The sequence below is a fragment of the Hippoglossus hippoglossus genome, chromosome 12 (genome assembly GCF_009819705.1).
Source record: "Hippoglossus hippoglossus isolate fHipHip1 chromosome 12, fHipHip1.pri, whole genome shotgun sequence".
Taxonomy (NCBI): Eukaryota; Metazoa; Chordata; class Actinopteri; order Pleuronectiformes; family Pleuronectidae; genus Hippoglossus; species Hippoglossus hippoglossus.
Window position 1 is genome coordinate 4,514,754 of NC_047162.1, and position 118,822 is coordinate 4,633,575.

Below are 118,822 nucleotides of genomic sequence, written 5' to 3' on the forward strand. Positions count from 1 at the left end.
CAAGCTGAAGTGTTGTACCCTAACTCTCTGAAACATTTACAAATGTGTGTGTATATACACAAACACTACAGATATGTGCTCAACACAGAAATAACCATTTTAAGGAACAGTACAGTTAAACAGTAATGGAGATAAATGAATATTGATTAGAAACAACAAAAAAAGTACATGCATACAATTTGTCAAAAATATTAACATAAATATAAGAGAAAAGAAAAAAGGGGGGGGGGGGACACTTTATTATAGCTCATTGTAAAGTTGATTGTACATTTGGATAGTTTTGTTACTTTTTCATTGTCTATTAGTTGGAGAGGCTTCATCTACCTACTTATTCCACAAAACGTCTGTGTATGTGCAACGCATATCTCACGAACTGTTGATCTTATTGACCTCACACTTGGCATGTGTTATGTAAATTACCCGAGAAATTGCAGTGCCGTGTTTGGTGCGAGTTGGACACGTGAAAAGTTCAATATTAATATTTTTTAAAAATGAATTAAAAATGGCTACCAGGGCTCGGTAGAAGGGAGTGTGCCTTCAGCCTGAGAACTGAATCTTCACTGCAAATAAACCAGGTGGGATGAAAGCAAAGTTTTTCTAACTTCACTCTGCACCATAGACTGTCTATAAAAAGCTCTGCACACAAACAATATAAAAGTGACAGTATATCGTAGAACTGTTTGATGAGGACTCACTAATGACAAGAAATAATTATAAAGTAGCTCCAGAGCATTAACACAGAACAGCCAATTCCAAACAGGCAGGTTTACAATGGACACTGCACGAGTATTCTTTCAGATAGAAATCCTGTGAAATTGGGGACATTATCAGCCATTCCAGATTTATGGATGTGAAATTATACTAAATATTACAATGAAATGAATGTTATAATTCTCATCTGTGAAGCTGTTCTTCATTTCCCCCTCAGACACCCTCCTCCTCCTGGTGTCGTCACGCAGGAGGAGGGATGGCACTTTAAATATGGAGAGGGACACGCTGAGCTCTCAGAGTCTCCGCGCACGCTTCCACCGAGACACGGAACCCTGACGTTTCCACCCCGGGATGTGACCGTGGCACAACCTGAGCGAGTCCAGCCCGACATGAGGAGCGCGCCTCACGCGTGACACTCGATCCGTGGAGTCCCAAGAAGTCAAGTCCTGCGAGAGGAAGATACAAAACTCCTGCCGCGACTCCTCTTTGGCAACTTTGGCTCAGTCGCTAAGCGCCACGGCTCGAGAATAGGTGACGATCTCTCCGAGCACCCGACTACAAGAGGTGACCTGAAGGGAGCAGGAGGACCGCAGGAGTCCAGGCTGGTCGTCCGTGCGTCACCATGAGTTCCGAGAAGAACAAGTAAGTTCACGACCTCTCCAACTTTCCTTGTTTAACGCAACAGGCAGCTCCGCGAGGAAACTTTACCTTGCGGGTTGCAGTCCCCGCCGTATGGCCGCTTCCTGGCCAGGTGGAAGGGTGACGGCTCCAGGTGAGTTCCATTCACCAATTAATCTGGAGCTGGACACGTTCGAAGTTTCCATTGGAGGGCTTTCTGTGCGTAAATCGGTGGCACATCTTGGTTTAGTGGTTCACTCGCACGTTATCTCAAACATCTACAGCCTATTTGTTTGTTTTGCTCCTTATCACGTTGGGATTTGTTTGATTCATGTGAGCTCCACTCTTGGCTGGACGAGCCGCTGCTGGCTCCTCGGCTCGGTAATCTTTTTTTTTTTCCACGAACCTGTCAGTATCGATTAGAGAGACGCAGGGCGCAGAGGCCAAGTGCTGGAGACCGAGTCTCTCAAGTGTCTGGCGCGAATAAAGTGTGTGTGTGTGTGTGTGTGTGCGCGCCTCACAGACCATGTGGTCAATGAGCGGACACCCCCAGAAATCCATATCCAACGTGGGGCAGCGTGTGCGTCCACGCTGCGCAATGCCTGCACGGGTACAACACGGAAATGTACGTGTCTGGAACCATTTCCATTTCCTCTGATAAGCAGCAGAAACGCGTCAGTTTTCTTTGTGAGCCTCGCATGCAGCCAGTGTGTGAATGAGTCAGATTACAGTCTGTATCAAATCAAGAACATGCACTGGGTGGGGTGGGGTTGGGGGGGTGCAGTCACACTTTCACCCCCATCCAACTCAGTAATGAGGTGTAACCCACAGTTTTCTCTTCTCAATGTCAACAGAAACTGTGAAGACCCAGGTTTATTCCTCATTGGTCTCCAGTGTTGTTGTGCAATGAGAGTTGCAATGGGGAAATGCCTCTTTTTCGGTGCAGGATACTTTTGCTTGGATGACTCTTCCTCTGTGTGCTGACTGGAAATCTTCAGTGCACTATGCAATCACACAGCCATCAATTTCACCCCCGTCCCTTTTCCGAGGAAATTCCAGAAGTTAAGGTGTACCTGACCTGTTCAGTAATTGCATAAACGATAAACAATGCCAGGCATACGGCATGTGTCAGTCGTTACCTCTGTCTGACCTGCTTCTTAAAACCCATTACACAACCTGATATGTAAACCTATAAACTATGTAGTGCCATTACTTTCAAGTAAAAGCAAGTTACACCCAACGTGTGTTGGCTGTGGCCTTTTCAGGGTCACTTTTCATTCTCCGAATCTGTATCACCGTTTTCTGATGTGTTTTATAGAACAAATGATGAAAGATTTGATGATTCAAATTAGTTTTTATAATCTGTGTTTTGATAATTTTTTTTACTTTTAACAGAAGCTGTAGAACATGTGTATGTAAAGGTAACCAGTGCCTAATACAAACCAATGACCACTAACACTTACAGAACTTAGAGTTAAGGTCAGCTAAGAGGAAGAGGAAGCATTAATTCAAATAATAAAACAAACAGACATGCACACAACAAACAGGAAAAAACGATAAACGTGGTACAGCAGCCAAAAACAAATCAAATGACCGTTTAGAGTGTGATTAGATTGATTTGTTTTGGACACGTTTCAAATCCAAAGCCGTGCCACAGACCCAACAATATATACGCATTAGCCAAACCTTTCTAAAATGATCTTCTTTACCCTTCAGCATACATGTTGTCTTTTATTAAAATTGTGTTTGGTTGTAGCTCTAAAATAACAAATTACTTGTTCAAAATAGATGTGTATAGTTTTTTTTTTTTTTATCCTTTCAGTATCACTCACCTCCTGTGGACTTGAAAGGTGTGTGTGTGTGTGTGTGAAAATATTGCACTGTCGTCACTCAAATGAGAACCATACAATAAGCATAGTTAGAGGTTTCAATGGCGTTTTCAATACTTTGGATTTTTAACATTTCATTAAACATTTCCACCTTTTTATTTTCCTTTTCTAATATTATTTTCCTGTGCTTGGTTTGTTTTATTTTTATTCTCATCTCCTAGTTCTGTAAAGCGGCCTTGGGTACCTTGACATGTGCTATAAAACAAAGATACTATTATTCACATTTTGGTCTATTGTAAGTATCTGACTTCAATCTGACCCAAGCCTCTGGTCCCTCTCCATCACGGGTGACTAAGAATGTTCTCACTGCTACTTTTGCAGCCTTCAGGTGTTTTAATATCTGATACCTTGATGTGGGGGATGCACTTTAATGTTCATAAAACACCACAGTTCTGCTTGTTTCTCTGCCTGCGCTGAGGGAACCTACCCACACTGTGAACCTGGCCTGGTGGGATTGGGTGCGTCACTCTGTAAAGAGATGGCGATGATCCCTGATCCCCGGGCAGCTGATCCCGCAGGCTCCTCACGCACCGACAGGTTTATCCACTCTTCATGAGGTCACCAAGAAGCAGTGAAGTTGTTCGCCCAGCGCAAGATGGCTGCAGCTGGTTGCTGTGACCCTCACCCAGCTTTTGATTTTTTTTTTTTTTTTTTTTTTTAATTAATCACACAGTTGGAAGTCATAGCAGGAAATGAAAAAAGATCAAGAAGATTTCCGGCATTTACAATGACGTGAACGCGGAGTCACAGGATCTTATCTGCTGTCTGCTTTCATACACAAGACATAGATTTATCCTCTGTTTTGCCTGCAGCTACCTGATTTTTAAATGAAGCGTAAGTCACTTGGACTTTGCAGGCGAATGCTGAAGATGGTAGTAATAGTAATGTTACTTGTCCTCTTTTCACCAAACTGCTTCTGTTGATCCGAACCAGTCAGCCGTTCTTCTTGAACTCCACTACCAGTTTAATGCTTGGATTGATTAACATGGTGCTGTAGCAGCACTAAACCTGCAACATGAGCTTCCTTTGCTCTTCAGTGTGGCTGGCAGTTTTCTGAAGACCTCTCTATGTTACATGACTGGCCCACACACACACACACACACCCCACACTTCACCTGTTGCAGAGGTAAATGCTACTAGACCGGGCTGCCTCCCTGGAAAACTTCCCACATATCTAAGATTCTCCCAAAATACTAAATACACAATGTTTGTGTAAGAAAGGATTAAAATAACTCCTATTTGTTTTCATACTTTTGGCTGTTCCTCTTCTTCGTTCCCTGAACCGCCGTCCCTGTGATACATGGGCTCCAAGCAGAAAACTGCGTAACAAAGGCAGCTCCCTGAAATTGGTGGTTATTTTTCTGTACACTCTGTCCTGGAGGAAAAGAAACATAGCGTACAACCACAACACGCAAGAAATCTGGAGTCGAGCGATGGCGCCGTGTGGGAACTTGACCTCTCTTTTTTCGTAAGCAACAATGGGCCACAAAAGGAGGCTACAGAGGCTAATCACAGTATTACTATTGCATGTAAATGTTGGCGCGAGGCCCAGCCACCCGTCATCACTCACTTGATCTCGGGCCGGTGGCATCCACATTAGGTCTGCTATCAGCTAGATAGGCTACCTCCTATCTCTCTCAAGGCCAGATACCGTATCCACTGGGGAAATTCAGATGAGCTCTTAGTGCAAGCAGAGGAACAAGTTGTATCCTTCCTGACTTTGTTTATTTAGTGGTTTGTGTACACTGCTCCCATCCCCAAATTTGTTGGGACTGTGTGGACCTCACTTGGGGATTGTTCAGTAGCAAATTGAAACTGTTCAGATGTTTATTAACAATTTAACATTCTTGATTCGCATCCGAAATCAAACATTTATGTTTTTGTAGTTTTACAAGAAATATTCCCATGAAGTGGTTGGTCAAATTAGCTGTGACGGATGAGTTTCGAATTAGTTACTGAAACACTTTTTCTCAGAACAGTCTGAAAGAATGAATTGTCTTAGAGGTGCAGAATATCTTAACGGTTCCGACTATGATTCATTGATGGAAAAACCCGTCAATGATCTGAATATCTTTAATTTATTATCTAGGGCAGCAGGGCTCCATTTGATTGGCCAAATATATTGACATGCAGAGTGTGACTTCATGGCACGTGGAACACCATTTATCGCAGTCTTTTGCGATTCTTGTATAACACGCCTGTTATTGCGATGACGATACATTTGATATATTGTGCAGCCAAAGTATACATATACAAAATGCATTTCCATATGTACGTGCATATGCAAATTGTGTGTACTACATATATACACATGACTTAGCTTTTAAGAATTCAACTGAATTCATTGAGAACTAAAAGTTTTTTCCTGGAACCGTAGTTTGCTTGCCTCAGTTTCTCTAGAACTAGGCGTGTTGTTTCCTTTTATACCTGCATTACGTGTTTGTGTGGATTGGAGTTTCCCGTATGTTGAGGCTTAAAAAAAACAAATTTAATTCCCTGGGTTACTCCACACTTTGCTGGACTGGAGGAGCCACTTTACCCCCCAGCCTTCCAGGAAGATTTGGGCTCGATGATCAGAGGAAACTCCGCATCATGTGGCCTTGGGACCTCAAAGTAAACAATGAAGTCTTGTGTTTTGTGAACTAGAAGAACCAGTGTGACTGTCATTTAACTATGATTTGATATTGAAGGTTCATCTTACAGTTATTGAAGGAGCTGTGTAATTTATACATGTGCTCACTGAAGGAATAAGCTTTCTTTTGATGTGCAGTCATGTGTTCAGCAGTGTAGGTGGAGGAGCAGGTGACACTTTGGTCGTGTGTGGGTGAGGGCCCCACCACCAGAAATGCTAATGCACTTAACAGCGTGTTAGGAAAACTGATTTCAAAGCATTGCTATGCAATAAAACATGTTTTTAAACCATTCTGCGTCCAATATATTTGTACAAAATATTGGATTCAGACATTAAAATAGAGTGTGATATTTGAAGTCCAGAAATGACTTGTATTGATATTGTTCTTACTGTAACATGTGTTTTGTCCTTTTTTAGTTTTTAAGCCCCAAGTAAATGTCGACTGGTCCAGAATAAGAGAAATTGCTTTTCAGAATAACACGTTTCTGAATAGGGCTCATTATCTGGAGTGTGTTTTAATGGAGAGCAATTTGAAGTAGGATTTAAATGAAGACCATTTTGAACACATGATAAACTAAGAAAATATGACAGTTGATAATTAATATTATTGAATATCATCTCTTAAACGGACTCATAAAGATTAATTTATCCTTAAGAAATTTGTCATTTCTTCTGTTTGGTTTAAAGTTTATTCATGACAATATGTACAAATGGAGGACAAGCATTTTCATTTTAACAACCCATAACTGCTTCCCACTATCTGATCCTATTTCACAGTCTGCTCATCTAGAGAGAAGCCAAAAACAATACTAATAAATAATAATAATATGATTAGTGAAAGTAAATAGTTTTGTTTGACTCGTATATTTGTAAACTTGCTTCTCTTATTTAAATGTTTTTTTTTCTCCCTTTTTTTTTCTTGTAGAATGGAGGATGAAGCAGTGTTGGACAGAGGGGCTTCCTTTGTCAAACATGTCTGCGATGAAGGGGAAGTGGAAGGTAACATTATCCTTAATATATTTGATCCCTTTGTCTGCCCAAGTGTTCTCGCTTTTTATCAAAGATTCACAATGTCCAGTTTAGTTCGACATTTCTGTGCCGGAAGATGTGTCTTCAAGTGTTCTAATCCTGTCCAGTGCGAAAGCCACAAAACAATTCATCTGGAGACGCCCCCGTGCATTTAGTGAGACGGTCACATATTTCACAAACGAACACTTAAGGTTGCACACAAAGAGAATCACGTCAGAGGGTTTTTGGCCTTGTGTCAAGCTGTTTGTGTGTTGCAGTCGCAAGGAGCTGTGCTCGGCTGCATGGGAATGTGCCTCGTCATTTGCACGCCTGCTGAATCTTAGTTTAGTTGAGGAAGCGAGACTGACCACAGGGACGCGCGACAGATGTCATGAAAACCCACAAAGCAGTGTTGCAATACACGCAACAACAAAATGTGCGAGTTAAATAGATGCAATTGGAATTTATTTATTGTGACAAGGCTCATTAATCAACAGAGTAAACACTGTAATGGGCCGGAGTTAGCTGTACAGGCTCATTTTCACTGTTGTCCCTATAGCCAGTTTTAAAAAGCAAGCTGAAATAAAATGACTTGTATAATTACAAACATCTTTGGATAGCTCATGTGCAATAACATCCAACTAACTGTACAATAAACCCAAGATTAAAACACTACATCCAATTTAAAAACAAGCAAACAGCCCATGATCTAAAATACATTATAACACAACATGCAAATAAACTAAAACACATAAGATAAAGTGGAAGGATTACACGTTAGGTTCTGCTTAAAGCCATATCTCAAATTTGTATTTAAAGGAACATGGTTCCAGTCTTAAAATCCATATATTACATAAAGGGATTACTTTTTAAAGTCTTCAGAATTCACCTTTGTTGTCACTACCCCCCCCTGACTGAGTGGGGACTCAGGTCTCAGAGACAGATTAGTGATCTGTCTCTGAGACCTGAGTCGGTGCCTTGAAGGGGTTTAACTATTGCAAAGGAAATAAAATCTTATGGAATACCCCCCCCCCCCCCCCCCCCCCCCAAAATAACATGAGTGGAATAGATTTTAGAACTAAAGCCCCCCAACACTGCCCAGAAGACCTGTGTGTGGAATGCGTGGTTAAATGGAAAAATCCAATGTTGCTTCAACACCAATGTGGTCTGTCAATCCCAGCAGGGAGAGGTTTCTGTGTCTGTAATTACTTCCTGGAGAATTTAACTCATCATTTCCTGTATGAGCTGCGATTGTCGGAAGCCGTTGGCATTCGTGCAATTTTGCAATGTGACTGACAACAAGCTATCTATGCCTGATTGGGAGATGAGCAACAAAGTGTCCTATTGTCAATAAATGGTTTCATCACCAAAAAGAAGATGAGTCTTATGAAAAGCAAACATTTCACACTGAATCACAGCGGATCAACCAGTCCCTCATTGTTTTTGTTCTGCCAGTGGCGATGCAGTTTAGGATTAATGAGATTTCCCTTTTCACTATGAGTGTAATCTGACCTGTGATTCCCCCGTGTTGTGTCAGGTCACCACACTGTGTACATCGGCGTTCATGTTCCCAAGAGCTACCAGCGGAGGAGGCGACACAGACGCAAGTCGAGCCACAAGGAGAAGCGGGAACGAGCGGAGGGATACAAGTCGGATGGAGAGACCGCAGACGAATCCACCGTCAACATCCTCAAACCGCTCAGTGAGTTAAATAAACGGTGAAATTCTGCAGAAGTTTCCACTATGCAGAGTACAATTTATGGGAGCCACATTATGAATAGATAAACCTCTTGAGATGCCGGTTTAGATCAAGCAGCGCTCTACAAATCACAGCCCAGTGCTTGGGAGGTGGTGATTCAGAGCAGGGAGGGGCAACGGCCAAGAAAGCTCAGGAAAATAAATTGTCTGGCAGAAACCTACACTCAACAGAATTAATGGAGCGAGGGAATGGGAACATGTTGAGCACTAATCTGAAAATGACACTGGATTGGGTTTGTAGTGTGTAAAGTAAATACAAGAGGGGTATTATCCGGCACCTCGATGATTAGCACTTCTTTGTGGGATTTGTGGGAAAGGCGCTAAAAACCAGGTAGATGGGAAGGGGGAGCAAAACAGACATTCAAGATGTCGCACACAAATAGATGAGGATGTTGCCGCACTGCAAGTAGGCCTAAGAAAAACAACCTCAATGCTGGGGAAGAGTAATTCATTTTGTGGAATAACTGGAGTGCCAACGCAGGATTCAATGAATGTCAGATGCAAAATGCACATTTAAGATTGTTATCAGTCCCTGAGGTCTTCATCCTGCTGTAAGAGAAAACACACCAGATGTCTCTCTTAGAAGCTTAGAAAAGAGGCATGGAAGAAACCTTTAATCCCACGGTCATTTTCTAGAGGAGGAGAAATTATAATTCCCAGAGAGTCTTCAGATATAGGTCAGTTTAGCCCATATGTCTCCTGGATGGACAAGAAAAGATGTTTCTAATGTGTAAACAGGTGGGAAAGTGTTAGGAAACCCATTTGTCTATTTAATTGTGTGGGGCTCTCCGTGCTGTAACCTTGATGATGATCTATAGCACCACACAATCTTCTTGGGTGTTTTTTTTTTTTTTTTTAAGAGCTCCAAACATTTCAGTCCGGTTAAAAGCTGTTTACAAGACATACAATTATCAGTATTGTGGAATTCACACAATGGGGGGGGGTATTTACACCTGAGCTCATCCTTGGTGGAAGTAACCATTATGGTATCAAAATGGAGCTGGAAGATGGGAATGAGCGGAAGGGAAGAGGGGGGGGGGGATTTACCTCCATCAGGGCGTGTGTGGACAATGACAGCCGCAGCGCGTACTTTACCAGAAGGCTGCTGTGGGATCACGCTAAACTCAGGGTGTCAATGAACTTGTATTTCCAGTGTTATTTTGAAATGGATCATCAAGTCCTAATAAAGCTCTGGTCAAATATGTAGAGCCGCCGACATATTTGCGTCTTAGCTTTTCCAGCATCATGACACATGTGAGGTGATGCATCAGAAGTAAAGATTTGAGCAACATCCTCATTTAAAAAAAACTAAAAGATGATGATTCGGAGTGCCCCCTATAGCAGGGGCAGATCCAGGGGCGGGGCCAGGGGGGCACTAGCCCCTAAAGTACCCACTGTCAGTCATCCTTTATAAGTAAAATAAAAAACAAGTCACTTTCTAACAATGAATGACATTTGTTCTCATTTTCAGAACTTTTTTAAAGTACAAAATGTGCTTGAACAATTTTCAAAATGGAGCTAACAGTAAACAAAGAATTACTTAAATGTGAACCTTACTGAATCAGGAATTGTGCATGAATGTTGGCCCCTCTGTGAAAGTTGTGGCCTCTGATTTGGAAAAAGATCTTCCACTTCCCTAAAGGCTGTGACAGGGACTCCGAGCTCCCCAGTAATTCGAACCATGTGGCTCAACCTTATCAGTTGAAGTAATGGCTCTATAACCTCTAGCTGAGGAATTTATGAATCGGGTATTTAAATGAAACGGAAATTTAAATATGAAAGCAATGTAAGAAGTGAAGCTCGATCAGGTTAGATGGTAAGAAATTGTCGCCAGGTTCAACCGCATCACCTTGTTTATTTACCCGGCTTTGACTGTCTTTATCACATCAGTGTCACGTCAAGCTGTCAGTTCACAGACGAGCACTTGACTAATCCCCTGACGCTGTAATCCTCCTTGTTGCGTCGCATGCTCAGGTGTAAACCAGCCTGCGTGCTTAGTCATACAAAGGTACCATGATCTGATCAGAGTCTCGCTCACATTAATCTCTATCTAGATGTCATGGGGCCGAAATGATCAACGATGAGTCAAGTTTCGTTACAGTTTATTTATTTATTTTTAATTGAATATTGTTTATCCAGTAGTTTCATATCCCTAATTGAGTAACCGTTAATGTCTTCACAACTATTCACTCCATCAGCTGAGCATTAGTTGTGCTATAACAACTCACAAGCACAGTGGTCTGTTGCTTCATGAATCGGAACCTAAAAGGCTTTAGGCTGTAAATTCATGGCCTTACTTTACCCTGTAGCATTTAATGTGTATGGTCCAAACATGGTGACATTTGTGTGACTGTAAACAGCGATGATGGTGGTTCATCCATAGAATTCCTATCAGACTGTACATCAACAGGCAGTGGGACAGACGTGGAACTAAACAGAGGAGCAGGTTTTAAACTGACCTCTGGTTCACACACACACGGTCTCTTCCTGCTGTATCTCCATAGAAGATCTGAACTGTAAACAGTGGTGTGAGGTTGAGAGAGCGGACAGGCCCTGCTGTATGTTGAGGCTCGACCCGCAACTGGGACAAACATTTTCCTCCCGTTGAGCAGTAAAGATTTTCACATTAACGTTTCACCCTTTTATTTAATAAGAGGACACGTCGCATCTTGTGAACTCGTCTACTGTCCTCGGTGGAAGCCCTTGCTTCCACGAGGAATAATTGAAGTGCACCATGGGATCTGGATCGGCATCTGTCCTTAGCTCGGAAGTTATGTTTAGTTCCCTACATGTGTGGGCACGTTCAGAGGAGGTGGGGGTGTGCGGTGTAGCATTGCATACTGTAAAGATGCAGCACAAGGCGACGGCCAGAGAATCTGAGGTGTGGGTTAGACATGTACCAGACGTCAGAAACCCCGACTCAAAACACACAGTGGCAGACGGAGTGCATGGAACCCTCCACTCTGCTGTTGTGCCCTCCATCTAAATCTTCATAATCCTGTTGATTGTGGCAAACCCCGTGGAGCTGCCCACTTTAAAGTGTATGTGTAACTACAACAAAGGCCTGGTTTTCATTGATGACACTAGTCATGGGGCTTAAGTGGCGAGCTTTGTTGTGTACACCTGGCGTCAACGAACGTTGCTTGAAAAGTCAGGTTCTGCAAGTCGAACGACCAAATGTCTCATTCTTATGTTTTTGTGTTTTTTTTTTTTTTTTTTTTTTTTAAAAGCCACATCTCCTTCCTTATCCTAAAGCTGTTTCCAGTGTGTTAAAGACATTGATCTTGACCTTTTGTGTAGCTTAGTTGTTTGATTTCCCCGCTACGTAGTTCCAACGGTACTATTTTAACAACGAGCATTCTAAGTTAAGCTTGGTCAGGATTAAAAGGTTACAGACACTGTTACGCCATTGAGTATTGGCCTGTGGAATCCTCACTGGTAAAGTATATCAAGAGAACGCTGCATAAATAGCCTCTTGTGTCTTAGCGCTCCACTTCGTCATCACCGCACTGTTGCACAACTTTCCTACACCTGTAAGTATTTCAGCTCACAATGGGGAAAACCCTTTGCATAGAAAACAGAACATCGGGGCTCTCCCTATTGTTCTATAACTGGGACTCATTGTGAATACTGGCACACCTCAATGTGCCTATAGCTTCTGAAAAGGAGTAGGAGGAAGATGAGTATTTACAGGTGATAAATTCTCCCATGTCAGTTCGCTGCCACAGATCGTTGCAAATCCTCATAAGGAAGTGAAAGGGAATATTCTGAGAAAAGCTTTTTCCTAGTGTTGTAAAATTCCTCCCCTCTTGGTTAAATACCAGCTGTCCTTTCATGGGTTCAAACTAAGTCTGTCAAACTGAGTATGGAGGCTGTTTTTACCTCCCTTTGTAGATCAGTATGGCCAAAACAAACGTGTAAAGATGCCTGCATTGCCTTTGTACATTTACATAACTGTTTTTCCAAAACACCTTTTTTAATTTGCAGACGAATGTCACAGTTTATACAACATGTCCGCAGTTTGAAAGGCTGACGTGGACCTCTGTTTTGCTAAATAGTTAAATTATTGTGGCTGTCCATCATCTCTTGAGGGTGGAAAAACCAGCCGTCACGAATGTGTGGACGAAATGTTCCTTGTCTGACTTCCAGGTAATGTCTCGCAGGGGAGGTGTCTGCTGTATACAACATGACGCTTTAACCCGGGAATCTTTTGACAGTGTTGCGGTGTAAAGTCAGCTTATTTTATTATGCACTCAGTTTGGGTAAAACGCTTCATGTTCACCTTGTTTATTTGACTTGATCTGACAGATATGTGTCAGATATCAGGAAGTTTTTACATGATCACTTGACTCCATGAACAATTATTTAACCTGGGGGCCTCTATAAATCAAATCAAATGTAAGCCAAGAAACGCGTCATTCCAATGTTCAATCTATTAAGTATAATTGTGATAACAGAAACGTGCATTAATAATAGTAAAGTTGAAGTGCAAACCTCCACCACTATCCCAGGCTTATTCACACTATTGGATGTATTAGTCTTCAACCAAACCTAATGTTGCATAGCTTGTGGCATTGGGCCTCATGGGGGGGGGCTTCCCACTATGGTGTCACTGCAGTCTCCTGTGCGTCGCCAATTGTATAATTGAGCGGGTTCTCACAATTGTTATTGCTTTGGACCAATGTAATCAGCTGTTCTGAGGGGCCCCTTCAGCTTGGAGCCCCAGGTAAATGGCTTGGCTTGGCCCACCCTGTTGAAACGCCCCTGGCAACAAGAGCTGCGCTTATATAAAGTTCGACAGGATTGATTTGTTGTATCTTAACATGTCTCTTCCTCCTTGCAGTTTCTCCAGCTGAGCGGATCAGGTTCATCCTGGGGGAGGAGGACGATGGCCCCCCACCACCTCAGCTCTTCACTGAGCTGGACGAGCTGCTGTCCGTGGACGGGCAGGAGATGGAGTGGAAGGAGACGGCCAGGTGAGTCCAGCGTCTTTCAAAACAGACATGTAAACCTCTAACACCCCCCCCCCCTTTATTTTTTCTTTTTTTCTTAAGAGCCTTGAGCTGTGTAGTCGAAAAAATGTCCTTGCTCACAATCCCTGTGCAGTCAGCGGAACACAATCCCTTTATGAATAATCACGTTTTGTATGTGTAGGCAAATAGCCTCTACTCCAGTGAACTCCCAGTCTATTCTTATCTGACTGAGATCTGTAGTACCTACTGTGTGGGACCAGGAAACTGCAGAAACTCCCACATAGCCAGAACAAGCCTTAATGTTACACTTAGCTCTAGAGCACATTACACTTGGGCAGCAAATTGTGGTTATACTTACACCTTTATATTAATGTTCTGATAGGCTTTTGGAGACTTCTGTCTGCATGTGACGTACATTACAGAAGCTGTAATCAAATGGAGATATATTTACTATTGCAGCTGAGGAAGTTGAGCATTGTGATCACATTGGTTTCTATTCCCTGTTAAATAAGTGCACCAATGTTTCTTTTAACTTCTTTTAATCTTATCTTAAAGGGGGACAACCAGTTTTTTACGCATCAGAGTCAGTTTACAGTTTTTTGGCCGCACTTCTTTGTTCTGTATCTTGAGGGAAAAAAATGTACAAAGCTCCAGACAGAGCTGAGTGAATTCTGAGGAATTGCCTCAAGTCATAGCACATGAGTCAGCCTGGTTAATGTCTGCAGACTGCATGTCTGAAAATGACAAACCTGAGGGGGTGGAGTTAGTCTGTAGGCCTCTGCTCTGCTTGAGACTAGTGGACACCTTGAGGCTACGTTAGATTCTCCCAGCATTAAACACCCGAATCTTCGACTGAACTGTGGGTGGTTGAGGTGCATTGTGGGTAATGTAGGTGTCAGGTTTTGAAGAGGAAATCAAAATCTCTGGTTCAGGTTAATAAATTACATCCGATTCTCTTTTAGTTGGCATTCAATGAGTCTGACAATGTTATGCGTGTACTTTTAAATCAGTGGAGTCCTGTTGCTTATGAAAGTCCAACGCAAGTTCATAGTGATGCAGTTGAATAAGTAAGATCTCTATATTTTCACACAGATGAAAGTAAAAGTCATTTTTTTAATAAGTTTTTGGATGGTGAAAGGTTGAGTTACATAAAAAAAGGAAAGTAAATGAACTCCTTGAGGTTCGACAGTGCCTCCATGACCAGGCTCCTCTCCCACTAAGATCGCTGATCACAGGCATGTCGACCATCGCCAGAGGGATATTCTATCCTCAGAGGAAACCCCATCCCCAGGCCTCAGGAGAATGGCTCTTTTGTACTGGTGGCATGCGAGGCATCATTATTAAAAACGACTCCTTGTCCTGAATCTTAACTTCGATACAAAGCTTTCCGTGGCCGTGACAAAGTCTTGTTTCTCCGATTGAACCGTGCGTGATCCGCTCCATGTAATACTGTTTACGTTCCAGCATGATATGCATTTCCTCAAGTCTAGAGATTTATTTTTGATTTCTACGCTGTCCTGCGTCCCCTATTCTTGCCCCGTGAACTGAGTCCAATTCAAAACACAGTGGGGTTGTTTTGGTAAAGGAAAGAGAACCCATCTCGTCTCCTTTTGTTCACAGCCCGTATTTGTTCATAAACTTATAAAGCCACTATTATGTACACTTATTTATATTATGCAGTGGCCTTTCAGGAACTTGACCGAGAGAGGAGAGGGAAAAAAAAAAAAAAAGATTATACACGCTCTTGTATAGGGGCTTTTTGCTAAAATGCCACATTAATTGGCAAGGTCCAACACAGTTGTAAACAAATTTCCATCTCTCTAAATATCTTTCCTCCTCTGTCCAGATGGATCAAGTTTGAGGAGAAGGTGGAAAAGGGAGGCGAGCGCTGGAGTAAGCCTCACGTGGCCACGCTGTCCTTGCACAGCTTGATGGAACTCAAAACGTGCATCGAGAAGGGCACGATCCTGCTGGACCTGGAGGCCTCCACGCTGCCACAGGTTGTCGGTAAGTGGGGTTGCCGTGCCGAAGAACACCCGAAACACCAGCGCGCTCGAATTATTTAACAGGTTCCAATCTGTCCCTCTAACAGAGACGATCACCGACAGCCAGATTGAGAAAGGTCAGCTGAAGGCGGAGCTGAAGGAGAAGGTCATGTACACGCTGCTTCGGAAGCACCGTCACCAGACCAAGAAGTCCAACTTGCGCTCTCTCGCAGACATTGGGAAGAGTGTTTCCAGTGCAAGTAGACTGTTTTCCAACCAGGAGAATGGTAATCAAAAAAACTTGAAATCAATCCTTTTCCCTTTTACTGTCTTTGTCTTCTCATTTGTTTGTAAAAACTCTTATACTAACTTCTGTTGTTCTAACACAACCTCTTTTCCTTGTCTTTTTTTCCACCCTCTCAACCTGGTGTTCCTTCTCCTTTTCTCTCCTTTCCTTCCTTCTGCCTGGGTCTGCACGCTACCACTGACTTCCTGCATCTGGGGCATAATAGCACGCAACCCCCCTGAGCACCCTGTGCCTTGTTTAAACCCACAAGACCCAGAGGAACCATGTGAGGTCATGAGGAGCGCCAGCATGGGATACCTCTGTAAGTGAGGTGACGCTGTCTGAAAAGCAGTGTTTTTGGAACCCCCTCCAGGGCTGTACGCTAACTTCTTTTTTGCATATCGCACTGGTGCTACAGAGGTTCATAGTTTTGTTGCCACAAAGATGTCGCATAAGTTAACATCTGAGCATCTCTGAGAACAATCACAGGTGTAGTGCACTTAAACTGGTATGTCACAAGCTAATGACTTTTTTACTATCAAGGCACATGAATATCAAACCTTAACGCGTTGTTTCAGATAAACTGTCTCTATTGCTATAACATAAAATGTCGATATATATATATATTCAAATTAGCGGCTCCACTCTCTATAAATTTATATCATCAAAGATAGACATGTGTGTGTATATATATTTATAATGAATTGGATTTCTGAACTGAAAATACCACTTAAAGTTAATTCATCAAGTTGTCACGTCTCTTGCTGGATTGGTTGATGCACCGAGGGGGGGGGGGGGAAGGGATTGTTGGGAAGGAATTGTGGGATTTAGTGTTTGATGTATGGGCACTACAGACGGAGACATGGTTTTTACTAGCACGACGGACGATAGTTACCAAGTAGAATAGCAATACGTCACCACTTCCCCTCGCACACAAAGCAGGTACACAAATCCTGATTGCAATATCCACATACACAACCAGCTGCATTTCAAACCGACACACATTATCCCACAGGTACTACAGCGGTAAATTCATTGACATTATTGTACTGTACAGCCCTGTGCTGCCATGCACTGTAAGAGCTGCATGCATGGAAATGAACAAATATGGCTACATCCAAAACATGGAATTAAGTTAAACACTCATCCAGGCCATCATATTAACAAGCTTGTGTTTTTATTTATTTATTTATAAAATGTGGAAGACTATGTTCTCTTGCATTGCCAGTAAGTACGTTTACATTCTCACACATTTGCCAATAGTTGCCTAAGCATGTTTCTGCTGACTCGTACCTAAGAAGACCATGTAGCCCGGCTCTCCTCTCCCTGGAGTGCTTCAATGAATGACCATCTGGCATTAGTCCTAAAGCTTAAGCCCTGCCACATTTAGCTCGGTCCTGATGTTTCTGGCTCTCTCTGTGTACTTTCCCGGCGCCTTTCTTTTCTTGGCCTCATCTTCTCCCTTGGCCGCCATGCGTCTCAGTTGAAGCTCTGCAGTCGCGCCCGCAGCCTCTTTTGATCCCAACAGTGTCTTTATCTCTCTGCAGGTAGCCCGACGACCGCCCATCGCAACCTCACCTCCAACAGCCTGAGCGACTTCTCTGACAAACCAGAGAAGGATCAGGTAATGCGTTTGTGTCTCTCTAGAGATGATGTGCGAACTAGTGGGTGATGGGTTCCATTCACAAAGGTGTGTGTGTGTGTGTGTGTGTGTGTGTGTGTGTGTGTGTGTGTGTGTGTGTGTGTGTGTGTGTGTGTGTGTGTGTGTGTGTGTGTGTGTGTGTGTGTGTGTGTGTGTGTGTGTGTGTGTGTGTGTGTGTGTGTGTGTGTGTGTGTGTGTGTGTGTCTCACACACATACTGGCAGATAAGACCCCTGGCTCTCTCCCTGCGCTGTGCAACAAAAGCTCACTGTCTCTGGTCTTTGTCATGCGAGTTTCTATCATCAGCACATGCAGTTTCTCTCTGACTCATGGCCGGGTTAACTGGCTGTGTGGTCGACGGATACGCCGCTGAAGCAGTTAAACTGTAACAAGTGGCATTAACGCTCATTTGTCCGAAGGTCAATTTGTTAGTCATCTTGCAAGTGAGGGATTTTTCTGTCATCCAGAGCTTATGTGTCTTTTTATTGAATCTAAAATGAGCACAGTGTGGGATTATACACGTGACTGTAGATGCAGTTTCATGCCCTTGTGGTAAAATGTGTTTATTCGGTGGCATAAAGTCAAGCTGTTGTTCGGGATATAATTGTAGGAAAGGGAGTGGACTCCCTGTTCTTATTTGACACCACGTCAGTCCCTGCCTGGGTACAGCAACATTTTAACTACCGCACTCATTTGATATGTCCTCTATCATTAATTACTGTATTTAGAGAAGTTTCAGTCTGTATATCCTGCTCCTTTTTTAATCTGTATCTCATAAGACATCACTGGCACCATCCACCCCCCCCCCCCCCTGTCCTGCTCTCCCTGTCCCAACAGCTGAAGAACAAGTTCATGAAAAAGCTGCCCCGGGATGCAGAAGCATCAAACGTGCTGGTCGGAGAGGTGGATTTCCTGGAAACCCCCTTCGTGGCATTTGTTCGTCTGCATCAGGCCGTCATGCTGGGGGCTCTTACCGAGGTCCCGGTGCCCACAAGGTATGAATGTGAAAGTGCTACCATCGCTCGGGTTGAAGTTACACATTGTTCAGTTACTGTGAAACAGTCGCATTCTGACTTTGATGTAATGTTCCTGAACATCTTATTTTCTTCCTGTTAGATTTCTCTTTGTGCTGCTGGGCCCCAAAGGTAAAGCAAAGTCTTATCATGAGATTGGAAGAGCCATCGCCACCCTGATGTCAGATGAGGTACGTCATGTTTATTATAATTTGTCACTTTACCTTCTCTTTCTTTTTAAAATTAACCCTTGAGCAGAGGGATTGACCTGGTTTTAATGGTATCTGTATTTGCATCAAGAAATTGCTAACCTCCAATAACAAGTGTGATGTGGATATATAGAGGACCAACAGAACACTTCACTGAATCTCACTGTTGATGCATCTTTAGGCTCTGATTGGACTAATTAAGCCTGGATTATTGGGATAATGGGCATCTCGACATGGCTAATCTTTCAGACTTTAAAACACTTCACTAAGATTTCGAAGGTGCAAGTCTAGAAAGGACACTGATATTTTTCTTCCTACGCAGTGTAAATAAATCGCAAATAAACTCTTCTAGCGTATACTTTTAGTTGAAATAAATACTATACTAAATGTGCTAATTAAAAAAATAGAACGAAATGGAAATGTACAAAGGGTCAATATGGCTTAATGCCTAAATTGAAGCTCTGAGGTATAATGGAGCGTGGCAAAAATGTGGTTACATGCAGTGTGGCAGTATTTAGACATAAATTTAAGTATTTTATCAAATTTCACAACAATAATTTCCTTAATTAGCTATTTGTTGAAATCTCAAAAGGTAACCTCATCAGTGGTACAGGCTCTGGAGCAAAGGTCGGGAAGAGTCCGTTAGATTCATCCTCTGGGGACCACAAATCACTGGGAATCCATCTAATAGTTGTTGAAATATGTTGGTATGGATCAAAGTGTTGTTGACTGACGGCCATTATCAGCTGATAATCAATATATATTTTTTGCCATCGCCTCCATCTCATCAGAGCTGCATTGGGCTGACTGCCCACACCTCCTACTTGTCCTCTTGCCAAATCTCAGCTCTGTGGCTATTGCAGTATTAATCATCACAGCAGTTTACCCGGCCCATAGCTTTACTGTTGAGCTGCGTGTTAAACTTCAGGTTGACAAATTTGTTTTGGTGTTGGCAGCATAAATGCATTGAACCTAACAATGTTTGTGGTTAATATCTTTCTATTATAGGCCTGTGATAGCCGTCAGTGTTTTCTTCAACAGGCAGCTCATAATGTTCTTAATCCTGGTAGCACCTGGCCTTGCCAATTCCCACAGGCCTCAGCTCTTTCCGAGTATATCTCATATGTCAACAGAGCAGGATAGGAAGTGGTTTCCAGGATTTCCTCAAGTTAAACTTTACCCCCTTGGCTCTCCGTGACTGTTGCGTCATGAGTTTATCAAATGTTTGTGTTTTGAGTAGTCTGCTCCTGTGGTCCCAGGACACGCATCGAGGATGACACATCATTTAGGTACATTGTGAAGAGTGTAGAAAATTGTGCTGCACTCTGGGCCGGTGTCCCAGCCCTTGTTGGCAGTATTCTCAAATGTAATTGTGCATTTTTTTCCTTCTCCAAAGCCCTGGATGAATAATTAAGCACATGTTACATTATTGATTAGGCGATTGCTAATAGGCCGGTTATGTTTGTTTGTCGGCAGGTATTCCATGACATCGCCTACAAAGCGAAGGACAGGGAGGACTTGCTGGCTGGTATCGAGGAGTTCCTGGATGAGGTCATTGTCCTGCCCCCCGGCGAGTGGGACCCTGACATCAGGATAGAGCCGCCCAAGTCGCTGCCTTCCTCAGATAAGAGGTCTGCTCTAATCCACACAGCCTAATCCAAATGAATGAAGTCACTGCATATAAATCTATTATAAATCTATTCAATGTGTTGCATGGAACATGCAGCATGGAACATGCAGCATGGAACATGCAGCATGGAACATGCAGCATGGAACATGCAGCATGAAAATCACATTGCATTGAAAGTCTCTCCACACCAGGGATAGTTTCTTCTGTTGATCAGCAGCTACACATCACACTTGGATGTAAATGCAAAAACAGTTTTCCTTCTAGTTAAGCCCGTAGTTAAGTTTTTCAAAAGCAACAGAAGTGGAAACGAGTCACAAAGTCAACAAACTGACTCTCTAACAAACATTATAAATAAAATATTTACCTAAAATTTGTCATCATAAGCAAACATGAGCCGCAATGGCTGGTAAAACCAGACCAAAGTCCTTGAGTGTGCAGAAATGAGTGAGTTCTTTCATGTTTATAAATTAAAATGTTCATTCATAGGCTGTGTTTTCTAAACACATTACATCAAGTTATAGTACATGTAAGACTTTCTCTAGATTAAAGAGATCATATCAGGCGGCCATAGAGATCAGATTAAACATTGTATACGGTGTATCGGTCACTAAGGACAATACTCGCATCACACTAAACTGGATCAGTTATGTCAAAGCATAATTCATAACTTTTCAGTTATAACATTAAAACCATAGATGTAATGCCCTATGTGACATATGGCTCTGTAAAGTCATGTTTATCAGTCGTATAAAATGTTTATATTCCATTTTTTACGAGCGACATTTTCAAAACTGATTTGACGGCACATTTATTCAATGTGCTTGATGGACAAAACAACACTGAATCTATGACTGACAGATTTCATCCTAGTTTCTCTCTGTGCACTCGACTATATTGACAGTTTGTCCTTTTCTGTTTTAAGAAAGCACATGTACGCCGGATTAGAGTCACCTCAGATGAACGGAGACGCCCCCCATGACGCTGGGCATGGAGGGGGAGGAGGTCACCAGGTCGGAGAGGAGCTTCAGCGAACGAGAAAGTAATTCACTTTAAGATTGAAATCATCATCTGGATTATGATCCTCAAAGGATATGATTATTGTCAATGTCAAGTGTAAAGTAAAAATCATAATTTGGAAAAAATACTTTAGTCTTTCAGTAAGTTTCCAATGAGGAAATGTTCTACACACGAACAAAGAAAGCGATTCACTATTGTTTCTTGGAACAAGTCCTTCTTTCTTTGCAAACGCTGCAGACTCTAATGTTCCTGTCTTTCAGGTTCTGTGGAGGTCTTGTCCTGGATATCAAGCGGAAGATACCATTTTTCGCCAGTGACTTCTACGATGCAATACACATCCAGTCTCTGTCTGCCATCCTGTTCATCTATCTGGGCACTGTTACCAACGCGATCACATTTGGAGGCTTACTTGGAGATGCTACAGACAACATGCAGGTAACCCATCCTCCCACTCCTTATGGTGGCGTTTTATTTCAGCTACAGCGAGTGAGGCTTTTTTTCTGTGGCGATATCGTGGTGCAAGTTTCCTGTTTGCAATGGACGTGGGCTGTTTTCAGCCTGGATAAAAGCAAAACATGTATTTAAACTGAGGTGTGTTGAGCTCCCTGCTATGATATGTGTTGCAACTATGGCAGCTGAGGCCATTCTTGGCATTCTTGTTGAAAATTGTTGGTAAACTGCTCACAGAGCACATATATTAATAATGGAGCTAATTATATAATCAACAACGACCCATGTTATGACTCCTGACATAATAAAACTTGGTCCCTAAAAGATGACATCTCTCCTAAATTTGGACATGAATCCAGATGAATTTAATTTGTGCTCAGGTGACACTGACTCTTGCTCAATAGTTGTGCCTGGATAAATCTGCTGGTACTACTACATCTACTGGTTCTCTAGTATCCAAATGGAATCTCTAATGCAAATACAGTTAGCTTTGAATAGCTTTCACTAAACAGTGGTGCAGTACTCTGTTTTATTTAAGAAAATTACAAATAAATATACACAAATCTACTCACGTAAAAGTGCCACATTCCCTTTTCTACTTGAGTAAATGTAGGCACTTGTTTTTAGATATTCTTAAAGTATTAAAAGTACTTGTTGAGTGCAGCCTGTTCCCTAATGCAATGGTCTACGACATCATTAGTCTCGGCAGCGGTGTCTCTGCTGCTGCAGGCCCGATTTTCTCTCGTTAAAGGAGGCGGGGTCTAATGTTACGAACTCACTCTGATTGGATCAGTGGACCGATTTTGCTCTTATTGATTTCTTTAAAAAAAGTATAAAAATATTAAACATGAATGCATTGAAGAAAAGTAGTGGAGTAGAAAGCACAGATATATGCAGTGATATGTCGTGGAGTAAAAGTGCCGATACGTGAAAAATGTACATTGACAATGAAGTAACTGTACTTTGTAACATCCCATCACTGTAAAACATGAAGCAGTGGTTTCTTGCTTTCCTTGCTATGTCCTATATACACTTATCACTTTCAGATGTGCGATTTATTTTCACCTCCTTCATAGCTCCGTGTTTTGAAGTCACTTCAGCTGATAAGCTGCTAACTTGCAGCTCACAGGCTCATACTGCATCCATCTGCTTTACCTGCTGTTGACAGCACAGCGTACTGTTGTGGTATGACGATGGCGTGCACAACTTGCCTGTGCCCCTGATAGCTGAGTGTAAACACTTGTCCAGTGACTAAGGTGTACTCGCTTCTGCCTCTCTGCTCCTGCCAAAGAGCTGCGTCCTGTCAGACCTGTGGAGCACCAGCCCTCGAGGGGATTTGCCCGGGCTGTAAATAACCACAGATCCAGATTACTTAGCCACTGCAGCCTCGTCATGGCTCTGTTTCCAGTGACTCCCCCCCCCTTCCCCCCTCCCCCTCCCCAACATAGGGTGGAAGAGGGGAGTGATGCAGGAGCACGGAGAACAACCGAGGGAATCCCTGCCCTCACTTAACCCAACACAACTCAACACGCGTCCTAGAAGCAGAGCCTGTAGTACTTATCAATTACTCATCTGTGTACTGTGTCTATACAGCTTGTAAAATACACACACACACACACACACACACACACACACACACACACACACGCGCGTATGCAAAACGGATAATGACTGGAAATCAAACAGACCTTTCCTGATGAGCCAGAATAGCAGCTGCGTGATGTGTACAGACAAAGCTTCCGGCTGAGCAAGCAAGAATCATCATGTCAATGTTTAAAAGGCTCAAGAAGGTGTGTGATGAGGAAAAAGGTGAAAAATGCTCAAAACTGATGAACCAATAACGAATATTCAGCTTTTGCTTTTGATGTGGAGACCTCAGGTACACTACAGCAGATAATAGGAAACAAACAAAACATTCAACGATGCCAAGAAAACACAAATGGCAAAAGCACGGTACATGAATTTTAATTTAAAGCAAATGAATAAACTAAAACAACTGTAGGTAAAATTCGGTGAGATCAAAAACCTAAATTGCCTTAAGGGTAAACACGAGTTGAGCTTTAGAGCCGTCTTAAACCCAATGAATGTGCTCCATCATAGTCTAAGCATGTGTGTTAACTCTACATTTGTTTTTTGTGTGTGTGTTACAGGGAGTGCTGGAAAGTTTCCTGGGCACGGCGCTGACGGGAGCGGTGTTCTGTCTGCTGGCCGGTCAGCCCCTGACCATCCTGAGCAGCACGGGCCCGGTGCTCGTCTTCGAGAGGCTCCTCTTCAACTTCAGCAAGTGAGTAGTTACTGATCGAACCCTGATCAAAGATGGTTGTTTTTCCTCACCAGAGGACAGAAATCCTATCCTCCTGAATGTGATGCAGAAACACAATGTGACTACAAATGGATAATTCACGGTTACAACTGGCAGCTTGAGCTTTAAGGATTGTTTATTTAAAGAATATCCCTCCATAACATTTTTAGCTTAGCATAAATCTCAGGCAGGAGCAGATTGTCAAGGGTGAAGTTGCTCATTGTGAATTTCCCATTTTGTCCATCAGTCTCTGTCCACTAACATCCTATTTTGCGACTAGTATTAAGAATATTAACCAAAAGCATTACGCCCTGTAATAGAAGCATCTAGGAAAAACTGTTTCACTGCATATAATGACACATATTTTTGCCTTAGTTGTGCAGGTTAAACACATACATATTTTAAAGTATATGATTGGCATTAAAGGCTTTTAAGCCTCCACTTCCTCTCCCAGAGATGGTTTTATGTTCCATCATTAATAATTCACTCATTTCATTTCACACCGTGAGTGAAGAATGTCATGGTGTCCATGTCTCTGCAAATGTTTCCATGCTTCACGCCGGCGGCAGCTGAGTCAGTCTACAGCTGGTGGACATGTATACTCCACAGGTGGATGTGCTCCGCCATTGACTGCGAGTAGTGCACCCTCACTCACCGAGCAAAGGCTTCGCCTCACTCCCTCCTGTTCTCATTGAGCAGGCGATAAACTTTCTTTCATTATCCAGCCTCACGTTACTGTTTCAGTAGCTCCTGTGTAATTCACACACGTGCACATAAAACTTGTCTGTCTCCATTCTCCGCGTCCTGTCCTCACATCAAAGTGGCATTTGGCAAAACCGGTATACAGGTTAATGTCGTTCACCTTTGCCGTTACGTGAACTACATTCAACAACTCTGGCTGCAAGTCATAGCCTCAAAGGAAATACTGTTGTATTTCAAAGGCCTCAGGAGCCGCATGTAAGATTCACAAACCTTTTTAACACCGCCACTCTGTTTTTAATCTTTTCCCCAGAGATAACAGCTTCGATTACCTTGAGTTCCGGCTGTGGATTGGCCTGTGGTCGGCCGTGTTCTGTCTGGTGCTGGTCGCCACGGACGCCAGCTTCCTGGTGCAGTACTTCACGCGTTTCACCGAGGAGGGCTTCTCCGCGCTCATCAGCTTCATCTTCATCTACGACGCGTTCAAAAAGATGATCAAGCTGGCCCACCACCACCCCATCAACTCCGAGTTCGACTCCAACCTCGCCACGCTCTACGACTGCCGATGTGTGCCTGGTAGGTCGCCTTCCTCCACTCTGCCCCCTACAGTCATGTTGACATTATCAAGGCACCGTCATAAGTTCACTATTACCATTGACACCAGACAGTGGAAGCTGAACACTCGTATTTGGTTTTGTCCTGTTTGGGAGCGATATTACCAGTGTATGTCAAACAAAGCTTTTCAATTATGCTTCTCTGTGTTGACAGTCGAGATAACAAATGATACTCAAGTGTATCAGCCAGTAGATACCACTGTTTACTTTCTCAACAGCCCTATCAGTGTCTGTCGCAAATGACTTGGCAGAGCTGTTTGTGAAATCAAATGTGATATTGGAAGTCACGGAGGTTGTTCATTTTGCTGATTGGATATTGTATCTCTTTAACCAGGCAACTCGTCAGAAATCCTTGACGTCACTGCCTGGAAGAACGGCTCTGATGTGGTATGTAGTGTCCTTGTTTTTGTGACATTTCGAGAATTCCAACAAAAACCGTGGCTTAATTCCCTGGCTTTCTCCAGATATTGTTTCTTGTTGGTGAAAGGAACCTCTTGTGTTTGCAGGCAGCGAACGCCACCTGGGCGTCCCTGACCACGGAGCAGTGTCTGGAATACAAGGGGGAGTTGGTCGGAGAGGCCTGTGGCTACGTGCCTGACATCACCCTCATGTCTTTCATCTTGTTCTTCGGGACCTACACCTGCTCCATGTGCCTGAAGAAGTTCAAGACGAGCCGCTTCTTCCCCACCACAGTGAGCGACGCCTCTTATTAATCACTGGATTTCTTTTTTTCTAACTCTGGCCGCACAGTGAACCACAGTGGTGGTGACACAGTTGGCTTCAGTGACCATTACAGATGTTTGTGGTGTTCACCGCACACATTTAACAAGCGGTTCTCAGTGTAGTCGCCAAGCTCAGGTGTCAATGTGGGAAGGTCAGATTTCACACTATTCAGTGTTTAAGGCAGGAGGCTCCAACCGAGGCCCATAAATTAGTTCAACTTAAATCCGTAATAGCACCAAATAATAATACTAATAATGTTTACAGTGTTTATCGTCTTAGTTGAGGTATTTACCCACTGACCACAAAGTACAGCTGAGGCTGATGGGAATGCTTTAAACCAACCTAACGAAGAAAGTAAAACGGGATTTAATTTTGTGTGGGTTCATTTTGTAGATTAGATTATTTTTCTTAGTTTTATGTCATCACAAAAACTATTTTTCTTGTAGTTTAATCCAAAAAGTGTCTTTCAAAATCAAGGCTCGGATCCTTGATTTCGATGGGTATGGTTAACAGCTCATGAAAATCCGGTATTTCAAAATATTAGAATCTTTCCTAAGGATATGATTACAATACAGAAATGTCCAACTTCTGTAATTTTAATTTATGCACTCGATACTTGAAGAATCCAGCCTCGTCCGTTCTCACAAGTTATTGAATCGACTTTGCTTGACAAGATTGTCAAGCAAAGTCATCTTAATTTACCCAAAATTTCCCCCAGCTATTGGCTGTAATGCACCTTACATGCATGTTACAAGTGATGTTTAACATTAGTGGAACAATATGAAACAAGATCACGTGTCCCACATTGAGGATTCCGACATTAAACGTGAATCAGATTAAATTGTTCCTGCACTCTTACTTTACCCACAGCCCTAAACGAAGTCATACTTAAGACTAGGAGGGAAAACACTGCCTTACAGAAGTATAGGTCAAATAATAAAATGGACCTGATGATGAAGAATTGAAGGCATCACCAAAGTTACTACAATTGCTGCACTTGTTTTTTGGCTCTTTAATTATGCATTTCTACTTATGTCATTTTTGTATCCCTCACATTTATCGGCCTTCTGTCTTGTTTAAAACCTGTTACAATTGTTAGTCACCACCTGCTGAACAACTGTGTCTACTTTACCAGCTATATTTGCACTGACTGCGCGTGCAGTGATGTGCACAGTCAGCGAGGTGAGTATCGGCCAGTGTTTACATAAAAACATTGCAGTTTAGCTGTGTGTAGGACTTTTGTCAAACACATGAAGAGATAGATTGGAGCTCAGTCAGGTGCATACCTCCGACAAGGCAACAAATGTCACATACTCATAGATATCAGTTGCATAATATGAATTATTCACTGAGAAATCACTCAAACGCTGCTGTGATTTAAAAAATAAATCCCGGACCCCCAAAAATATTTGATGGGTTCTTTCCCTAACCCAAACTACATTCTTCCACCAGGTTTCGTGGAAATCCATGAAGTAGTTTTTGTTGAATTTTGCTTACAAAACATTTCATTGCAGCCAGTTGTTCTCTTTATCACAGTCTAAAAATAAACCTGCTGTAAATGTTTCTCTCCGTCCAGGTCAGGAAGCTCATCAGTGACTTTGCGATCATCTTGACCATTTTCCTCTTCTGCGGCGTGGACGCGTTTGTCGGTGTGGACACTCCGAAGCTCATAGTGCCAAGTGAATTCAAGGTACGTACCACACATGGCAGAACATCTAATCCATAAAGAAATATACATGTGCACTTGCAATAACATCATTATTCCACTGTGTACTTGAAATCATTGCACTGAATGAGTTGAAATGTGAATGACAGTGGTCAGCAAGGCGCAGCTTCTTCTAACTCTAATTCTGCCCGTTCCTGCGAGAAAGCCCCAGTAATTCTCTGAAACCCCAGTATAAAGCTTTCTCTGTGGTTTGACCAGTAAGGGATACATATTACCTGAAACTAAGACAAAGTCGTTCTCGGAGGTTGCTGAGCTCAAATGTTCCTCCGCTGGCGGTAAACCCCGCCCTGACACGGAGAAAGGGGCTGATGGGGTAGAGGAGCGGGCACCTGCATCAAATGACAACATGATTATAGGTGATGTGAGAACACAGACGGTGTTGTAGTACAAGCACAGAGCCAGCTTTGTTTGACCGTAGAGTCTTAGTTAACAGCTTTCTGTCGTGTAATGATGCACCAGTCGTCCCAGACTCTGTTCACATGTCCAGTTATCCACGCCCAAAAGTTCCGGACTGCGTTTGTTGCAGAAATAATAAAGTGCAGTCTTGTTTTTTATTATTTGTCTTTCAGCCCACAAATCCACAGAGGGGTTGGTTTATTCCTCCTTTTGGAGGAAACCCCTGGTGGGTGTACCTGGCAGCGGCGCTCCCCGCTCTGCTGGTCACCATTCTGATATTCATGGATCAGCAGATCACCGCGGTGATCGTCAACAGGAAGGAGCACAAACTCAAGGTTGGTGCAACCGCCTCAGAGTTTCATTCATTACAAAAATTATTGGATAAACCCGGCAACCCCATCTCCTTCTTTTAAAAAAAAAAAAATAAAAAAAAATAAAATAAAAAAAGGCTGATTTGTAAAAACAAATAATTATGACTTTTCCATGTCTTTACTATTAAGTTAAAATCCACTCTTCTAACCCTCGTGCACATTAATAATGCTTCCAAAACCTGGAATACTTTGGGGAGTAATCTCTGCATTCACTGTGGCGTTTGGACCTAAATCAGTCAAACTTTTCCTCTTTACACTATACTACAGCATATTTGTGTAGATTGCAGGACATTTGTGTAACTGCAGAATGTAAACACCATCATCATTAGGTCATTAGAATGTTAAACTTTCCTGAAATACTGAGGAAATGAGGAACCGTCAGCGATTTATGATATCTGTGGTTTAATTCTGACAAAGCACATTCTTCTTCACTGCCGTCTTAACCTTGTGTCTCCTCTCAGAAAGGGGCAGGCTATCACTTGGACCTGTTCTTGGTGGCCATCCTGATGATCATCTGCTCTTTCATGGGTCTGCCGTGGTACGTGGCGGCCACAGTCATCTCCATCGCCCATATCGACTCTCTGAAAATGGAGACCAAGACGTCGGCCCCTGGGGAGCAGCCTAAATTCCTGGGTGTCAGGTGAGTTCACGCAGCTGCCAGAAAAATGACTGAATATAATGGATCTTTCTCCTCCTTTTCTTTATTTTCCCAGAGTATTGTTGGCTTTAACTGTGCCAGGTAGATTATTGCATTCATATTGGAGTCCCAGGTTTAAATTGATTTTACTGACCCCTTGAGCAAGTGGCTGGGGGGCAGACTGACTGTCTGTAGGAGCCTGGGCCACAATGCTGTGTGCAAAGTCTGCACAAAATGTTGATGTGTATACAGAGGTCAAAAATTGTGTACACTTAAAAATCGTATAGATTTATGATGAGAATGATCATGATATAATAAGAACAATCACGATAAACTTTAGTTTTTTCTTAACAAGGTTGAGAAGTGCTTTACGAAATCCTTTGGAATAAAACAAAAGAAAGTTCACATAGAATGAAATATTAAGAACAAAAATATTCATATTTATAGAACTGCACCTGCACTAGAAAAGACAAGGAGATGAGAAACAGAAAAAATAGATTCGAAAAGAAGTAAGGCAGTAAAGATCTATGTAAAGTCTTGTACAAATGTGTATATTTGTATATCAATTGTTTTTAGAATAGATTAACTTAACTGAAAACATTGAAAAGTAAAACTTGACGTGGACTAATTTCTGATTTGTTAAAGATTGTGTCATGGTCACATGGCCGTGTATAGATGATGAGGACGATTACCTTCATGTTGTCAACTGGGAAATGAATACTTGTCAGTTACAAGTTAATATAAATATAATATTGAAATGTATAAAATATACAAAGACATTTTTAAAGGACGTCACTCATTGCACCAGGTTAAGAGTGTGTACTGTGTTTTAACTGTTTCTTTAGCGTAAACTGCCATTATAGAAACATGCTACATGTTATTTGACTGTTTTTCAGTCTAGATTCAGATCTATTGCCTTTTGAAGTTTTGAGTTATTGATTAATCTTGTTCTTTTCCTCTTTCCTTCCTTCACTCAGGGAGCAAAGGGTCACAGGGATCTTCGTGTTCCTCCTCACAGGACTCTCCGTCTTCATGGCCCCCATCCTCAAGGTAACGCTCCGGCTTCTTAATTCCTCTCTGGAAACGAGGATTACTGTCCTCCTCTCTTAGGACAAACTCCTGTCGCCCCTCTTAAATTTTAAATAATTTCAGATCTTCTATTCATCCGATTAGGGACTCCCACAGTAGAAGTAATGCGATGTGAAATAAGCACGTTCATCAGCGCCCAAACTCTGATTGCAGCTGAGTGTCTTCTTATTGAGTTTTCATTCCCTCACTGAGGCCCGATCAAAAAATGTGAAGTCACACTGGAGATTGGTGCAGCTGGGGCTCCCCCTTGTGGAGATTTACAAGATTGTGATTTCAGTGCTTGTCTATTGCTTATAACATTGTCTTTGACATTTTGAAAAGATTATCAAAATGATTATTGATAATGCATCAGTCTCTTTTTGAATTCAAAACTTCCTCGTATTCGGTTGCGATCATTATTTAGATGCAAATATCTACACTTTCTTCCCACCTGCTGTAACGTTGGACTGTGAAAGATTGTTTCTAATAAAAAAATCAACTAACAATAAAGATCGCATTTGTTAAATGTATATGTCTTTCACTTTATTGTTGAGTCTGTACACATGACATCAATGCCCTTTTTTAAAACCACTCTCTTTCAGTTCATTCCCATGCCTGTGCTCTACGGTGTGTTCCTCTACATGGGCGTGGCGTCACTCAACGGTGTCCAGGTGAGTTATTTGAAAAAAATCTGTCACTTAAAAGTAATAACTGTACTATAAACAAAGCAGAGTTACATTTCATCATTCAGATCAGCAAAAGACGTTTTCAAACAACTCAAAACCTTTTTTGTATTTAACGTGTAAAATTAAAATGAGCAAGGCTACATTTAAAAATTCGACAAACCTCCACCAAGGCTGTCAGTCCCCTTATGAAACCACATTTATATCTGTTAGATGTGAATTTTATTTTGGATCTTCATAAAAATCCCTGAATCCACCTCTTTTCCCAGATCCTTCTAACAAGTTTAATGGAAATTTGTTCTGTGGTTTTTGCTTAATCCTGCTGACAAACAACCAACATCCTTGGTGGAGGTAAATACGCTCCGACGATCAGCAGCTAATGTTAGCTTAGCACAGGCGCTCCTGTCCAAAACATACCAGAATGTAAGGAAGGCTATTGGTGTGGAGCTGGCACCAAAAGCATGAGACAAAACAAAGATGGCAAACAAGCCGACCCACAAAGTGTCAAAGTCGTGGAGCGGCACTTGAATTAGTGACCTTAACTCTCATTCCACTTGCATTTCCCTTTTTGTTATCGAAACAACCATGAACAAAAAAGCAATTAGCATTTTTATGTTCACTACACAAATACTGTTCGGTTTCTGGCTGCACTGTGTCCAAGCTCTGAACCCGTCTGTCTGTTTCAGTTCATGGACCGTCTGCTGCTAGTCCTGATGCCAGCCAAGCACCAGCCGGACCTGATCTACCTGCGACACGTCCCCCAGAGACGCATCCACCTCTTCACCTTCATCCAGGGCCTGTGTCTGGCCCTCCTCTGGATACTCAAGTCTACCGTGGCCGCCATCGTCTTCCCGGTCATGGTGAGAAACTGCTGCAGTCACTGGTGGACGGACTTGACAAAAAAAAGCTTGTGGCGCTCAAAATCCGGACATGGAGGCTAATTGGAATACTCTGTTTTATTTATTTATGTATTTATTTATTTTAGATCTTGGCGCTGGTTGCCGTGCGCAAGGCCATGGACTACCTGTTCTCCCAGCATGACCTGAGCTACCTGGACGACGTCATTCCAGAGAAGGACAAGAAGAAGAAGGAGGATGAGAAGAAGAAGAAACACAAGAAGAAGGGAAGCATCGACAGCGAAGCTGATTTCGTAAGTAAACCTTGATATTTTCAATGTGTAGATTAAAATTCTAACCAGTACATATTACCTTTTCATGTGTCCAGTGTGATTGTCTACATCCTCTGTAGATCCTCACCTTTAAAATAAATCCAAATGTGTTCATGTTCCTCCCTCCTCCCACAGTCTGACTACCCCTACCATGAAAATGTCCCCAGTATAAAAATCTCTATGGATATGATGGAAAAGGAGCCCATGTTGGGGGATAAGTCTTTGGATAGTGAGTACTATCCAGTTTTTGCTTCTCTGTAGCATCAAGCGCTGCTCGACGTCTGCTAACACTCTTTCCTGCATCCACTTAACAACTTTAACATCTTTTTGAGTGAACTCAAAGCTGCTCTTACCGCCCACCTTGAAATGTCAATACGATTTATCAAAATGAACAGCTTATAAGCAGCTTTGTTGGTGCTTGCCTTTTTTCATTTTCTTTAAAATATCACTGTTTTTGATGTAAGTTTTTGAAAATGTCTTATTTTTCTCTCTCTCTCTCTCTCTCTTTCCCCCCTCAGGAGATGAAACCCAGACTTTCCTTAACGCGCATTCGCCATGCTGAGCATTACTTTGAGTCTCCCACAGTGGCTGAGTAAGTGAGTACCAGCTGGCATCCTCATCGCATATTTCCTCAGACAGGGAAATAGAAAACCAGAGTAATTCACGTTGTGATTCCAGGCCTCACGTTTAATGCTCTTCTCTCACTTTCTCCTCCTTCCAGTCTTGAAAGAGGGTCGTACACCAAAGGTTTGCCTCAGATTCGAATAGGCCGCAACTCTGAGGATAACGGCTTCATCTGGAGGAGGGGCTCTGAAACTGATCTGTGAATGAATTTGTCCAAAGAACCCAGCAGAACCAACGTGACGTAACAAACCCAGCCTCCCCTTTAGAACCAAATTCAAACGGAATGGAGGCATTTGTCCTAAAACTGGTACTGAATTTTAATAAGGGGCCATTTGACTGTTCTTCGTATGCGTGATTCCCCGTAGAAAACAAAAGGGCTCATCAAAGTCATGCGGTTTTTATGGGACATTAATAAGATATTCATGTGTATACTAATAATTTATTAAGCATCTGGCTAAACATGTATAAACATCAGAGGTGCAGGATATTGTAGGTTAGATGGCTTCACATCATACTCATGACTTTTTATATAATTCTGTGCATTTCCACAGGCGCTGAACTGCTCTTTTTTTTTTTTTTTCTTATCAATTTATTTCCAAAGAACACAGAACATCACTGGCCTCCCTCCTGATAGTTCTGTTTGTTTCCCTCCAGGAGTTATTTCTAATATTTCTTGAAGGTTTTGACTCGTAACTGCTGGAGTTTTGAGATTCAAACATATCGCAGGTGTTAATTGCATTCACACGCGAGAGCTGCCGACACGCACGTGAAATCCTCCATTTTTATACTTGCAGTGAACAAAAGGGCTACAAGAGGTCATCTATGCACAGTCAGGAGCAGGCATTAATTTTGTAATTATGGGCATATTATATACATGTATTATTTATCCAGCAGCCATCTAAGGCTGCAGATTCGTACGCAACAGCATACAATGTTTGTTTTAACACCATACAGACTGGAACTCCTTCTCGTTTCCAAATCTTTCTTTTCTTTCTTTCCTCGTTTTTTTAATGTATATTTATTTTATTTAAACTCTCTGATGTTTGAATCTTACTTATGGCTTTTACTTTCTACTTCCCCATTTGTGCAAAACAATTTTCTGTGGTCTATTTCCACTCTGCTGTCATTTTCCTGTTGTAGGGAGATAATACTGTAGATGTATTATACCTGTATGTAGCTCTACCTCTTATTTACTGTAGGTGCCAGGCATACTATATTGATATTAACATCTGTTATTAATTATTTGTGATCAAACACAGATTTTTTTTCCAACTGACACGGCATAGGATCTTCGATCTTGTTCTCTGACACTTAAGATATTTTTTGTTCAGTTTTTTTTTTTTTTTTTTTGTCAAAATGACATACTAATTTAAGATTTTAAGTTTTTCAACCAAAAAGGCGCATTTTAAAAACTCTTCTGACTACAGACACAGGGAAACTAAAACAAAATGGCATTATCTGTAAATAAAATGTCATTATTTAATGTTTTCATGTACTGACGGGGCAGAAGTGATGTCCTGTCCCTTTCTCACCCGCCTGAATGATTCAGTTTAAACTGGACCAAGAATTCAACCCTCAAAGTCTACTTAAGTTGAATTTTCCTTTTCAAATGTGATTTATATTTAAAATGTGATAATATTTCAATCTTTGAGTAAATTTGTATTTTATTTTTAATGTTTTTTTTTTTTTTAAATGAAAATCAATCACTGTGAGCTAATGCAATGTTTCGCTCCTGGAAGAACTCCTGCTTCATAGTGTGCAGAGTAAAAAGTGCTTCACTATGAAACCGATTATTTTGCTGCGACAATCGTAACTGCATCATCTAAATTCTCCGTAGTGACGGTTCGATGAGCAGCGAAACGCACAGGTCTTAAATTTTGCAATATCGTGTGAATGTCTTTATCGTGCTCTTCTCGCTGATTTTGAAGTTAAACACTGTAATAGAATCAGTAAAGTTAAGATATTCTTATTGCACATTTGAATGTAATGCATCACCATTTTGAAATGTTTCTGTATTTCTTTGAAGACAATCACGTGCACAATCAGTGCAGTTGTAGTGCAACATAAGGGCTCTTGATTCCTGCTTTTCCAAATCGCATCAGTAGGTGTCGCTGTGAAGTACGAGACCGTTAAAGTTGCTATGAAACCCAAAAATCTAAAAACCACATTGTCTTCCACTTTGTTCTGTGAACTGTATAATCTTGATTTTTAGACCTGCTGATTATATAATATATATATTTTTTGTTCTTAATCTGAAAACCAATTTTATACAAGCATCTAATGACACGATAGGTTACTCAGAAGGAAGCAGAGTCGGGGGGGATTTTTTTTTTTTTTTAACAGTGATGTTTTTGAATGAGCAATAAAACAGTCCAGATGATTCTTAAACACTCAGTTCTCTTGTGTTTTTAACTTTATTTGACGCGTTTGAAAGATGCAGCTTGTAAATGATGGGTTTGAACTGATGTGTGATTTAGTAAAGTTGATATTATCTGCTGAATATACACCTAATGCAATAACACATGAGGCCACAAAGTGTTTTTAGACATTTACCAGTGCCTGTTCTAAGCACAACAGTCCCAGTTAAATGTAATTAAAGTGTATATGAATATATGCACTATAAAGCATCTGGTGTGTGTGAGATCCAGACACGTGGAGTGCATGTGTGGGTCTCTAAGTGGATGTATCGGGTGTAATCTAAGCTGCAGATGCCGTCCTCACATCCTGCTGCAAGTGCTCAGTCTCACAGCAGAGAGGAAAAAAGGAAAAGCTGCATAGTTTCCACGATCAAAGGACTCCGTGTCGGCTGTAATGAAGCTAATTGGCTCATGACAATGAATCACTGTGTCATTGCCAAGATCAAAAAATGTGTAATAATTAACTCCTCCGTATTATTTAGTTTTTTACTGGGCAATCCACTGAGCTTAATGATATTGGATATTACAGGTGTTGTCCGAGTGACTGGATATGAGTAATGTGACCATGAGAGCACACGAAGGGAGGCGTCCCATTATGTTCTGTTGAATGCTGACAATGAAAGGTGTAAACATTGCTTTCCAATTTTAAAAGTAAATCTAGTAGATACAATAGAAGTGAATGTAGTGGCTGATCCTCCTGTTCGGTCCCACACTGCATCATATTTAGGCTCAAGGGGGCAGTAGTGACTCTTTAAAGGAAATGATTCCAAACAAAAACCTATAGGTAAAGACAATTTCTGCATAGAACACGAGATTGGTTGTCATGGCGTCTGACAGCAGAAAAACACCTGTGTGGTGTGATGCAATCCACCGCCCCTTTGAAACCGAGTTAGTGTCAGAGATGTTGATTCAACGTTATTAGGTGTTTTGCAGGCAGTTCTTTGCGGTGCTCTTGTCCTGAGTTGCGTTATACTGATAGTTGTTTTCGATATTTTTGATTGTCCTTGATGTTAGAAACACATTTTCATAGTAAAGACTTTTGCAATATCTCCAACCTTTGGAAGGACAAGGTGGATAAAATACCATGAGCACCATGACGACGGCAAATGACCAATGCTGCTAAAGTCTAGAGACGCGAGGGCAGCATTTATGATTCAATTATCCACGGTGCAGCTACCACTATGCACTCTCAATACCAATTCTAAAACAAATGTTGCCTTCACTGACCTGTTGAGGAAATTATATGTGCAGGAAATCCAAAAGGCAGCTGTAATTGAATAAATTGTATTTGTCTTTTAACATCTGCATGTGGATTTGGAGGTTAACCACACTGAGTCCTCCAATGAGGACTAATAAAGGTTGGTCACACATGAGTCATGTGGTCTGAAGCTGCAAATATACATTTAACTACATTTATTAATGGCTTCCAAATACATATCTGTATCTATAAAATATATGTAAATGTCTTATTTACAAGTAAAGCCACTATAGGTACAACTAACATTGATCAACCACTGTAAATCAGTAGCTGTGGTTTGAATGGTGTGATCGTGTGCCATTGTCTGTTTCTATTAACTGTGGTCGTCCATTTGGGAACCTTGGGAACTAGAAAAGGACGAAAATGAAATTCGTACGCGGTGATACAATGAAGAGCAAAATTATGTTATGCATGTGGATGCATTTAGACACTGTTTGACCTAATTAACTGACACTGTCACCGTTGCTTCACAGCAGGAGGGTCATTAGTTCAAACCAGACTCTCAGCTTGTTCTTTCTGTCGAGCTGTCACCGTGTCAGACTTCATGTTCTCTGTACTGATGTTTGTCTCTATCGACCTTTTCAGACAAATCCATTAACACTTTATTGTCATTTTTGCTCCTTTGTGCGTGAGAGGGAGCTGTTTCACTGCTGCTAAACAGCGATGACAGCAGTTATGAACGTGTTACTTTTTCCTTTTAAAATGTGATTGTTGGCCAAACAATGTTTTTTTTAAAAAACGGATTCAGAATGGCCTGATTTTGTTTGATTAGAGAGTGGAAATATTTATCTGTAACTGTAAGAACAGTGGGCTATGACATACTGTTTTCTAATAATAGGAGCGTGGGCTTTTAGGGTGTTGAATAGAACTGTGTGTTAGTTACAATCACTGTCAAAGCAAAACAACAAAATAATGACCTGACACTGTTTCCCAGCGAAAAAAGAGGCTCAACGTTGGAGGCAAAACACCACACAACTAATAATCAAAATCTGGGTTAACAATATCACTTGCTGCTCTCTGAGCTTAAATAGAACAATAATAACAGGCTTCGGGACTACAGGACATTGATATGAACCTCAGTGACCATGTCATGGGAGGAATGCACAGTGTGTGTCAGGAGCCAGCGGGTTTACTGTCACCTTATTAACTGTTACTGAGCTGAACACAGACTTCCACTACTGGAATAAGTCAATTGTTTCTTTATTTCAGACTTTAATTTCTCACATTTCCAAATGAAGACAATATTAATTATACTTGAAAATGTAAGAATATATCTATATAGCTATATATATGGTATCTATGTATACCATCCGTGACTGCATCTCGTGTGTGAAGCTGTTCAAGATTTTATATCTGTTCTGATACCTTGATACCAATTTGATACCACGCATTATTATTCATATTTATACATAGATCAGCCACAACATAAACAACTGTAAGTAGCTTTTCTCTTGTTGCTCTATGTGCGTGGTTACATTTATGAAATAAAGTTAGATAATTTTGCATAGTTCTGAATTATTGCTTTTCTCTTAGCATATCTGGGTAAAATCAAATGTGCAACTGTATTTAGATATATTTTTGGTCACATTGCATCTAATATTCAAGGTATACTATGACTGACACAACGATCTGTTGATGATAGTAGATGTATTAATGATATTCAGGATTTGCGAACAACACATGTCAGGGGCCTGAAATGTAGCCTGGAGGAAAGAGTGAAGCGCTGTGGAAAAAGAGAGAGAGCGTGCAGCATTCAAACTTCACCTTTTCTCAACTTAGCGGAGGTGTGAGAAGGAAAAGGTGAAGAGTGATTTACACAGGACCTGGTGAGAACAGGGGTGAGCACAGGGGAGGAGGACGGATGCTCAGTAACTGATTGATCCAAGATGAGCAGTGAAATCCCTTAATTACTATTTTTAGGAAAATGTGAGAGAGATGTCTGTCCTGCAGTTGTCAGATGTGTCACTGTTACGATGTTCGTTGATAACGGTGGTTAATATAATAATGTTAGTTAATATTGTTTGTCACTGTGGTAACGTCGGTTGGCTGCTGATGACGTAGCGAGTGGTGTCCCAATTCCTCAGGGAGGATTTTCTAGCCCTCTCCCTTGTGGCTCCGTTTGAAGGGGGACACTCCCAGAGAAGCGTACCTCATATCTAGGGGTTGGGCGAAGGGAGAGGACTCGGGACAGGGCCTATTCAGCGTTACGTGTGTTAATCTGCTTCGGTGTAACTCACCCCGTAGATAACTTCACAGAATAAACTCATAAAATTATTTTGAATTAATGGCTTTTTGCTTTGCTATTTGCTATTTTATATAGAAAACCCCAAAAAGTGGGTGAGAAAGAACATTTCTCATTAGTCTAATCACTGATAATCGCTGAGCCAAATTAATAGCAAGCACAATGAGCTGAAAAATCCAAAGACGAGGCGACACTGAGTGAATGTTGTGATGAAAGCTTCCCGTGATTTTTGTATCCTTGATTCTGTGATGGAAATTTGACCTGGTGAGACTTCTGAAACAAAAATACTTCTGAATCATAGTCTTTTAAGTATACTTGATTCCTCGCAAGGAAGGTCAGACAATCGTACAGCATGCTAAGAGCATTCTGCAGAGGGAACGACAAAGAAACAGGTGGGGGAGACAAGCATTCTGCCGATAAGAGTTTCACACGGAGGAATGGTATGCATAAGCAGAGATAATACAAGTGTGGTATATTGGTAAAATTTTCCATTACAATCCTCATGTCCTCCACATAAAGAAAACACAGCACAGCCACACGCACATAAGCCTCTGCCACCACAACCTGTGAACCGCTTTCCCTGCAATGCATTGAACGTATTATTAAAACTTCATGTGGCTGCAATTACAAGGTTCGGTGCGCACTGGAAAACCCTATTTTTAAAATGATAAACTTCATATAAACTCTGGCTGACACCGAGTTCCCTCCCTCTCGCTTCCCTCTAAGACAACTATTTTGACAGCTTTTATGCTAAAGGCATTTTAATGTGCTAATTGAGCGTTTTGCATTTTACAGCGACCCAGCAAAAACTGAAAGAGATATTTTGTATGACAACCACACACAAAATAGTTGCTTCCTCCTTTTTTCATTTCCCCTCCAGTCAAATGTCAACTATCCACTTACAAGGCATCAATCCTGCTCCTTGACCTGCTGCTGCCTATTGGTCAGGTATCACCCTGTGCCATCAGTCCTCTTCCTCACCCCTCGCTCCTGCATCCACCACATATTGACCCCGGATTAAATCCTCACCCCTCAACCTATCTTCTGTTTTAACAATCTCAGACAATTTCCATTCCCCCCCGAAACGTGTCGATAATCCTGATGCAGCTTGCAACATGGTGGGTAGTGTTCTGAACGTGTCAACCATCGCAACCATGTGAGAAATCCTGTCTCAGAAACCCCCCCATTAAAATGCAGTGCTGTGTTGAAACCATTTAAACTTCACATCGACTCCACTTTGCAGGGATGTGAGAAGAAAAAGGTGAGACGTGATTTTACGCAGGGAGCACAAGGGAGGAGGGTTGATGCTCTGTAACTGATTGGTTGATCCAAGACGAGCGGTGACATCCCCTCAACACCTCAACAAGATGTTCCCCGACTGCCGAAGAAAACAGATGCCTGAGTCTTTTCAGATGCTCAACCTTTGCCACTCATTGACACAGAGTGGTGTGGCAGCAATATATACATCAAATCAATTCATACAACGCCCCAAGACGCGTCTCGCTCCCAGCACCTGCACTGCCCAGCACATCTCCCATGGGTGACTCTGGTCTCCTCTCTGTCATCTCTAGCAGCCCCAGCAGTCTCTGCCTTGCAAAAACCATCTTACCTAGCAGTCTCTGCCTTGCAGGCACTTTGCACAGAGGGGGGATGCGAGCGTGCGGCTATTTCCTCTGAGCGGGAGGATTTTCCATGAAACAGATCAGTGAGAGAGGAAGAAGAGAGGAATCCAACCCAGATACTGATTCCAGTAAGGTAAGATGGTTTTAAATTATTAGGGAGATGTAAGAAAATATACCTCAGGAAGAAATTGTGACTTTCCTTCCCAACACCTGGACTAATTCATTATGCACTGTGTGATTTACTCTTATAGCAGTAAATATCACTGATACACTGTCCAGGCTGACACAGCTAAATGTATCATTTGAATTTGATCCAAAATCCATGATGATTGAAATACAAACTAAATGTGATCTACTCTTAAAATCAGCTTTAGTCTTTGATTTTTGTTATTCGGTCATTGTTTGCTTGCTGTGGTATAATTACCAGCACGTGATGAATGTGATTACATGAGTGTGAAACTAAAACTAGCTGTGTAGCTATAGAGAAATATTATTTCTTCTTGAAGAATCTCACTGTAGCAGTTTAGAAATTTTGTAATAGTATTTCTGGTTGTTGTTATTGATGTGTTATTATTGTTGTTATGCTATCATAGTATTATAACCACTATTAATGTACTTGTTTGTTTAAAACAAAAATTGAATTTGACTGATGATTACATTGCCGCTGATAGAATATTCATCACAGAGCAAACATGGCCTTCTTTGATTTGTTTAAGCCGTGGATATGTGAAATAAAAAACTTAAAACAACTCATTCTGCAGAAAGCATGAGCCAAGCGATCAAGAAATTTCAGAAAAAATTAGTTTCCAAAAATCCATCTAGATGAGAATTGATGTGTTCCAATCACAGAACTGTGGAAAACGAGTTTGAATTCAAACCTTATTCCTTCCCAGAATGCCAGTGTCACATTTTCACCTTAACCAATCAGTAAACCATCAAGCACGCTCGCCCACCACTCTCACAGCAGATATCTCATTTTGGTCAGCGTGGTGTTTTTTATAGGGTGTGAGGAAGCATGCACTTCACTGAATCAACCCACTTACAATAATCAAGAGACACAAGAATTGAACTATTGATTCCTGTAGAGGTTCTATTGTTTGATGTAACTACCAATCGATTCTTCTTCTGGTCTGCAGAATTGCACTCCACTGAGGGGTGCGTGTGTGGGTGTAATGGTGCTCTGGTTAATAATTGGTCGATTTTGTTAAGGGAAGATTTTTATTCGGGAACACATGAGGGCTACTGATGTGCCGAACACGTAACAGGTTATTTAAGTGATATATTAATGCCTCTCTGTCTCTGTCCGTCACCAGATATCACCATGACCCAGAATCTGCTTCTCAACACGACATGGGAGAGAGGGAACCTTTCCAATTCCTCAAGATTGCAGGAAAAAGCTTTGACCCACCAGAACATCACCTACGTGGATTTCTACCTCCACAAGCCCTCGGTGGCTGCCGTCTTCACCATCGCCTACCTGCTGATCTTCGCGGTGTGCATGGTCGGCAACGGGGTGGTGTGTTTCATTGTGCTGCGCAGTAAAAACATGCGCACGGTCACCAACCTGTTCATCCTCAACCTTGCCATCAGTGACCTGCTGGTTGGCATCTTCTGCATGCCGACCACTCTGGTGGACAACATTATAACAGGTCAGTGTCTACGTATCTTTTTTATTTAGGATTCATTTTAATGTTCAAATCATTTCTGCAGGTTGTTTGTCTTAATGTTCTCCAACTCAAACAATTTTAGTTTCTCTCTTTTTTGCAGGATGGCAATTTGGTAGGGTAGTGTGCAAACTGAGTGGCATGGTTCAAGGGATATCTGTGTCAGCATCTGTGTTCACTCTCGTGGCAATAGCTGTTGACAGGTGAGGGCTGTAATTGCATTGTGCTTGTGTGGCTGAGTGTGTCCCCCGAGACTTCTTTTCCTTCATGCATATCCTTCAATCCCCTTTGTGTCAGGTTCCGCTGCATTGTCTACCCTTTCAAGCAGAAGCTGACCATCGCCACCTCCAAGCTAATTATTGTCATCATATGGGTCCTGGCTGTGTCCATCATGTGTCCCTCGGGGGTCATGCTCCAGGTCACAAAGGAGCAGAGGGTGCGGATAGTCCTCGGCCGCAACAATGATACCCGCCCCTTCTACTGGTGCCGGGAAAATTGGCCCAATCAGGAGATGCGAAAAATCTACACCACTGTCCTCTTCGCCAACATCTTCCTCGCCCCTCTCAGCCTTATTGTCATCATGTACGCCCGCATCGGCTTCACCCTCTTTAAGACCGCAATTCCTCCGATGAGGGTCGGCGAAATTGTGCCTAGCGAGGGGAGCGGCAACAACAAACTGAGCATGGAAAGTCGTCACACAATTTCGAGGAAGAAAAAGAGGGTGATCATGATGCTGCTGGTTGTGGCTCTGCTCTTTGTAATTTCCTGGCTGCCCTTGTGGACGCTCATGATGCTAAGCGACTACGCCAGCCTTACAGAGCACCAGTACCGCGTCATCAACATCTACGTGTATCCCTTGGCTCACTGGTTGGCCTTCTTCAACAGCAGCGTCAACCCCATCATCTACGGGTTCTTCAACGAGAACTTCCGCAGGGGCTTTCAGGCGGCTTTCAAATTCCAGCTGTGCTCTACTGAAATACAGCACCAGAGAACGTACTCCCATCGGATACGAGGGAACGCTGTGCAGCCCGTCCAGCCTGCCACACACAGCAGATCAGGCTCGAGAGCGGGATCGGTGTTCATGGGGAATGGGAAGTGCTCATGTCAGGAAGAGGGGCGTTTGTCTGGTAGACATAATGTTAATGAACAGGACCTGATCTTGGAGGATCTGGAAAAGGTGTCCCATATTTAGATGGACAGAGAGTGCACAGCACAGCACTTTAAGAGCTTCTGAAGGTTTTTGGACAATAACATTTAAAGGACAATGGAAAACAGACCTCAGAAATATGTATATTTGTTGAAGTGAATGTACTTTCAACCTCTGCAACATGCATCATCAGGAATCATTTTGTGAATGTGTATCATTGTGTATATAAACAGAAAGAGCTTAAAGTCCTCATAAACTTGATTGGTTTGATTTGTCCATGAACGAACAAATCGCCAACTGTCATCAGAGTCTGATTCAACTGTTGCTCAATCCTGATTGGTGGATGGGAAATATGATCTTTTAAGGTAAATCCCAAACCACTTCAAACCAGAAGTTTGTGCTACATACTATATGTAGCACAAATAACGAATGACTCTCTCATGTGAAAGAACCAAAACAATTCTAACTGAAGCAGAAATCTGGATGCAGCCCACATGTAGCACCACAGATCTCCTGCAGAAACACAAGCTGAGTGAGAAGTGAGTGAAGATATAATCTGAATGTTTACATTCTGTGAACCAAACCAAAGCCCCCTCCCCTCTGGGTAACACCCACCAACATCTGGCATGTGCATTCAGTAGGAAAACACGATTTAATAGCTGTGTCTCAAATCAGGGGCTGCATCCTTCAGAAGCTGCATTTGAAGACCCGTTGTGTCACAGCAGCACGACTAGGCTGTCCTATTTCAAAGGCTCCTTCAAATGCGTCCTTCCATCCCCAAGAAACGAAAGGTCCAACGGGTGGATCCTTCCCGGCCCAAATATATCCCAGGATTCATTTTGCTTCAGCGACGAACCAATTATCAGAACCGAAATGGTGCTGCAAGCAACAAGTGGTCTTGTCGCGCTTCAAATCATTCGAATAACTAACGGTATACTTGTCAAAAAAAACAAGGGGTATTAAAACTTCCTCGGGCATCTCCAACTTCAGCTCTGTTGCTTGGAAACAACAATAGGGTGCGGGGCTGGCTGGTGACGCTAATCACAGATATCCTCTGTAGACCCGACAATCTCATTTCGGTTTATGCGGCCCACTAACACTGCCTCTATTGTGGGCTACATAGACCTTCTGAAGGATGCAGCCCACAAATTGAGACACAGCTGCTGTCTCCCGCTCAGAACAGTGATGGAAACATGACACCCGGGTGGTTTTGCTTCTTTTAAGGGTGTTTAATGAGGCCAACAAACCCGTCTGAGACGTCTGTGGCTCTTTGCAAATTCCAACCACAAATTCAATCTGTCTCCATTCAAGCAGAGCTCAGACATTTTTCAGTCGGAGTTGAGTTTGAAGAGGACGAAGCAAAATAAACAAAATGTCATAGTTAGTGGCCTGCATGACCGGAAAAAAAGACAAGAGGCAAATTGATATTGGGAGAAAAGTGAATTGCCTTTGATGCGGGTTTACCCATGTTTAGAAAAACTTCCACCCCTTAAAATACTTGCTCGTCTTGGTGTTAAAAGGGGACAACTGTGTTGACTATATTACAAATTCACTTTGCAGGTGATGTTAAACCTTTGAGATTCAGCGAATGCCACAGCGGCACAGCTCGATCAGACTTTAATTCAGCGGGGCTCTGAACATTACTCTTACTGCTGCGAATTTTGAAGCTTTCAGGGGGGGGGGGTTGACAGTTGAAGAATAGGATTACTTTCAAGAGTGAAGTGCAAGGCAGTGTGTAGAGAGTTCTGTCAGCTTCCTCTAGTCAAAGTGCATACTGTAGTGCCTCAGGGCGATCGGTGCGGGGCTGATGGCTGCGACGTGCGGTGGCAAATGGAAGAAGATCACAGGCTCATTTGGAAAGCATCTATGTGCCCTCCAGTTATCTGCTTTTGCGCGGCGCTATGAGATTTGAACGATGTCAAAGTGAGGAAAGTTGTGTTATTAGTAGCGGGTTGTGGGAATGAGCCTGAGCTGAAAGCAGAGCAGATAAGAGGCTAGAGAGGCTTACCATGACAAGAGAACACACAAGGTGATGTGCATAATGTGATAATAGCTTATATAGAAAAAGGGTATTACCAGTATTAAACCGTGGGAGAAAAATTGCCATCAGTTGAAGACAAAGCTTATAAATATAAAACTCACAACTAACTACCCAAGGCATGGTCCTTCATTCAGAACCATTTGAACATGATTAGTCCCGAGCTGTGTTTAAGTCACTGTTGGACCTTCTGGTCTCAAAAATACACCTGAACCATAAATGCTGTTTATTGTCTTCTGGAAACTATAGGTTCTATTTCCACATGCACATTGAAACAATTACCTCAATTTGTGATGTGTTATTGAACAGGGATGCTGCTATTCCAGCTGTACAGTGCATATATTTGACAGATATTCATTAGGAATGTAACTATAATTTTGTACAATTGCCATTTTTATCACTATTTGTTAAGTAACAGTAAACAATGTGTTTTTGTCAAAGTCTTGAAGGGACCGACGTGCAGTTTTTGACCACTAGTAGCGCTATGGAGCATAATTTGTATCTAAGATTTGGTCCTGGTTTTATTTTGATCATGTACTAGGACACACATGCACATAAAGAAATTTACACAAAAGCTTTTGTTTTCATGTAATTTTGCTGGTTGACAATTGGTGCAATAGAATGAATGAACGCAACAAGCTGACATACATGGACGTAAACAATTCATGGTATAAAATATTTTTTAAATAATTTTTTGTACATGTGTGTAATAATAATGATGGTCTTAGTCAAGTAATTGGTACTCTCTTTTTTGTGCTCTGCAGTGGTACTTGTGCATGCTTCCTCTGATTATGTCGGTGTGCTAAGCAACTCATTATTTAAACAGAGTTCATATTGTTAAGTTCTGCACATGCAACATGTTTTGAAAGCATTCTTAATGACCTATATGGCGAGCTCGGAAAATATCCAGCCTCAGTCTATACAGAGCAGTGAAAAATATTTTAATTTTGATAATGTTTGCAGTGAATTAACTAATCTGATTGCAATGAACAGATGTGGTTATTATCAGCCCAAGATCTGTGTGTACATACACAACAAATTTCCTGAGGCGATGAAATTATGAATGTGTATGAATGCGATTAAATAGTAGCTTGTATTTGTGTACATAGACAGATAATTGTAATATGTCATAAACTGTATATCACAATTCATATTTTTCGCTTGTTACATACATATTACTTATTTTTGAAAAAAAGGACAAACTGTACAGCCAGTGTGATGTTGTTGCTTGTTTGTGAATTGGGAATACAGATTTTCAGTGTGCTAATAAAAAATTAAAATGAGCAGTTTCAAGAAAGAATTTTGTGACAATCTCTTAGAAATCATTATTCTTACATCGCAGTAATGCTACAGAGAGGTTTGTGTGTGTGTGTGTGTGTGTGTGTGTGTGCGTGTGTGCGTGTTTTCAAGACTTAATAGGGTGGTGCTAGTCAAGTGGTTAAGGAGTTTATCTTATTGGCATACATGCCATAAGCAGTTGGTTGGACCATTTACTGACCATCACTCCCCTTCTCTCTACCCATGGTTCATTTCTCTCTCCACTATCACTGTCAAAAATAAAAGCAAAATGCCAAACATGAAAAAGGCTGAGTAATGTCCTAAAAAAGCTGGGCACTGTTGTGTTTGACAAATGTTTCTTAAAGAAGAGGAAACAGATCATGAGTTTCTACAGCAGCATGTCGGTGTCTCTGGGACTGGGCCTTAAAATACTGTTCTCACATTCATTGGATAGTGAACAACTTTGTCATTGATGCATTTGTGGACAACAATAAAGCTCTCCAAGCTGTAATTGGGTTTGGTTTCCCTGGCAATATCTGTTACTAGAATCAGCCCGGTTATGAATGAAATTAAGAGTAGTGGTTGTTATTCCAGAAAAGTAGCAGTTACCCAGCAGCCCTATGTTAAACTCTTGTTTTGTTTTTTTGATTTTACTGCCTGTAATGTTACTACTGTAATTTATAAACAGGAAATAAAATCGTCCAACCTGAATTGTCCCTAGAATTAGGCACAAAATTCTAAAAGTTGAAAATGCTTTCAACACAGTTGAGAGAAAACTGAAGTATAACCTATTCAGTGTTGAGAGCATTTTAATTAATACAAACCCATGAAAACCATTTATATCTAGATGGCAGTTATTAACACAGTTGTGATTGTACAACCTTATACGTAATTAAGAAAATTAAGCAATTTTTATTGAGTCCACTGGGGAAGAACTTGCAAATGGTTAAATATAAGTAAAATGTGACGCATGATGAGAAAATAAAAAATGACCCCACTTGTGAAATATAGAATCAAAGTTGGTGTTGACATTAGCTTATTAGCTAGCGTTGATAGCAGAGCAATAAGATCAAATGTGACCACCTGGATTACTGGGACTGGATAAATGTGGACGACACTAACTGTGTTAACTGTGTCCTGTGGGTAAAAAGAAAATGGATTGTCTTCTCAACAGATTAAAGAAACCTTCTGGACACACTAATCTCCAAAAGCCATTAGTGCGTCTACTTCAGCAATATCTCTATCTGTGGTCTTCCATTAGGTTTACGTGACATTAAATGTGGGATTTTCATCAAGAACACATACGTGCCACTGGGAGAGCCCTTGCCCATTAGCTCCCCCGCACTAAGGACATTGTTAATCTCCAAACATCTGTGAGGAGCTTTTACTTCTGAGACTCTTCACACTTCATTAAACGTTAAGAAACATATCTCAATACTGTAAATTGATTAGGTTTTGTTTTTCATGATCTTATTATACCTAGGGAACTGCAGAAAATGGACTTTGACTGAGCAAGATGATGGACACTTTATATTGAATTGGAATCACTTAGACATGTTGATGAGTGATATTCTCATGAGCCTTCTGGTGATTGATATGGGATTTGAATTGTAGATATACAGGGAACTAATGGGTTGCAACCCAGATACAAATATTGTCACCGAGGAAAACAAAGACTGTGTTATTGTTTATTTGAGTTATCGTTGTTACTTTGGCAACGACCACTCTTTCTGAGGTCCAAGCTAAAACTGAATTTGAAGACTGATTGTGTCCTGGCGGCGCGGCTAGGCTGTCCCTTTTCGGAGGCTCCTTCAAATGCTCCATCCTGAGCAATGGATTCTCCAATGGGTGAATCCTACTCAGGTCAACTTATCGCAGGATTCATTGTGCGCCAGTGACAAAGCTAATGAGCTAGCTATACAGGCAGCTGGGCTGTAGTACGTGCAGTAGCTCAAAGTTGGTAGCGATGCTGGGACAAGGTAGTGACGCAAATCTTCTGTATACTGTCTATTTCGGTTTGGCCTTTGCGTAGACTTCCAAAGGATGCAACCCTACATTAGGACATAGCTTAAGAGCCTAGATAGCCATACTACTGACCCTGTTAGACTGCACTTATTGTGCTGCAACCTAAATGCTGATATCCACATGCTAACGAAGAGTTCTAAGATGCTGACACTTAGCACTTTTCATGTTCGCTATCTAATTTTAGTGTTAGCATACTAACATTAACTAGTTAGCAGTAAAAAAAGGACAGTGAAGGAAAAGTATAGACAAAATATTTTGACCAGATGGCCCTAGTTTAAATCATCCTAAAGCCTGGTGCGCACAAGAGGATTTTCAACCCTTGTCCTGTCATGTGGGAGACCACAGACAGATTAAACCTATTTCAATTGTATAAGCTTCAGAAAGCACAAACTAGATGATTTGGCCTGAATGTAACATCTCACACTTGCTTGTTTGTAGGAAACGTTTTTGGAGCGGCGATTCCAGAGCAAACAACTTTTAGGTGCATCACCGCTACCTGCTGAACTGGAACCGGAAGGTGCAAATCGGCACGATTATCTTCAAATGTGCAGCAGCATTAAGAGGAACATGACATTTTTAACAAAATTTCAGGGAAACTTATCCAACATCTGAGTCATTGCATTTAGAACCAAAAACATGAGAGAAAGTCAGGTTATCATCAGCTATTTAACATGGTTATTGATAATGTTCACTCGCTGGTGATTCAATGAATTTCATAGCATTCTGTTATCGATTGTATCCTGTGAGGACCTTGCAAAGACTTGTTGGACTTTTTGAACTCCTTTGGTTGACCTGATATGTTTCAGTTGGTTTTATTATGTATGGGACTTTTAGCTTGGTCCTCTTGTTTTTTTTTTCTTTACTTCCTGTCATTGTGTGGTTTCCCACTTTTGCCCAATTACCTCCCCTGTGTATTTAGTCTCCGTGCTCCTCAGTCTTCGATGTCATTTCGTCTTTGTTTGGATTAGTTCTGTTTATTCCTGCCCATGTTTTGCTGGTCTACATTTTGGAGTTTTCAAAAACCAAGACTGCTTACCTCATGGTAGAGGTTAGAAAAAGAGGTTGACCAAAGTTACATTGTTGTGAGCAGGCAAAACCTTACTAGTGGTAAACTCAAGGATGCTCTGACCTCCAGACTTCAGAGTCAGCTGTCAGACAGCGCTGCAGTACTGATCAAAATGTCATCAGTAAAATCTCAGCTGTCATTTCCCCCATGTTTATCAAATCTCTGGCAGTAGACTAACACTTATTGTGTTTATTTGGGTGTCAACTTTCCTGCGTCAGTGAACTCTAGAGCGACAGGATGATATATGGTGAATCTTCCACAACAGAAGGTACTTTTTAGTCTGTATAACAAACAAATAAGCACACATATCTATTAAAGTTCATAAATAACAGAAAACTATTAGGTTTAAATACCAATTTGCAGGTTTGTATTCGTTTTTGGTGATAACACAGTGTGTACTTAAAATATATACTCTCAACACTGACCAAATCACTTTTGACGTATGTGCTGTATAAATACGTGCAAGGTTATGACTTTTGTACTGCCATTGCCCTTTACTGTTATCATGATATTCTGATAAGCATATTGTTTATAGTTTAAGTTTTATATGCTTTTAAAAGTGAATCAAATAATGCTTAGATACTGAATGTATAGCTTCAATGAGTTTCCTTTGTCAGCTGTACACATCTGTCCACCTGTCGGGGCCATAACCTTAACTTCCTATGATACATTCAGCCATAGTAATGATAAGAATTCACAAGAGACTGACTTTGAACTGTACTTCAAGGACACGTACAGTACACAGCCCTGCCCACAGATGCCCTTTTCTGGTCTCTGATTACCTATACCACACTCAGCTGCATTTTTCAACCCAGTCACTTCTGAAAATACAGCAGTCTGAGGCTCCTATATGACCTTTTGCTTTTCCAGCTCATATGGTTGACTCTAGATGGCTGTCCCCCCAACATAAAACTGTGGCAGGTCTCTCTCTTACATGCTCTGTCAAGGCCTTTTCTTGGGACCTTGTGAAACAAATACATCTAAAACAGTTCAAACTTTTGGAGAACAAGGCAATAATGTTGTGAGAAGAAAGTCATGTTACAGTCAGAATAGTCCCAATAAGTAAAAAACTATAACAATTAAGAAAAAAAAGAATTTGGGACGTTAAGGGAGTTTCACTCCTCCTTGATCCAAAATCTTGAACCAATCACATTATTTCTTGGGAAAACTATGGAAACTCTTTGAATATCACGCAGATGTAACCAACGATAACCTCACAGTCGACAAAACATTTCCTCCTCCACAAAAGACACAATTTCCTCCACGTCTGTGTGGTTCTTTCTTCAGGATAGACTCAGTTCCTTTCTTAATCTTGTCAAAGTCCTGACACTTATATTAGTGTGGGGCTAAAAAGATAAAGTATTTTATTATTTGTAAACTTGATAAAACGATGACCTTACTCGTGTGTTGCCCTAACCCAGGCTTACAATACCCTAAATTGATTAGATTCCAGAGGAGGGATATGTGTCTGTGTGAGTTTAATGAGCAGCCTGAGGACGGTGTTTTTTTTTTTAAACATTGTGTCCCCTAGTGGTCAATTATACTTCCTGTTTTAAAGGAATAGTTCAACATTTGGGAAATATGCACACTGGCTTTGTTTGGTGATATTTAGATGAGAAGATCATTTTGCTAAGCTGATCCTCTCCTACCCCTTCTCCCATTGTTAAATGGAAATTGACTTGTACCAAACATATATAACATTCCTTCCAGTTGGCAGTATTTGTTGTGAATAACAGATAAAATCCAATGGGACTGTGACCTTTGCGTTTCTCAGTACAAACTCTTAACTTTGCCTCTTGTAATTCATCACTAATTACTTGCAGAAAATAAGCTCACGTACTGTTGAAATAGGAGAGGAACCCTGGGATTTCATTTTGAAGTCCTCCTCAGAACACCTCCAACGTGACTTTGCTGTATGTTCTTGCAGACATGGTGTCACTTCTCCTCGAAAGCTATAGCACATGAATCTGCGAAGGCATCTGTGTTTTCAATATGTCACACAGTCAATCTATCATGATTGGATGGTCGCCATGCAGACTCGCTGACGCAAATTGAAAGCCTTCAGTATGTAGCCAGGTGGGCACAGATTGGCTGTGACATTGCCACAGATGGGCCCTTGTGTCACATGATGTAAAAAGCGATTATACGCTGGAGGCTATGATTGACACGTATGAGAGAGATGATTATCAAAATGTAGGGGTATACCCATTGTCTGTATGAGGACACACTGAGAGGTTTCTAGAACTGAGGTCTTTCATAGGCCTGTGTATAAATCCCTTTATTCAACTGTATGCAAAAAGTACAAAGTACACAGTGGTCACATAATGGTGGAAATAATAATTGGTGATAACTCCATTGTCAAAACACTTGTATTTTGTCAATCATTTGTGGAAACAGTGCCTTGTGTCACAGCCCCGAATAACTATTCATCAAACTGCAAAAACTAAAGACGTTTTGACTTTGGATAAAATAAAAATCTGCTTAATTCATATGCTCATTTTGTCAATAATCATAATCATAATGTATTGTTTCATTCAAGCCTCTTCTTTCTTAAAATAAAAACACATTATTTGGAGCAGTATGATTAGCCTTTTTCATTTTGTTGATATTCATCAGGGGTCTGAAGACATACAACAATCCTTTTCTATGTATCTTCATTATCTGCTGCCATTTCCTATTAATCTCTGTTTATCTATTAATACATGATAAATACTGTATGTTAGATTGACGAATTAGTTGATTCCATAATTCAGTCATGATCACTTGAGAGTTGCTGTTAAAAGTTACTTTTGCACTTTTTTGTCAGTCACTTAATTGAAGTATCTCATCGTTCACCCACAGATAATTAATTATTATCATTTAGTTGGTACTTCAACACGTTTAGGGGCACTTCTTATTTGATTAATAATTATGGACCCAGGTTTTGGTGTGATCTTTTATATATTCATGTCAAATACTTGCAGCATTAAATAAATACAGAATATAAAATAATTAAATACTTTTAATTACAACACCTGGGTTTAGATATTGATGCAAAGTAACACAGATACTAAAGCATGCGTCTCAAACACTTGTAGTGAGTAGAATTATAAGTACACAGCTCTCTTGCACCACCTATTGGCTCATTATTGAAAATACAGGCTCATAAGTGAATAATGCTGACTCTCACAGAAGCTCCTGCATGAATATAGACGTTTAGATGATTATATACGAGATTAACAAATGATATATTCAAACTAAACCTGCAAGAACACATGATTTTATTCATCATCTGATAAACACATCCACCCTTCTCTGGTTTATAAAAGTGCTGCATCAACAGTAATCACAAACCAGAGGGACTTTTTGGTAAAATTTATTTCCCAAGTGTTGAAGTGATACATGTTTGCAGGGATTGTCTTAACAACGACGTCTTCTGTCCTCCCCAACTAGGAGAGTAAATGAAAAGCAATAGAGTTTTGAATTTCTCTTCACAGACTGTACAATATCTGAATATACTGTAGCACAAGGGATACAAATGTTCAACTTGAGTACCCTTGATTAGACCCAAACTGACTCCACCGAGCATCAGAAGCAGACAAAAGGCGTACTATCAAGTCTCTTTGTCCTCATACGTCCACTGTGTGTTTATTATAATTATTTAATCAAAGATGTGTCATCTCTAATCACATTCAGAGATTTTTAAACACACTCGCAGTGTTTGTTTGTTCTCATTGTCGTTAAAAAGACCTTCCCGTGCTGCGGTTCTTCAGCGGGGGCTGCTCTGGAGGATCTCGGTTTCAGGAGAGATACAAATCATGCTCCAAGACATATGAAGGCTTTTCATACAATCAAATATACCGATTAAAAACAGTCAGTGAAACTGGTGTTTTACATAATATCTGCAGAAGCAATCACAGGGACTAAGGCAGATAAAATGGAAATCATAATTACTGTAAAATACTAGCTAAATTAAAGGAACAGCACTAAGTGCAGCAAGACTTGGTTGAGTGGCATGAGTCATCTTAATGAAAAAAGCATTATTCCACAAGTGGCTCTCTTCGAGTGGCCCCTTCGGTTTATTTTCAAAGACCTTTATTTTGCTTAGAAATGAGGAAACCAATGAAAAGGGATGTGGCAGTGAACAGACATGAAGAAGACTACAAAACATGGACTTTTGAGGCCTTTTCAGTTCACCCTTCATCCTTTGTGGTGTTATCCTCTAGATCCTCATCACTGTCTAAATTCACTGTGGAGCCTTTTGGCCATTGTATTTCTGCTTCTCTCCTCCTTAGTGCCCTTCTTTAGCTGGACTGGTAGTGGTTTCCCTGGTGATCACAAGAGAAAACACAATTACTTTAATGCTAAACCATTACCAGTGTTTGTTGGTTTGTTTTGTAGCAAGATTACACAAAAACTACTGGACGGATTATCACAAAGAAAAGAAATTGGGGGTGTGGATCCAGATCAGGGGGCAGATGCAAGATCACTAATGCACTAGTCACATTTTCGCCGACTGGTGCAGGGGTCGATCTGAATATACCTGTTTGGAATGGTCTGTTTGCTTGTCTTGTGGTGATGCTGATTGGTTAAAGTGACCTGCACTAATGGAAGCACGTCACAGAACCGGGAGAAAGAGATGTTCACCTGTTTATTCAAAGTTCGGTGAAGCTCGACTCAGTACTTCAGAACCCAGAAGTTGTCGTCACAAACACGCTGTTGTCGTATTAAGCAACCGTCACTTATGTTGATGAGTCCCAGCCACCACTGGTCGTCTGTTTATTCAAAGTTTATTGTCCACATCGCACCAAACTTGACACGGCACTTCCCCGGGGACTTAACAATACACGAGTGAAGCCGATAAGATGAACGCTTCTTGAGATATAAGTTCCACATGCAGGCAGAGGACACTTCCAGATATGAAATGCCTTTCACACATGCACAACCCAGAGAGAGGTTCATTGCACAGACGCGTTAATGCGTATGAAACCGCCTTTTCACGGGGAGATACTTGTTTTGGGGAGATACTTGTTTTGTTCCCCCCCCCCGCTGGCTCCTGACTTTACACTAGAGGGCCAGGCTGAGAAAATCCGCCGATAATCCGGAACCTCTCCCTCGACACATGCACCGGAGGATCGGTGGAGCTCAGTGCATGTCTGAAAGCATCTAGACAGACAGAGATCTCTGGAATTATTTAATAGATTTCCCAGGGAATAATTGATGGATCTTGGTCTGGCATGTTCAGGAACTGATTTCTAGGAGTGGCATTCTAGTTTTCAAATGTTCCAGTAATCCCAAACATCAGGTTATTAAACAATCAGTTTCAAGATTTAACAAGATAAATGTTTATCCTCATTGTCTTTTCACTTCCATTGGGTCACTAGGTGTGAAACCCCCCCTCCCCCTCATGTATGTGTTTCACGTCTCACCTGCTGATGGAACAAACTGGTCTTCAGCTCTGCCGCCATTATCACTGTGACTGGTGCTAACCGTCTCTTTCTGCTCCTCGTCTGTGACAATTCTCTGTCTCGCGCTCTCGAAAACGGACTTAATAACAATTGAATCCTCATAGATCTGCAGTGGCAAACAACACACACACACACACACACACACACACACACACACACACACACACACACACACACACACACACACACACACACACACACACACACACACACACACACACACACACACACACACACACACAGGTAATCAGAGTCGCATCGAGATCCAAACCCTTGCACGTTAACAATAGAGCAGAATTGTTGCTTTCAAATGAAAGAATTCCTCTGGGTTCACCTGAGATCCTTCCAGGTTATAAGTCTGAGCATTGTGACACAGGAGGAAAAGATCCTTCTCCAGATCCCCCACACTTCTGTACTTGTGATTGCGCACACGTTCCTGTGAAGCAGAGGGTCAGTATCAAATCTTAACGCGGCCATTGCAACAAAGCTGCGTTGACACGCCGTTACTTACAGTGAGGTATTAGAAGGTAAAATCAAATATAATTTACATCCCAAAATACAAGCCTGGGAGAGGTTGCACACAGGTAACTCCTATTAACTGAGTGTCCCATCATCAAGGATATTTCAGGAAATATCATTGTGAGTGTAAAAGTTCAGATGAGATTTATAATGTCTTTACACGTGTTATCTTAGCTTAGCAGAAAGAATGGAAGCAGGGGTAACTGCTAGCCTGCCTCTGTCTGCGGGGGAAAAAAACTCTTCTAGCAGCAAGTCTAAAACTCAGTAATTACAATGTGTGATCGGATTTCAAATCATCTGTTCTCCGCTGAAGGAGAACAGGTTAAAGGGGATCTCGTATGCTAATATCCAGCTCTATGTTTTTATTCTGCCGGAGTAGCTTTGCATGATTCACAGTTCGGAAAAACGAATTATTTATCTCAAACTGCCTGTAATGGATCCTCTCAGCTGAACGTCTGACTGAAATGAGGCCAAACATCTGTACATGTTCGAGCACGAATCCAATCAGGAAATGAGAGTGGTCAGCACGAACATCCACAGCAGCAGCAACAGCAGGACGTCTCTGTTCGGTAAATATTACAAACATTTCCTGCTTATTGAGTGATATAACTGTGGATTCATTCTTTCAATCTTTATCTGTATACAAACATTTGTATATATATGCTCCTGTAAATAGTTGAACATTGGGGCGTGGATACCCGACCCGAGTTGGACAGGGTTCGGACAAAACTTTTGACATGATATTCAGGTTTGAGTTACATTGCATGGGCTACCTACTTGATGTTTTATGCTGCACATGCCAGTAATCGGGGGAAGATTGGGCTCAGGTGGGGTTTGGACATAAAAAACAGAATGCCTGTCTGGTTCTGGTTTGGCAAATGTTTTGTCTCGTGCACAGTCGGGCTTGGACAGAATATTGGGGCCCGAGCTGCACTCTTTTTTACATTTGGTAATACAGAAAAAAATACAGGCCAAAGTGGAAAATGTCTGCTCAGAGCTAAAATCAGGAAATACAAAAACTAATGTTACTAATTATTCTGCGGTCGGCAAATGACTGTGTAGTAAACCTGCTGTTTGACATTTGTATGTTTCAGTACATGTAATGCCTATAAAACACTTCCTGTTAGATGGTTTGTGGAGATCGAGCTGTACGTGGATCTGAGGACCATGTTGAGAAATCCACGATGAGCTGACATCAGCTTGAAGCAGGAGTAGAAATAACTGTTTGTAAATGTTGTGTTCAGAGCGGTGGAATGCCTGAGCGATTAACAGTCAATCATCATGTGAGACTTTGTCCACTTTGGACGTCTGACACTGTAACTGTACTGAAAATAAGGCATAACAGTCCCCTTTAAATTCCACTTATTACTTCAATTTTTGACAAGAAACCACCTCACCCACCTGTTACATTCATTATTTCACTGGTTTCCAGTAAGATGCCAGGGAGTTGATGATTTAATCTATTTTTTAATCTTCTAAAGAGTTTTTCTTTAACCCTCTGATCCCAGACGTGCATCTCAAGTTTTCTGCAGCCTGTTACATGAAGCCTCATTCGTATTTGTAACTTCGCTCTGACTGATTTAACAGGAGTAGGTTATGCCACTTACCACAAATGGGCTCCACTCCAAACCTGATATGACGCTACCAAGTACAGAGGGACAGATTCGCTTTATTTTTGTGTTTGTCATTCAAATGTGTTGGCTGGGAAGCTGCTGTTGTCTGTGTGTGTCATACTTTATTTTTACTCCTTCTGTCAGTAAGTGAAGCCACAGTCTTATTTTCAGCCGTACTAACAGCTCGGTTCTCGAGCCAATGTTGGTCTGAAAACTTCTCAAGTATCACATGGGTTGTTGTGAAATTTCATTATTATTACATTCATGGTTTCCTGTGGATGAAGAAGACCAAGTGATTCCAGAGGACTTTTGTGATCCCTCCACTTTTTCTGTTCCTTTTCCATGAGGTTGATGTAATGTAATATTAGCATTCTAACAAATGTCATGTGCCTCAATCCACAAAAAAAATTCTTTTTAATTTTGGACGCAAGTCTTGTAACTTGAACTTTTCACCTCTGGCACATTTTTCACTAATAGTTGTGTATAATTGTTTAAATTCAAACTGTTAATCTCAGACAACGTTAAGAGTTTGGATAAGTCAAATAAAATACGTAAAAATGAAAAATAAATCAAGGTCTCAGTGCTAACAATACTCCCAAGGTGTTTCAAACTGATACACATAAGACATGTATTTTATATATTTGGCTAGCCTGGCTGGACCAATCAGAAGGTTCACGTTTATTTGCTCTTGCAAATGTGTCTGCCCACCTTTCCCATTCAGACCAGCCACTCACAACCATATATCTAAAATAATGCACATTTGAAAAGTTTGTTAACAAAGAAGATGGCTGGCCCTGATGTGAATCTGCTATCGCGACAGCATTAAACAAACTGTTATTTCAGATAATCGTCTGTTTACATGTTTCTGGCACTCTGTGCTACATCACATGTCTCATCACAGTGATTGGTTGAAGTTCGGTTCTCTCGCCGTTGATAATACTACTGGGAAATTGAAAATGAACAGAGAGGTTCTAAAGTCACCCAGTAATGTCCATTGGTTTGGCCATGCTAGGGTACTGTTTAACATCCCACTGTACCTAAGCACTATTTGTATCTTTCTATTTGTATCAACTACTCTTAACAATAAGACGCACTGGAATATCGGATACAGACATTTTGTATTTATCTGTTGGAGTTTCATCTCACAGTATTTGCGTTGAACGCAGCAGCAGAGATAATGTGAGTTCTGAGGATATTCCCCAACACGTACCCTGATCCTTCTGAAGTCCACAGGCTTCCGGATCAGCTCGTAGTACTCAGGTGCCTCCTTCCGGGAGGGAAGCTGCACAAAGCCTTTACTGATCTGCCGACCCAACCTGGAAGCACAAAGTAATACATCACTCAATCTGGTTTTATCAAGAGACTGATTTAGGGATTATATCAGTATATATAGTTGAGATTATCCCAAAGTGGCCATGGTTGTTCACAATTTCTTTTAGGCCAGGGTCATGACTTGTCTTATTATGATTTGGAGTTTTAAAATATCCCAATGTCATGATGTATATTTTCTAGTTTTAAGGTTGTTTATATGCAGATAATGATTTAATCACATTGTTATCTGTAGTGATCAAATTCTGTTTTCACTTGAAGTGGTTTTATATATTCTTGTCCCTAGATAACTGCATAGTGTGCTGTACAAACAATATTTAAATTATGATTATGTTGGCACAGCAAAAAAAGTTACACTCAATCTTGAGCTCAGCACTTGAAGTGAGGTGATGTTCGAACAGCCACTGCAACAGCTAGACAATGAAATAGATGCCTGCTCTGTTTTTTGAAGATACGTTGTTTACATTATCTATAGGCACAACAAGCTAATATACATTCACCAGTAGGAGGAGGAACAGGAAGTATATGTGTGTGTGTTCAGACAGAAGATGAAGTGAGTTTCAGAGACATGACCGCACAAGCTGAATCAGTTTCAACTTCAACTTGAACAAAAATGTGTGTGCAGCCACCAGCTCTATGAATGTAACATTACTTCATTGATGTGCAGAGGAAGATTGTGTAGGTTCTCTCAAATCAGTCAGAAGCAGAACTAAGCACACGCACACACACACACACACACACACACACACACACACACACACACACACACACACACACACACACACACACACACACACACACACAGGTAATCAGATGTGACCATTGGTAGCTACAGCTCACAGCAAACATCTGATGTTACGGTGGACGTTTAGTTCAAATCAACCTTCCTGCTGTCACATTAGTGTGAATGACTTAAGTCAAAAATAAATGTATTTAAATTTCTTTTTTGGAAATGTCTGTGTATATATATATATATATATATCTTTTCTGCCCCTCTAGAGGGTCCCTCGTGTTTTAGGTGGGTGGATAAGTAGTTTTTTACCTTTTGGGGCCATTTCTTATAACTTCAACCTCTCTGTTCAGCACACCGCTGTCTTCATGATACACCAAACGGATGTCCTTATATAGAGAATTAGAGGGGGTGCAGTATGCTAATTGCAGACAGCGGTCACGCGCCTGTCTATTAAGAATGATTCTGATTCACAAACATGCGCAACTTGCTGAGAACAGAATTGGCTGGTGTGCACGTGTCATGAATCTGTTGGGCGTTTTCTTTTTTCTGATTTAAAATGGTGAACATTATTTGTTAGATAGAAACAAAAAATTTAAGTCATAGTGTAATATAACTTGTTTTGTTGCAATTAAAGAACCCACATGAGTATTAAAACTTAAATTTTCTTCTGTGTTTTATGGCCATAAAATAGTCTAATAATAATTATTATTTGTTTGTGTGTGTATATTAGCCATATTCACACAGACATTCATACAGCGCTTCCATATGCAGCCCTTTTACTTGGGCGTTCAGTGTCTTGCCCAAGGACACTATGGCATGTGGAGTTGAGGACAGGGATCAAACCACCAACCCTTTGGTTAGTGGATGACCTACTCTGCCTCCTGAGCCACAGCCGCCCAATGAATACATTTTTATAAGAAATAGTCTGTTGTCTCCACGTGAGATCGTTATTGACTTTGTTTGGAAATTATGAGAAACAAGGACTGAAGAATCTTTCTGTGAGCACGACTTTGTAAAGATTTCTGTAATAGCAAAGCAGGTTCTTTCCTCAGTGAAACTGACAGTTGTTATAGTTGGGTGTTAGTGCCATGAAACACTCCACAGATTATCAATCACTCACCCGTCCTTGTAGTTGATCACCATATCGACCAGCGTGTTCAGTGTTCTGGTGAGCTCAGGTGGATTCGGAGGCAGTTTCTCTGCTGGTGGGCGCCCTCGCTTCCTTTTCACCTTCTCGCCGGTTTCCTGCGCGGCCTGCAGCACTCTCTCCCCATGGTGATCACCTTTACGCTTCTTTAGGCTGATGTCCTCTTCCATGTTCTCCAGCGAACCGTTCTCTCCTGCCTCAGGCTGCAGGAAGAGGGAGCGATGGGTGGGGGACATCTAACAAACTCAAAGAAACTTACAGAGTAAGGTGGGTGAAACGTTGTATCGGATATAGAGAAAACATGCATATAATGTACAGACAAAAGCCTGTAATGTTCTCCCTCTGTAGCTCAGGTCATACTTCAGCTTTACAAGGACAACAGTTGAGGAATGGGAGAAAAGAAGAACTGTGACGGAATTCTAATAAAACTTCTATTTCTGTTCATTTGAACTCTTTTCATGTTCCGGACACAGTGTCTGTTTTCAAAGACAGAAACCTGAAGCATCTTACACACCAAGCTTTAGGATCCAAGTTTAAAACCTCTCAAATTACAGCGTGATTATCATCAGTCAGAATTATTAAAGTGTGTGGTTCTGTATTCACATGAAAGAGGGTTTATTTATTCATTACAATTCTGCGCTGTGTCTGCAAATTTAGGACAGATTATTTTATCTGGAGGCTTTGATGTCAGATGATTATCAAGGGGAGGAACATTGTTGTTGTTTTTTTAAACGCACAATGGATGTGAATAAATTTGAAAGAGCCATGTTCTGAGTCTAAAAGTGCTAACAATGCAATATGTATTAATTCCTGCACATTTTCCTCGCGTGCACTTGCCTCCGTGCACTAATATGAGAGTGGAAACATGATTTTAGGAGCGTGGATTTCAGCGAGGGTGCCCGCTGCATCCTGTGATATCTTCGACCATTTCATCATCGCTCCTTTTCAAAAAAAAAAAAATATCTGCAGCAACCACAGTGTATTCCACAAAGGCAATTAGAGGCCGGAAATATGAGTATGCATGCAGCGAGAGCAGCATCCGAGGAAAAGAGGGAGCAGATAGCGGAGGCATGCTGTCCAATCCGAACAGAATATTGATGCATCAATCACACACACACACACACACACACACACACACACACACACACACACACACACACACACACACACACACACACACACACACACACACACACACACACACACACAGCAGCAGCAGCAGCAGCAGCAGCAGCAGCTTTCTCATCCTATAACAGAGCATGCACTTGTGAACATGCATGTCTCAAGGACAAGAGATTAAACGGATCCTGAAATTTGAGATTCTGCACACACTGAGGAAAACACATTAATCGCAAATGCCATCGCTCCAGAAACATGCGTGCCTGTATACTTCCCACCAACCAGAGAGAAGACATGGCAGAGCACAGAGTTTAGAGGACACAACACAACAACACTGGAGAGGCAACAATGGAAATCCTGCTCATCATCGCTCGGCTCAAATGGAGGCTTTGAGAGCCCCGCTGCTCCCTCTCTGAAGGGGCTGCAGAGGAATACTGGAGGGATAGAGGGTAATCCTCCAAGATGTATGACACAGCTGAGAGCTGCCTGATTGACTGTGATGTGTGTGTGTGTGAGGAAGGAAGGGTGTCACTTGTGTGTGCGTGCGTGTGTGTGTGTGCATGTGATGCTCCATGCCTGTGCTATATCTCCTATAACAAGCCTGCCTCTTCCCTGACTAATCTGGCAAAGATTCCCTCTCATCTGTTACAACACACACCTACACACTCCCTCTCTCGACCCCCCCTGCTCACACACACACACACACACACACACACACACACACTCACACACACTAGACAACCCACTCTCTTCCCCTGCACACGCGCTCACACGCACACGCTTCATCCGTCTCTTCCCATGCGATGTAGCCCGGCTGAACGCGGAGCCCGGGCAGGAGACAGGCGGGCGGACATGGATGGAGGGAGGCGCGGACGAGGCTTTTTACCTGAGCGCGGTCTGCGGGCGGGCTCCCAGGATCGGCTGCGGCGGCGGGGGAGAGAATTAGCAAACCAGCATAGCGGCGAGCTGCGAGCCTCTTCATCAGCTGATCACTCAGGAGCGAGAGCCCAGACGGGGGGAGAATAGAAGCGCTATGTTTTCATATACAAATCAATGGGCTGGGGGGGAAACACGAGCGCCGTGCCCATCTCCTGTCTGCAGCTCCCCGACGTCTTTTTCCTGACTCTGGAAGGCCCCGAGCTGCTCTCCCTCTGCATGTTTTTAATATCGACTGTTGCCAGACGGCTTTTTTTTTTTTCTCCCCTCCTCTTCCTACCCCTTGCTGTTAAAGTTATCGGGTCCATTTTTTTTTTAATAATCTATCCTATCATGATCTTTTATTTAATTCCTGCATAGCATTTTCAAAAGCCCCCCCCCCCCACCCCACCACCCCTTCATCCCTCCACTGCATGTCAACCCATGCAGGAGGGATGTTGGAAACATGACTCCAGCCTGCAGCAGCAGCAGCAGCAGCACTCACGGTTCCTCACGGAGCACGTTTGCATGTGCAGCCCCTCCACCCACCCACCCAGAATTCCAGCATGGTGATTAATGCATAAATATTCACTCAGATTTCACTTGATGCTGCCAAGAAGAAACAAAAAGAATATATCCGTGCAACACTGAGCTGTAACAGTTGCTGTAAAAACAGTGGACTTTTTTATTTTTTTTATTTTATAGTTTGGACTCATTTTCCCGACACATCTGGTTTCTGTAAATCAGTTTAAGTGGAGTTTTTTCTTTCTCCCTAGCATGTGGTGCAAAATGCTTCTGGGGGGGAAAAGCACACAATGTTAGAACTCGCACAACAGTTAAGTTAAGTGATGGCCGACACAAGAAAACAGGGTTGAAGGAAAAGTTGTTCTTCAAATGTAAGGTCAAACTCATATTGATGTAGAGGACTGTGCTTTTGTGAGATGCACAAACTTCTATAAAACCGAGGGACCTTGAGCTGCCCGGACTGGTATTGAACTACAGTGTCACAAAACAGATAACTCCACTATGGCCCTAGTCTCCTTGAATTCAAGCAAACTGCACCAAATTGAAAACACTTTAAATCAAAATCCTCCATCTGCTAAACATCCATCCATCATTCATTCTACTTTGAGGGTCACAGGGGCAGTTGGAGCCAATCCCAGCTGATATTGGGCGAGGTCGATGAATTACTCTTAGAAATCAGTGAAAATGCCTCTCTTGAGATGTCAAAGGAATGGATACAAAAATGATTGGATCCGCATCTACATGTAATGTGTTTAGTATGTTGCTTACAAACTGACTGGGATAAAAACATATTCCCCTCAGTGGAGGTAATCACGATACACATGGTTTTAACGGGCAATCCACAACAGTGCCATGCAGTTAAGACAATCCCCCGCTGCTGGTCAGGGCCATTTCTCATACTTAACTCAAATGAATGTATTTCTTACTCTTACAGCTTTACTCAACTCAGCTGCTTAAAACAAACACTTAAATTACACTTTTATGAAAGAGTTTGAAGGTTACAACCTCCAAAAACATTGCTTCGAGTATTTCTCTATCCTTTTGAATATTATTATGATATGGTGGCGACCCTGTCCAGTCAGCCTAATTGTAGTGTTATCTCACTGCTGAGATATTGTGCATGTTAATAAAGTATGAGCCAGTCTACTACTATAACTAAGTCTGATCATTCATTCATATCATTGCTGGTCCCACTCTGTCAAACATTTTCTTTTTTATAAATACTCTGTGTTGTTACACCTCTCTATTTGGGTTAGACACTGACTTTTTCTGGCCTGGACAGCAGACTGCCATCCCTCACTCTCTCTGTAGTTTCTACATTCTTTTCCAGTAAAAAATATTTATTATTATTATTATTATTTTCATTTCTCTAGTTGAGGGTAAAGGACAGAGGATGTCACCTCCTTGTTAATCCCTATGTGTGTGATTTGTGAATAAAGGCTTTGTAAATAACTACAATTAAAAACAAATTTATATCAACACGATTGCCGAGATGTATGCTGTAACCAATGAATTCAGCTCTGATATTAGTTGTCGACTGTAACACAGGTGAGCTGGATAGTTGTACTGTGTAAGGCCGAGTTTTAAAGCACATGTTGCGGAGCTCAGAAATCAGGAAGCCATTAAACTGCAGGGACCCTCACATATAAACAAGGAAAAGACCAGATCATGCAACATTAACACTGAAACATTAAGTGTTGATGACTCAATATGTAGAGCATTTAATCTGCATGAGATCATCATTGCTCATTTATCACACCTTCACAGGTGCATTCTTTATTTAAAAAAGAAAATGAAAAACAGTTGTTCTTTTAGTGAACATGGCTTGTGAAAGTCTTTTCTGATAAGTTGTGAGGTGCAGAGGAGTTCCGGCTTCGACAACAGACTATAGATAATAGCAGTAAAACAGAGGTATCATTCCTGCGCTATTTTCTCAAGGAGCACTCGTTCAAAACCGCTGCCCGTTGCCATGGCAACAGCAAAAATGTTGATGCTGGACCTTGTATATCATTGCATTTTATTGCCGTTGCTGGGAAATGACTCACAAAGTGCTCTCAGTCGCACATGCACAGGCTCGCAGTAATGGGACACCTTGTCACATTTGGTGTGTGTGTGTGTGTGTGTGGGGGGGGCAAAGTACGACTGCATAATTTTATTCATCCACCCTGTCTTTTTATGGAAGCTGTACTTCTTCCTTTCTGCACACCGACATCACTTTTAAAAGCTTTGCAGATACAAATCACGTGAGCACGACGCAATGTCTTTTTCACCAATTTAAAAGAAATATTTCTAATACTGTTATTTTTGCAAAAAACTAACTTGATGTTCAAAAACATGGGCCATGTCCTATTCTGGGATTTCTTATAATTTATAGCTTGTCACATATTTATTCACCATCAGTGTTCTTATGTAAAATTAAGCAACGGCAACTCTCTTAGTTGCAGGGCTGATGCAGAATTCAATTATTGTCCCACATTCATTGCAAACAAACCCTAAGCCCAAACTACCAGGGCACAAGTCACTCTGATGTTTGACTGATTATTCAAAGCTGATATTCAGTTTTAATTTGCACTGGTCCAAAAATGGAGGGAGACGTTTGAGATTTGCATGTTGGGTCATTTATAGCAGGCTTCTGAAAACATGTGGAATATTTAAAGCCTTTTATAAAACAAAATTTAAACAGTAAAACAAAGAGAACAGAGAGCTGGGTGTCGGGGGATATAGAAAGAAGAAAAAAGGACCCACAAAAGCTTCTGCACTTATCAGAGAGTGTACCTTTTGTTTTACTTGATTTGTGGCCATCAGTAGAGAGGAACCTTTTTGATGTAGGTTCCTTAAACATTGTCTCAAAAGCCAGAGCTGGTTGCATTAATTGTTTCATGCATTACATTACATTTAATTTAGCTGATGCTTTTATACAAAGCGACGTCCAATAAGTGCATTCAACCATGAGGGTTTTTTTCTTAATCCAAGGTGTAGTCGGAAGAGATGTGTCTTTAGCCTGCGGCAGAAGATGTGTAGACTTTCTGCTGTCCTGATGTCAATGGGAGCTCGTTTCCCCCATTTAGGAGCCAGGACAGCAAACAATGTTCAAACCCTTAATTACGCCTTTGGTGAGTCATGTGTAAACATTTTATTATCTTAATAGATAAATACTGTTAATTCATAAGTCATGAACTACTGCACAGGATTTTAAGTTTACAAATAAAAATTTAATTCAAATGGAAAGAAAAGTTACAGTCAGGTGATGAGAAGACGCGTCATTCACAGACGAGAAGAAGTTCCGCTGTCCAGCTTTCATCAAAACAGCATTTTAATGTCAACGCCATTTGAAGGAGGAGTTCAACTTTTTACTTATTATTTCAATATGCTTTTTCCAGTCCCTTCCTGAGTAAGAAAAAAAGATTAATAGCTCTCTCACATCTGTTCGTTAAATATGAAGCTGCAGCCGCCAGGTAAGATCTCAAGTTGGCATTTCGTTTTCATTTGGTGAGAAAGCAAATGAGAAATATTTCCCAATGTGCTGAAATAATCTTTGCACATAATCAACAATGTATTGCATGAATTTCATCAAAAGTTCCTGCTGCAGTCGCAAGTAATAACATGACGTTTTTGATTGGAAAAAATATCAAAGTTTCACATGTTTAAATTATTCATAATGCATCATGAATCTTCTATTAACACAGTACAGAAATAGCAAGGCATTAGTTGATAGATACAAATAAATCTATTCCATTACAATAAAAATATGGACATACAGAGTTCCTTTACTTACTATGTAGCTATTTTTTCAAATCAATTTATTGTATCTTAAGTATCTTAAAATATTTGAAATATAAATACTATTTGCCAAAAAAAAGTGTGAATTACAACGAATAAAGAATACATTTGAAGTAACGCATATAACAAAATAACTGCAGGTTCAAACATTGAATGTTATATATTATTAATACAAACCAATATACTCTGCTATGCATATATTAGCTGCTGCGGATTTGTAATATAATAACACTAAGCCACATTTTTCAAATGCTATGGAATACCGGACCCTGGAGAACGACTAGTATCCTGTCAACTGGTAAATTACGATGTTAAAGAATCTGTCTGACAGAGGTTAAAACTGACACTGTTAAAATCCTCACGTTTGTTGTGAGAGCTCTGATTCTGAATCGCCTCATGAATGTGACTCTCATGAAGAATCTGAATTTGAGCCATCGCATTATTCAAATGATGTCTGCCACCAGGGGAGGAGAGAGACTTTCCACTGTGATGAGGCGGCGGCCTGTTAAGACACAACACACAGTAAAAAGTTCAGCAACTGAATATATAGCCCACTTAGTTTAAGTGCTGTGAAAATGCCACATACCCCCGTCTGTCCTCTGGAGAAGTTGGCATGAGCATAAAGCAGCACTGCAATGTCATGGTGTCCGGCGTCCAGTGCGATGGACAGGGCTGTGCTTTCATCCTGAAAACATAAAATCATACAAATTACAAGAGGTTTTCCAGTTTATTGTACATTTGCAGGGGACAAGTGCATATTTTTATATTTAATGAAGCTTCTCTGTTTTTCCTGACATACTTTAAATTCTTTATCAAAATGTTTACTGTCTGTGTTTGTAATTCAGAGTGAGTTGTGGCAGTGAGTCACATACAACCGTCGGTCAGGGTGGCGTCGCAGTCTGCCTGGGCCAGCAGGAGTTTCACGATGTCAGCGTGGCCATGCTCGCCTCGCACCACATCAGCGCGGTGGAGCCCTCGTCATCCTGGAGATTGACCTCCGCCCCCTGTGCCAGGAGGGCCTGCACCACGCCCATTCTGCCGTGGCTCACAGCCAGCATGAGAGCTGTCTGACCGGCCTGGACGGCAGACGGCAGGGGTCAAACGCAGCACGCAAAGGTTAATGATGCTGAGTCGACACATCTCCAACATTTCAAATTCTAATTAATTGTCTGTGTGACCTCAGGTCTCTTGTCAGTGGATCAGGCGAGCTGAGAAGTTTCTACTATATAGGCAAGCATATATACATGATGAAAAATAAATTATTAATGAGTGAATGATTAGGAGCTTTTTGTAAATCGTTTGTCAGATAAAGAAAATTATACAAATAACTTCTAAAGGAATTATTAGAAAGTTATGGACCTGTAAAAGAACTTGTACAGGTCCATAACTAGTGTCACAATATGCTAATGTATTCACAGAAATGTACAAATAAACAAAAAAAAACTTTCGATAACCACACTTAATGGCTGCAAGATTGATTTTTCTATTACGTGAGAATAGAAATAACAGACATACTGGACATAATAGGTGAGACACATCAAGACAGAATGTGACACAGGGGGTGATGGGACATATATACATATTTTATACATGCATATATACATACATACACAAGCATTCAAAAATTGAAATTCACAAGAAAGTAGTAAAATCAGTAAAATAGTAAAAAAGTAATGAGGAAAAAGTTTTTTACTGTGTTTTCCCTTACGTCTTTTTTCTCATGCAGGAACAGAGATATAACCCCATAGCTGACATTCACAGATCTGACATACACATGTAATAATCCAAAAGAAACAAACCTCCTCTTATAGTAAGAAGGAATCAGCAACAAGTTTGGTAGACATCATTTCGGTAAAACAAAAGTGCAAACGGGAAGTCACATCCACCACCTGAGGACAGACTGACTCACCTGGCTGGCCCTGGCGTTGACGTCTCCCTTTGTGAAGAGCTGCTCCACAACCCTCATGTCCTCCGCAGTCTCCACAGCTGCGAGCGCCGCCAGCATGATGGGCGTGTAGCCGGCTTTGTTCTGCTGATTCACGTTGCACACCCTCTGTGGGGGATGGTGCCCAGTTGGTCCCAGCGGACAACACAAGAGAGGGAAGGAGAGGATTTGAAGGAATGATATCATTTGTGTGGCTCATATCCAGCGACACTGACTGTTCTGAGTTTTACTATGGTGAAAACCCCTGGTGAGAAATGACCGTTTTCTTTTTAAAAATAGAATGGATCTACATTAAAGGTCACACATAAATGAGGCGTACACGCAGACATAGAAACCATGGAAGCACTCTAGACGCTTTAAAGCAGCACTATGTAAGTTTTGCTGAGGCACCAGAAGACTCCCTTCAACAGGAGCGGGAGCTGGAGGCCTCAGGTTCCCAACATTCCACCAAACCGAACCGCTCACTCAAGTCTTTAACCAAACCTCAGTGCAATCCTGGCGTCAGTGCAATCCTCTGTACATAGCCTATCACAGAATTGAAGGGGAGTGCTCATAAAATTGTCATTGCCGTGGACTAACATAATCAGCTGATCTCAGGGGCCCCTCTCAGCTTGGGGGCCCAGGCAAGTGCTCACTTTTGCCTACCCTGTTGCAACGCCCCTGCTTAAACAAAAACATGCCGAGTGGTGTATATTACCCATCATCCCTGGTGTCCCATAGCTCCATAAATAACTGAGCTTTCATTCCCGCTGTGCAATTAACAGTTCTCAAAAAGCATGTATTTCGAGAGTGCTTGAGTTTCACATAATTGCTAACAACACACACTCTCAGTGCATAATCAGAAGCATCACACTTCAAACCTTCAGGGTTCTCTTTTTTTTCTTATCCTCAGACATAGACAGTTAGACAGACAGTTACTGAAATAAAAAAATACATTCTTGATACAGTATTTGAATATGTTCTTTGTTTATTTTTGATTTTATGTTATATTTCACCTGTCCTCAGTCGATCCACAGAGAGAAAAACCCCCTCAAGCAGTAGCAACGCTTTAGACAAACGACAGAGACGATATTTCCCCATTCTTCATAATCACTGCTCTCTGAACTTCTGTCCCCTTATACTCCACTGGAGAAATGTTCAAACACTCCATGATGATTCATCAATGTGAATAGTGCGGAAACATGCGCTGCCCGCAGCTGTCTGGGACGTATGGGGATCGATAAAGAATTTTAAGAGCTGCTTCATGAGCAAGACCACAAAGCATGTGGTTCCTTTTAAACCCTTTTGATAGAAAAAGAAAACATCTCACTTGGTTGGTTTCGCAAACGTCAATAAACTCGTTCTATTCACTCTGCTGTTATACGAGGCCAGGGTTTCATTTGAGCAATAGTTATTCAGTTACCGTTTAATTGTATGTAGTGCATTATACTCTACTGCTTTCATATTGTCCTTGGAAGTTTAGTTTGACCTCATGATCCACAGAGTAACTCTTGTTGGCCTATCTGCCTCGAAGTGCTATTGAGAAGCATAGTAATGCTGAACCAGGATGCTTATTCATATAACCTGTGTATCCTTGCTTCTTTCTCTGCTGTGGAATCATCATCCAGTACTTTACTCAAAAGCACAGTAGTTGTTTCAAGTTTCTAAAATGCATACCACGCAGATAAGTTTCTCTTAACCCTTCTTTGGTTATGCAAAGAGAGAAAACTGTGGAGAAACAGAATAAATTCTCACAGCGAGGAGCGACAGACAAAAAACTAAAAAGTAAGGAACTTTGTTAGAATACACGATGACCCGAGTTGCAACCGTACCTGCATCAGCAGTCTCTTGACAATGCCCAAAGTTGGAGTGAGACACGCTGTAGTGCAGAGCTGTGTTTCCATTGCCGTCGACCATATTAGCAAGTGTACTGCAATACCGCAGGCGAAATGACCCGGAACGCTGACAAGTAGTCTGCCACAGCATCGGGAGCAGCCGACTTGTGGCTGGACGCAGAGAACCACTCCTGCTGGAGCGTTTGTAGGCAGTTATGCTGCAAGGGACAGAATAAAAAACTCAAATATGGGTATACTTTTTCATGCATCCTCATAAATGCCTTGCAAGATGCAGCCATAACTCACAGTGTGTGGAGCAATTTCGACTTTGAATCGATGGGAATATCTTTTACAGGGATGAGAGCGACAGAACACAGACGAAGAGCGTCGTAAAGAAACAAATAACTGTAACGCTATAAACTCCCTTTGGGAAAATCTACAAACAACATCATAAAGGAAGAGGCTTAAGAATCTGTTTTTCCTTCCACTGGCAAAAACTTTGTAACATGTTGAGTGTTTTCCATTTCAAGTTACATCATAGGATTTATCTTGACTGTTGAACTTCCTGTAGCTGAATATGAAAGTGAGGCGTCTCTTTCACTGTGAAATATCATTGTTTCTAAGTTCAAGCAAAATGCCACACATTCCTGTGCTATTTGTTTCCAATGCCGAACTCCTTTCTTTCTGAATGACAGAACTTGAACACACCCTGTCCCGGCATCTCCCCACGCACGCTCAATCTGTTACATACCATTAAATGTGGTAAACACACACACACACACACACACAAATGTTTGTACTTCTATCTTCGTGAAGACACTCATTGACATAATACATTCCTTAGCCACTTACCCTAACATTAACTATCCAAACTAAATGCCTAACCCTAAACCTTACCCTAACTCTTACCTAATTATAACTCTAAAACCAAACCTTAACCCTCAAACAGCCCATTGAAAAAGTGAAGACAGGTCAAAATGTCCTCATTCTGTAATAAATAATAATAATAATTTGTATAGCGCTTTTAAAAAGGTACTCGAAGGCACTTAACGTGGTAAAAACAGTGACGCTAAAAACAATAACAATAATGTATCATTATAGCAGTTAAAAGACAGTAATTTTACATTAAAAACAATTATAATACATAAATAGATCATAGATTAAAAGCAGATTTAAAAAGGTGAGTTTTGTAGGGTCTATGCTTAAAATGGTCCTCACAAAGATATAAGTACAGGAACCCCCCCCCCCGGCCACACACACACACACACACACACACACACACACACACAAACACACACACGTACACAAACACATACACACACACACTAACACACACACACACAAACACACACACACACACACACACACACACACACACATCAATATCAATACCTCTCACTCTGAATATAGAGAACAAAACATACCAATTCCCTGCTGGGTAAAGCTGTGGCATCACTCAGGTGCATCTTTAAGGCTTGACAAGCAGAAAAAATCTTTCACTTAACTTGCACCTAAAATAAATAAAATGCCACATATTACACAGTGTCAGTTTCCCACGAGAGAAGACAACCCAATGTTACACTCACACAGTAAAATATTAAGATGCATTGAGGCTTTTTTAAAGCAGGAATCTTATTCAACTGAGAGGCTTTGGCTTTAAAGACTCTGACATTACCTCTGTTGTGTGAGCGACCTTGACGCTTTCACCCCCTTGTTGGAGCCTCCTTTGCCCTTTCTTGCTTGGGTTGCACCTTGAAAGGGTTCCCTTAACTTTTTGTTTCCTCTCTTGTCCCCTTCCTCGGAGTTTCCCTTCTCACTGACCGGGAGCTCGTAAGACGACATGGGGTCCAATCTAAGGGCAAAAAGCAAGAGTTAATACACAGAGAAAATATCTATTGTATCACATCCAAGTGTTAAGCAGTAAAATATTAGTTTAGACGTCAGATACTAACCCTGTTGTCACCCTCATAGAACTTCATGCTCCTCCTGTTACTGCTACAGCCTGGTTCTCCCATTCTGTTTCTTTATCACAGGCCGCTGCACGCCAGGGTTAGCTGACATGTCCTAAAATAATGATGAAACCACTGCATCTGAAGCTTAACATAGACAACTCCTAACTCCTGCAGTTTGTTTTATTAAATGCACACATACACATACGCATACATATACAACAGATATAAAGATTTAAGGAGAACGTTTCCTGACACCAGTTCCTCCTACAAACCCATTCAATTTTAGACTCCCAGCCACAAACTGCTATGTGGAGTGACTGCCTTCCCAAACCAGATATCATTCCAAACATTGCAAGTGTATCCCTCAGAAGTCAAACCTGCCAAGCCAAAGGCAGCCACTTCCTTTCAACCTAACACAAGTATAAACTGGGCCTCAGGAGTGGTCTGGAAAATGAATATTTTAACATAAACTAAAGTTTTGCAGGGGAGTTTTGTATCCTCCGAATGTTGACTGTATTTCTAATGAAGATTATCATATCACATTGCCACACACACGTGTTTACCTTGCAGGGCCGAGGATGACTGTTGCTCCAACAGCTGTATCATTCTTTCACCTCAGACTCAGTACCGCTCTGTTGGCAGGTTTCTGGATGGTTTTTTCACATTTAGAAGAGTGGACTGAAAGTTGAGATGGAGACTGGTACTCTCTGCTGACTGTGGAGGAAAGAGGACGTTGGTAACATTTTTCAAGAGTACCAATATGACGTTACAGCATCTTACATAAGAATAATCAAGCATCAAAGGTACCAAGTGGAGTTTTTGACAACTGTTTGGTGCTATGGAGCTTTATTTTAAAGAGTGTGTTTCTATTGTATTTGCAAGCACAAAGATTTTCTAATTTGGGTTAGTGTTAAGCAAGATGACTGATGTACATTGGTTTCATGCTATTGGTGTATGAGGGAAGACATTTCTTCAGGATACACACAATGATTTTTGGTGAGATACAACACAAGTGTTTGTTCATAAGAAAACTCCACAGGGTATCTTTAGAAGCAAATCCCTGCAGGGTTACCTGGTGGCTGAGAATCTAAATGATGGACTTCTGTTTCTCCTTGTGCTGCAGCTTTGTTGTTGCCGGACCACCTGGAGCTGTCATTTCCTCGACCACTGTACTGCTTTGAACAGTCCTCTGTGAGCAGGTTCCCATGCTCCCCGAGGAGCTTCTGCATCTTTTCTATGTAGTGGTTAAGCTCAGGGTCCCACTGGGACTGCGCAGATTGCTGGAAACTCTGGGCAGGTGTACTGCGTGAAGCTGAAAAATCCTGTATCCTCCCCTCTCCTACACCGATACTTCTTGTCTTCATAGGGTCAGGCAGATGAGATGGTCCAGAGGCCATATTTCGGGTTTTCAGTCCTACCAGGAAATTCTCATTAATGTTTGTGAACCCAACACCAGTGTCTCTGGTCATTTTGAGAGCATTTCCTACCAGATTTGCAGTTCCGACACCAATGGTACGGGTCTCTGGGGTGCACTTGATGTCTGTGACCCGGTTCCCTACAGACACAGCCCTTGTAAGAGTCGGAGTGGTGTTGGTGTGCTTGTCTTGGGTACTGAGGAGAGTATTAGTGCTGGAGTCTGTGCTGAAGGTATGTCTGGTGTTGGTAAAGCGAGACACTGAGCTGGATACAGTGTTGGTACGCTGTGAAGCTGTCAGCGGTGATGCCATGATTCCCAGTTCAGCTCTTCTGATTGGATCTGTGGCCATACCTTCAGAAACCAGTTCCTTTGGTTCACAGATGATCACATCAACAGAACAGTCCCCACTAGCCACTGAACGATACTGAGTCTTTCCTTCCTTTAACCCCACAATCTCCATTGGTTTCTCTGTGTTGGTTTCTGCATCACACATCTTAATCTCCGTCAAAACTCCCTGTGTGTTTGTTAAAACCTGAATCCCTACGCCCTTTTCTTTGGTCTCAACTCGCTCTCTGACCTCCCAGTGGCTCATGGGTACATCTGGTCCTGTGCAAACATTCCTCAGCTCCGGTCCACAACATGATACCCCCACACTCTTTACCTCTGTTGCCTCCCCCGTGCTGGTGTCCCGTACCTCTGTGTGATTACCCACTCCCTGGCTTGTGGTGTGAGGCCTCGCTTCGATGCCTGTGCTCACAGTGGATGGCTTTGCAAGACATGCTTTGTCAGCTCTGCTCCTAGCTCCTGCCGCCTGAAGCTCCAGTTTCAGCCGACTCATCTCTGTCTGGAGGGCTGATTCTTTCAACTCTGCTTCCAAGTAAGAAATTCTCTCCTTCAGGGCACCAATTAATAGTTGTTGGGCATCAAGCTCTGCTTCCCTTACACTGTAAATTCCAAGATTAACTTCAGACACCTCTGTTGCAATGGATCTAGTCTCTACCTGATTTGTGTACACACATTTGTTTTCTTTTAAAGGTTTAGGCAACGTGACGTCTTCATCAATTCCAACTAGGTCTGTCTTTTCATGAGCAGAGGTATGGCCTTGTCCTAGCCTAGCTTGCACATTTCCACCCTTGAGGCTTCTTTCCAGTGCCTGCATCTCTTTAGTCAGCTTCCTGAATTCACTTAGGTTGGTTGGGTCACTCTGCACTGTGTGTCCCTCTTCTGTATGCACCTTGTTCTCAATATCAGACCTTTCCATGCTATCAGCTCTCCTCCAGATCCCATCGTTCATGTCCTCATTGTCACTCTGGTTCTTGAGCTGAGAGACGAGTTGCCTCTTTTCCTCCTGAAGGACTGATATTTTTACCTGGAGGATAGGGATGATTTTCACCTGCTCTTCCAATTCCTTCAGCCTCTGCAGAGCTACCACCATCTGGTCACGGACAAGCTGCAGGTGCATGGAGCCGGGACTCGGAACTGGAGTTGTTCTACCAGAGCTCTGTGGGCTAAATTTCAGGCTCCCTGTGCTGCCTCTGGTGCCAAGAGATGAGCTAAGGTGAACATTCACATCACTCCCTGTGCCAGTAGACTTGTTTCCACTGTTGTTCTGATTATATGCCACTAGGCCAGTGAAGGGGGAGAGTGAACCAGGGGAGCTTACCCCTCCAAAGCTGGCCAGTCGTCGCCGAGGTTGGGGCTGAGGTGGAGGCTGAGGTGGAGGCTGGCTGGTCACCTCCTGCTCCAGATGCTTGTGGGTCTCCATAATAGGTCTTTTTAGAGATCTTACAGTAGGTTGAGGCTTTGACTCAGTAAGTATTTGAGACTTTTCTAGTCCCTCATTCCTTGTCAGCTTATTGTCCAAGGAGGAACCATGTGGAGAGGAAGTGGTGGTCGACCTCTCGTTGTGGCAGACAAACCCAATTGTCTTGTATTATCTGTGCTTGATGATGTGAAGGATTCTTCAGAATACCCCTGACTGGATGAAACACCACTCTGCGTTTTTTCTGCATTATTGACAGCCGCTCTGGGCCGCCTCTTAAGGCTTAGCCGCTTAATGATGGTGCAGTTTTGGAAACTGTCCACAAACTTGAGGTTTCCCACGTCCGACTGATGAATGTAATCAATCCCAAAGTAGTTAGGAACACACTCTTCAGTGCTTTGACCTATTAGAATAGTGATAAATTATTTTTAAAAATAGTCCAAACACAGGGCTAGAGAGAAGAAAATCTAAATACACGCTTTGTGGAAATGTCTCCAAATGTCCTCTCTGAATGCATGTAATAAAAACACAAGTTATCATTACCTTTACGAAATTTTAAACTATAAATTAGACATCAAATTCACAACACTATTTATATTGATCATTTCAAGCATTTTAACTCTTCATAATAACTGCAACCATGCCATGCTATATACTTGATATCATTACAGTTTTTTTCCCTTACCTCAGTGTTACACGCTCATCAATGAGCCATCTATTTGAGTCTAAAGTCTTTTTCGTCTGTCACCTCGAAATTCGTTTTCTGACTACAATCTCTTTCTCTCTGTCCAACAAGAAGAGGAGGGACGGAGGAGGACTTTCCAATCGTGTAGACAGTCTGTTTTCAGTAGTCACTTCTCTGCAAATGGTATGTCTCTACATAGACTGAACCCACTCTATAATTACTTTGCAACTCTCCCTCTAAATGCCCAGCCATACTCTTGGCAGGTTTTTTCAACCACAGACCATCTTCCAAGTATTTCCGCCAGTGAATAAACAAAAAGTAAGAGTAGATCTTACACATTTATGAAACACTTGACACAATAAATATTGTAATTCATAAACAGGTATAACTGTACTCGTATGGCTGGAGTCAAACAATATAAGTTGATGGAGGCACTCCCTTCTTGGCAATGTTAAGTTTTAATTTACATTTCAATCACTGAATAAGAGACTAAATACATTTTGTGAATCACACAACACAAAATGTACAATTTATGTTAAAATGATTACCAATTTCAGAAATTAAGTTATTGTAATAGTAGACATTGTAGTTACCTGACACAGTTCTCAAGATGTAACGGCCTTGATCCATGAATATACGTTTCAAAAGGAGCCAATTAAAGAGCAACCCCTGTACATCCAGTTAACTGAACAGATATGGAAATAAAACGTAAATGCTTCCCATCTTGATTATTAGCTTTTCTATGTAAGGTATGATGATACCTTACATAGAAAAGCTCTCTCTCTCTCTCTCTCTCTCTCTCTCTCTCTCTCTCTCTCTCTCTCTCTCTCTCTCTCTCTCTCTCGGTCCAGGTTCAGCAGTCTATATACTAACCTTGCAGTGCTTACACAAAGGAAATGCTATACCAGGCCATTAGATCTTATGGTTAATTCTGCAAAAGTCACAGCGGGCAAAAGCCTATAAGCATCAGCGCACAACAGTGACTCACATCATTGCATTGCCATATCACTTTCTCATCAGTAAGCACCTTCTGTTTTCAGCATGCAGAGGTTTTATCTCGCAAATAATGCACATAGGCTCCAGTTCAGTCTTATTCAGCACTTGTGAACAAACCCTAACAAAGCCTCAGTTACAGAATGTAATGTAATGTTATGTTATTTTATGTAATGTTATGTTATGTTATGTTATGTTATGTTATGTTATTTTATTTGATGTTATGTTATGTTATGTTATGTTATGTTATGCTATAATATGCTATGCTATGCTATAATATGCTATGTTATTTCATGCTATGCTATGGTATGCTGTGTTATGCTGTGTTATGCTATGCTATGCTATGCTATGCTATGCTATGCTATGTCATGTTGTGTTATGATATGTTATGTCATGTTATGTTATTTCATGCTATGTTATGACATGCTATCATATTCTATGCTATGTTATGGTATACTATGGTAAGCAATGCTAAGCAATGTCATGCTTTTCAATTATGAGTAACATAATTTTGATATGTAGGCTATAAAATAAAAGTTACACACTGATCATTAATAATATGTTAGAGGTGTATATACCTACCGTATATTCTGCCCACTATGTAACATTAAGTGTAAGTTTTATGTGCTTATATGTATGTAAACATTTATTGTATATAAAATAAATTCTCATTGTGCATTAAAATCAGACATAACCCAGCCCCCACTCTGACACTCATCTAGATTCTGTGTGAACAAGTGGCCATGACATCAGCAAACTGTCTTTAGAGTCAGCCACAGTGACCCGTGTAGTGTATTTCTGCTGCTGTCAGATTAACGTTACAGTGACATTTAAATAAAAAAAATGTGGAACAAACAGAAACCATTTGAATGGGTTAGAAAGACGAGCATGAAAATATAAAAAACCTATTCAAAAAGCAACTCACATATCCTCATTCAATCATTCTGTCACTAACTTGCACAGTAGTGACAGCAGACTGACCCCTGGGGGCCATTGCATGTGTTCCCTCTAATGCCCCAGTTAGAATAGCACATAACAGAATACAGTTTGCGTCTTTTATTTCTCTGCATCTACCAATAGCCTGGGATAAGATAGGATTTACATGAACTTGGTTATCATCTATATAAGATTATTAAGAAATGTAACATATATTTTTTAACTAATTGCATGTAAGGAAAAACATAACCTTTGATCAGTCGGAATAAACATTGTTGGATTACTGGATTTGGCCCAGAGGCTGTTACCAGTCCGTACTGGCTGTTTTTCACTGAGCAATAAAGATCCTGGAAAATACTCTTTATGTTGGTCAGCTCAACGTTAGCTAAATATGTCAGGTCGTCATCATCAGGAGAATCCCATTGTGATGCAGGTCTGGGGCTGTTGTTCTTAATTAAGACTAAATGAATTGTATAAATACAGATAAGTGGCAAGATTTTGTTTTCAACACTTCCTTCTAAAATTCAAAATATGATTAAAGTAAAACAAAAACCTGGTAGTAACTGATAAACAAATGCTACTATAACAGAGTTCCACAAGTAGGCGCTGTTTTATCTAAAAGGGTCATAAGCTGAAATTACTTTGTGGGAGTTTTAAGAATTCGCCTGATTATGATTTAACTTGTAAGATACAACGAAGCAAAGAATCGCTCTCACATGTAAATAAAATTTCTCTTTTCTATATTTGTATTTATATCTTCGTTTGCATTTTGAGTTTATTATTTGCTGTTTTACTTTGAAGCTTCTTTTCCTTTACTTCCTATCTTTGTCTGGTTTCCCCCCTTCTTGATTGTCTGCACCTGAATCGATGTGTCACACCTGAGTTCTGGTGTCTTGCCTCCTTTATGCTCCTGGATTTCCTTGCACGTCAGTTTTGCTGGTTTGTCTCTTGTTTTTTTCATTGTGTCTCAGTTTTTGCTCCCTGTGTTGCTTGTTTGTTTCCTTTTACCTCTTGTCGTTGTTTTAGTTTGAACTTTTACTTTGCGTGTTTGAATTTATTTCCACACATTATGGGCTTCCTGTTTTGGGTCTGAACAAAAACCCGAGACCTTCACAATCAGGCAATGCTAACTTCTTTAGATTGTTATAATGCAATTTCAAAATGCTGTCATCATCAAGGCTCATCCTTATCTGGTAAAAACATTGAATTACCATTACTCGTAACACAAACATCATGATCATATGTCCCACATTTAGTGGTGTTCCATATTTTTACTCTTATATAAATGATCACCTACAAGTTTAAACTTAGGTTCTTATTTATATAGTTTTCGAAGAATACTTGACATACCCTATTTTGATCGACATTCCCATTTGTCAACTGCTCACTGAGGGCCTCACATTTTTATAGACAAAAAGGATATCTAAGAATAAATGAACAGTATGTTTTAGGTTTTATTAAGTTTGAGCGACCAGAGATTCCACAGCTTATGTTAATATTCATTTGACGTATTGTATTTTCCATATTGAACCTTGTACAGCGATGTCCTGAGGTAACTGATGGACAGGTCATTCCCACATGACAAACTGTTACACAATTCTGTGTTGATCGAACAGGCTGAGGATTTAAAATTCATTTTAAGAGAATATGATTATATCATCTGTTATATTAATCTGCCTTATAAGAGTTTAAGTCTATTAGACGTCAGTTCAGCACCATGTTCTGTTGCAGTTGCCTGGTGATTAGACACCATGGTTTGAAAGCCTCTCTTCATATATGGGCAGGTCACATTTATTGAGATTTAAATAAAACATTTATAAAAGTATTCAGTTTTTTAAATAAATAAAACCCAAGGACTAAATATTCTACACTCTTTAGTCACCCCTTGATTAGCTCACCGCTCTCTGACATCCTGATGGAAGGAGGGAAATATACTAACAAGATAACTATAGATGCAGTTTACACGCTGATGTGTGATGTATTTATTGTACAGCAGGTTTATTGTTTGACAAACCCTCTTAAAATTGATAATAGAGGCTAATGATCTAAAATCTCTCTATGTTTTCTTAATTCCAGGCTGGCCTCTCGAGGACCCTCAATATGAACAAAGCCAAGACGGCTTGACAGATCAATTAAAAGTCACAAAGCACCCAGGCCTCATGCAGCAGGAGATGGTGGACAACTACAACATGTTCAGGTGACAAAGAAGACAAAGATTATTCAGTTGGGAAACGTCCCAACAGTAATTTAATTTTAATAACAATTTTATGACTTGTCATAGGACATATTTTACTTTGTGAATGAAATTTTCTCAATAAACGTCCTAGGGCATTTTTATACAAAAAAAGAGCTGATCAAACATCACTGACAATTTGCTAAAGTCCCAGGATTAAAACAAAAGGGATCATGGTTTTATGGTTTTAACTCTGACACTGTGAAACAAACTCCTCCTCAACATCAGATCAGCAGAGTGAGTGAGCTCAGTTTAAAAAGCAGTTACAAAACTATTCTGTATAGATTAAAGTTCAATTTTTATATTCTAGTGTTTACTATTATTTCATTCTTCTTTCATCTGCACCTTGTAACTCTGGTTTTGAAAGTGCTATAGAAACAAAGTTTATTTTTATTTAAATAACAAAACTCTAAACATAAATTTTCCCCCAGTGACGTATGAGCTACACCTTCCTAGAGCTGAGTGATACTACATGTTTTTTTCATTATTACTCTGTAGGTTTTTTGTAGGATGTTACTGGACCTAACCTGCTCTAATGCTGCGGTTCCAGTTACAAGCAGCAGGAAGTGCCACCCTCCTTGGAATTGAGTCTTTTCCTGCACCTCCTTTATATCCAGCAGCTTGTAAGTTGCACAGTGACATCATGTGGACACAGTGGAGAAATGCATTTTACACATTTGTCACACCAGAGCAAGATTATCCAAATACTCATTCAGAGTTTTGAGCAGCAGTTGCAGAAGCATTTTAACTGCACTTGTACCATTTACCATAAACAACCATGAGTAGAGGAGCGTGTGTGTAAGCATCACACACATGACCTCATAGTAGTGGCTGTTTTCATTCCTGGTGGCTTGCTCAAAGTTCAAAGTTCATCTTCCGCCTCATGTTGTGAAACGGGTCATGCAGGTTTACAGTGTGTTGTAAGTCCACTCACTTCACGAGCCATGTCAGGTCTTTTTTCCCTTATCATGTTTGTGTCCCACACGGAGCCAGACGGGAGCAAACGGATTACATGCACACACACTGCAGAGACACAGTAGCTCAGAGACAACACTCGGCACCGCTCCGCCTGGATGTTTATCACAAACACTGATTTATCAGCACATGTGATATTAAAGGGATTATATAAAACCAGGATAGAGAAGGACAATGAGCCCCATTACTTGGACTTTGCCCGGGATCACGCAGGGAAGGCATGTTTTTAACAGTTAACAGTGCTGAGTGCTACATCCTTCATGTTCAGTACAAGCTGTGCACACACTTTGCAAAAGAAAAACAAAAAACATTTTGAGTGAAGGAAGTTATTTTACAAGGAAATGGTGTTTATTGTTACTAAACCAATTAAGTAAATCTCAGAATTGTTTGGCCCTAATGGAGGATTATCTACCTACTAACCTACTCCATCTGTATGTGGAATGTGCAAAAAAGGTTTATCTAATAGGCTTACCACTTTTTAACGTGCCCAGGGAAGTGCACTGTCAAATTTGTTGCGATTTGGACACACAATATGTTTAATATAAATACAAACTTGAAGAGGTGACCAGAGCTCTGTAGAAGTCAGTGTGTGGGGGGGGGGGGGGGGGTGGCAGGGCAGTGAGCCTCCAGTCTGTGGACCAAGTTGAACATGTCTTCTGCGTCTTTAGATAAACTACAGTAGTGGTCTGCAACTGGCTGTTTGCGGCAAATTACATATGTCCCGTCAGATTATTTTGATAATCTGATTATTTTTATTTCACCATATTAAACTGACATAGACATTCATGGGAGTCACGGTGCTGATCTCCGTCATGGCAACAATATTCACAATCACTTCCTCTATACTAATTTATCTTCAAAAAAAAAGCACAAAATTCATTTTGTTGATCCAATGCTTTATTTTGAGCTGAATTACAGAGCTTTTATTTATTTTTATGAAGTGTGTCCATTGCTTAACAGACCTGAAATAGCCAACATGCAATGTATCAACAAATTATAGTAAATAATTCAACTTATATACAAACCACTCGCGAACAGAAATAAAATAAATTCTGTTTCATTTTATGAAAAACATTGACTATAAAATCTTGGTAGCAGGTAGAAAGAACACAGTTTTCTAATTTCACTCTGCACCATAGACTGTGTATAAAAAGCTCTGGACACAAACAATAAAAAAGTGACAGTATATCGTAGAACTGTTTAAGGAGGACTCACTAATGACAAGGAATAATTCTGAAGTCGCTCCGGAGCATTAACACAAGTCAAGAGAACAGAACATTTCAAACAGGCAGGTTTACAACAGGCACTGCACTAGAATAAGAAAACAGGGATAAGGCTACAGGCGACTCATGCAGTGCTGCGTTGCAAACCATGAACACGGTGTTCCAAGAGTCAAGTGTGATGGTTGAGACTGATTGCTGTTTCAACTCTAACATCACACAATTTTTCTACCTCTGCCAAGGATGTTATGTTTTCACCCCTGTCTGTTTGTTTGTTAGCAAGATTACATGAAACTTGATGCAAGTGTGTGGTATGGGTCAGGGAAGAGCCCATGCCATTTTGATGTGGATCTGCATTAAGGGCCTGATCCAGGAATGTTTTTTTCAATTTCTTTAACATTACGTGATGGAGTCTCTTTCAAAAATAAGAATTCATGGATCTTGATGAAAAATCAGGCACATTTAAGGAACTGACATCTGTGCGTGTGTAAAATTTGGTGCAGCTTGATAGAATCGAAACTGACTGTTGGGCCTTGGCAGAGGTATGCACCCAACTGAGTGCCATTCAAATGATTAATAGTGATTTTTTAATTCTAAACTTTGCTTACAACTTATATTTAGCATAGTTTAAAGTGCAGACTGAGTCAGACTACAGGTTAACACAAGAAATGTCCACTATCTTTGAACTTTGCTCTCGTAGTAGCAGAAGCGATCAAATCATTCCCCAGACTGGGAGAACAGAGGCTTGTGATTGGTTGGAAGAGCTGCACACCCCTGCCCCTGCCCCTATCTCTGTTCCACGGTCTACTTTTTAACTTGGGGGCAATGCTCACCTGTTTCACTTGAGGCATTAGGTCCTGGTCCCAACGCCTGACAGCAAAATGTCTGACAAGGGAGTCTTCGATACCAACGTGCTGACCCTCACCAGGTTTGTTCTGGAGCAGGGCAGGAAGGCACAGGGAACCGGGGAGTTCACCAACCTGCTCAACTCCATCTGCACGGCCGTCAAAGCCATCTCCACCGCTGTCAGGAAGGCCGGGATCGCTAACCTGTGAGTACTGTTTCATTTCAAATGTGGCAATGAAAACAAAACAGTGTATCTGACTATGAAGCTGAGTGAAATGAATGAGGGAAAACTATGCACTGATGTGACTGTGACACTTTAACTTCCCGTGACAAATAACAGGCTAACTGTACTCTGCACAATCCAGTTCTAGTGTTTAACGTATTGCGTATCTCTCCCCTGGTGCTTTTTTTATATATCTTATTTTGTTTCCTTTTTTAAAATTTATACTTGCACAAATACACCACAGCAGATTCCTTGTATGTGTAAACCTACTCGGCAATAAAACCTGATTCTGATGATTTGCACAATATTAAACCTTTACAAATTGATTTTACTTAATGATTTTCATTTTAACATTTCTTTGTTTCCCGTTCTATTCTATGTCAAGACATTTATTTTTCTTACATTAAAATGTGTGTAAAGTAGGACATGTAGCATGTAGTCTGGAGTAGTACATGAGAACCAGTTTTGACTGAGGCCCTGGCCAAAGGTAAACTCTGCACATGTTGTGCATTATCCCCCAGGGCAGAGGTCATCAAGATAAAGGGCTTTTCAGACCTTCCTCACAGTGTGGACAAAAAATCAATTAACACACGTAAGAGGACAGTTGGTATATGGATTTTTCATCACACTACCTTAACTGTGTTTTAGATTTGCTTAGAAATCCATAGCTTTAACTTCAAAGCTTTAAAATCTTTAATCTTGGTATCTTTCCTACCCTGGAAGATATGGGATCGCTGGAAGCACCAATGTGACAGGGGACCAGGTGAAGAAGCTGGACATCCTGTCCAATGACCTGGTCATCAACATGATCAAGTCCTCCTTCTCCTCCTGTGTGCTCGTGTCGGAGGAAGATGAGAAGGCCATCATCGTGGACCCAGACAACCGAGTATGTGCATCTGTACAGTTTACACATGCATGGCTGTTCTCTTTCTTTATGGAGAGTTTTATTTTGACAGTATTATGACACTTTATTTTTTTTTTCATCCGACAGGGAAAATACATCGTGTGCTTCGATCCACTGGATGGTTCCTCAAACATTGACTGTCTTGTTTCTATTGGAACAATCTTTGCTATCTACAAAAAGGTAACTAATGATCCTGCATGTTGAATCCATAAAGTTATTAAATCAGCCTATTGTTACCAAGGAGGTAACTTCTTTACTCATATCTTTGTCTGTTAATGTGTCAGCAAATCTAATCAAAAGGGTTAGCACACATTGATTCATACAGTGCATTGTTGTGCAGCACTTTCTCTATCACACATCACTCACACTGCCGGCAAAGCCATCAGGGGCAATTTGGGGTTCAGTATCTTGCCCAAGGACACTTCGGCAAGCGGAATGGGGGAGACTGGAGTTGAACCTCTGGCTACTTGACGACACATTTTCACCTTTAGTGAAATATCTCGCCAACTGTCATGCCCCCTACAGGATGAATTCCAATAACTTTCATTGCTTTACTTTCCTTAAACGTCTAAAATGTCTTTCCCTGGGGTGATATTTTCCACATCTTGTTCCGTAGACCACGGACGATGAGCCTTGTGAGAATGATGCTTTGCAACCTGGAAGAAACATCGTTGCTGCAGGTTATGCTCTGTATGGCAGTGCCACCATGATGGTCCTCTCCACTGGACAGGGAGTCAACTGCTTCATGCTCGACCCCGTAAGATGGCGTCCAAGACGTTACCATTACCTGATTTATATGTTGTATACATAAACTTGTTGTTGCTGTGATCACTTTTGATGATGTGACATTTCTCTGCAGGCAATCGGTGAGTTCATCTTGGTGGATCGAGATGTGAAGATCAAGAAAAAGGGAAAGATCTACAGCTTGAATGAGGGATATGCGCAGCACTTTTATCCAGATGTGACCGAGTACCTGCAAAAGAAGAAATACCCAGAGGTACTGGCAATAAATGAACTGTTAGTCATTCTGATTTTACAAAAGACACATGTGAAACTGGCTTCCAGTAGCCATCTTTATTGAATTGGGTAAATGTTGACCATCACGAAACTGACTAATAAATTCTCCACAACCTGTTTTCCAGGATGGTTCTGCTGCATATGGCAGTCGATATGTTGGGTCAATGGTAGCTGATGTTCATCGTACTCTGGTTTACGGAGGAATCTTTTTATACCCTGCTAATGTCAAGAGTCCAAAGGGCAAGGTGAGCAGAAAGAGCTTCTAAAAAAGTCAATCACATGATCTGTGTTAAGTCGCTGTAAAATGCACGTTATTTGATATATATACGTTCATATCAAGTCTGTCTGCTCCTCGTTTTTCAGCTGAGACTTCTGTATGAATGCAACCCCATGGCCTTCATCATGGAGCAGGCAGGAGGCATGGCCACCACAGGATCCATGAACGTTCTGGACATCCAGCCCACCAATATCCACCAGCGGGTCCCTGTGGTCCTCGGATCCCCTGATGATGTGCAGGAATATATTTCCATTTACAAGAAGCATAACAAATGAGGTACTCAGATCTGCTAAGTGTAAAACTAACGCACGAGACAGAATAATATCAGTGTAAATTGGCAAACTGTCTTGGTTAATAAGTTATGTTTTCCTCTTTGAACCCAGCAGGCAGAGTCTGGAGCTTACAAGATTCCATCAGGACATTTTTTTCTACTCATTCCCTCGCTGCACTGATGAAGGAACGTGGAGCCTCAATGGACCTATGAACACCTCACACTGTCGTCAATGCAAACACTTATTTAAATAAACACAAATTAAACGATTCTCATGTTCTTCACTGAGTTTCCAAAGTTGAATATTTATGTGTGTATTGAGGATTATGTCTCTATGTTAGAATATTTGTATTCTTACATACCACAAATACTGTTGGTTGGTATAACTTTCACTAATTAGAAAGTGCAAGTGACTGTAGGTGTGTAGGCTCCTGTGATATCCTCTCTCAGTGAAGAGCGCCCCCTGCTGCCACAAAGACTTTTGTGATGTGCAGGGTCGTCGTTGTTACAGATTGGACAGAATTAAAAACGTTAATTTTGTATGATACGATGGAGGACATTAATAGTGTGTTTATTCCATAGACTCCCTATAAAGATAGATGACAGCTCATAACATGACAGCTCCTCAAAAGCAAAGTCAACACGTCTTGGTCGCCACCAGGGGGCCGGTTGCAGTATAGGTCAAAACCCTGCCTCCTCTGCGTTTGAGGAAGGGACATGGGCCAAACTAAAAAAGTCAGAATATTTAAAATAAATTGTAAAAAGTCCACAGACTATCCTGAGGAGCAGATCTAAGAACACAGCAGGAAATTTGCAGAATTCACTGTGAGCATGTGGGTGTGTTGATGTTTCTAACATGAGACAGATGCAAAAATGAAAAAAACTAAACAAAAAGAATACAAATATCTCAGGATGAAAAAGTGGTGCCATACACGTAGAGGACAAGAGCCGACATATCCCCAAATCACTCAAGTCCAAAAGAGTTCCACCACGAAAAAGGTTTTTACTCTTTGGTTATTGGATGGATTAAACAAGCAAGAAATATGATAATGTCTTTTATCTTGCATGTTTAAACTGTACAATAACCAAGAGTAACACAAAAGTGAGCTGTCAGAATTTGGACAGAGCCCGGTTAGGTTTCCAGTCTTTATCCACAACTAAGCTAACCTGTTTCTGGCTCCAGCTTCATATTTAATGGACATATATATATATATATATATATATATATATAAAAGAGGTATTGAGTTTTTTGATTTGACTGTATGCAAGAGAGAATATTATATCTCTCAGAATATTGAACCGTTCATCTGTCTTTGTTGGAACTTGTTGTCCATTTGCAGCTTTCATTTCTCTCAGACTCTGTGTTGACAGATCTGATGGTTTCTAGTATCAGCAGGAAACCCTGACAGGCCTCAGCGGCGGCAGAAAAGTTTCTGCTCTGCCTCTGCGCTAATGAGCCGAAGAAAGTCACTGAGAAAAACCAAAAGATCCAGCAGTGAGCTTGCACACTAGCCTCATTCAATCAATCAAGTTTATTTAGGAAAGCAGTCATTATGGTGCGTAGAACAACAACGTCTGCAAAGACCAGTGTGTGTATCTCTCCCAATATGGTCCTGTAGCTTCCAGCAAAGGAAAACAATAGATCAGAAGTCTGATTGGAAGCTGAATCAGATTTTAATAATGTTGAAACACAATAATAACAACCCAGCTGTGTTGCTCACTGGCTGTGTCACTTGGAAACTTGGCAGCGTGGAGCCGAATGGAATTTTTATTGCTTTTTTACTCACATCTTGGCAATTTAAAGCCTCTTAATGTCAGAATATTGTAAGTCATATGAAAGTTAAATCATGTGAACTGAAAGCAGATGTTTGATCAGACATGGAAGGCTTGGTCGACTTTGAAAGGAGTCCTTTGTATATATAGCAAACGCAAAATAACTTGTGTTGCTCCAGTGTGCTGGATGGAATCCATATTGTCTGGTGTTCACTGAAAACTGAACCACTTTCCTTTTTTTTTATGTGTGTTTGTCAGTGTCAGCACTCAAGGGTCCCGGTGCCCATGAGACTCACAAACACTTACACATTACAGGCGCGCATGTTTATTTCGATTCTGTTCAGACTGTGTATGATTATAGGTTACTGAGTCAATATTTAGATTGTGCAGGAAAAGCAAAACCCAGCCTGTTTATTTCCCCCCTGCTACTGTGTGTGGTGACTGTGCTTGTGCTGCGTGTACATGCGTTTACTCGTGTCTAAAGGATGGAAGAAGAAAAAAAGACGAGATGACGTATCTCAATTTGAATTGGTCTTACTGTAGGAATAACTATTTAAAACTAGAATGGAACTCAGTAGTGCACATACCTCTGCCAAGGCTCAACAGTCACTTATGAAACCACAGTTAACGGTTGAATAAATGTCAGATCTCGCAATCATTCTGAAATTCCTGGTTCCTCCCCCAGATTCATCTTTAATTTCTTTTGGTCATGACCCGGCCTTCCACAAAATTTAATGGAAATTGTCTGAGTAGTTTTTTCGAACATGAATGCAGTTAATATAACAGAGGTAATACGGTGGAAACTATAAGGGCCATTGTTGAGTGTGTTAGGCTGCACTTTATTCTTTGCCATACTTTTCAGGATGGGCATTTCTTTGTTCTGTTTTTCTATCCGCGTCACTTTCTGTCTATTAAATTGTCCTATGTACAACAGAGGCTTGAGACAATGGCAGTATAATTTAGGCAGATAATTGTGAATGTGGATTCATAACATGATGAAATATACCAGATCCTTGTCTCTCTGTTATTTAATTGTGTTTATGTAGCCCTGTCTTATCCTTTTTTTCCTTCTAACAATGACTGGTCAGTACCAGTTGTTTCCTGCTGTCGCCCTTCACCGTGTGTCTGATATCCACCCCATGTCCAGACAGGCTCTGTTTACGTTACACTCTGATGAAGAGTGTTATTGCTGTGTGTCTGTGGTGTGTCTTTGCGGTTGACAGGTTACTCAGTCAACAACCGCCTTGTCCTTGTCAGCCCATCTCAGTGTTTCAGACGCTAGACTTAAAAGAAGATCCCAAAAGGCAACAGGTCTTGATCCTCTTCATGCGCATCCAGAAATGCAGGAAGAAAAATTAAATATCCTGAAACTAAACTAAATCAGTTGGCTCATTATTTTGGTCCGAACTGAAATGTTCTGATTCACCTCAAGGTCCAAGTCGATATAAAAATTGGCCCACAGTGGTGGAACATGTTGATGGAATTTTATGAAATCTGGATCAGACATTCGTGGTCCCCAGAGGAACATTCATACAAACTTTAAAATGGGGAGCTTTTTCTTCAGCACTATAACGTTTTGGTCTCAACAAATGGACTGTTATAAAAAAATTGGTAAAGAAATTATGTCCCCCTCATTCTCTCTTCATCTCTTCACTTTTCCTCTGGTGCCACCATTAGGTTAAAAATGTAATGTATCCACTTTGGTGTGTTGGTATGGTTTGGTCGCTGCAAAACAAATTGCCTTTGCTCTTAGTTGTAATTTTGCTAACATGCTAAATAATAGGATGGTAAACATGGTTGCTGAACATTTAAAAAAATATATATATATCTTAACATGCTGATGGTATCATTTAAGACAAAGCAGCAAAATGGTGTTTTACAGTCGCTTTTCTTTATTAGACAGCAGACAGTAGAGAGTGGACAGGAAACGAGGGGAGAAACCTTCGGATGTCGCAGTTCATCTTAACCAGGGCCACCAGGGCACCAATAAACATCTTATTCTCTGGTGGTCCATCTCCATCTTGTACCAAGTGAAGGAAGATATACGCACGGCTGGACCTGGAGGAGCTGGCACACCATATTTGGTTAGATTTATACGAGCTGTTTCTGTTGCGGCCTCTGAATCTACAGTGATCTCATCCTCTGTCAAGACTGATACATGATTTAGTAGTCGGGGGGGTGTTCTTGATCTGAAACAGAACACAGGAATAAGTTAATTGTAATGAGCACAATTCACGAAAAAAAAGGAAAGGTCTGTAAAACAGCTGATTGTGTGACTGTGGTAAACTGTAGTTCACAAGCAAAAGGTGGACAACTGTTTAGCCATCGACTTCCACAAAAAACAAGACTCTCTGTCTGGCGACCTCAGTAACCTCTATCACCAGCCTTCATATGTGAACTGCACATCTCTTGTTTAAATGATAAGTTCCTCTCAGCGCAGTGACAGTACGCAGACCCGGAGAGCCTCTGTTTAAATTAAACATAAACTCTGTATGCCAGACCACCCTGATGCACCCAGGAGTTCACTCCAAACTCTGTCTCAACCCCTTTCCAAGAAGGATGATTTCCCTCGGTAGTGTTACACACCACAACACCGCAAAAATCCCAAATTCAACCTGACATCTGATTGACTGTTGTAGCATTTGAAAACCCTTTTGTCTTAGACGGGGGGGATTTTAGTAAAGTCTGATGACATCAACTTGGAATGGAAAAAAAAAACATTACTCAAGTTTAGATGAAGAAGAAGTACAATATGTTACACAAAGTTACGTTACTAGGCAAGATTGATGTTTGCAGTGCGCTGAGCTGGTCCTGTAACTTCCTCTAATAGCAGATTTGAAATGTCTCTGGGTTCATGTATGTGTCTGTGCTCTCATTATGTCTAACTATGGTGGATCTAGAATTTTTCAAAGGCCAAAACGGGGCCTCAGTTTACACAGAGGGGCCAATTATATGTCCAACATCCATTAACAATTCCTGATTCAGTAATGTGAACATTTAGGTCATTCCTCGTCTAGTGTTTAGCTCTATAGAATTTAGCTTCGGATATATTTTGGAAATCGTTTATTTTTCAAGCACATTCTGTACTTTAGAAAGCTTAGAAAATTAAAATATATATCTTAACAAACTGTTATTTTTACTGTTAGTATCGTTTGTAGGTGACTATTTTCTTTCAGAATATTGACAGGACAGGGGCACTGTTAGGGCCAATCAGATTTCAGATGGAGCCAGTGCCCCCCTGTCCCCACCCCAGGATCTGCCCCTGGTACTTAGCACCTTTATCGTTTCTCTCTCTCTCTCTCTCTCTCTCTCTCTCTCTCTCTCTCTCTCTCTCTCTCTCTCTCTCTTTATTTGTTGTGGTTAAAATTCAGTCTTTTTGTGGTCTGTATGCATAGAAATGGGAAAACGTCCCCTCAGATGATCTTGATTTATTCTATGGTGTCATGGATGGGGAAAGTTGGACCAGACCACCGCTGCTGCCGCGCCTTACAGAGGGTGGTGTGTTTGGATTAAAAGCATGCATGTGGTTACTGTTATTGAAGACAGTCTCATCCCAGCTCTGACCGCCAGAAGAGAGTCACTATGTCTTTTGCTTGTTGCAGATGTGTATAGTAACGTTTAGCAACAACGACTGTAACCACCAAAACTTGAGGCCTTTTCAGCCACCATAAAAAAAATACAATATAGGATTTTTTGGAGTATGTCTTCATTTGTATTTTTTGCACGAGGGATTTGTCACCCCTTCCGTGTACCCATCTTCCCTAACCCACAGTTCTGCAGTCGTTGGCAACTTGGGCCTCTTTCAAGAGTCAGCCATGCAGACGGATTCATTTTTCAGTGGCATGTATGAGTAATTTAAGTAAATTTAGGGCATTCATCTGTTTTCTAGTTCTCAGAAATCACTCTTAGCCAGTGGCGAATTAAAGTTGGTCATGGCCCCCTAGGCTACTCTTTTTGCGGGGCCCCCTTACTCGTTACACTTTCCCAGAAAAACACTGCAATTTAGTAGCAGCGCTAGAAATATTACACAGCCCCAAAGCACTGAGGTGCACTGAGATACACGCAGAAATTGTTGAAGCCAGAGCTGCCAAAAGCTTTAAGGTTACTAAACCAACAGGTGCAACATAACAGACTGGCAAAAGCGACTCTCCTGGATGACTCTGAATCGGCAGAAACTTGACTAAATGCTCTTTGATGGAACCATCAGGTGAAACAAACCATGTGATGATTGTTAGCTGGTCAGTCTGTGTGTTGAATTGAAAAGTACTTTGCCACTTTTATCTGGCTCATTATCTCTGTGAGGACTCGCTCCCATCAGTTCAATAAATGTTATGTTGTCGATGAGAGGTGTGATGGTTGTCCCTCGCCAGCGTTGCCATATTTTTCTATATGCGCTTTCAAGAAAGGATCAAACTCTCTGATAATGTCCAGCACTCCCATGAAGTTCCCATTATCAGATTGGCCTAAAATGTCACCGTGTCCCCTGAAAGGCAATCCTCACTCCCCTAAAAACTTCACCACCGCAACCGCCCTCTTCAAAACTTTAGTCCAGTATTCACATTCACTGTCAAATTGTGTTTTTAGTTCCGGATCTACACTACCGGCATCAGCACAGTGCATACATTTAGCAGTTAAGAGAGTTTGGTGAATCCAACTTGGATCATTTATGAACTTTAGGACAAGAAAAACGAAAATGTTCTTTTATGAGGCCAGAAAGAGACACATGTTTATCACCTTTATCAACTGTGCATCAGCAACAGCAAAATGCCATGAATCAGTCCACATGATTCACATGTCTTGTCTGACGTTCTATGAAAACTACGACTCAGGGAGCATCTTCAACTCCCCTCTAACGCTGTGATTACTTGGGTAAATGTCAGGGAAGCATTGGGTCATGTCTCATCTTCTGTCTCCTGTAACAGCAGCTACGCTTTAAAGACTGAGCTCGTGTGTCCCACATTGGCAGGACGCCAGAGGGTCTGAATTACAGGATGTACCATTGAAATGTGAAAACTAGCAGCCTCATATCATGCTTCTGCAACTTATACTGTGGGACTGTATGTGTGTATGTGCATGCAGAGTATTATTCCCACAGTAATAAGCAGCCACTTAGCCTAGCTTAGCTTAGCACGGCAGGCTATGATGGAAGGTAAAGAACAGTCTCTCTATTTAGCACTGTTCAAGGCCCATTCACTCCTTTGCCCTACCACTTGCCCCTACCCCTTCATTTTGCTTGTAGTGTTGCCCCATTTCTCTATGTGATGTAGGGGTAGTGGCCATTTAGCCCTTTAAATACCCCTTCAACCGAAGTGTATTCAGGACCCCCCTAAAAAATGCTTTACAAACGGAGGAAGCAAATTAACCACTGCGGGTAAAATGCTCATGAATGCAAGTATGAAAACTTGCTGAATAACCCTGACATTTTTATTTAAACCCAGCGATATATCTTATTTTAATCCAGTAGCAAATGATAATGTAATTAATTTGCTTGTGTTTCAGGAAAATGGATATTCACGCTGTCAGAACAAGCCTGTAAACAGTCTGAGTGAGAGTAATGAGTAAGGTTTGTTACTCCCGTGACCCGTAGTGTGTAGAGTGTGTATTGATCAATAGATTAATCTGTTCCGTCTGTCCTGCAGTTGTCAGATGTGTCACTGTTATAATGTTGGTTGATAACGGTTATTAATGTGAAAAAGTTGATATTGTTTGTCACTGTAATAACGTTGGTTGACTGCTGATGATCCTAGGGAAGATTTTCTAGCCCTCTCCCTTGTGGCTCCCTCCCAGTGAAGGGCACTACATATCTATGGGTAGGGCCAAGGGGGAGGATTTTGGACAGGGCCTAATTAAAAAAAACGAATTCACACTATATCTCATCTGATTAGCCTAAACAAAACCTGAAGAGTAAAATGTTCCTTTTCTTTTCATTCTCTTCCTCTCTGGTGTCTTCTAAAGCCTGAAATTATAAACAATGACGTCTCTGTGCGGAGGTCGTGGTGGCATTTGTGTTTTCCTGAGCAGCTATTTCCTCTTGGAGAGATTCGGGATCACTGTTTGAAGAGGAGAGGTCACATTTCAAACAAAAACTAAACCTCCTGTCTGTCCCAGAGTTGTGTTTTCGTCTGTAGCGGTGCACGATTCCTTCTTTAGACACAGATACTCAGTGGTATCACCTCAGGGGGCGTCGCTTCATTGTCCTCCCCTGCTTTGTACTGAAGGGAAATGACTCTATTATCTTATCCTTACCTGACCAGTGTAATAGAGTACCTCTATACTGAAGGCCTTTGCAACCCTGGGAGGTCTTCATTGTTCCTTATAACTCAGATTTTACTGCAGGTGTCATTAGTCTACCACAGCACCCAATATCAGTTACCCTAATCTGTGATGGCAAAACCAGCGTCTACCTCTCTGTCTGGACTGAGGCCTCCTCTTCCAATCCTTTTAACAGCCCCATCTGCTTTCCTATGAAACCTTATGTGAAACGGTGCATCTTTTCGTAACGTTATCCTAGTCCCTGTCTTAGTATCTGTTCCATCAAATAAACCAAAGGAATCGGAAAGTCTTATTAATGGGAAACCAGTAACAACTGTCTATCGGCTCAACCTCTCATCATACCGTGTTCTAAACTTTTTTTGCTTAGACGATTAAAACTTTGAGTACTTTCAGCTAATTTACAGCCGGAGTGACCCATGTTTGAACCTGTGGCTCTCTAATCCTCTGTGAGAGCAAAGTCAAATCCTTTTCCTGCTGTGGTGTGTGGCTTCCCCCAGAGATGCACATAGTCTCAGAACATGTGGGGCCATCCCAAAACATCTCTGGTGTGACAAAGTTATGGAGCGCTTGCTTGCTTTGAAGACTGAGTGTGTCACAGGCCCTGTTCGGATATGATATTAACATCCATCCTGAGAGAGCCAATCACAAGTGGCCAGCGTTAGGTTTCTCTGTTTACACTTTACATTAAAATGTGTCCTGAATGTGTCTCCTGTAACCTCTTGTGATTGGATCTCAATTCCACAGCTCTATATGCAAATAAGACCGTTGTTTGTAATCACTAAGACCAATAGTCTTATGTTTATGTGTGTCTGTTTGCGAGAAAGAGACAGATAGAGAGAAAGTGGAGGCAGGAGGGACTGAATGAATGAATACCCATAGCTAGGAAGACATATTTTACCAATTTAAGAAAAGTCATCATGTGGTGCTCAGTGTTGATATTGTAGCTACAAATAAAGGAAAATATGGACACTGAGAAAAGTAAAATTCTGTTTACACTGCAGCGGGTTTTAAGACGTCAACTGAGTAGTTGGTACTTTGCATGTGGTCCAGGCTAATATTTGTGTTCGCACAGTGAAAAGAATGTAGCTACATGTGTCCCAGACAACCTCCCAATGTGGTCTGAGTGATCAGATCCTAGGATCCTTCAGTCAAGCGATGGAAACACAAATTTAGGCCTCGTGATGGCAGAGGGAGAAAAAGTCAGGGAAGTCACCACAAGTCAGGATTCATGGTCTGGGAACCAAGAACGTTAGTATAAAACGTTGTGCCAATTCTTCTTGTCAATGTTGAAATATTTAATCACATAAATGAAAACTTTTACCTGCGGGAAATACTCGATGAAAGGTCAGGAGATGAACTACATCATTAAGATTCATCCCCTGGGGATCATGCATCTGAACCAAATTCCATCGCAAGAGATTTAATAGTTAATGTGATATATTTCACTGAAAAACTAAAACCTCCACCTCATGGGGGCATTTAAGGAAAAACAAGGACACCATAGTAATTAAGCTTTATCATCTGGGGATCATGAATACAAATGTGACAATCCACCCAGTAGTTGTTGACTTATCGACCAATATTATGCCACAAGCGTAAATGACCTTTATCCAGTTGATCCGTACTGTTTGATATATCAGTGTTGTTGACTCGATAAATAATAATGGCACTTATATTCATAGTCATGTTAAAGTCAAATTCTTGTTTTCACTAAAGGATTCTTCTATTGTCTGAAAAGAATGGAGAAACACATGAAAAACAGTCATCTGAGAAGTTTCCATTGGCCACAAAGAAATACAAACGTAGGCAGAAAAACATTTGGCAACTTTTGAATATTGACTGCTCCCCCCCTCCTCTGTGTGTGTGTGTGTGTGTGTGTGTGTGTGTGTGTGTGTGTGTGTGTGTGTGTGTGTGTGTGTGTCTGGGCTTGGAAGCACTTGAATACAAAGTTCAGTGAATTGTTCTGGCAGGGCAGCTCGTGTGTAACGACTTCTGACAGCAGTGGAGACAAACTGAAGAGCATGTCTGTCTCTGCACGAGTATTTACAAATACACTCTCGGGAACCACATTCCATTTCTGGAAACTCTATTACATTGGTGAAAGTCGCAATGAACAGCCGCACGAACAGGATGCATATCTGAACGTAAACCCTTTTGAAATTACGACAAGACTGTAAAGGAAACTGTAAAGGCCTCATATTTGCCCCTAGTACAGGCTGAGACATTTGGTATAAAAGGAAAAAAATGCAAGTGATGTATTAGAGTAATTTAAGAGGTCCAGTAAGGGGGGAGAGCAGCTGCCTGCTCCATCATACAGAGCTGCTGGCTCCACTGAATCTGGCTGTTGTTTTTATCTGGCTGACGTCCAGCACTGATGGGATTTTGGTTCTGCTATGCATTATGAAAAGCCCAAATTAAGTGTGGCCAGGGTTTGTGCTTTAGTTTGTCCTCAGTTGTTGAAAAGAAAGCTTTGTACAGACTTGTGTTTCACTGTAATTTTACCGAAAGAAACCCAGACTCTAAGCAAAAAGTACAAAATATGTAGACACAGCAGCCTTATTTATACATATCTCTCTGTTGAGTACTGTCTTTGGTCTCGGCTGACGTCAGCTTCTTTGTAGTTAATGGGGACCATTGACCAGTTCCCCATTTGGGCTTTCTCTACCCACCACTTTGATGTTGCTCTAAATTGAGTCTGCAGTCAGCCTGTTGCTCTGGTATGCCAGCTGTATGAGAGGGAGTGAGGTGGGTGTTTGGTTTGTTTGGCTAAGAAACTCTTCGGCACTTGTCCCGACTCTTCTCTAATCTCTCTAATTGGAATCGGAGGCGTCCGAGGGTCCCCCCCGAGAGCCGCCAGCTCTTTGTTGGGTCATAGCGCGGTGATGTGCCGGGGTCGGGAGAACCAAGTGGTTTTCTTTCTTGGTTCTGTAGCCCTCAAATGATCCATTCTGTGTCCTTCCCTGCTGGCCTCATGCTCGATGTTTGTTTACACGGCGTGCCTGTGATTGCAGTTGCTACTCACACTTCTTTTTCTTGTTAAGTGTTATTGTTGGGAAATAGGAAATACCCTAAACCAAAAGGTAAAGCACTTGGTCATTTTCACACCACAGCTTGCTCACACTTGTAAAAAAAATACCAAACGTGTTAGTGTGAAGGCCTCTGGTACTTTCCCAGCTCCCTATGTGGAGACGATGGCTCTTTCAGCTGGCATGCCTTTATTGGTGTGTGTTAATGTGCCTGTGCAGCGTCGATACGTATGTTGTAGCAGAGCTGGAAGACTTGTTATGTTTCATGGGGGGAAAGTTTTAAAACAGGAGCTCTGCGTGCGTTATAACAGCTGCTGTTGCTCCCTGCAGACAGGAAGACCACACAATCAAGGGTGATGGCTGTGGTTTTAAACTCTTTACGAGCAGAGAATGACAAACACAAATCTGAGATAGCTCAATACTGGACCTCCTCACTCTTCTCATACGATGCAGAAGCATTATACCAAATGGCCTATATATTGGACTTTATATAGCTATTGATTAAAACTATATTGTCATAATTATTAATTGGCATAGGGTATAATCTGTTAGTTAGTTTTCTTTTTTATTCTATATTATACTTTTACATGTTCTCTTGTCTGCCTCATTCTGACTATCTGCTGCTGTAAGAAGTGAATCTCCGCGGTGTTTGATCACTAAAGTTTATCTTATCTCTTATCTTGCTGTTTTATTGCACTGTCTTACTTTGGACCTCATAAATTATTTGGGCTGTTTTTCAAGTCTAGGCCTACTAATAGATATCAGAATTTTCAAATGTGTTATCCCATAAAACCATAATAAGCCAATAAACCACATTGACATTTCAAGCGTTTTTTGCATTGAGGAAATAAAAAAGTAAGGCAGCAGAAATCTCCCTGTTTTCTAACTTTATTTACAAATGTGTGTAAATAATGATGTTGCAGTGATACATAAACAGTCATTCAGATACATAAGTAAAACAGTACATACAATATGTCAAATGATTATATTTAATATAATACAAAGGAGATAAAAGAAAAGTAAAATGGGAAACACTTTCTTATAGCTCATTGAAAAGTTCATTGGACATTTGGACAGTTTTGTTACTTTTTTAGTGTCTATACATTTTCTATAGTCTTGATATTTTCTTTAAATTCGCTTATAAATCCTGTGAATTTGTTTACCATCTGCATTCATGGATGTAAGAATCATGAAGTGTATAATGACGTCAGTGTTATAATTCTCATCTTTAAAATGTGTAATAATAATTTGAACAGTCAAGAATAGATTCACACAATATACAATCCTTCAATCCAGTCTGGAAAGTAATTGAATGGATACGATGGTAAAATGATTACGTCAACGATTCTGTATCATCGTTTTAAATGTTACATTTGTTTTCAGTATCAATCAAATTTGGAGAGATATAGATTAGTTGGATATTTATTGGGTTCAACTTTGATGTGCACTTCTTATGTGTAATCTTATTGGCTAACCTACAGAACTATAGCCTCTGCCAGTTCAATAGACTGTCCCCAAAAGCCTTTCTAATTCTACTATCACTAAATACATATTTTGATTGTTGCATTTAGTGTTTAGGACATCAACACCACTCATCATCAGGAGCCACTCTATTCTACTTGATGGGGATAAACCATCAGGAGGAAATCTCCCTGTTATACCTCAGTTTAAAAACAGTAGCTTGCGTCACTGGCCTCGTGTGACGAGCGAATCACAACAGTGTGACGGACCAATGGGACGTGGTGGTTGCAGTAATCGTCCCATCACTACGCAGCCCTCATCACAAAGCGGCGGGGCTCAGGGTAAGGAGGAGGAGGAGGAGGAGTGCGGCAGGGAGCGGATGAGTGACTTCGGGACACTTCTGGAGGACTTACAAGTCGTTGCGTCTTTTTTTGCGGACATGTTGAAGTTTGGAACAAGTTTGCTCGTCTTTGTGGTTTCTTAACGACACATAGACGACCTGAAGCGAGCGGACCTGAACATGACCGGCTCCGTGCAGCCCTCCTCGATGAGCTGCTGCTCACTTTGTGGCGCCTCGGTCGCTCCGAGCCACCAACTGAGACATGATAACAGTCCAGGAGAAACGCGGTTTTTACGCAGCGTCGTGGAGTTACAGAAGTCCATATGAAGTTGGACCGTGTTGATATTCATTCTTCCTGGAAATGGCAGGTCGTGCCATTTTGATGGAGCGGGCAGCGGTGTTGATCTGCAGCGTGTTCATCCTGACCGTCGGTCTCTGTGTCGGATCTCCCAGCCACAGCCGCCGGCTGGTCTGCTGGAAAGCCATCCTCAAATGCCACGGAGAGCCGGAGTGCCATTACGCGTATGACCAGTACCTCTACGCCTGCGCTTCTGTCCTCAACGGGCAGCGCAAGAAGTGCCCCAGCCACTGCATATCCTCCCTGATCCAGCTCAACCTCACCCAGAGCGGTCCGGCTCTGGAGGACTGCGACTGCGCCCTGGACCCGGTGTGCCGGGGCACCAAGCAAGCCATCGAGCCGTGCCTGCCCCGGACCAGCACCCTGGGCTGCACCGAGGCCCGGCGGCAGTGCGAGACGGACCCGGCCTGCAGCTCCGCCATGAGGGACTATTTATTTCACTGTCGGAAACTTTTCGGAGGGGAGAGGTGCACGGACGGCTGCCGCAGGGTGATCGCCAACATGCGCTCCATATCCAAGGCGCAGCAGCTGGACACATGCGTGTGCGACGGCGCGGAGAGGAACATCTGCGAGTACATAAAGGTCAGCATGGAAACTTTCTGCTACGACCCCGACGACAGGTTCGCGGGAAGCGGCTTCTCGGACACTGAGGACGATTCAGAGGACGATTACACGGACCAGGGGGATTATCAATATGTGGAAAACTCCGGCGACTCCACACCGTGTCGGAGTGTGCTGCGAGTCCTGACCACCATCTTGGTTTTAACCACATTATTGTGAAAAGCTGCTGCCATCCATCCAGGGCAACTATACAGTCAGTGGTGTTGTTCTTCGTGAAGTCAACTCACCTCTCTGGCTTCTGCTTTGTTGGAACCAGACACTTTTGTCAATAAACTTAAAACAAGGTTGTTCAATTCTACATATCTGCTCAAATTTATATAATTCAAGACATTTGCTGTTTTAAGTGTCAGAATCATGCAAGATGACAGTTTGTGGGTTATAGCACAAGAAGCCTTGTTGTATTATCAGCTGCAAATTCAAAAATGTTAGTCATCTTGTAAAGTTGGAGGAGCCTATTTTTGTATGTAGTCAATATAAGGATATATTGTACAGTATATTGTGTAAAATTATTTTTGGTCAAAAGTGTTTGTATATGTGATTTAAGATTTGCACTGTAGGCGAAGAGCCGAGTCCCAGCCTTACTGCATTATAACCACAGAGGGAGGGGGAAATGATTTGTGTAAAAGTGCCTAAAAGTCTTAATGTTGGTTTTTTATTCACCATTAAGTGACCGGCTGTGAAAGCAGCTCTCTCCACAACCCATTCATTAAATAACCAAAGGTGACGTGCAGCCAGTAAAACCCTGTGGATATCTTCCATCTGGATAAAAGAAGCTCTTGAGGGGCATTGACTTGACCTTGTAAACATTGGTGTTTGCAGAAGGTATTATCTGTTTGTTCCTGGAAACTGTTCAAACGTGAGAGAAAGGTATAAACTCCTCCTCTCGGGGATTTGCAGCCCAAATGGAGCCCAGAAGCTTTTGGTAACTTTCTTTATCTTCACCCTGTGTGTCTGTTAGAAGTCGTCACTCAGACACACTGAGAGAAAAAGAAGACGCCTGTGTTCTTGTGAGCTGAGATGTTATGTGGCCCATTATGAAGACACTCCTCTGAATGTACGTGCACATTAAATAAATAAGTTTTAAAATCATTTAAAACTTTTAATCTGTCTTGATTCCTTTTTAAAAATCCAAACTTCACCGTTTTGGGTTAATGTCAGTTCATTTACACACACTTTAGTGTTTGATGTGTTTAGCTACTTCTTAAAATAATTATTTACCATGTGTCATTGAAACTCCAGCAATTTCAGAGCCTTACAGTGGTTTTCAACATATTTGCATGCAGCAGCCTTATTTTTGTATCTGTTCCATGTGTGCCAGTGTGCATGTTAAACATCTGGCAAGAGTCCTTACCCACAATGACTCGTTGGCTACATCCATCAAATATGTTTTCATTTTAAAACAGCAATTTAAATCTTCTCATCAAGTATTCTCATCCACATGAGCGTCATAGCTCTGCAGAAAATCCCCGTCCATATTAACCCACCTATATCATGGGACCAATCATGTAGACTGGATATGTGCGTAAACAGGAAGCAGATTGCCTATACTCTGCAGTTGGTTGCTTGGTTACAGAAAATATTGCAAAATGAGAAACAACAAAATGAAAAGTAAGATGAGGGATTCATTTTCTCGGACTGGCGATTGGGTGGAACCGAAACTGACAGTGTGTGTTTACAAAAAATGTTATTCATTCCAATAAGAACTAATCAGAGAGTGAATGTGGGTGACTGAGTCATCGCTGTAAAATGTAGTAGCGTGGATGTAGCCTTTGAGTCACAGTTCCTCTGATATTCTTGGTTGGTCGATTTACCTACATTACCTAAGTGCTCGTACTACTCAGAACAGGTAATAGTCCTCGGGGGAACTCAAAATCCAATGTTACCCACTTGAAATGTTATAATTCACCAGATTAAGGGCTCAGTAGGTTCACCGTGGCTGTTATAATATGTTTGGTTATTCCAACAAGCAGTACAGGCCTTGCTTAGTGGTGACAGCGTGTGGTTGTCAAGAAAAATCAACTGTTACACATTTCATTGAGGTTTTTTGTAACACTTGTATGATTTGTAACAGCAGTGATACTGTAGGGAACATGTGTTTATTTACATGTTATGAGTCAGTCGGCTCTAACCCCCAAAAAAAACAGCACAAAAAATGGTGTCCACTCCTTCATTTGTGATAATGGGTCTTGAAAGCATTGATGGCAGCCATATTGCTTTTCAAGGCAAAGCGATGGGCCCTCCAGCCCATTGATTGGAAGAGAAGTCGAGTGGCACCTCTATTATGGAGATGCAAAACACACAATGGTGCTGCGGCACAATGTGGGGGCACTTCATTCACACTGTTCCTCTGTCCCCCTCTTCAGGGAGTGGGGGAGTGCGGGAGGAGGCGGCCGTCCACGAGGAGGACGGAGTTATGTGAGAAAGTTCAGGTTTATTGCTTCATCTCATATTCTCTCCACAACTTTCATTTGTGCAACATGGTAGCTCTTTGGTATCTGTATGTCTAGTCGTGTTATCTTCTCCCTGAGGCTGTCAGGATAACTCACTTCATCGTAGTTTGGCTTTCGGTTTTGACTTGACTCTGAAAAACCAACAGGCTTAAAAAGAACGACCCCGAATAATAAATCCTACGATGACAGTGAATGTTAGAAAAACCGACAAACGAAGTGATGTGATGAAGCCATTTCTGGGCCCTTTGTTGTGAGAAGCAAAATAGCCTGCCACTGTCCCTTTAAGAGAGAAGGCCTCTGCTCCAGCCATTAATAATTGTAATGCCTTTTTATTATTGTTAGGGATAATGAAGGGATGAGAGTCATATGGGGGCCCCAGACCATACTTTACCCTGAAATGTTTTCAATTAAGTTTTGGCACCAGAGAAAAAAAGGAATGTTGTGTGTTTTTTTCATGCTGAAATAGAAAAGAGACAACTGGGGCTTTTGGTGCCGGGACTAGAAGCTCATTAAAATTGCCTCATCATAACTCACTCTGTTGCTGGGCCGACCTCCCCTCTGTCACGCCTGAATCCTCCGTCCTCGGCTGTGACTTAAACTTTAGACAATATAAAATCAGACCAGTGATGTTCTCACTTAAATATTTTTTAATTAACTACTGGTGTAAAGTAACAAACTTAATCACCGTCTTAAGCTCAACATAAATGTTTGGGGTGCAAAATTATCTTGTCAGACACTGCTCCTCAGTTCCATTGGCATCACAGGCAACAAAATAACTCCCTTCCTCTCAAAGTCCCAGTGGAACGTTGCAAGACATTTTTAAAACAGCTCGGCCACCAGACCGACTTATTCTTGGTGAGGACATTTGGAAACTCCCGCTCCTGATATATAGAGAACTGCTTCTAATTCAGTTCTGCTCATGTGAACCCAAAGAGACGTGCAGGGTGAACAGAGAGGACACAGTTAGATTTACAGGATGAAAGCAAACAAATTTTCTCCACAACCTGATATATATATATATATACTGACATACAGCTTAGAGAAACATGTAACTCGGTCAGAAGGCCACTTTCATCCAAACAGCAGAATAGTAATGTCTTAAATTATGCCGATGTTGTGATGTGTGATCTTAGCTTTTGATTTCTCTAGCTGCACTCATTCCGAAAGCTAAAACAATCAACTGATTTATCTATTTTACCATCATTGATGTTTCTTTGAGTTTTTGTCAAGGAAATATCAAATCTTTGCTGATCCCGTTTTTCTAAGGCCACATCCACATTATTACGTTTTCTTTTGAAAACGCATGAACTCTTTAGAGTTGCAAAAACAGAAGAGCATTTTCCGTTTTTATTTTATAGATGAAATGGTCAGTCCACTTATCGAAAAAAAACTACCTGAAAAAACATTTGACAATAATTTTGTTGCAGCTCTACTATATCTTAATTGGGCAAATGCACCTGTTGGCAGCAGTAAAGGAGAACTTTACCATATATTTGGATCTGTGTCATTCATTAAAACTAAATGCCTTAAAGTGATAGTATATAACAAGACTAAAAACATAATAACACTGAATTTTCTTTTAACTTTCCAAAATGTTCCTTGCTCATGTTAAGTGAAGTGCTTCTCTGACGCGGTAGTAAAAGAGGAGTCACATAAAGTCCAAAAAATGACAAAATATCTATAGTCATTTTTTTTTACTTTACATTTATGTCTATAGGTATAAACTAATATTATCTATCCACCCAGCTGCTTGCCTCATCACACCAAATGAGGCTGTTGCAGCAAAACATCCAAGTGTAAAATTCAGTCAGGGTGTCTTTTGTTGCTGATACATTTTTCTTTTCTTTTCTAAAGGGAGGATTGTGTTACTACTGTTTTCAAAAGCAAAATAGTTCCTTATCACGTCACTAGATTGGGTGTCCACAGTTCAGGTTTGACTATAAGTAAACAAACTTGAGCAAGAGCAAAGTGCAATGTATGAACCCCAGAGACTCACAATAATTGGAAGGTTGGGGGTTGGATTTGAAGTGGGTATTTGTATCCCCAGCTTTAGAGAGGTGGGAAAGGTGGAGGAGGGGCTGATTTATGATTGGGGGTTAATGGGGGAAGGGTCTGGTTTGGGAGAAGGGCTGCGCTGGGCCTGAATGTCAGGGATTTCAAGGCTGTCTGATTAATGATGCAAAGAGGGGAATACTTAATCGGCCAATCAGAGCAGGTTCTCTCTATCTGCAAAGCCTGGACAGCGATTGTCCTTTAGTGGCCTCCTCTGTTTCCCCCCTGCAGGCCAACCAAAGAGCAGTGGTGCACAGTTTTCATGGAGTGAGAGACGAGGAGGAGGAGGAGGAGGAGGAGAAGGAGGACACAAAACATAGCTGACGAGGGGCATAACTTCATTTCCACGGTGCTGGGACAGCTGTGTGGAGTAATCTGCCGTGGCAGCCCTCTGAAACTTCAATGCCTTTAGTGACCCGGGGAAGTGGGGAGGGGGCAGCTCCTACTGTGAGCAGGCATTTAGTAGTGCGAAGGGGCTCCTTTCACACCCTTCTAAGGGCTTTTGTTAACAAAAATATCCCTTACCTCTTCCTCGCTGAAAGCAGGGACTATATGTTTATGAGATGAGGCGACAATGGGCTGCACTTTGAAAGCAAACGCAGTTTCCTACAGACTGTGAGAAACAAGTCTCAAAGTGAGGAATTCTAGGACTTAAGTTATTACTCAGTGGAATGAACTGCATTTTCTCTATTTATGTTTCTCGTAACGTGCTTCATTAAAGTGTGAATAGCTTATCTTTTAATACTTTGAAGGCAGAAACAAATAAAGATGAAGTAATGTGCAATCTAGGTTGGTTCTACTAAGCACATATAGGGTAAAATATTTATTTTGGATTGTAGATTTTCAAATTGATTTAGGCTGAAATGGAAAATGTGCTCTCTCTGTGCTACTATTTAAATTAGAACCTGTTATATGCCAGCATCTTGAGTTTCAGGCAGATTTAGCCTTCAAATCTCCCCTTGTTCCTCAGTTGAGTGTGAGCTAATATTAGTAAAAAGACAATCAGGCAGTCAATCGATGAAGAGGGGTTCATTATTTCGCGCTAACTGTTCCGTTGAAGGCTGGAGGAAGAACAAAACATTTTAGGCTAAGATAATGGCCCGAGCCTGGGTTTCTTTCTGGAGTGAATGGGGTCTCCCCAGAGCTCAATAAGGTTCCAAAGTTTTACTCCATTATGCTGACATCCCAAAGGCCAGGGGCCACCACCCCCAGTGGTTACTTCTCAAGCATGCATTTATCACCCCCCACAACACACACACATGCATCTGTAGGACTTCAACTCCACGCTATTTAAGAGGTGTTGTTCCCAGAAAACTTGCTGAAAGAGGAATAAGTGATAAATGAATCAGAATGACCAAAACTGATGAGGTCATTTTAAACTATTGTTTATTGAAAATAGTTAATTTAACAAAGCCCAACTCAATACTACACACTATACAAAGACCCTACATTTCAGTCCTGGCGTGCTATATGTTACTATCCTCTCAGTCTTTCTTTTAATAAAGTCTGTTGAGGATTTTTTAAATCCATCCACTCATCCATACTGCTTATCCTACAGGGTTGGGGGTGTGGGCAAATCCAGCAGACTTTGGTGAAAGGCGGGGGGATTTTATTTTATATTAAAGATCACAAAGAATTCATAGTCTCATATAACATAGGTAAAATGTCACATTTTTTATATCATGGACATTTCCTCTTTAGTCCCAAATACTGTGCCAGGCTGTAGTAGTAGTAGTAGTAGTAAACTGGCTGCTGGGTCACTTACTGCTGTTTACTTTACGGGGCCTCCTCTGACACAAGGATCTGCAGTCATGCCTGCAGTGTTGGTGCTAAATGACTGAGTCTAAGTCCGAGAGCAAACACAAAATCAAAGGCTATTAAGCTGAGCAAATATGCCAGGCAGCCTTTTTGCCCATTGTGATGGCAAATCAATGAGCATTAGAGCAAATACCCAGTGGTAAGTATTCTTACCAGTAATGATTAGAAGAGGTTAGACACACTTCTACAAAAAGAGAAGAAATCAATATGACAAGAAAGAAAAGATCAAGTGGGTTGTAGCACAGGACGAGGATGAACAGCCCTTTGGAGACCCGTCTTTAAAGCTGCTTTCAGACCAGCACTAAGGTCCAGAACTTTTCCTGAAACTTTTAAGTGTGAATCAGTGGCTGCAGACACACACAATGTCTGAGTGAGCCCATGTAAGAATAGCAGGAGATTATCTGGAGATTTCACCACGAGCAAGTGGGCGTGTTGATGACGATTCCAACACACGACTGACGCAGAAGTGAACCCCAAAAGAAACCAAATAATTCAGAATGACAAATACCCATCATACCAATCTACATGCAACCATTACATGTAGAAGAGGCAAAGTGAAAATGAAAAGTGTTGTAATGGCAGCGTGACAGCGAGCCGTCATGCAAATTAATATGATGCATTATTTATGATGAATCAGGAATAATTAACTTTAGCAATATTTCCTACTTTGCCTTCTCTTTTCAAAAGCCTATGTATTATTTACAATGTGTGCTGCCATGTTACACGGCCCATTCACCAGTAGAGGGAGCACAAAGTTCTACAGAAAGCAACAATCTGCATATTATATATTATTATTTTCAATGTCTGAGTTCCAGACTTCCAAAAGTGTCTTTCTGTTCCCATATTTCCCCAGATACACCATATATTCAAACTGTTGTCGCATTTATGAGTAACATGTGTTTTAACACACGTACATGTGTGAAGGAGCTTTCAGCAACACCCAACAAAGGGAAACAGATAAACTGTCTTCATATAATGTGATCTTTATGTCGAGTTTACGTCTAACACCTTAATCTCTGATCTCTGTCCTCCAGTTATCCACTTCTCCCTCCACCCAGTCGGCGTCTGCTCATCTGGTTCTTGTTTGCACGGCACAGCCAGATGGAATGTGTCTGTGCTTTTAAAGATGAGTTATTAGCCCATTAATACACACTGCAGCCTGCACCATGTTCAGAGAGCTGCAGCTGAAAGACACACAGTTTTGTTTCGGCGTGAAAAAGCCAAAGTTTTAATGGATCTAGGTCTTAGTCTGATTAATGAGTGATCAGGACACACTGTTTTCTTTCTGTCCAGGTTACTGTGGAGTGTAAAAGCCAGCGCTGAATCTTGAATGAAAAAGAGAAATTGCTCTTAAATTCATTTATTGTATTATTATTGAGCCATGAAGTTGCTAAATATACTGAAGTGGGAAGAGCTTAAATGACACAGGAACTGAAATCAGCACTTTTATTAAATTTGTGTCATTTGTACTAAAAACAGACAGCTTGTGTTTTTAAGTTGACTGGATCATCTAGTTTGATTGTTTTTTCAAACCAATCCACGTGTGAACATATTTACAACTTATATTGTATACTGAAACTTCACATTCAAATCACAAAAGAACATGAACCCTATCTACAAATAACAAAAACAGCATTATATGAACTGCATTATCTATTAACAACCTCAAGGCGGTACTGTTCTCCAAATTCTCCTTAGAGAGAGAGTGAGTGTGTGTGTGTGTGTGTGTGTGTGTGTGTGTGTGTGTGTGAGTGAGTGAGTGAGTGAGTGAGTATGTGTGTGTGTGTGTGTGTGTGTGTGTGTGTGTGTGTGTTGCTGTACTTATATGTGTGTGGGGTCCATTTTCAGGATAGACCCTGCAGAGTGAGGAGATTTTTGCAAAGTGAAGATATTTTGTGTGAGGTTTAAGACTTGATTTTAGGGTTAGAGTTGTGTGTGTGTGTGTGTGTGTGTGTGTGTGTGTGTGTGTGTGTGTGTGTGTGTGTGTGTGTGTGTGTGTGTGTGTGTGTGTGTGTGTTTTAGAGATAGTGAGAAACTGATCATCTTTCTGTTCAGCAGAATTCGTCACTGTTGGTGTCGCCCCTGCACACAGCTCCCACGAGCCCGTCTGTGTTGCAGCCGCGGGTCCTGGCGCGTTTCCCTCCGTTACAACCGGACCAGGCCGACCAGCACGACCAGTTACCTTCCTGATTAACAGTTGGTCTCGTACCTGCAAAAACATTTTCCAAATCAACTCAGAAGAAGAAAAAGCTTTATGAGTGGCCTTGTTGGTATGTTGGCACACTGAATGCTTTGATTTATCCTCTTCTTACCTGGGTGTTGAGCTTTATCGCCCTTGAAATTCTGGCAGCTCATGCCCTCAAACAGGTGAGGGCACAGACACATGCACTTTCCATCGAGCAGAGCGAGGGTACCTCCGTTATGGCAGGGCTTACACTTGCACACGTTATACTCTGCTACATACTCTGCTGTGGCCTGCTTCAGGTTTGCTATCCTGGAGTTAGCACCAGGCATTTCCAATGGGATCAACATGTAGATGGGCTCTGGCTGCCAAAAACAACAGAATATGGGCTTTAGTTCACTTGCCATTACACTGTGACAGAAAAAAAAACATATTACATCAACACAAAATTGTATGATTTTAATAAGACTTAAGGCGTTTTCAGCCATGAACTCCGGAGAATTGGTTCACTAGAAGCTCTGTGAAGCACAGGTTTGAGCTAAATGCTAATACCATGCAGACTTCCTATAATTTTGACCATGTATTTAGAAGAAAAGTTTTTACCTCAATGAGGAAAAGTGAGTCAACCCAGAGCTTTACAAATGATCTCTGAGCAGGACATGACTATCTGAATTCAATGTTATGGAATTCTTAGCTGTTGGGAAATTTCAATAAAAACCTCAAATATGAGTTTCATCAAAGTCATTACGATCCATCCTCTGGAAACCAAGAATACGTGTTTCCCTCTGGACCAAAGCGGTGGACAGACACAACACTGTCATCATTGCATGACAGTTTGCCGATCAACGGTTCCTACCTCACTGTTGAGCAGCGCTGGGGCCTCAGCGACGGTCCGTGCCCAGTTCTGATACGTAGCGAGGTCCATCACCCCATCCTGGTTTAATTTAGCTCTCATAGTGACTGCACTTTCTAGAGTGCCTCCTTTGACTGATGTCATCACCTTGTCCACCACTGCTTTTCCATGAATACTTCCTGTGTGCCAGGAGCAGAGCAACTTTTAGTGACTTGGAACTATTGATACATTTGTGTAAAACTGTACATAAACTCGTCACAGTGTCTGTGTCCTCTGAGGAAAGTAGATTTTTACAAGTCTTTCTTCTAACCAGCGTACCAAAGTTATAAAATTCCATCTTTGTGTTTCTCCTGACAGATATTTTTTGCTGGGTCAGGGTTAGGGTCTATCATGGGACACAGCAAAAGCTTCAGCGAGATAAAACCAAAGTACCAAACCCTACACACAGTCATCTACATTATACCCATAACATTTTTCCAACTCAGACACTATTGAAGCCTTGCATTAATCTTGTTTCAACTTTACAACAGGGCCTGTGGATTTCATAGGGTTATTTTGCTAAGGCATTGTTTCATACCAATGTGGACAGGAGGAATGATTACGAGATTTTTCTTTTTACAGTGTACATATGGTCTGCAAGTATTGTACTAAAACAGGCTTGAAAATCCTATGCTGTAATCCAGCGTGTAATCGTGAGGAACAGGGGAAGCAGACCTTCTTCTTTCTTAGTCACGTCATCACACTTGTCTCTGTTAACGTTTCCTTTTGTATCTTCTCCAAAATCTGCTGAGATGCCTATTTTGACGCACTCTTGAATCGTTCTCTCCGTCAGATCTGCAAGGATTAAAAAAAGTAAAGACGAGCACTTATCACATTTTTATCACTTTATCAAGTACATAAAAATGAGCTGAGGATTTGAAAACACGCTTACTTTTTGCCTTGATGGTGTCCTGGTTGAGGACATAGATCAACTCGTATTCGCCGCCAGACCTCCCGTTTTTTGTGTAGTGGGTTCCGTAGTCTTCCATGAAGGCAAAGTAAATACCCTTCTCATACTCCAAGGGTAAAGACTCGACGTGCGCAAGGAATTCATCGGCCACTTTGAAGTCACGAGAGCGCAGCCTGTAGGTGCTCAGCTGTACTCGGCCTTTCACCCGCATGAAGCTCTTGTTCTGAGCGTGTAGGACAGAGTTATTCGTGAATAAAGCATTGTGTCCTTCCCTAGTTTGGTTACTGGTGCTGAACTGCTATAAACTGCTCTGTGAATTATTTCATTTACCTTAATGGTGCTGTACTCTGTGACCTCCTTTATCATAGTTTTCTTCTCGTAGTTGTAATCTAACTTCACCTTGGTGGATTGCGATTGGGACATGGACTCCTCACTCGCACTGAATTTGAAGGAAAGTCCAGCATCCAATTTCACCGTCATCTCTTTCAGTATTTCCCTCAGAAGGCTGTGTGTGTCTTCGTAGATTTCCCTAGAAACAGTCTCCTCAGCCAGAGTCTGGAAAAACAGTTTTAGAACCATCACTGCCATTATATTCATCACCATTTAAAGCACATAGATGTAGTTAATACATCCTCATAGGAAAAATAGTTGCGGCTCACCTGATAGTCCAGCACACCAACATTCCATGGAAGCCTGTCATACTGCTGAGTGTTTGGATTCCTCACTACTTGACATCTTCCGTTGAAGTTGTCATTGTTGAAGGGGTTCATACGAGGATCTGCACCCAAGATGTTGATTCTGGATTATGGACAGAACAGCCACTTTCAGACAGTTTAAGTTTGAGGAGCACACATTCTTCTACTTGTACTCAAAGGAATAGTTCGAATTTTTACCTCCGCTAAGGAAGTTATGTTTTCACCCCTGTCTGCTTTTTTTTAAGCAAGATTATGCAAAAACTATTTGTCAGATTACCATTAAAATGTGTGGATGTGGTATAGGTCAGGAAAGAACCCATACAATTGTGGTACAGATCCAGATCAGAGATTTTTTCACATTGTTTTTCAACATTTTCCTTGATATGTCTTAATAATTAATGGATCTCAATGAAAAAGTAACTCATGTTAAGGGGACAAATATTTATGATTATGTACAATTTGTTGCCAATCAGAATAAAAATCTGGATCTCATGTATTGAATGTGGTCTCATAATGGGACTGTCCACCGAGTTCCAATCTAGTAGAGAAATTCATATATCTTCTTTTATTAACTGATTCTTGCTAGATCCTAAATATCAATAACTCACTCTTACCCGTATCCTGCAGTTCTGCCTTGCTCATTGTTTTCAACGACCCTCGTCCCACATGGTTTGCGAACAGGATCACAGTCCTCATCTGATCCATCCTCACAGTCATAGTCTCCATTGCACATTAGTCTCTTGTTAATGCAAGGACCTGTTGAGATGAGATCAGATGGGGGTTAAATTGATGCGGTCTAATATAACAAAGAGAGATCTACTGTAGGTAGAGTACAAGTACCTGTCTCACACTGGAACTCTGAGTCCAAGCACTGAGGGGGCGGTGGTCGAGCACATTTAGTATCTGTTGTACATTGCTCCCTGTCCCCGAGTGAACCCTGGCACGACTCACCTCCGAACTGGCCAAACACTTCGACGGTTCGAGAACGTCTCTGTGGCGTTGAGAGAAGAATGGTTTGAAATATGAAGGGTCATTGACAAACTGTATAACAGATGTTGTAAACGTTGATTTTATGCATTTCCTATTTTTGATCATTGTTACAGGTTTTGTACAAAGGGCCCAGAGAAAACACTATGGGTTGGTTTTTCTTTAGCTTCTCGTCCAGACAGTGAGGGGAATCTTGCTGGCAGAAGGACTGAAGTATTTTCTGAAGATGGATGACGTCTTAAGCAAAGTATTTATTCTCAATTCCAGATGTATCAGGGAGACCAGGCTGATGAGGTGGACAGAAAGTTAACAAGTTCATAGTTGTATTGCCACGACCAAATCTGACCTGTCCATGCCACGGTGGCCAGACTGGCTACATACCATTAGGCTTTAAGTGGAGCTACTCTATTGGACCAATTAAACCAAATAAACCATTATTGTGTCTTCTCTATCCGTCTCCAAGGAAGTCAGAGTGCCCTCTCACAGGAATATTATTATTTATAGCCTACTTTCATTCAGTTGTTATGTATCTAGCTTATTAACCCAACCTTGGATCCTACGAATACTGCAATAGAGAACAGGGGACTCAGTATTATAACATAAATATGAGGTGGCTTTAGATAACCTTCCTTTAACTTTACTCTATGCTCTGTCATCCTCGGTTAGAGAGGCCCAAAGATAAGACAGACTACGTGAAAGGGAAGAAAACTCTAATATTTAAATACAATTTTATTAAAAATCAAGATTCAAATATAATTTAACCTCATCAAATAACCTCTGGTGTTACTTACTTTTCTCTAGATTTAGCTTCTGCCTTATTTATGTGGCATACCATACAGAAATACTAAGCTGTTAAAACATTAACATTTATTTATTTGTGTTGCTATACTTGACCAGGTTTCCCTTGTCAAAGAGATATTTCTACTCCAATGGCACTAACCTGGTTGAATAAAGGCTAGTAAATAAATAAATAAATAAAAATATTTTTCGGGGGTTAGGGTTAGCCCCTAACCCGTTTGTTACATACTCGCTGGTAGGCTTCTCTTATTACATTAAGTTCAGACTTGAGTTTTGCAATCACTGGCATCAAAAGTGTTTCAAATGATCTCACCCTGGTTTTTGTGCACGGATCACATGCACTCCACTGTGACCAGATACCCCATCTACAATTCACTGCTGGTGGATCAGGAAGCTCCACTGCCCTGGAATACACACATGAGATACAGAGAACTAAGATCCACAGTTCGATTAAAAAACAACATCCTCATATGTCTCATATGTTCAGGCTCAAACGAAGCAGGACATATACATACATTCCTTCTCCAAGAAGTGCCAGAGTCAGACACAGGCCACAGAAGCCCAGCTGGAGGGCGACCTCAGTCCTCATGATGAACCTTTGAAAAGATAAATGGTGTTGAGCGTCTGTTCTCTTTTAAGCTGCTGCTCTGTCAATGATTATCCAACTGTCGAAGGACCACGCTGTTGTCAGGAAAGTCAATAGTTTGGATTTCAGCCACAGTGACATTGAGTCAGTGTTTGGAAGTTCAGTGTTTGTTTGAAGTAAAACGTTTTGCTCATCCAGCCTCTATGTTTTGTTTTTCACAGCGAAGCCTCTTCATAAACTTAATATTACGTAAAAGTGATGATTCATCTGTTATCATTGACCCTGCAAGTTTTTTTAATTTAGATTTATCTGCAGGAAAAAAAGATTTTTTTATTATTAATTACACTGTTTAATACTGTTATACTTCAATGAGTAACACACAAGTGAATTCAGTTTGTTCAAGTTAAAGTTATATTAACACGATTTCTAACCTTAATTTAGAAAAACCCAAACTTGTTTTTTGTGTTAAAGTACTTTTATTAAGTTGGTAATACATTCATCCAAACTAAACTGAGATTACCAATAACTAATAAAACCTATTCACTTTATCTTCTCCCTAATCATTAGCACTATTGCAAAAAACTTGGACATAAACTACTGAAACTCTTAAAACAAATTAAGACACTGAAACCACAATTTTTTTTTTACCATTTTGAGGGCATATTACAAATAAATATAATAGACTGGATTTCTAGTTTTCTTATTTAATACTAAATCTATTTTGATCAACTTGATAATACATTTTGACAGTATAGATAATAATTATTTGAATTTGTGTTAAAAGGCTTCAACTTGAGTGGGATATAAGTCAGTTTGAAGAAGTTTGATCAATGGTACTTGCAATCTTTGGCAGTAAATATCATAGTAAATATTATTGGAGTTTTTGGAAAGTATTATTTGAGTCTTATGCAGTTTTATGTATTATATTTTTATGAATCCAGTCCTCCTCAGAGTCAGGGGAAGTTGGAAAGCATCCCAGCATGCACAGGGTGAAAGGCAGGGAGACGATTGTCACACAAAAGCTGACAAAACATTTGGGGTTCCTTTTAATTCATACACACAGTTCATACACAGAGCCAAAGCTCATGTATTGTTTGAGTGTTTTAAGTTCAAGAACACTTGTCTTGATTGCAGACACTTTGTTCATTTCTGTGTTCCCCAGATGATGCAATTGTTTTGGCTGGTTTATCGCACAGCAGAGCAAATATTTGCAGGATAGGGAGTTTTTGACTGTTGTAATACATTGACAAGATTTGTCCATGGTGCATTAAGGTCATCATCAGAAGTTGGGAAAGTGAATGGCAGGACTGTCAGAACTCAACCTGGTACTTAACGGATCTATCTGCCAACATTAATGATAATAAAGAAACTGTAACGTGCAGGAAAGGGGTTTTGGACACTGATTAGAAAAGCACGTACTGAAGTGCTATGCTTTGTCCACAAGATGGCAACATTGAACAGACCATTAGTATTAGTGTTTCGTGTCCACGTCTTCCAGTCTCACACTATTTATGTATCTTGAATGAAGCAAAACACAGACACAGAGACTATAATTACTACATGTAGTGGACTGCGTGTTTGCACTAATGCGGTTCTGTACCAGGTCAAACACACTTTTCTTATGTAAATATATCAAAACAAGCCTTGAGTCATTTACAGGAAGTTTTAAACTGTTGCACCTAATGATCTGTCATGTGATCTCGGAGGGTGTTGCTGAGTCTGCACTAGTTGGTTCTTCAAAAGGAAGGAGTGCAGTGTGTGTGTAAATGACAAAAAAAAGGGAAAGGATGACTTCTCAGCATAGGCATTACTGGATTTAAATGTAGTCAGGATTTTTTTTAAGGTTATGATCAAACTAGCTAATTGTTCATGTTCAGGTGAGTCCTGATTCGTGGATACAGAACCGCAGCAGCGTGGACAGGCCGACAAATGTCGGCTTTTATCCATCTGAGAGAGTGTGAAGCTGAGAATACTCTTGACCCGTATTTTCTGCTGACTTAAATAAACACAGTTGGACTATTCCCTGATGTCTCCAAAGTCAATGTGGGGCCTGCCCTGTCCTCTTTCTTTCGCTCTATCTGCGAGCAGAAATGGGGTAGTTCTGGGGGCTATGTGGTCATGGCCCGCTGGAGGGGCACAAATATGTGCTGAAGTCACCACTTTTAAGAGGTTCTGCAGTTTCCTCCCAGCTTTCTCAGGAAACCAGAGGGTAGGTAAGGTGCTTGGCCAATATTTCTCCTGACTAGAAAGACTTCCTGTTTTTTGGGGGGAGGATGGGGGTGGTTGGAACTGTGTGGAAACACTCACAGAGTCTCTTTTTTTTACTGTAATTTACAGACTACATCCCAACGAATCTTGTCAGAATATGATGACGTTGCTTCCTGCGCCGCCACTCGCGCTCCTGCTTCATGCTGTATTTTTAGACTGAATCGGACAAGAGCCGTGATGGCAGCTGAGAGTTAAAAAAACAGAGAGGATAAAAATCTAAGACTACCTCAATTATGGACTGGAGATATGTGGCTATCTTAGGTTCTGGCTGTGGTGGCAGCTGGTTCCAGGAATCACGCCCCAAATGCTTTATGTTTGGATTGTGTCCTTCCTGTCATAAACGAGGGAAAGGACACTTCCCATTAGATTGTCTCCGTCAGCATTCTGTCATAATAATAAGTCCTCTCATGTGCCATCTGTAATCTGACTCTTGATGAAGGGAGTCCCAAACTTCTCCCCGTCCTCCCAGAATCCACACTCAAATCCGTACTCAAATTCCACATGAGTAAGTACAACATGTCCGACATGTCCTCCTGTGTCCACATGTGTGGTTTTGCTGGAAGTTGCGCGGATCTAGACGATGAATCACATTCAGAAGAACAAGGAACCAGGGGACCTTAACGTCATCGGACAGTCATGCAACGGAACAGAGATACCCATCGCTGAAAGGAAGATTTTAACATTCTCCAAATCTGACTAATAGAAAACACATTTTGTTATTGTCATTAGTATATGAAGGCCACTGCTCACACCGAATGATACATATATGATGAATAAACACATGTGAAACAACTGAATTTCCAAAGAACACCATAAAAGGCTATGTAAAAGATAGTTCCCTTGGTTGGTGATTGTAGGGGAAAACAGACTCTCTCATCTTGTGAATTATCTGGTTTCTGTGGGGCTCATCTCCAACAAAACCAGCCTCTGTCAGCAGAACGCAGGATACAAAGCCAGGAAGAACGTCCTTCCTCTGTCCCAATCCCTCTCGTTTCTTAACTCTCATCCCACAACACACTGTTCATCTCTTTAACAATCACACATTAAGGGTTTTTGTTTGCCCAAAGAAAATCATCACTTTGCCGTCTCTGAGGTGCCAGAACTATGTGAATATGACGAGGATCTGGGTTGAAGATGGGATTGTTACATGTGGCCGCTGTCAAGTTGTGGCTGGCCGGCTCTGTGACGGTTTCAGTTCTACGGCATCAACAGGTTGACATATGGTGGCAGAGATGTCGTCTGTGAAATAAAAACATTCATGCTCATTTCTCATAATTTTTGGTTAAATACTAAGAGGTACAGAGCTTGTGAGATGAGTTTGAAGAAATACTGCAGGCTGAGTCAGCAGCTTCCTTTGAATCCAAGCTCAAAACGTACATTTATCCTACCGCCTCCCATGATTTAACCTAATTATGGTTTAATGTGTTGTGTGTTGGGAGGTCATGCTTAAATTTCTGTCTCACGTTTAGTGTTTTTATTTGTTTTTTAAAAATATTTTGTATGTATTTTTACTTGTGTGTTTTTATTTGAAATGCATTGTGTCCCTTTTTTTATTTAAGTGCTCTATAAATAAAGATATTATTACTGTATCATTATTGTTGTTTTTATTATTATAGATACACATACATATATATGTATAACAATAAATAAAATCCTAAATCTGAGTATATGAGAAGAAGAAGTTAAGGCCTTATATCTTTTTGTCTTATGAAGGATTCTGTTGCTCCTCGCGATGTCAGTAATAATATACACACATTTCATTAATTGAACAAAACACACCACAACATCAGCTGGCATCTTGGGATTAAGTTAGTCATTTTAAAGTCCTCTGTAATTCATTGCGATACACGCACATTTAGAGAAGTGAAACCAGTTCACAGGAAGAGGCCTCATTGACATCACTACTCATGTCGGGGCACATCTCAGTGTTTATGTTTACTCTAGCTTTTACATACGGGTCTTGTGTGTGTCCTTTTGTATTTTCTGTTGATAAAGCGTGCCAACCCCTGCTAACACAAACCACACACTTCATCTCATCATTATCCTGAATAAACATCCATTGGTGCTTCAGCAAACGCGACACAAAACACTTCCTGTGTGACCTGAGGATTTTTCCTCCTGGGAAAGTCATTATTAAACGGCACCTGGTGTTTAGAACAGCAAATATAAAAACTGTCATTACATGGCCCATTCATTTCATGGCGTGGTAAATGGTAAAATGGACGTTTATATAGAGGAAGTTGATGACCCATTTTCAGCCATCAGTTGACTGTAGCAGGACGAGTTCGCGGCAGAGGAAATGTAGAGCCTGCTCTTTCAAAAAGAGATGTGTCAGCAAAAGGGGAGCTTTCCTCCCTCGCTTAGGTTCTTCTGTCCCCTCACTCCTACATTTCATTTAAAGATACTTGTTGAACTCCATGTTTAGCTGTTACCCTTGTTTTAGTTTTCCAATTTGAATGTCACCCAGTGCTGTGGAGGAGGAAGGATATAGTCATAGATTTACATTTATTACTGAGAGAAGAAAATTTGGCTACGCTCATTGAGCAACAAAGGGTCTTTGCTTCATCTGAGTCAAGCCCATTTTCTACCTTCTGCTGCTTTCACAAATGACAACCACATGTTTCAAATGAAGTCTCATATTTCATTTTAAATAAAAGTTATACTGAAAGATATTTTGTTTCAAAAAACAATAACAATGAAAGCGGACGACTTTCACCTTATACTCCCATTTGGCCAGTGAGAAGGGACTTGATTAATTGAAAATTAAAGCTGCAGTAAATAATTTTTTGGCCAATTGAGAGCAGCAGTGACAAAATGGAAACATAACATTGACATATTTCAAATGAATGATGAATAACCACTCTGAATTAGGCCTCCACCAATATGAGGGAAATATGTATCTGGCTTACTGTTTTCTAACTAATCTTCGTATTGCCAAAAATCAACTATTCTATTCAGACCCAGCCCACCACTAATATGTTTGATTACCAAACCTCATAACAAGCAAATTCTACTGGAGAAATAAAACACCCAAACTCAAATTGATCACATTGGCACATGGCAAACACAAAACGGAAGGAGATCGGGCCCACACTGCCACACTGTCACCCGGCCCACATACCACAGGGAGTGATGGCACTTGGGGCG

At 41.2% G+C, this 118,822-nt stretch overlaps 7 protein-coding genes and 1 long non-coding RNA gene across 13 annotated transcripts; 5 read left to right on the top strand and 3 right to left on the bottom strand.

Annotated features, from left to right (window-relative positions):
• The first annotated feature begins 996 nt into the window (after positions 1-996).
• LOC117771809 (electrogenic sodium bicarbonate cotransporter 1-like) lies at positions 997-35,211 on the top strand. Of its 3 annotated transcripts, none has more exons than XM_034602587.1 (26): positions 997-1,353; positions 6,776-6,849; positions 8,396-8,560; positions 13,460-13,592; positions 15,436-15,596; positions 15,682-15,861; positions 17,408-17,484; positions 18,339-18,496; positions 18,618-18,705; positions 20,200-20,354; positions 21,276-21,392; positions 21,631-21,805; positions 23,971-24,104; positions 25,135-25,397; positions 25,770-25,822; positions 25,942-26,127; positions 27,735-27,848; positions 28,454-28,615; positions 29,113-29,291; positions 30,266-30,338; positions 30,959-31,027; positions 31,726-31,899; positions 32,025-32,189; positions 32,343-32,436; positions 32,726-32,803; positions 32,929-35,211. In XM_034602587.1, the coding sequence occupies exons 1-25, from the start codon at positions 1,334-1,336 to the stop codon at positions 32,767-32,769; spliced, it is 3,213 nt and encodes a 1,070-aa protein (XP_034458478.1). In that variant the 5' UTR covers positions 997-1,333; the 3' UTR covers positions 32,770-32,803; positions 32,929-35,211. The 3 variants fall into 3 exon arrangements, with proteins under 3 accessions (XP_034458478.1, XP_034458477.1, XP_034458479.1); XM_034602586.1 differs by having other exon boundaries at positions 32,726-32,799; XM_034602588.1 differs by having other exon boundaries at positions 997-1,350; positions 32,726-32,799.
• Positions 35,212-40,410: 5,199 nt separating this feature from the next.
• On the top strand, positions 40,411-43,229 carry LOC117772019 (neuropeptide FF receptor 2-like). The gene is made up of 4 exons (XM_034602935.1): positions 40,411-40,503; positions 41,684-42,019; positions 42,138-42,237; positions 42,332-43,229. The coding sequence occupies exons 2-4, from the start codon at positions 41,692-41,694 to the stop codon at positions 43,224-43,226; spliced, it is 1,323 nt and encodes a 440-aa protein (XP_034458826.1). The 5' UTR covers positions 40,411-40,503; positions 41,684-41,691; the 3' UTR covers positions 43,227-43,229.
• Positions 43,230-52,933: 9,704 nt separating this feature from the next.
• Positions 52,934-62,733, bottom strand: LOC117772020 (probable global transcription activator SNF2L2). Of its 2 annotated transcripts, none has more exons than XM_034602936.1 (6): positions 62,382-62,733; positions 60,350-60,612; positions 58,378-58,483; positions 55,370-55,471; positions 54,997-55,141; positions 52,934-53,895 (listed from the first exon to the last, which is right to left on the bottom strand). In XM_034602936.1, exons 1-6 carry the CDS (start codon positions 62,475-62,477, stop codon positions 53,801-53,803), a joined length of 807 nt encoding a protein of 268 aa, XP_034458827.1. In that variant the 5' UTR covers positions 62,478-62,733; the 3' UTR covers positions 52,934-53,800. The 2 variants fall into 2 exon arrangements, with proteins under 2 accessions (XP_034458827.1, XP_034458828.1); XM_034602937.1 differs by having other exon boundaries at positions 60,350-60,579; positions 62,382-62,723.
• Positions 62,734-66,423: 3,690 nt separating this feature from the next.
• Positions 66,424-76,920, bottom strand: LOC117772194 (KN motif and ankyrin repeat domain-containing protein 1-like). The gene is given in 13 exon segments (XM_034603169.1): positions 66,424-67,217; positions 67,302-67,401; positions 67,590-67,665; positions 67,668-67,791; positions 68,625-68,768; positions 70,467-70,565; positions 70,567-70,692; positions 71,899-71,967; positions 72,182-72,326; positions 73,041-73,140; positions 73,499-75,724; positions 75,727-76,008; positions 76,884-76,920. Coding segments are annotated over 13 exon segments (3,591 nt in total). The 3' UTR covers positions 66,424-67,154.
• A 6,533-nt stretch (positions 76,921-83,453) lies between these two features.
• Positions 83,454-86,451, top strand: fbp1b (fructose-1,6-bisphosphatase 1b). 2 transcript variants are annotated; one of them, XM_034603035.1, is made up of 8 exons: positions 83,454-83,698; positions 84,440-84,602; positions 84,708-84,800; positions 85,237-85,377; positions 85,480-85,617; positions 85,763-85,882; positions 86,001-86,190; positions 86,301-86,451. In XM_034603035.1, the coding sequence occupies exons 1-7, from the start codon at positions 83,529-83,531 to the stop codon at positions 86,187-86,189; spliced, it is 1,014 nt and encodes a 337-aa protein (XP_034458926.1). In that variant the 5' UTR covers positions 83,454-83,528; the 3' UTR covers position 86,190; positions 86,301-86,451. The 2 variants fall into 2 exon arrangements, with proteins under 2 accessions (XP_034458926.1, XP_034458925.1); XM_034603034.1 differs by having other exon boundaries at positions 83,455-83,698; positions 86,298-86,451.
• An 858-nt stretch (positions 86,452-87,309) lies between these two features.
• Positions 87,310-107,038, top strand: LOC117771509. Its single transcript, XR_004615604.1, has 3 exons — positions 87,310-87,321; positions 103,818-103,830; positions 106,902-107,038. It is a non-coding gene; the product is annotated as an uncharacterized LOC117771509 (long non-coding RNA).
• On the top strand, positions 99,022-101,127 carry LOC117771507 (growth arrest-specific protein 1-like). The gene has a single exon (XM_034601945.1). The coding sequence runs from the start codon at positions 99,420-99,422 to the stop codon at positions 100,194-100,196; it is 777 nt and encodes a 258-aa protein (XP_034457836.1). The 5' UTR covers positions 99,022-99,419; the 3' UTR covers positions 100,197-101,127.
• A 1,118-nt stretch (positions 107,039-108,156) lies between the features above and the next one.
• Positions 108,157-113,495, bottom strand: c9 (complement component 9). 2 transcript variants are annotated; one of them, XM_034601944.1, is made up of 12 exons: positions 113,337-113,495; positions 113,135-113,225; positions 111,877-112,027; positions 111,651-111,792; positions 111,001-111,139; positions 110,672-110,896; positions 110,324-110,564; positions 110,107-110,226; positions 109,396-109,571; positions 108,670-108,904; positions 108,376-108,566; positions 108,157-108,345 (listed from the first exon to the last, which is right to left on the bottom strand). In XM_034601944.1, the coding sequence occupies exons 1-11, from the start codon at positions 113,408-113,410 to the stop codon at positions 108,409-108,411; spliced, it is 1,752 nt and encodes a 583-aa protein (XP_034457835.1). In that variant the 5' UTR covers positions 113,411-113,495; the 3' UTR covers positions 108,157-108,345; positions 108,376-108,408. The 2 variants fall into 2 exon arrangements, with proteins under 2 accessions (XP_034457835.1, XP_034457834.1); XM_034601943.1 differs by having other exon boundaries at positions 108,298-108,566.
• Between the last annotated feature and the right edge of the window lie 5,327 nt (positions 113,496-118,822).

Excerpts from the sequence above, each read along its gene's own strand:
- LOC117772019 (XM_034602935.1), top strand. The coding sequence starts at position 41,692 with ATGACCCAGAATCTGCTTCTCAACACGACATGGGAGAGAGGGAACCTT. Across the intron at positions 42,020-42,137 it reads GGTGGACAACATTATAACAG|GATGGCAATTTGGTAGGGTA; the intron begins GTCAGTGTCTAC and ends TCTTTTTTGCAG. Across the intron at positions 42,238-42,331 it reads GTGGCAATAGCTGTTGACAG|GTTCCGCTGCATTGTCTACC; the intron begins GTGAGGGCTGTA and ends CCTTTGTGTCAG.
- LOC117771809 (XM_034602587.1), top strand. The coding sequence starts at position 1,334 with ATGAGTTCCGAGAAGAACAA. Across the intron at positions 25,823-25,941 it reads GGAAGAACGGCTCTGATGTG|GCAGCGAACGCCACCTGGGC; the intron begins GTATGTAGTGTC and ends TTGTGTTTGCAG. Across the intron at positions 31,028-31,725 it reads CGTCACTCAACGGTGTCCAG|TTCATGGACCGTCTGCTGCT; the intron begins GTGAGTTATTTG and ends TGTCTGTTTCAG.
- LOC117771507 (XM_034601945.1), top strand. The coding sequence starts at position 99,420 with ATGGCAGGTCGTGCCATTTTGATGGAGCGGGCAGCGGTGTTGATCTGC.
- c9 (XM_034601944.1), bottom strand. The coding sequence starts at position 113,410 with ATGAGGACTGAGGTCGCCCTCCAGCTGGGCTTCTGTGGCCTGTGTCTG. Across the intron at positions 111,793-111,876 it reads AGAGTTCCAGTGTGAGACAG|GTCCTTGCATTAACAAGAGA; the intron begins GTACTTGTACTC and ends TCATCTCAACAG. Across the intron at positions 110,227-110,323 it reads GGACACCATCAAGGCAAAAA|ATCTGACGGAGAGAACGATT; the intron begins GTAAGCGTGTTT and ends TAATCCTTGCAG.
- LOC117772020 (XM_034602936.1), bottom strand. The coding sequence starts at position 62,477 with ATGAAGAGGCTCGCAGCTCGCCGCTATGCTGGTTTGCTAATTCTCTCC. Across the intron at positions 58,484-60,349 it reads GTGATCAACTACAAGGACGG|GTTGGGTCGGCAGATCAGTA; the intron begins GTGAGTGATTGA and ends TTGTGCTTCCAG. Across the intron at positions 55,472-58,377 it reads TGGACTTCAGAAGGATCAGG|GAACGTGTGCGCAATCACAA; the intron begins GTACGTGTTGGG and ends TCTGCTTCACAG.
- fbp1b (XM_034603035.1), top strand. The coding sequence starts at position 83,529 with ATGTCTGACAAGGGAGTCTTCGATACCAACGTGCTGACCCTCACCAGG. Across the intron at positions 83,699-84,439 it reads AAGGCCGGGATCGCTAACCT|ATATGGGATCGCTGGAAGCA; the intron begins GTGAGTACTGTT and ends CTACCCTGGAAG. Across the intron at positions 84,801-85,236 it reads TCTTTGCTATCTACAAAAAG|ACCACGGACGATGAGCCTTG; the intron begins GTAACTAATGAT and ends CTTGTTCCGTAG.